At 38.2% G+C, this 143579-nt stretch overlaps 9 protein-coding genes across 13 annotated transcripts; 4 read left to right on the top strand and 5 right to left on the bottom strand.

Annotated features, from left to right (window-relative positions):
• Positions 1 to 36654: 36654 nt before the first annotated feature.
• LOC127617330 (serine protease 23-like) lies at positions 36655 to 43941 on the top strand. 3 transcript variants are annotated; one of them, XM_052089316.1, is made up of 2 exons: positions 36655 to 36723; positions 42347 to 43941. In XM_052089316.1, exons 1-2 carry the CDS (start codon positions 36670 to 36672, stop codon positions 43517 to 43519), a joined length of 1227 nt encoding a protein of 408 aa, XP_051945276.1. In that variant the 5' UTR covers positions 36655 to 36669; the 3' UTR covers positions 43520 to 43941. The 3 variants fall into 3 exon arrangements, with proteins under 3 accessions (XP_051945276.1, XP_051945278.1, XP_051945277.1); XM_052089318.1 differs by lacking the exon at positions 36655 to 36723 and adding an exon at positions 39917 to 40716 and having other exon boundaries at positions 42347 to 43940; XM_052089317.1 differs by lacking the exon at positions 36655 to 36723 and adding an exon at positions 39918 to 40221 and having other exon boundaries at positions 42347 to 43940.
• Positions 43942 to 46630: 2689 nt separating this feature from the next.
• Positions 46631 to 52065, bottom strand: LOC127663443 (cofilin-2-like). Its single transcript, XM_052155049.1, has 4 exons — positions 51935 to 52065; positions 47518 to 47816; positions 47342 to 47418; positions 46631 to 47260 (listed from the first exon to the last, which is right to left on the bottom strand). Exons 1-4 carry the CDS (start codon positions 51935 to 51937, stop codon positions 47142 to 47144), a joined length of 498 nt encoding a protein of 165 aa, XP_052011009.1. The 5' UTR covers positions 51938 to 52065; the 3' UTR covers positions 46631 to 47141.
• Positions 52066 to 53124: 1059 nt separating this feature from the next.
• On the bottom strand, positions 53125 to 68595 carry LOC127617113 (atlastin-3-like). Its single transcript, XM_052089009.1, has 14 exons — positions 68485 to 68595; positions 67164 to 67391; positions 66141 to 66275; positions 65094 to 65198; positions 62816 to 62866; positions 62408 to 62464; positions 61784 to 61876; positions 60137 to 60275; positions 59043 to 59170; positions 58897 to 58953; positions 58744 to 58815; positions 58039 to 58230; positions 55776 to 56015; positions 53125 to 55673 (listed from the first exon to the last, which is right to left on the bottom strand). The coding sequence occupies exons 2-14, from the start codon at positions 67365 to 67367 to the stop codon at positions 55605 to 55607; spliced, it is 1542 nt and encodes a 513-aa protein (XP_051944969.1). The 5' UTR covers positions 67368 to 67391; positions 68485 to 68595; the 3' UTR covers positions 53125 to 55604.
• Positions 68596 to 69318: 723 nt separating this feature from the next.
• LOC127617265 (forkhead box protein N3-like) lies at positions 69319 to 74041 on the bottom strand. Its single transcript, XM_052089213.1, has 5 exons — positions 73901 to 74041; positions 72209 to 72822; positions 71713 to 71834; positions 70931 to 70986; positions 69319 to 70306 (listed from the first exon to the last, which is right to left on the bottom strand). Exons 2-5 carry the CDS (start codon positions 72812 to 72814, stop codon positions 70014 to 70016), a joined length of 1077 nt encoding a protein of 358 aa, XP_051945173.1. The 5' UTR covers positions 72815 to 72822; positions 73901 to 74041; the 3' UTR covers positions 69319 to 70013.
• A 2026-nt stretch (positions 74042 to 76067) lies between these two features.
• Positions 76068 to 84778, bottom strand: LOC127617282 (protein YIF1A). Its single transcript, XM_052089233.1, has 8 exons — positions 84742 to 84778; positions 84088 to 84329; positions 82673 to 82777; positions 80558 to 80636; positions 80312 to 80369; positions 78696 to 78851; positions 77937 to 78030; positions 76068 to 77670 (listed from the first exon to the last, which is right to left on the bottom strand). Exons 1-8 carry the CDS (start codon positions 84770 to 84772, stop codon positions 77512 to 77514), a joined length of 924 nt encoding a protein of 307 aa, XP_051945193.1. The 5' UTR covers positions 84773 to 84778; the 3' UTR covers positions 76068 to 77511.
• An 8523-nt stretch (positions 84779 to 93301) lies between these two features.
• On the top strand, positions 93302 to 98700 carry LOC127617205 (fos-related antigen 1-like). Of its 2 annotated transcripts, none has more exons than XM_052089133.1 (4): positions 93302 to 93773; positions 94129 to 94389; positions 95706 to 95813; positions 95900 to 98700. In XM_052089133.1, exons 1-4 carry the CDS (start codon positions 93627 to 93629, stop codon positions 96473 to 96475), a joined length of 1092 nt encoding a protein of 363 aa, XP_051945093.1. In that variant the 5' UTR covers positions 93302 to 93626; the 3' UTR covers positions 96476 to 98700. The 2 variants fall into 2 exon arrangements, with proteins under 2 accessions (XP_051945093.1, XP_051945092.1); XM_052089132.1 differs by having other exon boundaries at positions 94126 to 94389; positions 95900 to 98699.
• A 789-nt stretch (positions 98701 to 99489) lies between these two features.
• LOC127617206 (coiled-coil domain-containing protein 85B-like) lies at positions 99490 to 102524 on the bottom strand. Its single transcript, XM_052089134.1, has 2 exons — positions 101696 to 102524; positions 99490 to 101580 (listed from the first exon to the last, which is right to left on the bottom strand). Exon 2 carries the CDS (start codon positions 101428 to 101430, stop codon positions 100813 to 100815), a length of 618 nt encoding a protein of 205 aa, XP_051945094.1. The 5' UTR covers positions 101431 to 101580; positions 101696 to 102524; the 3' UTR covers positions 99490 to 100812.
• Positions 102525 to 103367: 843 nt separating this feature from the next.
• On the top strand, positions 103368 to 108818 carry LOC127617132 (acidic fibroblast growth factor intracellular-binding protein B-like). 2 transcript variants are annotated; one of them, XM_052089040.1, is made up of 11 exons: positions 103368 to 103641; positions 103909 to 104006; positions 104118 to 104295; positions 104403 to 104529; positions 104637 to 104737; positions 105508 to 105641; positions 107290 to 107398; positions 107550 to 107613; positions 107920 to 108006; positions 108093 to 108190; positions 108555 to 108818. In XM_052089040.1, exons 2-11 carry the CDS (start codon positions 103922 to 103924, stop codon positions 108622 to 108624), a joined length of 1053 nt encoding a protein of 350 aa, XP_051945000.1. In that variant the 5' UTR covers positions 103368 to 103641; positions 103909 to 103921; the 3' UTR covers positions 108625 to 108818. The 2 variants fall into 2 exon arrangements, with proteins under 2 accessions (XP_051945000.1, XP_051944999.1); XM_052089039.1 differs by having other exon boundaries at positions 103369 to 103641; positions 104118 to 104316.
• Positions 108819 to 110827: 2009 nt separating this feature from the next.
• LOC127663513 (EGF-containing fibulin-like extracellular matrix protein 2) lies at positions 110828 to 131130 on the top strand. Its single transcript, XM_052155117.1, has 11 exons — positions 110828 to 111018; positions 116461 to 116731; positions 117175 to 117223; positions 117835 to 118047; positions 118812 to 118934; positions 121005 to 121121; positions 122329 to 122448; positions 122902 to 123021; positions 123160 to 123286; positions 129602 to 129797; positions 130207 to 131130. Exons 2-11 carry the CDS (start codon positions 116636 to 116638, stop codon positions 130366 to 130368), a joined length of 1323 nt encoding a protein of 440 aa, XP_052011077.1. The 5' UTR covers positions 110828 to 111018; positions 116461 to 116635; the 3' UTR covers positions 130369 to 131130.
• Positions 131131 to 143579: the final 12449 nt, after the last annotated feature.

Raw genomic sequence — 143579 nt, 5'->3', positions numbered from 1 at the left:
ACTTAAACAGCAAGCACCACTAATGGTTTGGCAGGATGTCTCATGGGGAATTGGAAAGAAACTGCTGGAGTGATGGAGCAGCTGCCTCACAACCTCTCTCTTTATTCTTCTGTTTGGCTTGGGGATTCCCAAAGGCCAGACACAACTATGTTATGCAGGGAAGGTGGTCTGTGGATGTGGTGCTCTCTGTCATGGTGTGATCTCTTTAACCTCTGGAGACCTTTCTCCTCTGAAGATCTATATATCTTTCAACCTAAATGCACTAAGCTCTCCCTTTCATGTGTTACCTATGTTGCTTTAATCTTGCCACATATTTCTTTTAAATAAAAATGTAATTTTGACTTTAAAATTCTGACTTTATTTCTTGCAGTTGTGACCTTATGACTCACAATTCCAAGTCGCAACTGAGAGATATACAGTAAATTAAAAACTAGCAACTGTGAGATATAAAGGTGCAATTGTAAGAAACAAAGTTGCAATCACAAGATATAAAGTCGCAATTGCTTTTGCAAAAATGTATTTCCCATAATTGTGTGATATATTTGCAATTTCTGGAAATAAAGTCACAATTGTGAGAAATAAAATGTTTTTGTCACGCAATTGCAACTTTATATATGTGAGAAAGTCACAATTATGAGATATAAAATCGCAATTGTGAGAAATAAAGTCTCAAGTCGTAATTACAACTTTATTTCAAGTAATTGTGATACCATTTGGGAGATATAACATTTGTATCACACAATTGCAATTTAATATCCTTTTATATTTATATCACAATTAGGAGAAAGTTGCAACTACAAGATAGAATGTTGCAATTGTGTGATACAAATTGTATATCCCGTAAATTTCCTTAATTTCCCACAATTGTGGGATATAGTCGTAAGTGCAGTAAAATAAAGTCACAATTACAAGATATAATGTTTGTGTCACACATTTCTGAATTTATGTCTTTAATTGACAAAAGTGGTAATTCTGACTTCATATCTCACTCTTGTGAGAAATATAGTAGCCATTTTAGAAATAAAGTCAGAAGTACTTTTTCTTTGTTATTATTATTCCATGACACATTCATATTTACCTTCACTTTATATGGGTGGAAAATCTATAATATACCATGTACAGTAAACACAAAAGAATGATGGCTGTGTCAAGTTCAGCACCAGAAGGGAACTTTTTTTTCCTTTGATTTTTTGTTCAGGATCCAAAATCCCAATTCTCTCTCTCCCTCTTCTAAACTGTCATTACTGCTGATATTAAAACCAGCTGTGAACAAAGTGAGCAGGCTACCGTTAGCCTTGACTCTCTGGCCATCCATCCAGATCATTTGCCTTGAGGTATTCCGTTGCTTATCGCAGCACTAAGTAGTAGTGTGTCTGTGAGAATGGAGAGGTGGAGAGTATTGTGTGTCAAACCAATTTCCCTGCTACAAAGAGGGCATGAGTTTGTGTGCCAGCGCTGTTATCCTGCATGCATGCTTGCATCCTCTGCCAAGTCAGTGCTCGTGGCATGAAATAATCTTTAGGCCAGAGGACACACATGTCTTGAATGTGCAAAACACTTTTGTGACTACACTAAAGGTCACGTCCCGGCAAAGTGTGAGAGCACATGTTCACCCCAGCTTCTCCAGAAGCAATTTTTTCAGTCATAAGAATGACACAAATGCATATGGCTGCGGTCTCACATAGGAAAATCTCTATAAAATAAGATCTGTGAGTTGGCTCACTGAAGTAGGAGGGGAAATGGACACACTTCTTGTTTTCATGGCTAAGCGGCAGCAGCAGTAAGGTTGGAGGAGGCACCAGATCTGTTACATCTCCCCTTTTATTTGCCTGTATATTTTACCAGGTAGTCTCTGGAGTTCAATAACATGCCACTGTATAAATTAGGGGAGCAAGGGAGGGCTGCAGGAGGGGTGGTTAATAACAATGTGAGCTCTGTACCTAGTGGTGATGGAAGGCAAGAGAATGAGGATATAGAGAGGGGCCTGCTCAAGAGGATTTGCAGACATGTGCCTGAAAGCATTCTGGGTGGAGAATTTCTCACATTGTTTCAGAAAAGCAGTGCGATAAATATCAGCTGTTGTTGTTGTCGTGCAGCTGTCTTTGTGTTAACACTTCTTCTCTATAGAGTTTGTGTCCTCACATGCAACAAATTGGACTTGATTTTTCTTCATGATTCTACTTGATTTTTGGAATTTGCACAAAAAATGTGAAGTCTCAATTCCTGAATGACCCAGCTGAGAGGTTCGAATCCATTTGGATACTACAAATGTAATCATCTTTTCTTTAATTTCAAACAGATTTTTTCAACAGGCATATTGATTGCAATTGATTTCAGTCGTTCAGACTTTTTAGAAAATTCTAGCACTGCTTTTGTGTTTGAGGGAGGCTGGATAATACCAAATATGTTTCAAGTCTGTGCATTTGAAGTGTCAAATTGGTTTTGGAGCCCTCCAAGGCTACAGCTATCCATTGCCAGCTTTTCTTTACAGCAGGCTTTCAGTGGGTCTCCTGCATCAGAGGAATGGCACAATTCCAGAACATTTAGGGAGAAAGGCAAAAAGAGTAGTTGTGTGTGCTGCTATGGGTTTACTAACCAAACAAACATTTGTTTTTACATGTTGAAACATTGCACAGAATATAATGAGTTCTATGCATCTTTACAAGAGGGATCAGAGAGTCACATGATGCCATGCAAGGTTTGCAAGGTTCGGAGATCCGCTGAGGGAGACAGGCCCCGATCAATTGTAGGCCAAATGTCTGAGATCATCTAAAAAAGATCTCATGTTATGTGAGGCAAGGATTAAAGGAAAGCTTTATTGTTTTTTTTTGCGAATTCAACAAGAGAGAAACGTGATCGATTCAAGGAATGCACGAATCTCTTGCATCAACGGAAGGTCGCTTTTGTACAGATGTTTCCGGCTAAACTGAGAATAGATACTAAGGATGGCCATAGAGAATTTACATGCCCACAGCAAGCATTGTCTTGACAAATCCAACAAATTGGAGTGAGTAATCCATTTGATGATTTTCATGTTACTGCCTATTGGTCCTGACTCACTGAACATACACTCGACTGCCTGAGAAAACTGTGTGCCTTCTTTGTTTCTTTTTCGAGTTTGTTTTGTGTAATATAATTTCTTTGGGACAGCTTATGGATAAATTTGCTCATTTTTCGGGCTTATGCCTCCTGTGGCCTGGAGTTTGTTTTGTGGAATATCTCTTGCAGGACATTGGAGTGATTGTTGCACTCATGTATCGGCCGAATGGGCCGGCTTATTGAACATACGTTTGACTGCCAGAAGAACTGAACTTTTTTGTTTGTGCTGGTTTCAGCTAGCGGCTGGAGCTTGTTCTGTGGAGGAATACACCTTTAGAACCATTATGTGGATACACACAAGTTTTTTGTGTGTATTCTGCTTATTGGCTGGAGTTTGTTTTATAGACAATTTTTTGCTGTGTCATTCTGTCTCACAACATTTGTATAGTAGCTCAAGCTGGCTTACTGAACATTCGTTTGACTGCTACTATACAAATGTTGTGAGACAGAATGACACAGCAAAATATTGTCTATAAAACAAACTCCAGCCAATAAGCAGAATAATTACAAAAAACTTGTTGATTCATCCACATAATGGTTCCGAAGGTGTGTTCCTCCACAGAACAAGCTCGTCAGTGAAATCTGCTGGTGGGAATATAGTGGGGGTTAAATGTTGACTGAATGTATATATGTTATGTCAATTGAAAAAAACAAAACAAAAAAACAAGAGGGGATCAGAGGACAAGTGCTCTCTCTTTGCTTCCATGCAAATCAATCACAGATGATGTGTGAACTTTTGGAATACATTATCTTCCAAACTGTGTCTGTGCAGTCTTTGTAAATGTAATTGACTAGACAGTAGGACCACTGGCTTCTGTTCATACTTCTTACGTTTCTTTTTTCTTTGGAAAGGTGGTGGTAAAGATGTATGACCCTCAATATAAATCCGATGAAAGTGGAGGCAAACAATAAGAGAATAGTCTTTGGGATCACTATGGAGATTTCCAGCCTAATGGCTCAGTCACAAACAAGGGGAAGCTTAGACCACAGAGTTAAGCTTGAAAGAATTTATATTGATTTCATTTAACTGTTTTGGGTTCTCTTGCAACTTTTTTTCATACTCAAATGTTATAGTTCTATTTATAACATCTATCTATCTATCTATCTATCTATCTATCTATCTATCTATCTATCTATCTGTCTGTCTGTCTGTCTGTCTGTCTGTCTGTCTGTCTGTCTGTCCGTCCGTCCGTCCGTCCGTCCGTCCGTCCGTCCGTCCGTCCGTCCGTCCGCCCGTCCGTCCGTCCGCCCGTCCGTCCGTCCGTCCGTCCGTCCGTCCGTCCGTCCGTCCGTCCGTCCGTCCGTCCGTCCGTCCGTCCGTCTATCTATCTATCTATCTACAACCCCAATTCTGAAAAAGTTGGTACAGTATGGAGAATGCTAATACATACAAAATGGAGTGGTTTATGAAATCTATTCAAACTGTGTTATATTGTAAGCACTACAACAACACATTGTTGGTGTTTTACATTCATTTTAAATCAACCGATTGCAACACGGTCCAATAAAGTGGGGATAGTTGAATTTTTGACACTATGTAACCACCATTTCTTCTAATAACACTTAGAAAGCATCTGGGCACTGAAGACACAAGATTGTTAAGTTTAACAAGCTGAATTTTCCCCCATTTATCCGGTATGGTATTTTGGTCACCATAATGTGCCATGCATTCTCAATTTGAGACAGGTCAGGACCGCAGGTAAGGCAATATAGCACCCGCACTCTCTGCTTACGTAGCCGTGTACTTGTAATTTGGGCAGTATGTGGTGTGGTGTTGTCCTGCTAAAAAACACTTTTGAGTACTTGTGATCTCCAATCCCTCAGACGTTACTGTCTTAAAAAATGTAATTTGTTTGTAATGATAACATGACATGGGCTCAGGAATACTTTGGTAAACTTTTGTAAGACACCATTTGCAGCTGCATCCACAGATCCAAGTTAAGACTTTATCAACACTGTCCAGAATCACTGCCAACTTCTCCTGGTTCAGTCTCATCTTAGATGGAAAATAGAACAGTGGGATCGTGTTTTGTGGTCCGACGAGTCCACATTTCAAATAGTTTTTGGACAAAACAGCCGTTGTGTTCATTGTGTTCTGGGCCAAAAAGGGAAAGGACCATCCAAGTTTCAGGTCCAACAACCAGTCTTTCATGGTATAGGGTGTCAGTGCCCATGGCATGTGTAAATCGCAGAGTTCGGCAAGGAAGGCCCTGTATAATTGTGCAGCTTAAGACCTGCATAATGGATGAATGGGGTAAGATTCTGCTTGTTAATCTTTGCACACTTGTGTCTTCAGTTCTAAAACATTTAATAAGTGTTATTAGTAGAAATGGTGGTGCTACACAATGGTAAGGACTCAAAATGATTTGCAACCGTGTTGCAATCATCTGATTTGAAATTTGTGTAAAACGCCAAATAATGTGCTGATGTTGTGCTTTCAATAAAATACAGGGTGACTAGAATTTATAAATCACACTCACTTTTTGTAGCATATTCCATACTATCCCAAATTTTCTGAAATGGGATTGTGTATAATTACAATCTTGTTTTGTGGATTCTACCCTCCAAAGTAAATGTTCACTATCATCACATTTTTGTTATAGCTCTCTTGGGTAAACAAGCAAACAAAATCAAACCACACACAAGCAACTATATTGTGGGGGACAGATGTTTCCCAAAATGTTTAATCTTGTTCCTAGGAAGATATTTTTCATGAAAATCAGGTCTAAAAAATAAAATAAAAAGAAAAACAGTTGGCCATTTTTGTATGTTACCTTTTCTGTTTTTTTTTTTTTTTAAATAATTTTTTGCTTCTTAACTGTTTTTCTTTTTAAAAATAGGGGAGACAGGGGCCAAATGTCACCTAAAGCCACATAACTTAAACTTTTGACTACACAAAGGCTATTTAACATTTTTATCATAATTGCCCAGAAAAAAAAAAAGATATAGTTCAAAACAACACATGTTGAATTTTTGTGACAACCTGCCACACTTGTGGTTTATGTTGTTACAATAGATCCTGCCAGTGACATAGGTTTCATGTGAACACTGGAGGGGGAAATGTTCCCCCGTCACCCTGGCCACCACAACCGAAACAAAATCTGTGCATCTCTTTAAATTTACACCTGTATTAAACACATTATTATTTGCTTTTTCTGCTCATTTTAATTAGGGGAGTGAAAATGCCGGCATTTTATGGCTTTGCTCATTTTAATATTCTGTACCACGTTTTTAGCAGTAACTTATAATTTACACTACACTGCCAATTATACCTACTTTGCCATTTGACTTATGCAATAGAATAGACAACCTCAGCTGTATTTCATTGGCTGTGTATTTCATACTCACAATGGCAATAAAGTTGAATCTAATTTAAAGTAATCTTTATCATCTACTCACATTCACATATTGTTCAGTGGCATGTTCAGAAATTATACAAATGACAAGCTATTAAAATCTATTTCCTATTGTATATGGCTCTATCTATCATTGGAACTGCTTTGTTGGGATATCCTTTGCAAATATCCTCTCTAAACTACAAACAAGAAACATCCTCCATCACCCATAAATCTGTATTAGGTTTTCTCTAAACAAAATACACAGACAGTTTTTAATTCACATGCTTAAAGCAAACCACCAGCTCAGTTACTGTGTTTATCATGAAAAAAAGTTTGTGTTGTGTGTTTGTTTTACGTTCTCCTCTCCTGTTTTCCCCCAAACTTTTAAAATAGATCCATCCAAACTGGGAAAGCAAGTATGCCACACACAAACACACACACAAAGGAATATGACTTCATTTGACTTATTGCTTTTAGATGTGGTAATTGATGAATAATTCCATCTGTGTGCAGGAATTAGATTTGGTTGACTAATTTATGGCAGCCTGTTTGGACCAGTAGGTTCTCACTTCAGTGAACTTGCTGAATTATTTTTCACATTGTATAACCACAGGATGTTTTTTGGGACCACCAGCTTATTGGACCCTGGAGTCTGTCATGTCATTATGTCATCCAGCACAAAACGTCCATAAGTGCCTGTATGGGAATTCTTTTCATAAAGAGGCATATGGAGATTTTTTTTGATTTTCTCATTATGATTTTGTTTCAGTATATTACTTATTTAGACATGACACTTCAACGATTTCCCGAATAAGCTGCACTTCCAGTTAGTGAGAGATCTTTATGCTGAGCCAGCCCATGCAAGATGCATGAACCAGGCGTGTACTGAATTCTGTGTAGGAATTCTGCTAACTAAAAAAGGTGAATGGATGAATGGAAGGATGGATGGAAGGATGGATGGAAGCATGGAAGTCAATAGAAGTCTATGCGATTGTAGGGATTTTTGATTGTCAGCTGTGCGAAAACTGTAATTCAGACGTGGATTCGTTCAATGTTCATCCACTGGCGAAGTTCAATTCCAATTCTCAAGAACACAAGTACAGAGAATGCATAAAATTGCACAGATATGTTCTTGGTCAGGCCGAATATCGAGGATGCATCGCATGGTGACTTGTGGGCAAGAACTCAGTACTACAGTGGCAGAAGAAGGACATTTATTGTTGTGTTTTCCCTCAAGAATTTTCCTCTCCAAGCTTGCGAAAGTCTGATATTCTGTCAAAATTTGTTGTTCTGTTGGGCAGGATTTTAAGAAAGTACACACATGGAGAAAACTATTGTTTAAAGGCTTTATTCCTTTAACGTGTCACTAGTCCTGAAAAACCTTACTGGTGTAAATATTATTATAATGCAGTCACTGGTGTGTGATAATGCTGGCAGAATTCACACTGGCTACTAATGTGCTGTAACGGGCAACTGAGCAACAAGAAGACTTCTACATCCTCTTGTCCTTCGGAGTTCTTCCCAGGTAGCTTGGCAAGTCTGGTCTTCATAAGAATGCAAGTCTGTTCTCTGCATTCTTTGCATTAAGAAGTACCTTCTGAGTTTGGTGGATGTAGCTTTAAAACTCTAGGAGTTATAATTAATACTTCTGTTCTTGTTTTGGGGATTTTGGAAAATAAACCCAGTGTAGAACAGTATGTTGCTTATAAAAACTAAAAACATTGTTTTAAAAAAAAATGTTTTATGAACCCTTCCCGTCATCCATTCCAAACAGACAGTCCCGCCCAAAACTCATGCCATTGGTTGTACCATTGCTGCTATGTTGGGCTGGTCAGGATGCACAAACCAACAGAACAATGGTTTGATTGCATCACAGAGTTTGACAGCATCACAGTGTTTACACATTTTCAGGAAATCAACCTACAAATGGCGGACATAAAGTTATAACTGCATGTAACAAAACAATTTCACATCACAGTGTATGTTTTAGATATAACACCGCAACAAAGCTGCAGATGTTATTTTTATGGTCTTTTATTTTCAATAATGTCTGCCTGCATATTGCAAATTACAAAGTAATATTATCCATGATGTCTGAAATCACAATTTTTGCTAACAAGGACTAATGTTTTCATGCTGCCCTGCTGTTTTACAATATCTCTCACAACCCTGAGGCTTAAGGTCAGTCATTAGGGAAGAAGCTAAAGGATTACACAGTGCTGAGAGCTTTATGGACTCACCGAGGCACTCTGCGGCCTCCATGGATGTTCTGTTCCAACAGTTCCAGCCAAAATGAGACAAACACAGGTTGGAGCAAGAATAAAGGGAAATAAATGGACAAAAACTGTTCCCTTAGCTCATATTCAAAAGTATGATTACAGGGCAAAGAAAAACACAGATAGATAGAGATAGATAGATCAATCAAAGGCAGAGCTTTGATTGATCTATCTCTATCTGTCTGTGTTTTTCTCTCTGTGTTTAACTCTGATAGAAACATTAGGTCTAAATTAATTTTTGTGTTCAGTTCACAGAGTGTCTCTCTGGCTTGAAGCTAGACTCATCTGTGAAGGATATACTTATGTACAAAAGGAATACTTTAGATAATATTAATTAAAACCTTTCCGACCCCTCTACATTGTCACAACAACATAACCTCTTTCTGCTTGTTTCCTGGTTCTTGGTTTCTGAGGTATTTGTCATGCAGTTTCAATGTGCTCATCAAAGTCGGAAGGGTTACTACTCTGTCTAATTTATATCATAAACGTGCTCAAAGCAGCTTTGCAACATGCATGTTCTGTTCCAGCCCTGCGCTTTAATACTTTAATTAATCCTGAATTATTCCTGTTGTGCATCATTGGATTTGGATCTTTGTGATTTTCCCACCATATGAAAATTGGAGTGTATTATGTACAAAAATTCATAATTCCATTAGCTCACAATGTAATCCCATGTCAGAAATAAATGATAGGTCAAGCTATTGAGACACTCTAAATCAAACAAAGCAAAAATAAGTACACATATGATATCTATACGTTCATTACACTAAATATACTCATATACATAATGAATGAACACACACATACAGCTGCTGTTCCTCTACATCAGGGGATTTCTGTTTGTATGTCCAGACCAAACTGATGTGGAAAACTGAGCTCACTTTATCTTTCATTGGCTGAACATTCATGACACTTTAGCTCAAAGAACTTGTCAGAAGTTCATGTTTATCAGCATCCAAGTAGATGAGCAAAGGCATAATAGTTCAATCTAGTGTTTCATGGAAACTGTTGGAGGAATGGTGAGCGTAAAGTGAAGTGAAGGATATAAAATTAATCTTCTGTTATTCCCTTTAAGTACAATGCACACCTTCACAAGGTTGCCCCCAGATATGTGTGAAAACCTAAGGCAGGTGTTCAATAGTTCTCCCTTTAGGTGTCAGCTTCTATTAAGCATGCCTTTAAAATCTGTAGAGGAAACAATTCTTGACCACATAAACATATACGCCCTCCATAAATCAACTGTCAGATATCCCAAACTCTGCTTCAGGCTCGACTGTGCAATTTTTTTATTGTCTTTAGTCTATTCAAACTTTCCAAAATGTATATCTCGCTGTGTTGTGAAATCTTTACCAATCGAAAGGGATTTGTGTCAGTGTTGCCGAATGCATTAAGCTCTATAGAGTCAACGTTACCCATGCACTATACGAAGCATGGCCGGTTCTATAATGCGATCTGGGGAGGGATTTTGACCTTTAATGTGGGCAATAGGTTCTTTTTTCTGTCTGATAGAGGTTATCCTCTTGGTCGTTCCCAAGTCTGTCTATGTGTGTTTGTTGGGGTGGGGGGGAATCTAGGGGGGCAATCGTAAATATTCGTATTTAATAGTATATAACTTGCATAGCTTCCTTCATTTTAATTGGAGCATAGTCTACCTCTCAAACTTACAATGCTGTACTAACAAATGTGCTACAATTGTTAGTACTGCATGTATCCGGTCGATCACTTCACTGCAGTGCTTCATGCATCCATTTGCGGATGCTTTTTCTGAGATCTAAGCACTTTAATTTCCATTCGTTCCAGGCATCCAGGGACCATCCAGCCACCGAACAATATGGTCAACATTTAAAGGGGTCATATAATGGTACATGCACTTTTTCAAGTTGATTGTACTGAAATGTGTGTTGGCTGTGCCTGTACACAACCATCCTATTATGATAAAAATCCATCCAGTGTTTTTGTTTTAATCTCCTTATATATTTTCCCCTGCCTCTTGTGACGTCACACGGTCGGACGCCCCTCCCAGGATTGTTGATTGACAGCAGTGTTTCAACACAGACCCGCCCTCGCTCGTGAGTGAGCTGTCAATCATAGTCCGTCATCATTGTTGATACACTGGAGCAGAATGGCACCTAAGCGATTGTGGTGTTCTGTTCTTCGGTGTAATAACGAACACAGCAGTCATTTTGATGTTCCTAAATCTGAACCGCTGAAGATGCAGTGGCTGAGCGATGGGAATATTCCCCACGAGCAACGTCAATGCGTTCATGTTTGCGCGAATCATTTTTCACCAGTCTGCTTTATAAACGAGGGTCAGTATAAAGCTGGTTTTGCTAAGAAGCTGCTGCTGAAAAAAGATTCGGTACCAACTATTTATATTCCCTCTGCACCTCCAGAAGAAGTAAGTGTAACGTTTTATTAACCTTTATATTAATCTTTGCAAATCGCTTGCACGCTTCACAATGAATGTGGCTAATGTTTACACTCAGGGTACATACATTACGGCATGTTTTCCATAACGTTAGGACGTTCTCAATATAATTCATAATCCCACGTTTATAATGAACAACGCGTTATGGTTATTGTGTTATTAAAAACTGTGTACGCAGGTGTTACAGTTAACATGGTAACACTAAGTTACACCTGGTTTACTTGTATGTTACTGATTAAGAAGTAATGTCAAAAAAACAGTTATAACTGCATGAAGATGAATGGTAACACAATACTGGCAAAATACTGTTTACATCTTGCAAATGCATATGATTCAAGACTATTAATACTCTAATTGATGTTATCTGATCACTTATTTTTGCTTTCGTATAGGCAAGCACATCTGAAGAATTGGACATTGGACTCCAGGTGCGTTGTGTCAAAAATGCCTCCAGAACAGAGGGGCGGGGTGACCAAAGCTCATTATCATTTAAAGTCATATGCACTGAAACGGCGCGCTGAAAACAGAGCTGTTTTTGAGCAGGTAAAATTAGTGTTTTCTTAAAATACTAATGAGAATTTTCAATAAAAGTATATTACAAAGTTTTCATTTAGACCCTAAAGATTCATATTAACTTGTACAAAAATGGCATTATATGACCCCTTTAAATAATGACCTATTATGGCAATCGTGTTAATGTTAGTAACGTTAATCATGTTAAAGTCACTATGAAAGTCGCTGTTGATTTGAATGAGTTTAACAACTATTAAGAAATGTTCAAGGGACACTTCCTTAAACCATGAAATGGTCTAATTAATTTATCATAATGATTTGGTCTATATTACTTTTTCAATTAATGTATCATAATGATTTCCAAGATTTTTTGAACGTTCTGTGTCCAAAATAGATGTTTTCAATGTTTACTTTGCACACCTCCAGGTGTTTTGCCAAGCAAACTCTTAAAATCACAATTTTGAAAAAAAATTCATGTAAAGTTCAAAGCGGTGCCTCACAGGGGCGGAGCTAGGGGGCAATTGCCATTTTTATAATTTTTTTGTCTTGGGCACAATTTCGTTTTTTCAGAGGTGAAATTGTCTCTGTACAACCGCAAAACACAGGAGACTTCACATGTGCGCACACCAAGGTCGCCGCACTTCGACATTGGGTGCCACTGTATCCACTCCACTCTGTTTTTGTATCCAGAATAATCGCTGGCTCCTGACCGGCCACCCTTTTTGAAAAACTCCTGCCTCTACCACTGGTGCTTCATACTCATTTTTAGTATTTTATTGTATTATCAGGTTTGGTAAACAGCCTTACTACACTAGATTGTTGGCTTGTGATTATTTTAAAAGAACATTTTTAGATAAATATCTAGAATATATTTGGCATTGCACTCATGCATAATGGGACAGATCCCAGAGTCACAAATACCAAAAAATCAACTGAAGCAACTTCCTTCTATGCCTCAGCACTCTGGAGGAAGACATTGGCTTTGACAGCCTTCAATGTGCACTTGACTCAACACCCTGGCAAACTATGCACATAAATCTGTAACACCTATAACGTAGATTGGCTTAAGCTGTCTGCAGCTTGGATTGTACCTGTGAGGTCAGGAGTTTACGATCTAGTCAGGTTGTGCCAGCCCTCCTGAGGTGATTGTTGTGGGTCATTTAGGAAGTGTTGTGTAAAAACAGCTGGTTCACATTTGGATTGTTCTTACTGACAGTTAATGGTCTCAGAACTGAACTAGCTCAGTGGTTATAGATCTTCTTCATAAGTCCTGACACAGTGTTGGCAGCACTACATAATATCTAAACTCCTGGAGATGATTAATTTATTTTCATAATTTCTCAATAGGAGGAGGAGGATGACCTGGATTTTGTCTCTAAAGGCTTTAAAGCTCCTGTTCTACAGCATGCAACTTTTGGCTCTGGGGGATCCTGCAGAGAAGTAAAAACACAGATCTCTTTCATTTTTAAGTGGGTTCTCAGACATAGACATTCATGAGTTTAAACAAATGTTCCAGGTTCAGCAGGTTTAGCACAATTGCCAGCATTTATGGCATGATGTTGATGACCACAAAAATAGTTTATTTAAAAAAACAACAACGCAAAGATCGTGGTTAAAGTAAGACACTTGCAATAGAATGGAGCAAGTCCATACACATTCAAATTCAGTTTTAAAACTATAGCCACAAGGTAAAAACATTAGGCTATACTGTACGTGTTAACATGATATTACAATTTATTTTATATGACAATACAACAACAGTAAACCTTGTTACACAACATCTGTTAAATGCTGTAAGGCCTAAAATCAAACATTTATTATTTTTACAGCTATACTCTTGAAACAGTGTATATTTGAATGTTTATGGACTTGCCCCATTCACTTCCATGTACATTTGTACTGTAACCACAAATTTGTTCTTTTTAAATCAATAAGCAACGTGCCAAACAGTTTTTTGTGGTAATCAACATTATGCCAAAAATGCTGTCAATTGAGCTAAACCTGTATTGTGGCGAAATGAACAAAGAATGCAAATCTGCAAAACACAGAAAGAGAACTCTCCTGAACTTGCATGGAGGGCCGTGTGAAAGTAGATTTATAATAAAAAAAATACTTAAATATAGATCTGTTTTTCACCAACACCTATCAGATCACTTCTAAAGACATGGATTTAGCCACTGGACTCATATAAATTACTTTTATGCTGCCTTTATATGCTTTTTGGACCTTCAAAGATCTGGCCACCATTCAATTGCATTTAATGAACCAAAAAAGCTGAGAAATCCTTTTGAAAATCTTCATATGTGTTCAGCAGAAAATTATTTGGGTGAACTATCCCTTTAAGTCTCTTTCTTCTCCGATGCTTCACAGTAATCACACATGTGTCTGCTCTTGATCTAGAAGATATTTATACCTTATCAGAAACTGTGCTTAGATTTTCCAAAATATCAAAACTGAATATTAAAAAATAATTTGAATAATTATAAAGGAATTTTAGGAGAAACATGAGGGACAGTTGGTACTCAAATGAAATATATGCCTAAGATCTCAATGAAGTCTCCTGAGATTTGAAAGAGCAACATTTGACCAATAAAATTTTCCTCTGGGATTGATTTGCAGAGTTGTGCCGGGGAAAGTTAATTGTGGAGGAGGATGTATCAGTCTGTGCTTGGCAGAGTATTAGGGAGACTATGTTCTCTCTCAGGATAGAGGATTTTGTGCTTAATCAGACAGAATGGAGAGATAGAAGTTGAACAAGAGGACAAACAGCTGCAGCCCAGTCTCTGCATCATCCCAAGTACTGAGACAGAACTGGAGTCCTCATGTTATTAATTAAAGAGCAGTGAGATAGATCTTAGAGCTAAAACGCTGTTTACAGCTGTGCCTGCTCTAAAATGAAGTTTGGATACACAAGAGGAAAAAAGAAAAAGTCAGTGTTGGACATTTATTGCACCCCTTTGAATCATATAACTCTATTGTTGCACGAGAGACTGCATTAATTTGATGTGGCTTGTTTGTGCTGGTGTCAGTCTGTGGTTAATAGCATATGGGACAGTTAAAAAAATCCTGCACCTTATGGCTCATAGCACAGCCCCAAATCCAGCCAAATTGTTCACTAAATCCTTTGATATGCATCATACATTCATGTTCGGTCAGATGAAAATATGTGTGAAGAAGAACGATTTATGAAGAATAGAGGTGTAGAGCGTCCAGCCAACAGTGCAGCTCTTGAAACTAAAAACAAAAAAAGTCTTAAAAGTGAAAACATGCGGTTGTTACATCAAGGAGATGAGCTAACCTTAAAGGAATATTCTGGGTGTAATATAATAATCAAAAACATTTGTAACATTTTGTGGTAATCAACATTATGCTACAAATGCTTTTCATTATCAATGAAAAAGGAGGGATGAGTCAAAATTATAATTATTATTATATGGACTCGTCCCTCTTTTCTTTAAAACTAAACAAATAAATAAATAAATAAATATATAAAATAATCAAGGTTACAATGACATACTTACAATGGAAGTGAATGAGGCCAATTTTTGGAGGGTTAAAAGGCAGAAATGTGAAGCTTATAATTTTATTAAAACAACTTACAATAAATCTTCTGTTAAAACTTGTGTATTATTTTAGCTGTAAGTTTGTTTAAATTGATATTTTTTAGGGTTTTAGAGTTGGTTGACATTGACATTACATCGCCATGGCAACGATGTTGTAAAGTTAGCTGTAACTTTACACAGAAAAGTTCTGTAAGTGATTTTATCACACTAGAATCATGTTTCCATGCATATTGTTCATATCTTGTGGCTATACTTTTGAAAATGTGATTATTTTAACATTCGAAAATTGGCCTCCATTCACTTCCATTGCAACTGTAGCCCAGATATCTGCTTTTTTTTAAAGGAGAGGCAAGTCAAAAAAATGTTTTGTGGTAATCAACATTATGCCACAAATGCTGTAAACTGAGCTTAACATGTATTGATCCCGGAATATTCCTTTTAAAAGGAACTGAAAAATCACTCGTGGTTTGTAATCTATAAACTGTTTTCCTTTTAATAGGTTTATCAAAACAACCTAGAACTCGATTGAATACCCCCTGGGGTACGTATTGTTGTGAATCACTAATTTAGATGTTACCACATGAGGGCCATTTTTTACATGACCTTACAAAGCATTTTTTTTACAGTGATGAAAAGACCTCACTCACTTCAGCTGTGATGTATGGGAATGCCCTAGATAGCTTTATTCCCATAGTCTCTTTATGTACAGTAAGTGTTACTATCTTATAATGACTCCATTCTCTCTTTCCTCTAGTTCCTGAATAGAGTGCAGAGCTGATGTCAAAGGCGAGGACAGGGCTGTTGGTTTTGTTGCCGGTACAGGCCCGCTGTCACAATCCACTCTTTTATAGAATGCTCGCTGTGTTTTTCTAAGCTTCTCTCAGATAGATTCCTGCTGTCATAGACAGGGATTATGTTTTCCCTTCATGTTTTCTTTGGTCAGACACTAAATGTTTGAGATTGTGCTCTGATCTTCTACTACACTCACATGCTTAATGCTTTGTGATGAGTCTGGTCTTGCTGGTACTAATGCCCCAGAGGAGAGATGCTTGCTGTACAGCAATAGAATCCACATCAGAAGGAAAGTTCTTCGCTAATCAGAAACGGATACATTATTGTGTCAGGACAGTGGTCTTTAATCAACCAATAACTCACAAGCAAGACACAAGGCCGCAGGCAATCATAGGTGTGCTGATATTCAGTACAACAGCACAATTGCAATTGTGATATTTCTTTTATACAATGGTTCTATAAACAAGCAGTTAATATCGAGTAACATACATTAAAGAAGACATGATGTGGCCAGTTGTTTTTTCTCTGTTAACACAATAGTTCCAAAAGAAGCCAAAGCAGCATCAAATGCATTTATTAATGCATGTTACTGGTCTTATTGTGAATGATTAATCCATGCATTCTTTGCTATTTTATAAACAGTTTTGACCTCATAATCATTAATCAAAATGTGAAATGACTGACTGTTCTCTGCTGATGTATGTGAATGCTAGTCAGTTTTACTCTGTCCTTTCAAGAACAAACCTGGCATCAGAGCAGCTAATGCAGAAATGAAAAGTTATTTCTTCGGCTGTTTCCCTAACAAAACCCTGTTCCCTACCCCAAACTACCTTGATTATGGGCCCGCTGGCTTGAATTCACATTTTGAAGAAGAAGAAACGGCAAAATCACAGTTGTGTTTGAGGCATTTAATGCTTGAATGCTTCCAGAGGGGATTGCTTCGGAGTGGAGAAAGTGGCTGGAGTTTATTCAAGTTTTTTAATGCAGGCATCTTTTAAAGGTATCTTGGGATGTACAACACGAGTAAGTGTTCTTTTTCCCTTTAAATGTAATGTATTGTGATTCAAAACAATGTAATATTGTGATCTTTTACGTGCTTGTTTCTCAACGTCTACAGCCTCATTGTGAGCAAAAACCACGATGTGCTGTGTGCCTGTATGGGCTGGTTACTGTATATCATTAGTGTGTTGAAATCGCTGCTCAATTTCCATGGTAACCGACTCTGGCACGAGCAGCACGATAGAAGGGGTCTGTGTGTTGACTGCAAACTCACATTCAGATCTTTCTCCTTCATTCTGGTATGCAACTCCCACTTTTCACAATTCAGTCAACAACTGATGGATAAACTCAAGTACCCGATAAGCCGTTTCACTCGGAAACATTTCACAATAAGGAAGTAAAGTCAGTCGCAACTTCCGTTTCATGCCGACTTTAAGGGAAATTAGGACACTCTGTAGCTATGGTCGTAATGCTTCCGGGCAGCCTGTGGAGCTATTTTCTGGATATAAGTGCAGCTCCTAACTACTTTAATGGAAAAAGACTGAAATCTCCAAAATGGTTGGTCAAGATTATGTGCAAATAACATATTTCAAATCAACGATAAAATCTGACAACAATAGTATCATAAATTGTGCTTCTATAAATCAGATCACGCTAAAAAAAAGTTTATTTTTCAGGCTGGTCCATTAAATGTGCATGCGCATTCTGAAATGTACAGGCTATGTCTATCAAAACGGTGATTGGCTCATTTAACTGTAAGGCGGGACTTCTATTCCTAGATCCACCATTTACAGCATTATGATGTGTTCTATTCATAAGTGTACCAGAGACCAGTCTCATTCCATCTCTGGTGTCACTAAGCAATGAAATATTAGCACTCTTGGAATGCTTTTTGACGTTCTATCCACAGTTTTCCTGACCAATCACTGGGCAGTGCCATATTGATTCTGATTGCCACTGGACTGTTTTCTGGTTCTGGTCTCCATAAGAAGCAATGTTAAAACTACAGAAACTAGTGATCCAGATGGAAAAACAAGTGTTATTTGGAGTAAAAATGTGTTAAGTCTCAACTTTTGCAGTTGTTGCTGTCAGAAAAACTGGAAGTAGTTCATAACATTACTAATCTCATTACATCGATTCTTGCCATCTACCCACTCCTTAAACTTTGACGAGACACTGTCACAACTGACATCATGGCTCAGTAAAGTACCAGCACTATGAAGCCACATGTTTTATTACTTGGCAACATAATACTCAAACATCACATTTTCTGCTATAAACAGGCTTCAGCTATGAATCATGAAACACTTCTGTGTTCAAGAATAAGGTGAATAAAGGTTATATGGATAACTGTCCATTTGTTTCAATAACAAAAGAATCTGTTAGTCTGTAAAAGAACATTATTTCTGAGCTGTTTTATCACCTGTGTTGTGAGGATGTTTTGACCCACACCATAGTTATTTATGTCAGTAAGATGAGGTAGACGGATTGGAGGTTGTAAGTTGATTTAGTGCTCACTCTCCCAACACAAGTGAAGGAGATAGAATCCAGTAATAAATGCTGCCTGCCAAACCCTCAGTGAATTCCTGATGAAGGAAAGAATGCAGCAGGAAAAGAAGCCACATTTTCTTCCCTCATCCTGCTTAAATTTTTTCCTCTCAGAAAAAAACAAGCTAAAAAACTGTCCTATCCATTCCCCACAATTCCACTTTTCCTGTTTAACAGCTTTAGTGGAAACGACTTCTTTAAGCTGGACAAAACCATTGTAACAAAGCTCATTCTTTTTGCATTACTTTAAATAATGTCAAATAAATAACTTATATCAGCTTAAATACAATATTATTTGATGATGTTTATACTGTACATAACTATAAGGAAAGTACAAGAGAGTGAACAATTTTGTTTGTTTTGATATGAAATGTTAAAAGGGAAATGTCTCATTAAAGAGCATCAGAGACATTACACATGCTACAGTTTGTTTGGCTTGTGAAGACAACTGGTAATTGCTTCGAGCTGTGATGAAGCAGAACTGTGTTCGTGCAAAGGACTGAACTGCTCTCAAATGTGTTTCTGTGTTGGAAGCACAAAAGATGACAAGGTCTTTGTATTGTTTGTTTCTTTGTCTTCTTGCTAATATATAAACTCAAACGAGTTGATCTTTGTATTAACTATCAGGTTGATTTGGAATGACAGCTTAATAAATTTAATTCTTAAACTCTGTTTCAAATTTCAGGCAGACTGCTCTAATCATGGAAGTAGTATATATGTTAGTATTTTATGCATTACAATGGGCAATTAGTCATTCAATAACAAACTAATTGTGGAATCAAAGTCCACACAAGTCTGCTGAGCCTTTATCTATCTCATTCCTATATGTTCATATTGCCAGTCTGGTCAAGTCCCAACGCAATCCTATTTGCTAATCAGCTTAATTTTGTCATTACAATGCAGAGAAATGAAATTGAGCATTGCCTTAAAGCTTGAAGTGGGAAAAAAGAGCAGGTACTATCCATGTTAGTATTAAACTCAATATGTTGCTCTTGTTCACAACATACTGTATATTTTGCCTATTTAAAGATAAATAAATAAAAATTTCTTCAACTATTTTCTTGCGGGGGCCAGATCAGGGCCCTATTCAGGGCTGGACTGGGAAGAGAAATCAGCCCAGGATTTTACATGGCAACTGGCCCCAAACTTGTTTTATAGATTATTTTCTGTTGTGTAATTCTATCTCACAAAATTTGTAAAGAAGTACCGGACTGGAGCAATCTGATGGCAAAGTTGTCACGGGAGCTCTTGTGGGCATACATGGACTGTTGGCGCTTTCGCTTTTTTTCCTGTGTTTTTGGTTCGGGGGGAAGTTTGGGGTTTGATTGTTGCACAATGATGTTGGAATATGGTCTTTCTAATTTTATTTTTGACACAAAAACAATTTTTTTCTAATATGTCAAAATGTAAAATGTTGATATGAGTGCATTGTCTCTCTCCATGTGGAATGTGAATGGGTTGGGGCACCCCAGAAAAAGAAGGAAGGTTATTTATTTTTTTAAACTTTTGAAATATGATATAGCGTTTCTTCAAGAAATGCATCTTTCCCTGAAGCTGAAAAATCTGGGAAGATATGGAGTGGACATATTTTCTTTAGTGCTGGCTCAAGTAAGATCAGGGGAGTCATTAAATCTACAATTCACATGTTTCAAACAGATTAAAGATACATTCGGAAGAGTCATTATAGTTTTAGCAGAAATTCATGGGCAAAGGTTGATTTGTTAAATACTTGTGCACCTAATGTTGATGATCAGGACTTTTTTTATAGATCTTGAAGGGATGTTGCAAGCCTCTGGCAACCCTCATGATATAATATTTGGAGGAGACTTTAATCCATTCCTTGATCATAGTGAAGCAAACATGTGTAAGCCCCCTAGAGCAACAGTGACGCTTCACAGGATCTGTAAAATCTTGGTCTTACAGATATTTGGATCTATAAATATTTTTCATCAGTCCATAAGATTTACTCTAGAACAAATCTGTTGTTGATTGTTCAATTGGAAACATTTTAGTTTCAGATCAAGCCCTGGTGAGTTTAGAGGGGTTGTCACATACGGAGAAAAATAAATCATATAGTTGCCACTTTAATGAATCCCTGTTGCAAAATCCAGAATTCCAACAAATGCTTAAAGGCTGAAATCAGTGTCTATATGGAGACCAAATGGTACTCAGTATCCTCTGTGGGCGTGGCTCAGGAGGCACTTAAGGCGGTTCTTAGGGGTCGAATCATACAGTATGCCTCATTCACCAAAAAATCCAAAGCACGAGAACTGGAGTTGTAAGGGAATATTAAAAGTGCTGAGATAGAATGTCATCTGATGGCCTCAGAGAATTGAACCGATTGAAATACAAATATAATACTATTTTGTCACAGAAGGTGGAGTTTTGGCTATTCAGGGCAAGACAGTCATATTTTGAGTTGGGGGACAAAGCAGGGAAGCTTTTGGCTAGAGATATAAAGCAGAGAGAGTCTTTTTTTACCATTACATCAGTGAAATCTGCTGGTGGTGACATTTTTACCTCAGCCATTGATATTAATAACACTTTTAAAGAATTCTATCTTGATCTTTGTAGTTCCACATCTTCATCTACTTATGAAAATATTAGGAACTTTGTGGAACCATTAGAACTCCCTAAACTGACGACTGAGCAAAAAAATTATCTGGATTCTGAGATAATCTTGGAGGAGCTTGGCAAGTTAATTAAGGCCTTGTTTACAGGCAAGGCTTCGGGGCCAGATGGCTTTGCCGCTAAATTTTATAGATCTTATGCTACAGAACTGGCTCCACTTTTGCTAGAAGTTAATTCAGAATCATTAAAGAATGGAAAACTTCCACCAACCAAGACACAAGCCCAGATCAGTCTGAGTGTAAGAGTTATCGTCAACATTTCCCTGATCCAGTTAGACGTAAAAACATTTTGGCTAACCAATTAAGTAAAGTTATGACATCTCTTATACATATAGATCAGGTGGGCTTTATTCGGGGCCATAGCTCTTATGATAACATCAGGCGTCTCGTCAATATTATATGGTCAGTGGTGAATGATCAGACTCCAGTCTGATTAAACAAATTGATTAATTTCAGATTATTTTACTCTGGATGGGGCAACCGGCAGTGTTGCCCTCTTTCTCCATTATTGTTCTGTCTTCCCCTGTAACCATTAGCAGCCGCAATATGAAAGGAAGATGATATTCCAGGGGTGGTGGCGGTAGTTATGGCACATAAGCTTTTACTTTATGCAGATAATATTTTATTATTTGTCTCCAACCCTATGCCTTGCCTCCACAGAATTATTAATTAATTTTCTAAGTCCTCAGGTTATAGAGTTAATTGGACTAAATCTGAAGCTTTGGCTCTGACAGTGTACTGCCCAGTAATGGCTTTTCAGCCGGGCGCTTTCCAGTGGCCCAAACAAGGCATTTAATTCCCATCAAATTTGTTTGATTTAGTGAGATAATTTTGACCCCTTAATAAAAAGGTTTTCGAGTGATGCGAGAAGGTGGGCTTCGTTACATTTATCTATGATTGGGAAGGTTAATGTTATTAATATGAATTGTATTCCAAAATTCAACTACTTACTACAGTCTCTACCTGTAGATGTCCCCCTCTCTTATTTCAAGCATTTTGATAGCATAGCAAAGTCCGTCATTTGGAATAGTAAGCATCCCAGATTACATTTAAATAAGTTACATAGGCTGATTGACAAAGGGGGGCTAGACCTTCCCAAGAATTTGTTTTATTATTATGCGTTCTGTCTTAGACCTTTGGCTCATTGGATGCTTCCACCTGAGAGAGCCCCTCCCTGGTTTTGTATTGAACAAGAAGAGCTTGCCCCTATTTTGCCATTGCAAAGCCTTTCTATTAAACTAACTGGAGAAGTTAAGTCACACCCCGTTATCTCACATTTGCATGCGGTATGGACAAAAGTGTCCAGAGTGTTTAATTCGGACATTTATTTTGTCCAATCCAAAATTATGTATTAAGTTCCCTTTCTGCTGGTCAAAGTGGATTGTGAGGGAGGTTAATAAGCTTGGAGACCTATAGGAGAGTGGATTGTTGAGATCTTTTGAAAATATGATTCAACATTTCAGGATTCCCAGATCTCAGTTTTTTTTAGGTATTTACAGCTGCACCACCTGCTCTGTACTATTTTTGGGAGTAGCATACATAGCATACACCCCCCTAAAGCGGCAGATACTCTTGAAGTGGTGATTACTGCTTTTTGAAAAGGTCATGGGGCATCAGTGTATTACTCCCTGCTAATTCAGAGTCTGGGGGATGGAGCTTCAACTTCTCTCAAGAGATTATGGGAGAAAGATTTAAACTTGGTATTGGAGGAGGGAGTTGTCACAGTTCCGCCTGACACTCCCAGCACTCACAATCCACGTTCTCTCTCTCCCGAATACTAATCACCCGCACCTGAAACCTGTTCCCACATCAATCTGCCTCACAGTATATAAGCTCCACTCTCCATTCACTCTTTGTCTGGTCTCATACGTTGATCACAGACTCACTTACCTGCTTCCTCTCCTAGACGTTTCATGGTCATCGTCCAGAGCTCCTCGCTCCGTCATTCAAGCTACGTTCCACGTAGTTCTCCTCTCCAACGCTCCAGCATGTTCAAGCTCCTCACTACATTGCTCCATCGTCAAGTTCCCGTGATCTCCTCTCCGAGCTCCGAGCTCCGTCATTCCAGCTACGTTCCACGTAGTTCTCCTCTCCAACACTCCGGTGTGTTCAAGCTCCTCACTTCATCACTCCATCGTCAAGTTCCCGTGATCTCCTCTCCATTGCACTGCGGTGTGCACACAGGTTCACCAGCTCCCATAAATCCCTTAATAAACTACACCTCCGGGTTTAACACTACTATCGAGTCTGTGTATCTGTTACAGGAGTGTGGGCTAGGATTCTAAAAAAAATGTCAAGTCTACTTCTAGATATTCAAGGGTGCGTATGATGCAATTTAAGATTTTGCATTGATTCTTTTGGACGTCTATAGATTGTATAGGCTTGGTCTTAAAGACACACCCACCAGCAGGTGATGCCAATCAGAAGATGGGGACACAACCCATGTTTTTAGCGGATGTGTTAAGAAACAAGAATTTTGGTTGAGGGTTCAGAGATATATGTGTGATGTATTGGATACTCCGTTTTCATTTTTCCCTAGACTCTGCATCTTAGGTAATGGGGCGGGCATTAATTTTGGGGATAGTCACTTAAAAAGTTGGGTCTTAGCTGGAGTTATGGTTAGCGGACAAATTATCCTTCATTTGGAATTTGGGTGGAAGACGGCTGGGGCACCCTCGTTTCGGGAGTGGTGCAGGGAGATGGATGGGGTGGCAGCATTTGAGGAGGTGAATTTAGAAGGCTGGGAAAATGGGATTTGTTTGATAGGAAGTGAGGTGGATATTTGGCTTTTTTTGGAGGGTTCTCGGGGAGGGGCATTGGAGAGGGATTGTTAGTTTGATGTGTATGTGCATTTGTTTTCTTTTTCTGTTCTATTTGCAAGTGACCACTGCATGTTTGTGTCGGGTGGGGGGCAATGTTCGTATTTTATGTTATAATTGATTCTATATTTTATGTTGTGTTTGTCTTGTGGATGGAATCGATAAAAATTGTTAATGACAAAAAGAGCACTAATGCGAAGCACAGCATCATAAGTCATAAGCGCAATCTCAGTGGGCATGTCCATGCCGTGCAAACATACACTAAGTCTAGGCACAAGAGGGTTTGGTGAAATCACAAATGCAATGCGCTAATTGGCTGGATCAAGTGCAATTTAATTCAGAGGTTCTTCACTGGTTATTGCAGCATCTGCATCCTATTATATAGTCCATTCCCTCAAGCACCAGCGATATAAACAAAAACAGCACATTCATGTTGGTATAAATGGACTGTATGGAATGAATTAGAATAATAGAAATATGGACGTGCTGAACATTTTAACACGCTACTACCATGTGCTACGTCTCATCCTAGCACTCTAAAAATAGGGCCCTTCATTTGGATAATCTGGCCCCTCAAAGAAAATAGATCCCTGCCATCAAAACCCAAAACCCCACATTTATTTATTTTTTTATTTATTTTTAAATAGGCCAAACATATGTTAAAATATCAAATTTAATAATAAAATGTTGGGTGAATTCAGTCATGCTTCCTAAGCAACCAATTGGCCCGGTTGCTAGGGTGGGTGGAGTCATGTTGGGTTAACCTCCTCGTGGTTGCTATAATGTGGCTCAGTTGTGCGTGGATGCTGGGGAGAATAGCGTGAAGCCTCCACATGCGCTAGGACTCTGCGGTAATGCGCTCAACAAATCACATGATAAGATGCATGGATTGATGGTCTCAGACAAGGAGGCAACTGAGATTCATCCTCCACCACCCAGATTGAGGCAAGTCACTATGCCACAACGAGGACCTTAGCGCATTAGGAATTGGCCACGCCAAATTGGTGAGAAAAAGCACTGGTCACAGTGTTTATAGTGTTCTGTATTGATTTTACCTAACACATTCTTTGTTACTGTTATGATGAGCAGGACAGCAGACGAGGGGCGAGGATCTAAATGCAGGGTTAGCTTTATTGGACAACTAAAATAGACAAAACCAAAACAAAGGAAATACCCTCAATGGGGAAACACAACAAAAACATGGAAAACATACAAAGGTAAACTGGCAGGGTAAACATCAACGAACACAGAAACAAGCATCCAAATACATCGACAATCGACAGGGGAATGGAGAAACAGCAGGGTTTAAATACACAGGACTGGTGGCTCGAGCGACTCGAGAGACGGAGCCCTGGGAGGCTCGAGAGACTCGAGAGGCGGAGTCCTGGGAGGCTCTGGGATGGTCGAGGCTACAGGCGCTGGCTCACTGATGTTCGAGGCTACAGGCGCTGGCTCACTGACGTTCGAGGCTGGTGAAACACAGGGCAGACAACAAGGGAATCGTGACAGTTACTAACATGTTACTATAAACAACAAAGCACTGTTAATACTATATGTATTTACATAAAAATAGTAAGGGTTAGTTAAATAAAAGATCTGGCAATAAATTATTGTTTAAGATATGGTTGAAGAGCAAATGTGATCTCACACCCTCAAATAACAAATAGGTTTTACTTTGAAATTTTTTTTTTAACAATGTGGGTTATTGTTTCTAAAACATTTGGAAAATTATTTAGATCTGCTAAAGTCTGTATCAGTGACAATAGCAACACACATCAAACAACGGCAATCTAATGTAGAACAATCTTTTTACATAAAATAAATGTAAAACTAAAAAAAAGAGCATTATGTCTGTTCTTCCTTTTTCTCTTCTATCCTTCCATTCAAGGAGGGGTAAATTAGCTTTTCTGCACATTTTGTGAATTTGCCCACAGGAGCCAGAGACTTATGCTGAAGTATGAAAGTATGCTGAACTGACAAGCTTAAACACACACACACTCCTGTCCGTAACTGGACCAGGACCGTGTATCATTTCTAACAACCGGTGATTCTGTAGCACTGCTGCTGTGTGTTGTTAAACTCACCAGTGAGTTTATAGCAGAAAGCGTTCGGATGTTTAGACTGTGACACGATTTTATCAAAATCAGTCAGAGGGCCACATCGAATTACTCACTGATTTAAGAAATAACTGACAAACTGACAGACGTGGTGGTACGCAATAAAAACTGCCGCTACTCTGTAGACTAAATAACAGAAGTGTAGGTTCTCCATACCAGTGAGTAACTGCCCACTTCAAGCACTGAATGTGACTCTGTGGTGCTATCAAAACATTGCCCAGTTTGTTTGACCATTTCGACCTGGCAGACATAGAGTAGCATAGCCAATGGCGTGAGTTTGGGGTGGGAAAATCTGTTTGTTGACCAATAGCAAATGGAGGGAGAGTAAACCTGTTTGAAAACAACTATTATTTTTTAAGTTCTGTTTGGTGACACTACTGGCACAGAAATTACACACTTCGCCTTTAAATACTACAGTTTCTGCACAGTTTAGGATTCTAGAGCATTTTTGTGACTTTTATTATGGTCCCTCATTGGAATGGCAGGAGATTGAGACATCCTGGCAGTCAGTGTCTGAAAATCACCTGTGCTTAGAGAGCAAATACACATCGGAGAGCCAAAGAAGCCATTCTGAAATGGTTCACCATGAGGTCCACAGTAAATATTTTGGATTGTTTATAGAGAGGCTCCAAGCTAATCTTTCTTTATTTTTTAACTTGTGATTTACTGGCAGCCATTTGTATGTCATACCTGGACAAGGGTTTAAACATCTTGATTTCTCCTCTCTTCCCTGTCATGGCCATAGGGCTGCTGTGTTAAAGCAATAAGCTTGATTGATTGCTTTTCAATGTGTTATCAGTTTTCTACTGATTCTGAAGGTACTGTATGTATGGTAAGGAAGGCAATACCTTAGAAATACTTCTTTTACAAATTTTCTTTCACCTCTTAATCCTCTGTCATTCCTTCTCTTTCTTTCACTCTGTGTCTGAGCCATGCGTGAACCCAAAGCTGCAAAGTACAGGGCTATTAGCCCAGATACAGTGAAGAAAATAAGTATTTGAACACCCTGCTATTTTGCAAGTTCTCCCACTTAGAAATCATGGAGGGGTCTGAAATTGTCATCGTAGGTGCATGTCCACTGTGAGAGACATAATCTAAAAAAAAAATCCAGAAATCACAATGTATGATTTTTTAACTATTTATTTGTATGATACAGCTGCAAATAAGTATTTGAACACCTGAGAAAATCAATGTTAATATTTGGTACAGTAGCCTTTGTTTGCAATTACAGAGGTCAAACGTTTCCTGTAGTTTTTCACCAGGTTTGCACACACTGCAGGAGGGATTTTGGCCCACTCCTCCACACAGATCTTCTCTAGATCAGTCAGGTTTCTGGGCTGTTGCTGAGAAACACGGAGTTTGAGCTCCCTCCAAAGATTCTCTATTGGGTTTAGGTCTGGAGACTGGCTAGGCCACACCAGAACCTTGATATGCTTCTTACAGAGCCACTCCTTGGTTATCCTGGCTGTGTGCTTCGGGTCATTGTCATGTTGGAAGACCCAGCCTCGACCCATCTTCAATGCTCTAACTGAGGGAAGGAGGTTGTTCCCCAAAATCTCGCAATACATGGCCCCGGTCATCCTCTCCTTAATACAGTGCAGTCGCCCTGTCCCATGTGCAGAAAAACACCCCTAAAGCATGATGCTACCACCCCCATGCTTCACAGTAGGGATGGTGTTCTTGGGATGGTACTCATCATTCTTATTCCTCCAAACACGGTTAGTGGAATTATGACCAAAAAGTTCTATTTTGGTCTCATCTGACCACATAACTTTCTCCCATGACTCCTCTGGATCATCCAAATGGTCATTGGCAAACTTAAGACGGGCCTTGACATGTGCTGGTTTAAGCAGGGGAACCTTCCGTGCCATGCATGATTTCAAACCATGACGTCTTAGTGTATTACCAACAGTAACCTTGGAAACGGTGGTCACAGCTCTTTTCAGGTCATTGACCAGCTCCTCCCATGTAGTTCTGGGCTGATTTCTCACCTTTCTTAGGATCATTGAGACCCCACGAGGTGAGATCTTGCATGGAGCCCCAGTCCGAGGGAGATTGACAGTCATGTTTAGCTTCTTCCATTTTCTAATGATTGCTCCAACAGTGGACCTTTTTTCACCAAGCTGCTTGGCAATTTCCCCGTAGCCCTTTCCAGCCTTGTGGAGGGTACAATTTTGTCTCTAGTGTCTTTGGACAGCTCTTTGGTCTTGGCCATGTTAGTAGTTGGATTCTTACTGATTGTATGGGGTGGACAGGTGTCTTTATGCAGCTAACGACCTCAAACAGGTGCATCTAATTTAGGATAATAAATGGAGTGGAGGTGGACATTTTAAAGGCAGACTAACAGGTCTTTGAATGTCAGAATTCTAGCTGATAGACAGGTGTTCAAATACTTATTTGCAGCTGTATCATGCAAATAAATAGTAAAAAAATCATACATTGTGATTTCTGGATTTTTTTTTTTAGATTATGTCTCTCACAGTGGACATGCACCTACGATGACAATTTCAGACCCCTCCATGATTTCCAAGTGGGAGAACTTGCAAAATAGCAGGGTGTTCAAATACTTATTTTCCTCACTGTATATGCATTAATCTTCCAACATTACAGCAGAATTTTCTATTTGCTCAGCTGTTTGGAAAACCTTTCACCGATTCTCCATAATATCTCACTACGCAGACATAAAATTGCTCAGTGTTGCAATGCAATATTCATAGAGTGTGAAACTGTTCTTGCCGAGAATGGCTTGAAAAACAGCACCCATTAGTATAGGGCTGACGTGGAGCACTTTAAAGTGGCCATTACTTTAGGAGTTTCTTCACAAGGTCAGGCATGCTGATGAGTGTTGGCTTGTGTCTGTGGAAACATATCTGCATAGCTGTCACGCTATTCTCTCAACAGCAGGAGCTGTGACTTTCTGCCTGCCTGACTGTGTCATGACATGGATTCATTTTAATATTCAGCAGCAGCAAGAACTTGTCATGCTTATTATTAATAATAAAGCATTTGTTTTGTTTTTTCTGGTATGAATGTACACAATTGTTCTCTTGGAGAAAACTTTTAACACTGTTTAAGTACAGGATTAGACAACCAGCAGCAATATAACATGGTCCCATGTTGGAAAAATCAGTGTTATAATCATCAGCATAATGAATATTGTACAACTGAATGGGAAATTCTGTCAAATTTTTTCATGAATAATTAATGAACATAAAACCCAGAAATTATATCATGTCTTGCTTTTAAAACTAGGTCAGACACTCCAGCCATTTTCCATTGCACTCAAATCGTTTTAGAGGTTTTTTTTTAGGGTTGTCTATGATAGCAAACATTGTTTGTTTTTTGTTGTTTTTTCAAGTTTAAGCTAATTTGAGCAAATATTATATAAAATAAGTGTTCATCCAATTTTAGAAATATTATGTACATCTGAATTGCTGTTGTTAAATTGTATCATTACATCAGTATTTATATCAGCCATTCTGATATCAGTATCAGCATCATGCATTGAAAAACCCATATATTGTCACATATCACTAATTGTCATATATCACTAGTCTGGTCCTCCTCAAACATAGCTCTTGTATTGCTTCAAAAGACTTGGTTTCAGGGAAGAAAGAAAAAAAACTTGGAAAAACCTTAGGTGAGTAAATGATAGCAGAATTTTCATTTTTGGGTGAATTATTCTTTAAACTCCTGCTTGAAATGTCCCACAGCTACTATAATTGGAAAATAAACATTTATGTAAGACTGTATGATGCATGACATATTCTGCTGCAGACAGCATGGTAATAGTGCCTTCATGTCCACCATGTGAGCACAGTGGATGTAACATTCAGTTCTTTCCTTGATTTTGTTCCTGAATTGACAAATTGATACAATTATTATTCCCAGTTTTTAAGGTTAGTTAAAAAGTCTGGAACTCATTTCAAGACATGGCCTAAGATAGTAATTATTAGCTTCTCTAAAGACCTTTAATGACCAAACATGAATTCAATGCAAATGTGCTTGTCACCATGACTTGAAGCTTGACAACAACTTAGCTCTAAACATGATATTGTAATTATTTATTTTTTTTATTTTCCACATATTGCTATGAGCTGCCAAGTTGGGAATGAGGTCACACTATGAGGGAAGCAGAGCTGCGTTTATACCCCTCTGGAGCTCCTGGGGAGCACAGGCAGGCGAAATGAAGAGGGGGAGGCTGGTCTGAAATAGAGTTTGTCAGAAGAGGTTAGAGAAAAAGCAAAAATAAATTGTGTTCCATAATAGTGGCCAGAGTAAAGGTGGACAGCTGTGTTGTGGGACAGGAGGGAGGTTAGAACCATTAGATTGGGAACAAAAGAAGGTAGATTGTGTACATAAAAAAAGTCCCTTTAAGGAAAGTCAGTTCACTTGGCACATATTTTCTATGTAGGCTGTAATGTCCCTGGATGTATTTTAAGAATATTTTAATTTGTGATAATTTGTTTGTGTCTTTTCTTTGGGCAGGTGTTACGTAGTAAGACGTATTCAATGTAGTGTAACATTGTATCTGTTTTGTTTGTGTATTTTAGGGTGGGACTGTTTAGTTCCCCGTCTGTCGCTCTCTCAATGTTTTGTCGGAGAAGCGACACTAGGGGTCTCTCTTGAGCGCTGAATATGCCTCTGATATATGAAAAAAGGACCCGGAAGGTTCTCATGGCACTCTGCTACCAGATCTCAACAGTCCCGGCATGCTGGACACGGACCCCCCGCCTTCAGCCCCACGAATGTTCCCCGGCCGGCCGGTTCCGATGAGTTCAGAGGACACCTACACCGGACCTCCTCCTCAGTCTCTAACCCGCCCCCTGCCGGGTGCGAGCAGAGTCGAGTCGAGCATTACCGTGCAGTTGAACAGACACATTTGAGTCACATCAATTAGATGTTTTTGTATCAATTCCAATATATTTACCTTTTTTCTGTGATCCCTGGATGATTCCTCCCTAGTCCTTTTGGGTCTGCAGTTCAGCGGAGGAACTAGCCGACCCAGTCCACTACGGGTACTTAATCTACCCTGTACTGGAATAGGTGCTCCACTGGTCAAGGATTCCTACGCAGACTCCCCCTGTGTGTATTATCCGTGGTATGGTCCCCTTACAAAAGTGGACCCGCATCTCCCTTAGGCAGTCCCAGCTGCCCTCCTGTCGCCGTGTTGTAGCAACTCCCCCCTCCTTGAGGGTGGATCTACCACTGCGCCACTTTCCACATCTCGCTTAAAAACCCAAGTGATGTATTCACCACTCTTACCTCCCCTTATGGCCAGGTGTGGTCTCCGCAGGGTCTCCCCCTGAAAGAATAGGAAACTGGGTAAGACCCCCTTCCCTTGATGCATGTAAGGGCCCCGGCCGTTTATTGCTCTATGCGGAGAAACATAGAGAGAAAAGAGGCCCAGCCAGGCACGGCCCGTCTGGGGTAATCAGAAGGATTCTGACGACTTTTTTTGGGGCATTGGGGAAGGGTACGTGCAGTCTGACACAGCTGGACGCCTGTGCACGTGAAATACTTGCCTGCTCCTGTGTCAGCAGAATACGTACACAGCTCAGCGCATGGCGTGATTTAAATTGGACCCCTAGTGTCGCTTCTCCGACACAACATCGAGAGAGTGACAGACGGGGAACGTCTAGGTTAAGTATGTAACCTCTGTTCCCTGATGGAGGGAACGAGACGTTGTGTCCTCCCGGCCACGTCGCTGAGCCGAGCCACTGTAGTGGCCGGACCATTTCCGGCTCCTCAGGAAAATCCTGAATGAACTCATAGTATATCCTCGCCTTTATACCCGTATGTCCGGGGGCGGGGTATGCAAATACTGTCTGCCAACTTCTCATTGGCCTTTTTTCATAGATCAGAGGCATATTCCGTTCCCTCCATGTCTGTATATTATCCAGTGTTTTGGTGGACGTTTTGCATGTCTGTTTTCCACCTGACTTTTCTCCTCTCACTCTAATCACTACTAGGTGCATTAGCACTAATGAGGAGTTCTCCTGATTGGTCTGGCTGTGAGCTGATGGAGGATAAAAGCTGCTGGAAAGCTTAATTCTCTTTCTCTCCTCTCCTGGCTCAGATATGTTGTTATACTCTCTTTTGAGAAACAGTTTTTTTTACTTGAGATTGCATTTAAGCCTATTGAGTGAACTGATGTTAAAAGGTATTGTCCTAAATCAAGTGTGCCTTGGACTGATTACGTTGGGAGCATTTGTTAGTAGACAAAATGCTCACAAATGAAAAGGACACCTGCTGCAAGGGTACTCCTGCCCGTTGAACGTTAGGTGACATTTTGTTTCAATACCTGTTTTCTCTTATTTTTGCATAGAAAGGGAGTTGGAGTAGGTTAATGTTGTTTCTTTAAATGTTATTTGATTTTTAAATTGTTGAATTATTTTTGAGTGCTGGAATGGGAAAAGGGAACCCAAAACCTTTTTAATTTGCCTCCCCAACCCTAGGCAGTCGTAACAAGGCAATACTGTGAGCATGAAAGGACAGCACCTATCTACTTGATGTGGAAAGACTGAAATCTACAAAATGGTTTGCTAAGGGTTTGTTTCAATAACCAAAATGATCACATGGGATGTCAACGGTGCTACTGAATGTCCCAGTATCCTGACATTGGCCCCAATCTGCTGGGTTACTAATGGCACTTTTCAACTGCACGTTACGACTCTGCTTTTTTTTTCTGCTGCAGTTTAGTGCAGCTTCAACGTGGGTGGGATTATAGGCTGATCGTCATAATTGCGTCGCCCCATCCAGCTCTCATTGGATCCTCTCCTCGGCTATTAACAAGAAGAACATCTGCACCTTGTTCATTGGCCACGGCATGGTTTTGCACACGGCCATTTCTTTTTACAATTCGAAAGTCACGTGAACTAATGATACTGCTATCGCTGTTGCTAATTTTGGAACTAGCGGGTTGATGTCCCGTGTCGCAAATCCAGTGACGCTGGTAGTGATGATTCTCTCTGACCAATCAGTGATCTGCAGGGTTTTGACGTCACATTTAGTATCGGCTCGGCTCACTTTGAACCTTGACCGAGGTGGTACAAAAAAAAAGTACCAGGTACTATCCACAGTGGAAAACCCCCAAAAAGCGAGCAGAGTCGAGTCGAGCATTACCGTGCAGTTGAACAGACACATTTGAGTCACATCAATCTTGTCACAAAAAATGTTTTTGTATTAATTCCAATATATTTACCTTTTTATCATGGATAAATGGCAAGCACAAGGCAGTGTTCAGTCAGCCTGGTCACAGTCCAGCGTGCAACAATGCACAAACGTTATGCATTTTGAATTTGGTTTAGCACAGTGGTTTGAATTTTGGTAAGCACGGACAGATTTCAGTTGAAGAACTTTCAAAATGCTGCAACCAAATTATGTCAAATCAACATCTGACAACAATGGTATCCTAAATATTGCTTCTTTAGTTAAAATCACATTAAACACATCAAAATATAGGCCACGCTATCAAGAAAGTGACTCTTTACCTAAAAGGCAGAACTTAATTTCCTATAAACCCCATTTTGAGCATTTCCTCCCATTCATTTTAATGCAAATGGTATATCTATTCCTTATACTGTTTCTGGTAGACAATGAGCCCATTTGCTGTAGAAAACAGTGGTGAAATCCATAAGAAAAACAAGGGGGTGATTTAAAGACAGGATGTTGGAAAAACAAAAAAGATGCATTGTTAGATTCATAGCTTTGGTTTCATGTGGTTAATGGAATTACAGCAATCCAAAACCATACTGAAGTCTGATTGGCAGTGTGCTGTGGAAATAAGTCAAGCACAATGACTATTGTTGTTAAAAGCTTTTACCATTGTTGTGGGTCCAAATCACTGGGTCGAACCAAAGGCTAATTAATGGATTAAAGAGTACAGAGGGAGTTCTCTGATCTTGTTAACTATACTTATTTGCTTGGATGACTCTTGTACACTGAGCCTCAGTGTAACAAGAGCTGGAAGATAAATGCACTTCTGTACTATGGACCATAAAATATCTGTAATTGCGCTGGCCACATCTGTGCATGTAAGACAGTTCATACAAGTTCATACATGCATTCAAAGTCCATTTCCACCAAATAGGGCTTTATTCTTTTTAAAGTATGGTCCACTAAAAAAGACTTATTGAATACTCCAAGCTATTGTGGCTTCTCAGAATACAGTGTAGGACAAAATGTCAGCTCTCCTATACACATTATCTGTGTGTACTGGGTCACATATAATGGTACATATCAGGCTGTAAATGTGTATTTTGATCAGCCTCGTTTTGAGTGAGTCAAGCATTTAAATGGAAATTTGAGGTATGCCAGTCCACACCAACTCGGACATGCTGCAATATCTGCAGCTCTGAATTGAAGCAGCAAATCATTAAATAATAGTATGTCTGTGACTGAACACATGCACACTTACAACTTTCTTTAAACCTCATATAGTGTGTTGGAGTCATAAATGACACCTTTTGAACTTTTCTTCTTTAAAAATCTTAGATTCCTTCATCTCAGTGGCATGAGGTTTGGTGACTTTTCCTACATTTTCTATGTATACACGGACAAAAATATTGGACTGGATTCTGGTGGCATGATGGTGTGACAAAAATACCCACACTCATAGTATTAGGGGGCCAATTTGATCCCACGTAAGAAATGAATTTTTTGCCACAATGCAGAACACGCACAGAAATGAAAGGGTGAGACAATAATACTTGGCACACATCAAGCATGCTTATACACATGCACACACCATCACATGCACGCACACACAGTCACACACAGATCAAAGGTTGAGTTTGAGACAGTTGGTCTTATTCACTGTGAGAAAGTTTATGCTTGGGGGTAAGATCAAAATGTTTATTCTAAGTCTTATGTTTGTACACAAATGAATAATCACTGTTTATTCCTGTTAATTTCTGTTTATTGCTGTTGGACATATTCATTTACTTTGGGTTATTGAATTGGCATAAAATAATGCTAGGTAACAAAAATCTTACTCTAACTCTTCCCTTTGTAACTATATGGTCAGTAATCATAATGTGGCATCATTGCAAAAACTGACACTTCAAAACACAAACCAAATTTCTTTTAAAAACATGGACAAAAATAGTGATATTTTTATGTTTTTGATCATGTCTAAATATATATCCAAATGCATAACTTGTGATAAGATCTAAAAAAATAAAAACAATCAGTTTGCTATAACCAGGCAAATGAGTGGACTTCTGCAGCAATCTACTGGTAATAGTTGTAATTTCAGGTCATTTTCATTTTTTCTTCTTCTAGCAGATGGCAGAAATCTACCCCTAAAGCATGACACATCTTTCATATTTTGTCAATGAATGAAATTGAGAAATGTAGATCTTTACTGAAGTGAATATAACGTAACGAATATAACCACAGGAGGATTAAAGTCTCTCCATCTGTATATTATCCAGTGTTTTGGTGGAAAAGGCTTTTCCTGTTTGATTTGATACAAAAAAAACAACAACCCTCTGAAGAATAGAAGACAAGAATCAGTTGTTCAGGTGACAAAAGATGGGTTTTAGAGGAATGGACACACTTTCAAAGGCCCCTCCTTATAGTGAACCCCTGGCCCCACCTCCCTCCACAAGGCATGACGCCAGGACAGGTCAAGAACAAGAGTCCCACTGTAAAGAGATCTGGGAATGTTTCAAGGTAGCAGATTCCTGCAGAGTGAATGAGCTGTAGGTTGCATTTGAAATGGCCTAACCCCTTATCGCTAACTGTGAAAGAGCATTGCAAATATCAGTGACTTGAGTGAGAATGAGATCCAGTCTCCCCTAGATAGTGATGTTGAATAAGATGTACGTAAGTCTGGAATGGTCTGAAAGCAAACCAGGAGAAAGAGGACAGTAAATAGACAATGAATCAGCATGCCAGTTCCAACACACATCAACAGAATCTTGCTCACCCACTGTGACACTGAGTGTCGTACATGATACCATCACTGGACAGTGTTTTGCCATGGTATTAGATTTTTACACTCTCCCAGAACACTCCAAACATTCCTTATCATTGTGCAAAAATGTGGGTTCAGTGCACAGCCATTGGGTACTATGGAAACATGTTTAATTTGATTTAATTTTTATTGGAAATGAAGTAGATGCAATACTACACCACCATTAATTTAAAAAAAGCAACTCTATGACAGGCACTTTGGATTTTGTGTGGCTTGTTAAGCTAAACAAAAGTGACATGATTTGACACTTTTCTTGTTATGCAGTTGGTCAACAGCAAATAGGCAAACAAAAAAATTATTATTTTCCCTTGGCTTAACCAACACCCATTTGGAGACTGCATGGAATTCTTAATCAGACTGTTTAAAGCTGTACTTATAAGTGTGTTTCAGGAATAAAAACTCTTTGTTTTGTGTAACGTGCCTGAGAAAGTGAAATCTTATGAGGCTTACAAAAAGTGTTCCGTGCAGGTTGGTGCAAGTGGTGTGGGTACTTGGAGAAAGATCAAGGTCAGAAGGTTATATTCAAGATGCCATCACAATTGCAACACACCCAAGTATTTCTGGAATGTGTCCTGCCATAATACAACCCAGAAAAAATGGCCACTTGAAACCATTTCAGGTAAGTTTACACCTAAAGGTAGATTTAAAGGGGTAGTTTACCCAAAAAAGAGAATTCTGCCATCAATTACTCACCGTCATGTTGTTCAAAGCCTCGTATGATTTTCTTTCTTCCAATGGAACACAAAGGAAGATGTTAGTGAGTACGTTAGTCTCATGCTGCATTCCAGACGAAGTCAGAGGTGGGAATATCTGAGTTGAAATTTACCACTTCTGACCTCAGTGCGTTCCAGTCAATCACACCTCACAGTCACATTACACATGCCAAATGCACAGCCTTCCAGATGCTAGCTAGCTGGCTATCTAGTAGCTATTTCATGAGCAAAATGGGGGAAAATAGTTTGATCAATCTGGTTTAAGTTAAGTGCTGAGTGTACGACTTGAGTGAGACAATGAACAAGAAGGAAATACAGTGCATTCGGAAAGTATTCACAGCACTTCACTTTTTCCACATTTTGTAATGTTACAGCCTTATTCCAAAATTGATTAATTTAATTATTTTCCTCAAAATTCTACAAACAATACCCCATAATGACAATGTGAAAGAAGTTTGTTTGAAATCGTAGCAAATGTATTAAAAATAAAATCACATGTACATAAGTATTCACAGCCTTTGCTCAATACTTTGTTAAAGCACCTTTGGCACCAATTACAGCTTCAAGTCTTTTTGTGTTTGATGCTACAAGCTTGGCACACCTATTTTTGAGCAGTTTCTCCCATTCTTCTTTGCAGGACCTCTCAAGCTTCATCAGGTTGGATGGGGAGTGTCAGTTCACAGCCATTTTCAGATCTCTCTAGAGATCTTCAATTGGGTTTAAGTCTGGGCTCTGGCTGGGCCACTCAAGGAAATTCACAGAGTTGTCCCGTAGCCACTCCTTTGTTATCTTGACTGTGTGCTTAGGTTCATCTTCCAACAGGACAGTCTGAGGTCCAGAGCGCTCTGGAGCAGGTTTTCATCAAGGATGTCTCTGTACATTGCTGCATTCATCTTTCCCTCGATCCTGACTAGTCTCCCAGTTCCTGCCACTAAAAAACATCCCCACACCATGATGCTGCCACCACCATGCTTCACTGTAGGGATGGTATTGGCCAGGTGATGAGCGGTGCCTGGTTTCCTCCAGACATGACGCTTGCCATTCAGGCCAAAGAGTTCAATCTTTGTTTCATCAGACCAGAGAATGTTGTTTCTCATGGTCTGAGAGTCTTTCAGGTGCCTTTTGGTACACTCCAGGCAGGCTGTCATGTGCCTATTACTGAGGAGTGGCTTCTGTCTGGACACTCAACCATACAGGCTTGATTGGTGGAGTGCTGCAGAGATGGTTGTTCTTCTGGAAGTTTCTCCTCTCTCCACAGAGAAACGCTGGAGCTCTGTCAGAGTGACCATCAGGTTCTTGGTCACCTCCCTGACTAAGGCCCTTCTCCCCTGATTGCTGAGTTTGGCCAGGCGGCCAGCTCTAGGAAGAGTCCCGGTGGTTCCAAACTTCTTCCGATTATGGATGATGGAGGCCACTGTGGCCATTGGGACCTTCAATGCCACAGACATTTTTCTGTAACCTTCCCCAGATCTGTGCCTCGCTACAATCCTGTCTCTGAGGTCTACAGACAATTCCTTGGACTTCATGGCTTGGTTTGAGCTCTGACATGCACTGTTAACTGTGGGACCTTATATAGACAGGTGTGTGCCTTTCCAAATCAACTGAATTTACCACAGGTAGACTCCAATCAAGTTGTAGAAACATCTCAAGGATGATCAGTGGAAACAGGATGCACCTGAGCTAAATTTTGAGTGTCATGGCAAAGGCTGTGAATACTTATGTACATGTGATTTTTTTATTTTTAATACATTTGCAAAGATTTCACGTTGTCATTATGGGGTATTGCTTGTAGAAATTTGAGGAAAATAATGAATTTAATCCTTTTTGGAATAAGGCTGTAACATAACAAAATGCAGAAAAAGTGATGCGCTGTGAATACTTTCCGGATGCACTGTATACGCATTCTTTTGAATTTAAGTGGAGAAATTTTGGTTGAAGGTACAGATTTATGTGTGCCATATTGGGCACTCAAATTTAATTTTGCCCCAGTATTTTGGGGCGATCATCAATATGGGGATAAACACATAAACAATTGGGTTCTGACCAGTGTTATGAATGGCAGACAGCTTATTTTAACGGGATGGGAGCACCCTAATTTCCGGAGTGGTGTGCGGAGATGGGCAGGGTGGCAGCTTTTGAGGAGGTGTCATGTAGTAGGCTGGGGTTTTGGGATTTGTTTGATATGAAATGGGCAGTTATTTAGCATTTTTTATGTAATGATTAATATATTTTCTTTTGTGTGGGTGTTTATTCTTATATGTGACCACAGGGGTGTTCGTTGGGGGTCAAGGTGGGGTTGGTGATTGGGAGGGGTAATAGTGGGGGTTAAATGTTGATTAAACATATATGTTGTGTTTTTCTTGGTTATATCTACGAATCAATAAAACATTTTAATCGGAATTTAAGTTGGAACAAAAATTGTGAAAAGTGCTTTAGAAAATACCTTTAGTAAATTAATTAATAATGTGATTAAATTTTCCATTAAGTAATCAGTTTTTTTGAAAAGTAATTGATATGGTAGTGGATTACTTATTTTGAAATAATGTACCCAACACTGGTCACCTTACATGTTCAAAGCACTTTTTCCATGCATTAGAAGTGAACTGTGACTGAGGCTGCCATTCTGCAGAACATCTTTTGTGTTCCATGAATGAAAGAAAGTGAGTTTGGAACAACATGAATGTGTGTAAATTAGGACAGAATGTACATTTAATTTTTGGGTGAACTATCCATTTTAGGAGTCTTACTACTGTGTGGCTGAGTACAAAGTACAAATAGGTTTACAAGCTTAAAAAATATCTCGACATGTACAGATGTTTGAACTTGCTGAAAGTGGCATTATACATCTGTAATATAACAGCATTTGAAAGGAATCCATATCCTCAAGACATGCTTGCCATGACTCCTACCTCTTTTTGACCGACAGCATAATAACACATGGACGAATTAATTAATCTCATAAAATGTGTGCCAAGGCATGCCCAGAGTGCATGCCCTGTTGGCAAACTAATTTTGTTTTTAGATTTAAAGGTGGGGAAAAGGAGAAGAATGTACAGTTTACTGACTTATAAGACCGTTCATACAGAGATGTTTGCTTTAGACATGGAACCAGCGGCACTAGGGCCAGGAGGAGAGGGGAAACATTTCGCCTCAGTTATTGAGCTTGAGCGACCTCAGTTTTGTACTCAGGCAATTCAACGGAGGACAAGGATGCAGTGTCATTTATTGAAATAAGGACTCTTAAAAAAGGCAAGCGTGTAGAGTTTGTATAGGTTATTTCGTCGACCTGTCACGCACTGTTAAGCACAGACGACCTCGGAGAGTTGAGAGTAAACATGGAGACACGGATACCCGGTGAACTTCGAGAAGAGGAAACTCTGATTTGGATTTAAACAAACCTTCAAGTTAGTTAAGTATACTCCTCAGACTTATTAGCTCTGAAACAGTTTTTTTCACAGAGAGGCGTGCGTAAAAGCTGTGGCGCATGGGTCAAAAAGTGGTGCTCATGAATGCTTATTATATTAAATCGGTTGTATGAGGATGTTTCCAACCATTACAAGCTACAAAAACCCCAATTCGGAATAGAGGTTCTTGCATTACTAACATTCTTCTTTATGACACTATATCCCCTAGTTGCCATTTGCGCAAGTACACAGGCCAATTGGTTTGTACAGACGCAATGGGAAAGCAGGGGTCGGTAAACACTGTTTGTTTTCTTTGACTTTAACAACAACGCAAGGCGTGGGCAGGGTTGGTTGGACATTTATTCATGACGTGAGAGACACAAAAAGACGAGGTTGGGGGTTTTCAGGACAAAGGGATGTTCTTGGAAACAGGTTGCGCGCAGGGAATTCCACAGGTGTCACACAGGGGTGTCCACGAATTGCGCAGATGATAAGGTTGTTGTAGAGCACTGCTCAAGTCATTTGCCTTATAATGATATCTATATAGCCTCTTATGGATGAGCTATATAATTCAATATGAATAGGTGTGTCACGTATTTGGCAGGGTGTAAATTATATCAGGCTAAATAGTCATGGTCTGGGATTTTTTTTTTTTCTTCTTTTTAACTTTAGCCTACTCAAAAACAGTGACACATATTTTACACAACAAAATTCTTAGTTGTATAAAACGTATATAAAAGTAAAAATGAACTGCTCTATAAATATAGCTGACGCAGTTTTAATGCGTTTTCAAAGCCATGCTCTCTTTAGCCTACAGAACGGTCCGTTCCTCTGAACCCCGTCTTTCTAAATGACCATCCTGACCTACACGCACTGCACGTACATGATTGTACATGAATAATTGCAACTAAGATAAAAAAAAAAAGCTACGCTTTAATTTCTCATGTGTGAAACTCACACAATAAGTACAAAAATACAATAAGTTTGCGGTCCAAGTAAGGTGCTTACAATAGAAGTGAATGGGGCCAGTCCATAAATGTTGAACTACAGTTTCAAAAGTATAACAACAATATTTAAGTATTATACGTGTTTTACGTTTGCATTTTACATGATTTTAGTGTGATGGAGTCTCTTACGAACCTTATCTGTGTAAGTTTTTTTTTTTTTTTAATGGTTTTAGCCAATTACAAATTCCAGTAAACCCTATTTGATCACACTAAAATCATATAGCACTGAGATGTCATTGCAATAAAATCATGCTAAAGGTGTACTCAGTAATTGTTTTGTTTGTTTGTTTGCTTTGTTGTTTGTTTATGTCATCTTGGACATCCTTCAAATGCAATAGTTTTCAGTGATGCCACTGTAGAACTTAAATTTTCACAGTCAGCCAAGTATAATTTCATTCACATAAATTTTAGTGAAAGTGTCAGGCCGGTTACTGAGATTAAGCGAGTAGTATTTGACTGGTCATGTGATCTTAGCGTAGCGGGCTAAAGCACATAACTGTAAATCAGAAGGTCGCTGGTTCGATCCCCACCATCGGCCACCATCATTGTGTCCATGAGCAATGTACTTAACTCCATGTTGCTCCAGGTGGATTGTTCCTGTAATAATTGCACTATGAGTCGCTTTGGATGAAAGTGTCTGCCCCATGAGAGGACCCTCTCCATGTAGAATAAAACAGCTTTTATAAGGTAACTGATATGACTGGAGTCCTCATCTCAAGTGAGTGCTCATTTTATACATATGGTTCAAAAATACTCTTTATAAACCTTTTTGAAAATACTTTTAAATGTGTTAATGTTCATGGACTGACAGCCTCATTCACTTCCATTGTAATTGCTTTACTGTAACTATGATGATTGCTCTTTTTTTTTTTTTCAAATAAATGAGGGGCAAGTTGAAATTATTTTCTGTGGGAATCAACATCATGCTAACAATAATGCCAGTTGAGCTTAAAACTTGGACTGAACCTGGAACATTCTTTTAAGCCTTTGTAGATGGACCTGATGTGGGTTAAATTCAACATTAACAACTATAACCTAAGCTATATCTACAAATTGGAGGACACATTGGCACACAATGCTACCCAGTTTTATTTCATGCATATGTTTGTTGCTTATAGGTTGCATACATCTCAGCCATGGTGCCTAACTGGAGATTGATTCTGGCCCATCCTTGCTGTATTAGCCTGCTTTTCTTACTACTTCTGCCCAGCTCGGTTTCAGTGAGAGAACCTCGCCACCAGCCCCATGCACACCTCCCCTCACTGATACCTCATGCCACTCTTCCACTATCCCGTTCCCGCTTTAGTGCCAAAGCTCAGCTGGACCTCACCACTCACTGCAATGAAAGCTGCTACCACAAAGGAGAAGACACAGATAAATTACACTTAACTGAGCAGCTAGCTTATGAAACTCTTTATGCAGATGGCTACCGTACTTTAACCACTGTTGATTTTGATGAAAATGACAATGCTGTTGATGCTGAACCTCATTTCAGGTGGCCCAAAGTAGCACCCTCCAGACATAAGCGTCTCAAACGGCAGATTTATGGTACTGATGGCCGCTTTAATATTCGTGGTGACCAGTTCTTGCTGGACTACCCATTCTCAACAGCTGTTCGTATTTCCACTGGTTGCACTGGAGTTCTGGTGTCTCAGCAACATGTTCTGACTGCAGCGCACTGTGTACATGATGGGAAAGACTATGTCAAAGGAGCAAGGAAACTCAGAGTAGGCTTTCTACTCCCTCCTTCTGTTAACAACACAAAGCCTGGCCAGGCTCTTATAAAGAAACCATTGGTGCGCTGGGTGAGAGTAAAACGGACCAGGGTACCTAAAGGTTGGATCCAAGGTCCCCAAGAGGTTAGCATGGATTTTGACTATGCACTTCTAGAGTTGCGCTGGCCACACCGGCGCCCTTTCATGCGACTGGCTGTGGCACCCACCTCAGATCATTTATCTGGTAAACGCATCCACTTCTCTGGATTTGACAGTGACCGGCCTGGGGAATTGGTGTACCGCTTCTGTCCAGTGGAGGATGAGTCCAACGATCTGATCTACCAGCATTGTGATGCCCGCCCAGGGGCGAGTGGCTCTGGGGTTTATGGACGCGTGTGGGACAATACTTTAGAGCGCTGGGAGCGTAAGGTCATTGGCATCTTCTCTGGACACCAGTGGCTTGAAATCAATGGTGAGAATCGGGACTACAATGTGGCGGTTCGATTTACTCCACTAAAGTTTGCTCAGATCTGTTACTGGGTTCATGGAAATAAGGTGGACTGCAGTCAAGACTGAATACATGAAGATGAAGAGGGAGAAGATGCAGTAGAATGCAAGAACTGTAAATCAATGGACAAAATGTGACATGCCTGATATTGGAACCTGCACTTTTTTTAGTCAGTCCTGAATTTGAGATGATTGTTGGTAGAACACTACCTACAGGCTTTGATCACTCTTTATTTCATTTGGGTTAAGAATTAGGGCTGGAACTTTATTCAACCACTATCTTTACTTTTTGCTTGGCTTAATACCACACAGAGCTATAGACTCCAGGACAACATGCTAAATTTATCTTAGGTCTTTGCCAATGTCAAATAGAAATGAAATTAGGCTATACATTTTCATTTAGATTAATATAAAGGCTTAGAGAATGGTTGTGGGGTTAACATTGAAAAAACAATTTATTTTAATAAACTAAAATATGTCTGTTGTGTTTGCTATCCTTTTTATTGAAATGTAAAGCGGTAATAGACCTTTCTCACTCAGGGTTTTGAATGCGGAGGTAATCATTTGCTGGGTAAACTTCGACAGAGGTAAATGGGAGATCACAGCATATATTATCACTTACTCATTTTCTCCAAGCCCAAAAGAAAAAATCCACTATTGAATGACTTTCCAGAACAGGGAAAAAATATAGAGGGGTGGATTAAGACAGTAAAATGGGAGAAAATGCCAAATTTACTGTCACTGTCTCAGCAGCTGTAATAAAAAACCCTTGAAACTGTGCCAATTCATTTTTAAAACTAATGCCATGGTAATATAACACAAAGTATAATGTTATAAATTTACGCTCAATATTTAAAAAATGTATAATATAAAAAGTACAAGATTTACACTGATAAACAATGTGGAAATGCGCCATCACAGTTTCTGAAAAAGGTCTATGGCCAACTGCAGAAGAGAAAACGTTTTAGAATCTGATAAATAGACCTTTTTCACTTTGATGGCACATTTCAGCCTAATTTAGCAGCTTAAATCTAGCAAACTTTTTGATATTATAAATTTTTAATACATTTAGTGTAAATTTATAACATTATACTTTGTGGTATATTATCCAGGAATTAAAAATAAAAAACGAATTACCACAGCAGTGAGGGGTTTTTATTACAGCTGCTGAGAGTGTGACAGTAAATTTGACATCTTCACCCACCTCTTTATATTGTGTTCTTCTTCGGGAAAGTCATTCAAATGTAATATTGGATTTTTTTTATTTTTTATTTTGGTCTTGGAGCAAATGGGTAAGTGTAAATAATATTTGCTGTGGTCTCCCATTCACTCCCATCGAAGTTTACCCTGCAAACCTTTACTTCCAAAACCTGAAGTGTGAAAAAGGGCTATTATGGGGCTGAATTTTGAAAAGTTTTGGTAAGTGCATTACGCTTAGAACTTCATTCAAGTGTAATTGTAAAGACGGGTTTAAAAATAATTGATACAATTGAACATTCTTTCTCCTTGGCATTTATCAAGATTAGTGTTACAAGTCATTTTACAAACTTATTTAAATAGCCAGTTTCTTTTTACATACACAAAAAACTAAGCTTTCTCATCAAAAATAGATGTTATTGTTGTTGCTTTGGATTTTAAAAAGCATTTGAGAATTCAATATTCCAACACCTATCATGTGCATAACCTTTTGTGTAAGTTATTTCGTTATCTTTATAAAATACGTAACATACCACATCACAAGCAAGCCAAGGTCCAGATGCAATTGTAGCTTAGCACAGGAAAACGGAAGGTAATTTTTCACAAATCTCTAGTGCCCCCCACTGGTTGGAAATAGTAATTTGCCATCTCGTGTTGACACACTTTGGTCGAGAATTGAGATGAATAGCTCAACTGTATTTATGTCATTATTGAGGAGCTTTTCTAGTAACGAGCTATTTTAATTCCCAAGTAGCAATATAGCACACACGACAACGTTTGGTATAAACATAAACATGGTAATCACAGTCCCATGGAATAACCATTAAATAATATTGTACCATGGCACCACTACTGCAGTAGATCATTTATAAGATCTTCAACAGCGTTTACATTTAGATGACATAGTATGAACTACATGCATTTGTACAGTGGTCATGTACTGTTAAGCATACTTCATTGTGCATTTAGGTAAATTATGTGGTACTACACATGTACTGCATGGGGAGACTTTTAAACATCATAGGGTACTTATTTCTTTGTCAAGACCGCAAAAAAATACAACAAACCGTCTGAGGCGAAGCTCTGAAACCTATGAGCACATGAGGCACTTTTCCTAGTGTGGTTCCTTGCAGTCCCTACAGCATTTTTTCATGGAGGTTTTTCTTAGTTGCATCTACTGTACATTTTTAGATGTCATCACTAATTGAAAGCCGGATTATATTTGTATCAGATAAAGTGCAATTTGAAATTAATAGATTGCCCTTTTAAGTACTTAAGGATATTAATAGTTTATTCTAGTAGTGAACTACTTCAAAAAGGGTTTGACTATATAATAACTACTTTCAACTAGTAGCCTAAAACAACCACCCAAATCAAGTGAGGATCACAAAGCATTCAGTCTATTTTGGATCCATTTGAAACGTTATACATTTTGCAAACAATCACATATCAGTGCCTAAGCCATGCTGAACATAGCAAAAACAGATGCAAAATACACAAATTTAAAAATCTATAAAAATCTCATATATATACACACACATATATATATATATATATAAAAATAAAAGTAATGTGGATCACATATTAAGACCATGAATAAGACCCACCTTGGGGCAAAAAGTGGGTAGAAAAATAAAATCAGCCAAACATGAAGAAACAAACCAGTTGTAACAACAGTTGTTTAAGGCTTTTTTTTTTATTAGAGATAAGGAGACGATACAAAACATCCACGAAGCGATATCCATCAAAGCTCTGTACACAGACTGCCCAAACATATTGCTTCCCATCTAAACTTCTTCTGTGGCATTCAATCCAATTCATCAACAGGCTGCTAACCCACAAGGTCCCTGATTTTACAGGTATAAGGAATGCGTTCAATTTCTTGACATCAGTGCCATGGTTTTGCATTACATTTGGAAATATTTAAATCAGATGGAATCATTAAAACAAAACATGTGAGCTCAAAATAAATCAAATGGGGGTAAATGAGTTCCCAGAATGGTCCAATAAACTGTGAATTTGGAGTCAATTGTTTTGTACTACACCTAGTCTCAACAACATACAAACTTAGAAAACTTAACTAGAAGTTTGGCAAAAGAAAAAAAAAATCTTAAGAACGAATAGTATGCTGTAGGATGCAATAGTGGAACTGTAACGACTGCCAACATAAGTCTTTTCTTTCAACAATCGAATGGAACCTAGAAAGAACGAAAACCTGTCCGTACACATTTACAGTTATATTACTTTTTTTTAATAATACTCATCCTTCATTTTTTCGTCTTTTTAAGATTTTTTTTTTTTTATCTTGTTTGAAGTATGTGTGAACTGGAATGACAGCCTATATCTTTCTTCATGTGTTGTGTTTGGAAACTGTCACTTTTACCCAACCCTCCCCACCCACATTAGCCCACACTGTGGCCCCACAAACAGACATGTCGGCACCTCTGCCCCACCAATGTTGGAATGAACGGCTAACCCCTGAAATGTGTCTGCCTCAATCGTTTAGAGGCATCCCCTCAAGAGAGATCACTGATGATCCACCAAGCTTTTCGGCAAGGGTCTTTCGGTCCTTGATATCATCCAAACCATTCACTTGCCACTCATGCTTGATACCTGCGAAGCAAACATAATACTTAATAAATAATAATTTTGGGTAGTCAAATTAAGTATCAAACCATTAACGGAGAGCATTACCTGTGAACTTCTTCTTGATGGCATCCTTAGAACTAGCGTAGATCATCTTACTTTTAAGTGGAGCGCTATCTGGAGCCCTGCACAATACAACGGTGGTTCAAGGTGTGAGACAAGCATTTTATATCAGTCTAAATTAACTACACATCTCTTCCAGTCCAGTGAAAAATCACACTTACCAGAAAATGAAAACCAGATCTTCCTTCTTGGTCTCTTTAGTCTCATACGTGGCATCATAGAGAGCGTAGCGGCAGTCCCCAGGAGGAAGCATCTTGACAAACTTAAGGTAGGGATCGCCTTCATCTCCTTGCAGGATCTCCTGACCCTCCTCCATAATGATCTGCTTCTTGTCCTCGCTAAGGCAGAAGAGAACAGCCTTCTTTCTATTCTTCCTCTCCTCCTCGTTGGCCTGAGCCTTGCGGACCTTCATCGCATTGAAGATCGTCAACACATTATCTTGCAATGTAACTCCGGAGGCCTGCGAGCACACAAACACACACAGGATGAGGTTGCATGGCCTACAAGTGGTTCCCTTTAAATAGAGGGAAGTGAGTGCGTATGCATTACTGTGAGGGTGCAAGTTTGAATGAGTTTTTGCAACAACCAATCTTTTCTATCCTAGTCAGAACCAACTGTTGTTTCGACAATTGTGGCTGCTTGTCTCTGGACCTCATTTGACTGAATTCAAACTACTGGATCAGCAGTGCAATGATTTAAAAGCAAATAAATTAAAACCAGATTTGATCAAGAGAAAAAAAAAAAAAACTTAGGAAAAAAAAATAAGAGCACTTATTGAGTTCCATTACTAGCACCAGAAACCAAAAATTGTTCAAGATGGGCTGATGTTAACAAGGCACCATTCTTCCCTAGTCACACATCAAGAACAGTACCATAACATGTACTGAGGGTAGGCTGCATTGACATCGTCATGGACCATCAAAAATTCACAAAAATAATTTGTGACACGAGAGCCTGCTTTACTACATAAAACAGGTTGGTCTAGAAAGCCCTTGAGCTTGCCATGGCATACCCATGTCATATAGTACATGTAAAAATGAGGCAAAGCAACAACTGACAATGAGTCTGTGAAAATCTAAAATCACCAGTCAAACCAGCCCAATAAACCTACTCAGTTCTTCTGATTTCCATTAAAACACAAATATCAGGCAGCTCCAGAACAGAGATTCCAAACATCTCTATTAATCAAGAGCCTGCTACCAAATTAAAAGAGTATCATTAAAACATGAGAAAAGTGGGACACAAGGAGCAGCATCAAATTAGCATAATTCCTGGTTCTCAAAGGGTGAAATGCATCATTGACCTAAGTCCACGAAATGTATAAAGGGTGGAGACAGGTTTGCTTAAGGTGTGAATGATAGGCCTCGGAAGGAGGAATGCGTTCAGACTCTTCTTCACATAACGCAGCCACAATAGCAAGAAAGAGTGGATCAAAGGCTCATAAGTATGATCTTGTTGTAGGTGAAGGCTTTTAGATAATAATGGACCTTCCGAAACAGTTGTTTATAATTTTTACAAGACTAATAAAATGTAATATTTATGGCTGTCTGAATAAAAATCTAACATTTAATCCTCATATGCCATTTCCAAGTACCAAAGGGCAAATATGCCAAGTACCAAAGGGCAAATTCCAAAAGTTCAGGTACAATGACACTATGGCTACAAGTCAATCTTTCACATAAACCAAGGAAAGTGGAACCTAATGGGAGATAACCATAGACGGCTTTAGAATACAATGTATTGTTTACTACCACATTATTGAGCACAAGCCAATCATTGGCACACAGTTCACAGCAATCCATTTCACAAGTGATTTTGTCAATCAGTTGGAGATTTATTATAAGGGCTTGTTTAAGGACCGTCAATTTACACCTGCGTCAGACATGCTTGTGTAGCGTCTCGGGTGCGTTGCATCATAAACATACATTTTTGAGGTCAATGTGTGAAGTTAAATATAGTTTAATACTTAGAACACATATTGAGATCTCTTAGTTCGGATTTGCACTCCAATCAAGTGTTTTGAACGCAACAACGTAACGCATGTTTGTGTTGTTCTGCTGATGGTTGTTTTCTTCACCGTATAAACTGCGCATTACCACACAGCTCAAGTTTCACTTACTGCCCTCTGTAGTAAACAGGTGGTACTACAAGCTTGCATTTATCAGGAATCTTCCATATCATTGCGGGCGGGCATTGTGTTATTTTTAGTCAAATTAATCACACTGAATTAAGGCACTGAATTAACGCTTTTAAATCGACAGCCCTAATTAATTTATATATATATATATAAAAAGAGGTTAAAACAAATAGATTAAATGTTACACCAGTCTGGTCACGTGCCTCACATAAAAGTTTGACATCGCTTGTGGCCTATGACGTTGCATATCGCTCTGTCTGAATACTAGGAATGGGCAAAAATACTCATTTTGTCTACTCTGCATAATTACTTTGAGGGGCAATGACATGTTCATAACAGTATATATATAATAAGTCTTGAGTTGAGCATTGAGTCTTGTTGTTCCAGTGTATCATCTATTCATTATTATAGGTGGTTATAATATCTTCCAAAATGTACAAAAGATTGCATAATCAAGATATAATACATCATGCGTTTTAATATGCGGGTTAAGTTGAAGATCAGTTTGAAGATGCTGCATTGTGTTACATTTAGCTGCCCTCTGTCTGGCTGTTTGAAACACTTGCCTGCTGTACAATACCAAACAAACCTGGTGTGTATGTGTAAGTGTGCGCGCATCCAAATGTTTGCACTTGTGAGGAAAGCCGCGATGCTCTGTATTGTTGCTGAAATCATGAAGTGTTCCGCTCAATTCTCAATTTCCACCTTTCAACTGGGGAAAGTGCAACGGAATGACATCCAACTTGGAAATTTGTGTGGAATCTTCATTCATTTCGTCGAGATGCAGGTGTTACGTCATGCGGGGCAGAGAGGATTACAGTCAGTGACAAACATTCACTTTTAGTAAATAATATCCATTAACGAGTCAAAGTTCTTACATTAAATGATGAAATGTGTTTAGCAAAGGTTATGCACTTTTGATTATCATAACAATATCACTGCAGGTTGTATCAGCTTGGTTGCTATGAGACGTGTCTGACAATCAATGAACACCTCAAAATTACAACATAAATATAAGCTCCCTCTTTGACATGTGTGTTTAATTGTCAGGTAATGGTCACTGGATTTCGAATTAAGGGAAAAGTCGCATCATGCCTGATCACATTTTCATGATCGATCATTGCTGCCACGTCCGAGTCCTCGAGTACTCATGCTTACTGAGAGGATTTGTACCGTACCCGGTATCTCCTTCAGTCTCCATGCAACGTGACCCGGGGCATGAACCCCCAACAACGTACCCTAACAGTTTGTCCTCAGCCAAAAATAAAATACAATTTGGTGACCACCACATCGACCAAAATGAAAAGCGCAAGGCAGCTGGTCTTCTAAATTCTCAAGTAATACACGCCATATGATGTAAGAGAGAAACGTCATGCGCTAGCAAAAGCCTGATCTGCAATCAAACTACACACTGTAATCTTGCTGAATTAAAAAAAAAATGCGTGGAGAAAAAAATACAACTTAAAACACATCAAGCGCCGGTTTGTCAAAGTTATGTTTGTCAAGAAAGCATAGCACACTCTTTCCTAACGCTACGCAAATGCAAAAGTAACGGGGTTTAAACCCAGCTTTCTACCATCCAAACCACGCGTTTTTTTATGTATCTAAAATCAAGTTGCAAACGACATATACAACCTAATGCACGTTTCCACTCGAACTCTTTCTTTGGTCAAGAAAATAAACCAAGACCATCTGGGCATCAAGAATTAGGGTGGGGCCAAGAATGCAGTGTTCGCACATGTGCTAGGAAAATCCGCACAATTTGACTTTTAAGACTGCGATGTCACGGAATTACGTGGGAATAACGTTTTTTACACGTCCTAGTCTCTAGTGCGGCAAATTCGAGCGATGGTGTTTTTGGGATGCCGCGGATGGCCGTGTTCAGACAAAGGACAGAGTCGGGCAAGAGCTTCACCTGGACGGCGTTAATGCAGTTGAACAAACGGTCAGCAGTGCTGTATTAATTCACATCGTTTCTTATTTACCGTGAGATGTCACAGATTTGTGGAGCGATGGGGCCTGCAGGTGATGTGTGATGAAGAGCAGAGAGAGGCCTTTCCTGGGCCTGGCCTCGCGAAAATAAAGGAGACTGAGCGGGGAAATGGCGCCAGTTGTTTTTGGGTCTGCTTTTTTTGCTCTCATTTCATCCTAATATCTGAAGGCCGCGCGCTAGCATCAAACCGTCGAAAACTCAAGAGCGTAATTGCACGTGTAAATAATAACGATGGCTCTGGCACATGATCCAAATAACTCGAGTTCGCCTTTATTATAACAATTCATACCACTTAATATCGTAGCTTTGATCGCCGGAGCATTCACAGGCAAGAAAGGCGTCAATAGACTGAGTTAAGACACTTTTCACTCACTTAAAATGCACAAAGCCCAAAATCTCACCGTTAAAACTAACCATAAATTGTATAATTATTTAAATGTGGACATACCATGATTGTGTTTCTGTGCTAGTCGGCGTCTGGATGGGAATTGAATGAGCTGTGATGCAGTCTTTCGGTCTCGCACAGTTGATACAACACACGGACGCGCCCTTTTGCGCGTGGCTGCGAGGCAGGCTTATTTGGGGTGTTATGGGAGCTGGAGTTCTTGAGTCTACATAATGTTGGCAATTTGTTTTGTGAGCTTAGTGTTGTATTGGCATAAATTGATGATCGTTTGAATGTCTTTTTATCTGTAAAACAGTGAACAATTATACTCAGGGTTGTCGTCGTACGTTATAATATTTCTTTTTATTATTTTTAGACTCAGCTTTATGTTTAATCTAAATTATAAGTTGGGTATAATATATATATATATATAGAGAGAGAGAGAGAGAGAGAGAGAGAGAGTCTGATTATAAATGTGTTATATTTAAATACAAAATTATTCAGGAAATAACATCAAGATATTCAAACACCAAAAGGGAGGAGTGCCAGTGACACTTTCATTGAATTCTCCAATCACATTCATAAATGAAGATAAATTATGTGGGAGGGGGAGAGGTGGTGTTTTATCCAACACAAGCTGGAAAGCCCTGCTAAAACATACCGCGAATTCTGCTGTTGCACATAAATTACATACTACACCCAGCAATATTGGTTAGTAGTTCTCAGGGCACGCTGCTGTGTTTGTCTCTACCCCTTTTTAAGGTTCGCTTAACTACCTTCCAAATAAGGAAGCAAATGGTGACAGTCGTGCACGCGCATAACCCAAAGCCGCGCACATCATCAGGCGGTTCGCGACTCCGATCGCCATATAAGGAAACAAGGACATTCAATTCTATAGGAAATATTCACACAGCACGCGCTAGAGGGAGCGGTTTTATGCATCAGCAAAAAATTAAACTACGGAGGAAGAGTATTCCCTGCAGGCCGAAAGGATTTATTAGAGTATTTATTTACAACCCGAAAGTAACAAATATATATATATATATGCATTTCATATTCTATTTCCTTTCATTTGTAGACTTTATGTAATATTCATAAATGAAAGATTGCACAAAATGTGCCTATTAAGGCTAACGGTCTTCACAGAAATCTGGTCAAACTTGATAACAGTTCTGACAACGTGTTTTTGAGCATCGTCTAACAAATTGTACTTTTCGAGCAACCTGGACAAAAACAAGACTCACCAGTACGTTGCATGCTTATAGCTTTATTTTAGGAATATAGAATGTTCATAGAACAGTAAATGATACACAAAGGGGACACAGTCATCCCCAGTAGGTCAGTTTAGGCAATTTCCACTCAATCGATGATGGAGAGCAGAGCATGTGATGAGACACTGAAAGCCCCAAACTGAGGCTCGGGTGCCATTGAGCGCAACAAATAACAATTTCACAAATAGACATTACAGACAGGTGACTTGTATGCCTCAGGGCCATGATATGCATATTTTCATTGTCAATGTCTTTCATTTAAAATCTGGCTGTGCATTAAAAAAAAATATTCTTTGGAGATATTTGTGAGCTCCTCCACATGTACCATTGTCATCCCCACATTAAACATATGGAATGCTGACTAACAAAAATTTCAATTTAATATAATAACTACTGAAGCGGATTACAATAACCATATTACGACAGCACTACTCCAAACAGTTCAAATCAACATTTGTTAGTTTTACTAACATGATATACAAGTATTAAAATTGCTGAACCTCTCAGTTTTAGAGAATGCTCATAGTACATTGACTGATCATTTCCTAAGACCCTGTTAAAAATGGCCTTTTCTTTCAATGCTTTCAGTCTAACTTTAAGAATGTGTCAATGGTTTTGAACACTCAACAACATGCCAGCAGTTAAGAAGAGGTGTACAGCACCAGTCCAGCACTCAAGAATACTGGGATGGAATAATACATGTTTGTTACCCATGCAACCCAATACAAGTGAAACAACTTTATAAATTAAGGAATGATGGAATGCATAGAAGGCCACATTTTGGTACAAAGATATAGAACAAAGCTCTAATAAAGGTCACATATCATGGTGTCATTACATGTTTAATACTAAACATCATATCAGGCTCAAGCTTAAATAATGGCAGTGTGTAAAGGTATTCCTGGCTAAAGAGAATAAACAGAGAACATAGAAAGTGCAGTTACACAAACTTGACCTGCTATGAAGGACGTTTGTGACATTACAGAAGTCTTTGGCTGTAATGGAATGAACAACTGTAAACGTGTTAATGCAGCTGTGTGAAGAGTTTAGCCCTTGAGCTAAATCCATACTTGTCCCTGAAAAAACATCTGCTGGTTTGTGATTTTTGGCCATATAATATATATATGATAGATAGATAGAGAGAGAGATGTGCATCTAAAAAAATTTGAATATCGTGGGAAAGTTCCGCAATTTAATTGAAAAGGTGGAACTTTCATATATTCTAGAGTCATTACACAAAGTAAAATATTTCAAGCTTTTTTTGTTGTAATCTTGATGATTACAGCTTACAGCACATGGAAATCAAAAATCCAGTCTCTCAAAATATTCGAATAAATAATTCATAATACAGAAATATCGACCTTCTGAAAAGTATGTTAATTTATGCACTCAATCCTTGGTCGGGGCTCCTTTTGCACAAATTACTGCAAAAAATTATTGCTCAGTGGTCCAAAGTCCTCTTTTCATATTAAAGTAAATTTTGCATTTAATTTGGAAATCAAGGTCCCAGAGTCTGGATTAACAGTGGAGAGGCACAGAATCCAAGTTGCTTGAAGTCCAGTGTAAAGTTTCCACAGTCAGTTATGATTTGGGGTGCCATGTCATCTGCTGGTATTGGTCCACTGCGTTTTCTCAAGTCAAGAGTCAATGCAGCAGTCTATCAGGAGATTATAGAGAACTACATGCTTCCATCTGCTGACAAGCTTTATGGAGATGCTGATTTCCTTTTCCAGCAGGACTTGGCACCTGCCCACAGTGCCAAAACTAATAGTAACTGGTTTGCTGACCATGGTATTACTATGCTTGATTGGCCATCCAACTCGCATGACCTGAACCCCATAGAGAATCTATGGGGTATTGTCAAGAGGAAAATGAGAGACACCAGACCCAACAATACAGATGAACTGAAGGCCAATATCAAAGCAACCTGGGCTTCCTTAACATCGCAGCAGTGCCACAGGCTGATTACTTCCATCCCACGCTGTATTGATGTAGTAATTTTTGCAAAACGAGCCCGACCAAGTATTTAGTGCATAAATTAACACTTTTCAGAATGTCGACTTTTCTGTTTAATAATTTTTTTTTCTAATATTTTGAGATACCGCATTTTTGATTTCCATTAACTTTAAGCCGTAATCATCAAGATTACAAAAAAAAAAAAAAAAAAAAGGCTAAAAATATATCACTTTATGTGTAATGAATCTAGAATATATGAAAGTCCTACTTTTTTTAATGAAATTACGGAAAGAAATTTTTTCTTTTTTAGATGCACCTGTATATATATAAACACTTGTATTGATATTTTAAAATCTGGTTAAGACATTTTGACAAAATCAGTCAACCTGCATTAGAACTAGAGATTTAAGTGTAATGTTTGGAGATGTGCGTTATTTGGTATAATATAGTTGGTTGCGTTGTGCAGTTTACATCTCGTTCAGGCATCTTCTAGTTTGCCTGAGAAGCTATCTTGTTTTCTTCTGTTTTGCAGCCATCTGACCCTGACCTCTTGTCTTGTTTAACACATCTGTGGCCTGGGAGAAAATGATGAAAACATTTCTTTATAGAATTTCTAACCTCTAAATAAGTTAATTTTTTATCTTTATTTTTTCACATGGTGTTTCAAATCCATTTACCTGCTCCAGTAGGACTCCAGCCACCTGGTCTATGGCTATGCCTACTTCTCTGTATTGGCCAGAGTAACGAATAAAGGCCCAGGTCAGCACAGCAATCATGGCCAGACCAAGTACACAGTCACATGCAAAGGAAATTGTTTCCAGGCCAATGAACAGCAAGATTCCAGACAGCACATACAGGAGGCAAACCAGGACAAAAAGCACAGCAGGTGTCCGGAAAGCACTGAAAAGATTCTTTGACTGAAACGAAAACAGGAACACAAAAATTATTAAACATCCCTAATATAATCTTGAACAATGAAACTATTTATTTTAAAAAAATGTCTCCCACATTAAAGGAATAGTTCATTCAAAACTGAAAATTCACTCATCATTTACTCACCATTATGCCATATAAAATGTGCATGACTTTCTTCTGCAGAACACAAATCATGATTTTTAGAATATTTAAGCTCTGTAGGTCTGTATGATGCAAGTAAATGGGAGCCAACCTTTTGATGCTCCAAAAAGCACATAAAAGCATCATAAAACTAATCCATAGGACTCCAGAGTTTTAATCAACATCTTCATAAGTTATAATGATAGGTGTGGATGAGAAACAGGTAAATATTTAAGTCTTTTTTTTTTTTGCTAGAAATTCTTCTCCCTGCCCAGTAGGTGGTGATATGCATGAAGAATGTGAATCACCAAAAACACAAGAATGTGAAAGTGAAAGTGGAGATTGTAGAGTAAAAAAGGACTTAAATATTGACCTGTTTCTAGGGCTGGGATAAACGATTATTTTTTAAACGATTAATCTAGCGATTATTTTTTCGATGCATCGATTAATCTAACGATTCATTTTTTCAGTCCGATTCGACTTCGATTCGATTAATCGACTTGTGACAACACCGGTAATACCTGTTTCATCGGGGGTAGGGGTGTATAAAATGTAAAAAAAAAAAAAAAACATTTGCCGGGAGTTTGATTGACTGGCGATCTGATCAATCAATCATAATACGCCATTTTTGTCCGACAAAGTAGTCAGGAGAGAGAAGATTAACATCGGTGGATTTGAATTTGAATAATGGATTGTAGGCTACTGTACTGACGTCTTTCCGCGGTTAAAACAACAGTCCTTCTGATGTAGGCTACATTCATGTTTAGCCTATTTGATGCTATAAATTAACCAAGCAAAAGATGATCGGTTCACGAGCAGCTTTAACTGAGGCAATCTGTCACGACACATTAAAGAGCCACAAACTAGTAGGCCTATTTATGGTTTAATTTTCTTTGAATGACCAAATTTGAAAGTTGAGACTTTATTAAATGTTACCTGCTTGGTCCTGTCTGTCAGCGCGTTGTCAGTGTCCTCTATGTATTTTTCACGACATTCATAGCTATAAGCGCATTATTAATAGCTATAAGCGAAAACTTTAGGTGTCGACAACGTATTATAGCTTACTCCAACATCGAGTGCAAAGTGGGGAGTTGAAAAAAAATTTACGGTGCTCTGTCATCTGCGGCTGCTCCCGGGTGGCGCTAGAATGGAAGGCCATCTCCATTTTGCAAAGATGACATATCACTGAATTTTTTCCTTTTAAATTAAATAATTCCCATACTTTAGAGGAACGAGTGCATGCCGCCTTGCACTTCTGATAGTCTGAGGAGCCACTCGTGTTGGCGCCGGCGCCGCCATCTTTGTTTTGGGTCTGGCAATTCGACGCGCATATTTTGCGTCGACGTCATCCCAGCCCTAGTGCTGGTGCATTGCCGTGGTGCTAGAATGGAAAGTCATCTCCATTTTGCAAAGACGACATATCACATAATTTTTTCCTTTTAAATTAAAGAATTCCCACACTTTAGATGAACGAGTGCGTGCCGCCTTGCACTTCTGGTAGTCTGAGGAGCCACTCGTTTTGCTTCTACTCTCCGGCGCCGCCATCTTTGTTTTGGTCTGACGAATCGACGCGCATATTTTGCGTCGACGTCATCGATTACGTCGACCCGTCGTCCCAGCCCTACCTGTTTCGCACCCACACCTATCATATAACTTCAGAAGACACTGATTTAACCTTTGATTACTTTTATGCTGACTTGTTTGATTTTTGGAGATTCAAACAATTTTGGCACCCATTTACTTGCATTGTATGGACCAAAACAGCTGTGAAATTCTTCTTAAAATCTTCACTTGAGTTCAGCAGATGAAAGAAAGTCACACATCTGGGATGGGTAAATGATAAGAGAAATGTATTCTTTTGCTAATTTTTCACATTCCCCTTACCTCATTGTGCTTGCTGAAAGACTCCCACAGCTCCTTCAGCTCTTTTTCCAACTGTTCCTGGTAACGGTAACAGAAGTCCCTCCCACCCATCTTCTTAGTGCTAGAAAAGAGATGGAGGGCCTCTTGCAAGATGAAATGGTGCTTTTCCTCCAGTGAGTTAGGATCCACATATGGCAGATCTCCACCACAAACCTAAAAATGAGTGAAAATAAATGTTTGAAGATTAAATAAAAAAAGACAGGTTTAATCAGTTTCTATGGATTTTATGATTGGTATTCACATGCCAATGCAACTGCTAAGTAGTTTTGACAAGTTGTCTATGGTATGAACACCATGCGTATTTGTGAGCATTTCGTAACATGCATCATGTAAAATCAGATGTTTAACTGTCATACATACAGTATATAATTTGAAAGCAGTTATGTGACATCAAATATACTACAGGTCAAAAAACTAAAAAAAACAATTTTTCTGATTTTGTAGGAAATCTGTGAAGGATTGCTTGTTATTATTACTGTTATGGAAAACTAAAGTGTTTACAATGCACAATTTATAGACATTAAAGATTTGTGGGGGTTTTCAGTGGACAAAACAATACAGCAAGCAGATATGTTAACCTACGCAAAAAGCTTAAATATTTTTGAGTGAAACTGTACTTTTTGTACATATAATGGGTGTTCAACACATTCCAGGCAACATACCAACCTTCTCCATATTCTTGTAGTACTGGTCTTTAGCTGACGCCACGGCCGCAAGGTTATTGGCCTCTGCTGTAGCCTGAATGAATTAAAGTATTACATAAAACACCTGAAATATTACAATAAATATAAAATAACAGTAATAATGTATAATGTTTACCTCTAGCATGGATTTAGGGTGTGGAAGGTCTTCTCCCTGATATATCTTGATATATGCCTATCAAATTCAATAAAAATTTAGTTCAAAAATTATTGGCAGCTTGTTCACTGAAATAAGTCAGGTTCAAAGGACAGGTGTATGCTCACCTTGAAGTATTCTAACAAGCCTCTGCAGGTCACCTTATTCCCATTGATCTCTTTCACAGCCAGTTCGTCAGGCTTCAGCAGGTTGGTAATGAGTACACGCAACTCATCCTTAAACTCTGGAGCCACATCTGAGAGACAAAGTCAAGGATAGAGACAGTTAGAGAGATATATTTAGAGAGGCAAGAATAAGTAAACAACAAATGAAGAAAAGAAACAGAATACAAAATATGGGACTGAAAATGCAGACATGAAACCCATGAAATGAGGGACACATATCTCTAAAAGTAGACTTTTGACAATTAGACAAATTGTAGTTTGTGTATGGATAAGTGAAAGTAGAATTGGAATGGGCGTTTTTGTCATTTTTCTACTCAAGTACTTGTCAGATAAAGCAACCCAGTAATTAAATTAATAGTTCACCCAAAAATGAAAATTCTCTCATCATTTACCCACCCTCATGCCATCCCAGATGTGTATGATTTAATTTTTTCTGCTGAATACAAGATTTTTAGAAGAATGTCTCAGCTCTGTAGGTCCATATATTGCAAGTGAATGTAACCAAATCATTGAAGCTCCAAAAAGTACATAAATATATGTACATAAGTAAATATATGACTTCTATTGAACAACTAGCTCTATTTTCCACTATAGTGAGCATTGTGTTTAACAGTAGTTCTATTCTCACCCAAAATCAATACACATCTGGGATGGCATGAGGGTGAGTAAATGATGAAAGAATTTTCATTTATGGATGAACAAATCCTAAAAGTTAAATTCCTTATTCCTGAAAAAATTCCTACAAATGTTTTTTGAAAACATTTCTTTATAGAATTTCTATATTTCAATTTTTGTGTAACGGTGTGTCCACATCGTTGCTGTCCACGAATGAAAGACAAGTACAGTGTCTAAACGCATGACCGAAACAACACCAAATTGCAAAATTATAAATGAGGCCTATTTTTTGGCTTGGTTGTGTAATGGTTACTGAATTGAGTCATCCGTTACATGACTTCGGTCAATTTGAGTACTCAGGAACTGCCCATCCCTATAAAGGTGTACAGTGTGAGTAATAAAACATGAATGCAGTCTAATACCACACAGCTGTCCCGTGAAAGCAGGGCTTGTTGCCACCTTCAGGCCAGGGTGTGGTAACAGAAAACAGGAAATGGAGGTGAAACAGGAGCGAATGTGCTCTCTCACTGTCTGAAGCTCCTGATGCTGAGTCTGCTTCACCTGAACACCGCCACACAAACACACAAAAAAGATATCACGACACATACAGTGGTAAATATGAGAAAAGAAGCCTGTGAAAAATATATATTTATTATTTATCCTTTTGATCTTTCATTCAAGATCTTCAAATAGATATCAAACTATTACAAACACACTACAAGTTTATCAAACATATGTGTGGCACAATTATTTGCACCCTTTTATTCAATACTTTGTGCAACTTCCCTTTGCCAAGATAACGTCTCTGCGTCTTCTCATATAATGCCTAATGAGGTTGGAGAAAACACGGCAAGTGATCTGAGACCATTCCTCCATATAGAATCTCCACAGATCCTTCAAATTCAGAGGTCCATGCTGGTGGAATCTCCTCTCTAGTTCAACACAGGTTTTAAATGGGGTTTGGGTCTGGGGACTGGGATGGCCATGGCAGAATCAGGGCCCATTTTAAGCTTTCTGGCAGAGGCAATCAGGTTTTGATTTTTTATCTGTTGGTATATGATTGAGCCCATGATGCCATGTATCCGAACAAGATGTCCAGGGCCTCTGGCATAAAAACAACCCCACAACATTAAAGATCTACCACCATATTTAACCATAGGCATGAAGTACTTTTCCATATGGCTACCTCTCTGAGTGTGCCAAACTCATCTCTGGTGTTTACTACCAAATTCCAGTAGTTCCAGTAGTGTCTAGCAAACTGAAGATGCTTGATTAGAGCAGAGGCTTTTTTCTTGAAACCCTCCCAAACAACTTGTTGTGAAGTAGGTGACGTCTGATTGTAGTTTGAGACTTTCTGACCCAAGACCCAACTGATTCCTGCAATTCTCAAGCTGTGATCCTTGGATAATTTTTGGCCTCTTAAACCATCCTCCTCACCGTGTGTGGAAACAATAGACACACGTCCTCTTTTAGGCCGATTCATAACATCTCCAGTTGTTTGGCACTTCTTAATTATTTCCATGATGGTGGAAATGGGTAATTTCAATGATTTAGCTACTTTCTTATAGCCACTTCCCATTCTGTGAAGCTCAACAATCTTTTGCTACACATCATAAATGTATTCTTTGGTCTTACCCAATGTGATTGATGATTAAGGGAATTTGGCCTGTGTGTTACCTCATATTTATACTCCCGTGAAACAGGAAGTCACGGGTGAACAATTTCATGTTACTTGCCACTCAGGTGCACTAAAATATTTTTTTCAATATGAATGGTTTACACTTCAGACATATTTTACTCATAAGAATTTGTAGGGGTGCCAATAAAACACGTTTTGGAGAAAATTATATTTAATTATGAGATTTATTTTCACCCTTTCAACTAGTTTACAGCAATTAAAGGTCAGATTTTTGTGAATATTTTGAATGAAGATAAATAAAGACATATTTTTCACAGCCTTCATTGCTCATATTTACCTAGGGCGCCCATATTTTTGGCCACAACTGTACACACAAATCTTAACAGAAAGTGAGTTAATACCTAAAGTACATTCATTCTTAATCACATACCTGCAATCGTTTGTCCAAGAAATCACTTCCTCCCTTAAAACCGTATTTGTATTCGTAAGGGAAACTCCAGTCTCTGATCAAAAACATAAGCGACTGTGTGCACGGAAAGAGTTGATACAAAATGAAAGAAACATACATCAATATGAAAGCATGAGTTTTCTCTCGCTTTAAAACACACACGCACAGATAGAAATGTCTGGTAGGTAAGCAAATGTTTTTAGTTTCTAAGAATTATGGGAAAACTGTTCTGAGCTTTTATATTTTCATTATCAAAATAAGTACCAAAGAGTATTTCCATGTTTTTTTTTTCTCAGATAGTACTACCATGGTACTGGCTTGTAACTACGTGACCTTGATATATAAATATGGTAATACTAGATACCATGGTACATATCAAAATACCACGGTCCTACCATCTGATGCTCTTACTGTACTATGGAACCGCCACATTATTTCTATAAGGGCTTGGAAGGGTGAAGTGTGAAGTGAAAACCACAAAGTTTGTGATAAAAATTAGATGACACAGGGCACAAACAGGTACACACAGATATAAACTCAAACGGTTGAACTTAAGAGAGATAGCTTGACTACAGTGTTAATAATATCAACAAGGGTTGTTTATACCTGAAAAGGCTTCAGAAAGATTTCATCAATTGCCAGTCGGCCATACTCTGTAAAAAGCTAAAAACACAAAGAACAAATGGCCATTTTAAGTTCCTCTAATGTCATACAAAGTTAGAAAGAAATTAAAAAGCACAATATGAAGCATTTAAAATGAACAATCCAGGTATATACGACATAACTGACATCATCTGCATATTAAAAGGCTGAAACCAATCTCCTAGGTGTTTGTTTAGAAGATTTTAAAGCACAATCACTGCATTATATTGCACATTTTGAATATCAAGATACTTTTTACACATCCATTTCTCTGTAGTGTAGTTTCCCCAAGTCAAAATTTCAGCATAAGTGTGACTCTAGATAAATTAATGGGAGACACTTCTAATCAAGGCTAGTTGTGACTGGACTAACCTGAAGTTGCTGTAGATCATCTTCCTGAATATTCTGCGACAGGTTATAAATCTGCAAAAAAGATGAAATTGTATTTACAGCATTTTTTCAGTTGAGGCAGACCGGTATATCGGTTTTAACAATTACTTGTGCCGATAGTTGTTTTTGGAACTATTAGTTGTATGCAAACACTAGTTTTTTTTTTCCATTCCTCTGTGTTACACTGTAGTCAGCACTGGAGGATTCTACAGTTCTTATAACACTGACAAAGGTGAAATAAAAACATTTGTGGGGATTTGCAGTATCTAAATCTTTCACCATTTTATAAATTTTTTTTATATTCTCCCCTTTTCTCCTCAATGCACTCCAAGTCCTTGTGGTGGCGTAGTGACTCGCCTCAATCCGTGTGGCGGAGGATGAATCTCATATGCCTCCGTGTCTGAGATAGTCAATCTCTGCATCTTATCACATGGCTTGTTGAGCATGTTACCGTGTAAACTTAGCGCGCGTGGAGGCTTCACGCTTTTCTCCACCGCATCCATGCACAAATCACCACACGCCCCACCGAGAGCGAGAACCCCATTATAGTGACCACGATGAGGTTAACCCAACATGACTCTGCCTACCCTAGCAACTGTTCCAATTGGTTGCTTAGGAAGCCTGACTGGCACTCAGCACGTCCTGGATTCAAACTTGTGACATCAGGTGTGGTAATCACCGTCTTTACATGCTGAGCTACCCAGGCCCCTTAAATATTTCATCATTGAAAAATAGGGATGGGACGATATATTAAATTTCAACATATCACAAACCAAAAAAAAAGATGAACCATATCGAGGCGAAACTCAATATTTCGAAATTTGAAACATTGCTTTCCGTCCATGTGATCATAAATGAAATGACCCATTAAACATCATAATCTCTCAATTGCTTGATTTTACCACATAATGTGCTTTTCTCCTACATTGTTTACAGGGTACGCACAAGGTCTTTAGTGCTTGAATTTAGATCTTAAAAATGTAAGTACTGGAATACCTGGAAAATCGCCCTGCTTTGTTAAAAAGTGCTTGAGATTAAAATGGACCATTTCTTCCGTGTAATGTGTATCACAAGATGAGATCCAGCACTCCACTTTTGTTGAATAATGTGTTATTTAAAATCCTTTCTGTTATTTATTTTCACACAAAAAAGTTTAAATAAATCACAAATAGCACGGATTTACTAAAAAACAGAGACTTCTCTCTCATTAATAAATGAACCGCAACACCTGTGCAAGTCTGTGAGATGAAGTGACAATTTTAGTGCTTGTTATACAAATGAATGTAAACAAAGTTATTACTTGTAAATTGTACACATTATTTCAAACATTGACAGCTCATATCATTCTTATATATACAATTTCAAGAAATAATATTAATTGATAAAGTAGAATTTAAAATGTTTTAAAATGTTAAAATGTGATTACAGTAATCAAGACAAACAAATTATTAAAAAATAATATATATATATATTTCCACATACTTGTTAAGCACCTGATCAGCCTGAATGTAGCCCAGTATATGTGAAGGCTAATTGTTAGTGATCTTTTTTAGAGTAAGGTTTATAAGAAACTCTTATTATTTAAACTTTGATGATTTATATTGTGTATTAAATAACTTTATTTTGATGAGAAATTATAATGAGCCTTTTGCACAAACCTTTTTCACAAAAAACTAATTTTCTGCCAGACTTTGTCAATTTAGCGTTATCATATTGAACCGAGATAATATTGAATCGTAAACGTCATATCGTATATCGAAGCGAATCATGAGATACCTATATCGTCCCATCCCAATAGACAATATTCATTCATATTTTTTTTACCTGCTCCAATTCATATTTTGTTATTTTTAAAAGATAATCAATTGAAGTGAGGGCATGCAAAGAAAAATTTGAGTATTCGGAGTATGCTCTGTCAGCAACTCACTGTATATTTATTTAAAACACACACACAGAACACTTAATCTGGTGAACATATAGACTATAAAAATCCTGATATACTTAAATATAGAGAAGTGTAATGAACCCAAATAATAAGAACCCCTGGTGTGTTTCGGGCATTTTTATATTTAAAGTTCCAGATTATACACCAAATCTTTGTTTTTCTTGGCCTATCAGCCGATTAATCAGTTATCTGCCTTTTCCACTACCTTATTTTACCTGCAAAATCCACAATTATTCGATCTCTAATTTATAGCCTTCTCTTATTGACTCAGGTATGTAAAATGTTTTATTTTTTTGTATTGAGTATTGAGAAAACCTGGATAGAGCTGGTCATGGTGCTGAGGGCAAAGATGGTGGCACAATCTTTCACTGTGGACTGAGAATCAAATGCTCCCTGTGTATCCATCAAAAGCACTGCAACCTACAAAAAAAGAATAAATGCTCTATATTAGTACCACAATTCCCCTATATCAAAGGAGAAAGTAACCACAGATGTGATTCAAGAATTAGAGTGCTTTGATTGTTTCTTTGAAGACATGAGATAAGCCAGAATCACCAATGACAAAATCTTGACAGGAAGTGACAGCATTTCACCACAAATTTGATATGAACCTGAAATCAGGCATTGCACGAGTGCAGATTGCTTATTGGACAAGAAAACCCAGATAAGATACACAACATGGACAATATGGACACCCTACTTCTAGTTCTAATTAAAAGGTTTGACACGTTCAGCTACACCCACTACCAGCATGTGCATGAAATTAAGCATACAGCCAAACAATCTCTCAGACAAAACATTTTAGAAGAATGAGGTGTACGTTTTGCATTACAGCATGACAACGTATTCAAAGCGAGGTTCATAAAGATTGGTTTACTCTGTCTGGTCTGGTGTTACAAAATTTGACAAGCCTCCAAAAAAGCCCAGACTTCAATCCCACTGAACACCTTTGGAATTAATTGGAAGTCTATGAGCAAGTCCCAATAACCCAACATCAGTGCCAAACCTCACTGATGCCCCGTGTCTAAATGGGAGCAGATCCCTGCAGCCCTATTACAACATTTAGTGGAAATTCTTCCCTGTTTTAGCAGCAAAGGAGGGACCAACTGCTTATTATTGCCATATATTTTTTTAATTAAACATTCAACAATCACATATAGGTAGTGTGTCCACATACTTCTGTCCATGTAGTGCATAAAAAAAAAATAGTTCATAAATCTGTCATAATTAATTTCTAAAGAACTGAAACTGACTAATACTATTCACTCTGTTCTGCAAACTGATAACTCAGTTATTTTTTCAAAGTTTATATCTCTTGCATGACTACTGTCTGTGACCTGTCTGGTATTGAGTGCTAGTTACCTCACTTCCATCCTTCTTCTGCACCACGAAGACTTCACTCCATAGCTGGATGCCAGTGGTCTCTGGCTCTGAGCCTCCCCTCCAGGAGAACCCTGTCAGGGACTCGTTCTCCCTTCCAAGCCAGTCCTGACCAGGCTGGAGGGGACAAAATGATGATGGGGTGAGCATATGCATATACAATAGAAAACACAAAAAACTCCTCAAGAGCAGTGTGGCAGAAAGAGGAATTCAATATCTTAGGCCTTGTTTACATCTGGTTTTAAGTTCCACCTCAGACAGTTTACACCATTAATTTAGCCTATGAAGCATACTTACGTAGTTCGGTCTTCTTGTCTTGTGAATGTACTTATCCAAATTGTTTTGATCTGCCAGTATTTTTCTTTTAAAGGCATAGTTCACCCAAAAAAGTGAATGCTGGTCAGAACTTTGAAGGTCTAAAAAGCATTAAAGGCAGCATTAAAGTAATCCATACGTCTCCAGTGGTTAAATACATATTTCCAGAAGCAATATAATTTGTGTGGGTGAGAACAAGATCAATAATTAAGTCATTTTACACTACAAATCTCCACCTTTGACCAGTAGCTGGCAATATGCATAAAAATATGAAAGAAGAAGAATGTGGAAGTGAAAGTGATTATTTAAAGTAAAAAAAGGACTTAAATATTTATCTCTTTTTAGCCACACCTATTATATTGCTTCAGAAGACATGGATTTAACCACTGGAGTCATATGGATTACTTTTATGGTGCCCTAATATGCTTTGGAACTTCAGAGTTCTTGCCACCATTCACTTACATTGTATGGACCAACAGAGCTGAGATATTCTTCTAAAAAACGTTGTTTGTGTTCAGCAGAAGAAAGAAAGTCATAGACATCTGAGATGGCATGAGGGTGAGTAAATGATGAGAGAATTTTCTTTTTTTAGGTGAACTATCCCTTTAATGCCACACTTCCGGTAGTTTTAAACCCCACCACCATTTCAATGTCTTGGAAGCATTATTGTACTTTAGATTTTTTTCTGACCTTCTTATACATGTATCGGAGCATGAAATCCAAAAAGAAACTTTTCCCCTTTCGGAAGGCACCTGCGACCGACACCACCACCACATCCTTATCTCGGATCTCAGGTTCCAACAGAATTCGACTGAGCGCCTCTGTATCCAGGTCAAAGGAGTGATTCTCCTTGTTGACGGTCACGATCTGGATAGGCCCAGGTTCATGTCGCATCCTCGGTCTTATATTACAGGCTTACTGCGGATGACAAGAACAATGATCAAACATTCATATTCAAGCACAAGTATTTGTTTTGACCTTTACAGCTAAATCATTACTATCTGCTTGGAAATATCAAAGACAGCATTTTAAATCTACAAGGCAGTATTGAGACAGCACAGGCCCTGTTGGCCAGCAGGGCAGGGTTTGTTTGAAAATTGTGATATGGCAAGCTAGCTGAAAGGCTAGAACTGACAGATTACCCAGCCTGAATGTTGCTCATTGTTTTAATTCCTTTGACTGCTTTCACCCGTGGGCAAATGAGTACAATCAACACTACTGTGGAATCATTTAAAAAATATATATAATTCTTAGAAAGCTGCTATGGATGCAGTGAATGAGATTTGCATATGATGGAGCAGTCTGTGCACAAATGTGTACAGGTAAAACAAAACACCTCGATAAAATGCACAGAGGTGGAACCTACTAAAAGGGGTGTGGAAAAGAAAAACCTGCTGAAAAATGTCAGGAATTCCTCTTTGAGCCTTCTCAAAATAGGCTAAGCCGTATGCTTAAAGTACTATTTAATAATCCTTTTCAGATAGTCAGTTGTTTGCATGTACTTTATATAAACCTTACTGTTGCAACAATCCAACTTATGTAAAACATGACACATGACCAACTAAAAGTGCTCATGCCAGTGTGATAGACAGTGCGTTCAAAACGTTCCCTATCAAATTTCTTAATAGAGCTAAATAGCCAACTTCCATAATGGTTAGGTAAACAAACAAATGCTCATTAAAGAGTAAATCTAATAGATTAGTGCAGGCACCTCCTCTCTAACCTCCTGACTACACTGGATGAGTTCCAGATGGTTTATGTAATATTTTCCAAATATGAACCAGAAGTTGTTTAATGTGTGAAATCTTAAAACATACACATATGTGATTAGTATAAAAGCAAATATTACACTAACTAGTTATTGTCGCCTCTCCCGATCATTGATTCTATCAAAGTTTCAATCAAACCTATTTGAGAAACGGACGAAACAGCAAAATTGAGTCATCGTGTTTTCAGATAGCGCACATATAACTGACGAATAATTTGAAAAGCAAACAGCTAATCCCAATACCTTATCCTTCGGTTAATACTGCAGACTTGTCACGATTTCTCTTTCAGATTATGAACGCTTCAGTTTCAATAAACACACGTTTGCCAGCCTTAGAACTTCCCACCACATGTGTAGCTGGGAAATGTAGTTTTTTTGTGTGAAAATTTCGCTTACTATAGACCTACCTAGAGCTCAGAAAATAACTACAAGACCCAGGCTACGCGGTAATAAACTCACTATGCAAGTGATTGTGGTCCTATATATATATATATATAGTAACACTTTAGAAAACGTGCTTTTAGCCATACAAAACATGTTTTTTTCTATTTCAGCTATAGCATTTCCGCATATATATATATATATATATATGACGGAAATGCTATGACTTGAAATAGGAAAAAAACATGTTTTGTATGGCTAAAAGCACGTTTTCTTAGATTAAAAGTTAAATTAAATTTTTATATTGCGAACGGACTAAAAAGAACTGCATTAGTGGAATCACCCAGCTTCGAGTCTTACCTTCACATGTGTACCTTCAACCTGCTGATTAAACATTTGTAAAAAATAAAAATAAATTAATTTGAAGCTGTTTATCCAAAAACTATAAGAAAATATATAATTTGCTGCATTTCAAAAGTATATCTGACTATGATGATTAAATTCATAAAAAATATATATTTCATTAGGTGGAGAATAGCAATAGTGTTACATTTATGTTCTGAAATCAACTTGCTACAGAGATTTTGATTATTAAAATTAGTTTTATAATTTACTATTACATAAGGCAAAGATTTCATAATAAAATTGTAGTACTTTATTGCTAAAAGAGTTACACATGAAGAGAAAAGGGGGTAAGAGTGTGATGTAGTGTCAACCTGTTAAACATACATACTAAACAAACAAACAAACAACAACAACACATTAATAAAGCAAAGTATAGCATGCATTATATTACACAGAAAACAAATGACTTCAGACAACAATCAGGAAGAAATAAGGGTTTGATATCAATATTTCTGTGAACCCTGAAGAACAGCTGGCAGTTTGTCTCAGTAATACTTGAATATGTTCATAATTTTGAACCATATTTTAGTGTAAAAAAAACTTTTTCTTTCAAAAGAACAGTATAACTTTCTTCTTCTAATCTGAGAATACAACAAATCTTTAGACAAAGATACTTGATGAGAGGAACTCAATGAACAATGGCATGGAAGTGCATTAAATACTACATGTCAACTCTCACAATAAACAAAATTTTTGTTCTTTCTGACAAAAAATGGCTATTTTGCAAAGGCTGTTAAACAAAAGTTAGCTACAATACACTAATATCAAGGATGAACACACAGTGCTGTCAGTCCATACAAATGTCTTTATAAATCATTATATTATTTGGAATTGCTCATGTTGCACCTTTTATGACAGTAAGTAAAAGTTCAGGCAGTTATAAAGTGACAATCGTACATAAAGCCAAGGGGTTTCAAGAGTTTTGACAGTGGCCCCATCTCCCCTTTAACCCTCCTTGCTTGTACATAGCACAGAGGTACCATCTATCAGTGGTTGCCTCCTGCAAGGTCAAGCAGTGACCCTGCAGCCTCCTGAGCCTCTGCATCAAGCTGCAGTATCTCAACCGTCTCTAGGTCTAATTCAGTGTCTCCTGGAAGAACCAGGTACTGATACTGCTGATATTGATAATAGTGTAACTCAACGTAACCACTGTCTGCCAATGGATCTTTCTCTGACTCCTCTCCTGCAACCTCTGTAAGTTCTATAGACTCCATGGCGACCAGCTCCTCGTGATCAGGTGTCAGAAAGCATGGTGGGTTTGAACACAGAGAATCGAGATCTGAAGAAAAATGGAGAGGAATGGTTTATGTAATGGAATTAAGAGAACTGTTCCACACAGAACCACAATGAAAAAAGATCTGAATTTCATGTGACCCAGTCCAGAATTGAAAAGGAACGCCATACATTCACTTACCATTATAGTTATAAATCTCTTCTCTCAGAACTCATAGTTGCATAATATTTTCTTTCATTCACAAAAAAACTATTGCATTATTACTTTAGTACTATACTGTGAAAGATCTGTGTGTTAGAAGAGAGCAAAGCAGATGTTATGCGAGACTTCTTTAGTGACACTGTAGTAAAACAGCCATCATGTCACTGTGGCTATAGGTTGCTATGGTAGTGTCAGGTTGTTACCAAGACAACAGTTCACAAACATACCAGCACTAGAAAACGTGAAAGAAGGCTAGCAAACAATTCAGGGAGAAAACTGCATGTGAGAAAAATTCTTAGAATGCAAAATATTATTTTGTAAACTTTAGTACTATTTAATCTAATGCCCCCTGGACTCATGAGTCAAGTGAGATCTATAAACACTATTATTTTACGTTTAAATAATTTCAAAGATTATAAATAGTTAATAGACTTTTATTAATGTAAATGTAAAAGCAGTGCAACTGACCTGATATTTCCATAGTCTCATTCATGATGTTTTCTACATTATCAGCTGCCTCCAACCTGTTCAAAATGCAGGTCAGATAAGCTCGTGTGACAGTATCATAAATCTCCATTATCAAAACAAGTTGAGCTTAATCAACAGCATTTGTGGCATAATGTTGATTACCACAAATGTTTATTTTGACTTGTCACTCCTTTTCTTAAAAAATAAAATAAAACAAAAAATCTGGGTTACAGCGAGGCACTTACAATGGAAGTAAATCTGTAAACGTTAAAATTCTCACTATTTCCAACATTAGGCAAAACATGTTATGCATGTTATTATGATTTAAGTGTAATAGAATCGCTTACTAACCTTTTTTGTGAAGTTACAATATATCCAATTTTACAACATCATTGCCCTAAACCCTAATACCCTAAAATAACAGAAAAAACAAAGATTTAAACAACTTCACAGCTCAAGTAATACAATAATAAAAAAGTTTTAACAGAAGGATTAATGAAAGTGCTTTTATAAAATTATAAGCTTCACATTTCTGCCTTTATACCTTAAAATTGGCCATATTCACTTCTTTTTTAAGTGCCTCACTATAAACTTGATTTTAGATTCTTCTTTTTTTTTTTTTTAAGAAAAAAGAGGTATGAGTTTGTGTGTGTGTATGTGTGTGTGTGTGGATATTCTGCAACAAATGGTGTCGATTGAGCTTAACTTGTATTGAACCCAGAAAATTCCTGTCACATCATACAAATGGTCTATTAAGAAAAAGCAAAGCAAATCAAACTCACAAAACAGGATTTTTCAACAAGTTGCTGTTGGTACGATGACAATAATGTGTTTTTCTAAGAACCTCCAGAAGAGCTGGCCGACACTCTGGACAGACACGCCATAATGAGCCCTTTCCAACAGACTATTACACAAAACATAACAATATTTCATTAAATTATGTTATACAGACTAGAGATCAGAAAAGTCAAACAAATTTAAGTACACATCAAAGGGATGGTTCATCCAAAAATGAAAATTCCGTCATCATTTACTCATCCTCATGTTGTTCCAAATGCATTTCACTTTTTTTCATTCATATTATGCAGAATTTGTTCAGAAAAGTTTGCCTAACATCTCCTTTTGCGTTCCACAAAAGCAAGAAAATCATACAGCTTTAGAACAACATGAGGTTGATTAAATGGTGACAGAATGTTCACCTAGGGTGAACATTCCTTTTTTAAGAGGACAGACTATCGCTTTAGCAAAAGTGATTGGAAATAAAGAGGGCTGACGCACTTGACTCCTGTCACGATGTATTCGTTGGAAGCTCTTGCTCAAGGACAGATTGTGTCGCACAGAGTTTCTCCAGCCACCTGGAGCCTCTCTGTAGTAGGGGAAGTTGTTGACAATCCACTCATAAATACCTTTCACGGGGAGTCTCTTTTCTGGGGCGTCTTCAATTGCCATAAAGATGAGACTGCTAAAAGAGTATGGGGGCTTAGCAGGGTAGGAAGGCAGTGGCTGGGCAGGGATGAGTTCTAATGTCTGGGGCAGTGTCGTGATTCTGGGCAGGGGCTGCATGGGCAAAAGGTTCCCTCTTTGATGCAACCAGCTGAGGCAAGTCAGGTCATCCTGCTCAAATGCTGTGGAGGGACTAAGGCAGTGCGACCCCCCAGAAACCTGAGGGGTAGATGAGAAGTGTAGACAGGAGGCTGGGGTGGAAGGGGAGGGGACGGTTGGGGAGAGAGGGAGGGACGCAGGCAGAACAGCAGTGGGCTGTGGAAGAGAGTGGGATAGAGACAGAGCTTCTGAATTATTTCTAGGGGAATGTAGAGGAGAATGGGTAGGCAGTGCTTGTGTGTCTTTCTCCATCTGTCTCCCAGCTGCAGGGCAGAGACCCATACGTTAACCTGTTGAATTGGAGAAATACATGTGAAATAGAGGAGGGAAAAAATATCGATATGTTGAAGTATAGTGATATTTTTCTTGTGATAGTGTATGGTTATTTGCATGCCAAATATCGATATTATTATTTACATATTTCCACATTAATACTATGGTGATGGGAAACACTTCTGCCAAATTGATCTAGGAATTCAAAAACAGTCCCTTAGGAGGAGCAGTTATCATTCTTTACACATTATCACCCTCCCTTAATAAAATTTATAACGATTTTACAGTAGTATTTTGACAACAATGTTAGTATACAATTTTAGGTGAAATCTATTATACTTTTTTGAATTTAAACTGTGTTTAGCATACTATTGTATTCATAAATACTATTATTTCTTTTTAGAAAGACTACAGTTACTTAACCACAGAAATAAGGAGCCATTATGGTCTTAAATGATTATGGCTTTGCATTATACATAGATATTAGGGAAATAAACTTCCCTTGTTTTGTAAACTGCCACTTTTATATTAATTTAACAATGCATTGGTGATTCGGAAACAGTTCCTTAGGTCCGATGCAGACTGAGTGAAATATCGCAATATATCGTAGTTTACAATCGCAATACACCAAAGATCAAGAATCGCAATAATATCGTATCGTGATTAATATCTCACTAAAATTAATAAAAGCTCAAAGGAAACAAGGAAAGAGGACTGAAAAATTCAGTACCCTTACACAGAAGTCACATTTCTTTCCTAATTTTGAATACTGAGTGCTGCAACTTAGTAAATGATTCAGCAAGCTAGCCAGCCAATACATTACACTGCAATTCAATCAGTGCAAAACAAACACATGAAATGGGTAATATGCAAATCTTGCTGTTAACGATTGCTAAATATTAATAGGCCAAATTAAAGAAAAAATTATTTCGACTATTCTAGCACCTAACGTACACAGAAAGCTAAGCCACATGGTCTGTTCACCTGAGAAAATGGCGCAAGAATATTAAGTTACATTTAGAATAATTACCCCACGCATTCATTCTCGCGTGAACCTTTTATGACAAAAGAGCGAAAGAAGGGCAAACAACTTACATAAACAGGTAGTTATCGATTTACAGCAATCAAACTCCAACGCTGTGCTCTTATAAATGTAAAGTTTTGGGACCACTGCTAAAATCTATGTTAGAGAAAGTGTTCTGTCTCTGTCTGTGCTCGGTCCTTTCCCACGTTTCCTTGGAAACCAAAAGGACGCTTTGCAGCCGGCGCGCCTTAAAGAGACACTCACAGCTCAGTCGTTGTGTTGAACTGGGTTTGCTTTTAACTTTTAGACCCAGCCTGATTGCTGACCGCTCGTTCTAACATTTCGAAAAAGCTTTTAATGTTCGTCTGCACATACCTGCATTAATTTGCCCCAGTGTTTAAAATCCTAAATGCAGTCATGATACAATATAATGTACAACAACATAACATGTTTAAGCAAACTGGTTAGCTTCATGTATATCTTGCATAGGCTATTTCATGCATTTAATGTATAATTTAAAATTCAGAAAACCAAATCTATCAATTTACAGATATCTGAAATACCAAATGTTGAAATTTAATTACAGATGAAAAGAAATACAATAAAAAAAAATAAAAAATACACTGATCTATATATATATAATCCTTTAGGTGAGTGTGTGTGTATATATATATATATATATATATATATATATATATATATATATATATATATACACACACTCACCTAAAGGATTATTAGGAACACCATACTAATACTGTGTTTGACCCCTTTCAGCCTTAAGAACTGCCTTAATTCTACGTGGCATTGATTCAACAAGGTGCTGAAAGCATTCTTTAGAAATGTTGGCCCATATTGATAGGATAGCATCTTGCAGTTGATGGAGATTTGTGGGATGCACATCCAGGGCACGAAGCTCCCGTTCCACCACATCCCAAAGATGCTCTATTGGGTTGAGATCTGGTGACTGTGGGGGCCATTTTAGTACAGTGAACTCATTGTCATGTTCAAGAAACCAATTTGAAATGATTCAAGCTTTGTGACATGGTGCATTATCCTGCTGGAAGTAGCCATCAGAGGATGGGTACATGGTGGCCATAAAGGGATGGACATGGTCAGAAACAATGCTCAGGTAGGCCGTGGCATTTAAACGATGCCCAATCGGCACTAAGGGGCCTAAAGTGTGCCAAGAAAACATCCCCCACACCATTACACCACCACCACCAGCCTGCACAGTGGTAACAAGGCATGATGGATCCATGTTCTCATTCTGTTTACGCCAAATTCTGACTCTACCATCTGAATGTCTCAACAGAAATCGAGACTCATCAGACCAGGCAACATTTTTCCAGTCTTCAACTGTCCAATTTTGGTGAGCTCTTGCAAATTGTAGCCTCTTTTTCCTATTTGTAGTGGAGATGAGTGGTACCCGGTGAGGTCTTCTGCTGTTGTAGCCCATCCGCCTCAATGTTGTGCGTGTTGTGGCTTCACAAATGCTTTGCTGCATACCTCGGTTGTAACGAGTGGTTATTTCAGGCAAAGTTGCTCTTCTATCAGCTTGAATCAGTCGGCCCATTCTCCTCTGACCTCTAGCATCAACAAGGCATTTTCGCCCACAGGACTGCCGCATACTGGATGTTTTTCCCTTTTCACACCATTCTTTGTAAATCCTAGAAATGGTTGTGCATGAAAATCCCAGTAACTGAGCAGATTGTGAAATACTCAGACCGGCCCGTCTGGCACAAACAACAATACCACGCTCAAAATTGCTTAAATCACCTGTCTTTCCCATTCTGACATTCAGTTTGGAGTTCAGGAGATTGTCTTGACCAGGACCACACCCCTAAATGCATTGAAGCAACTGCCATGTGATTGGTTGATAAGATAATTGCATTAATGAGAAATTGAACAGGTGTTCCTAATAATCCTTTAGGTGAGTGTATATAGATCATTGTAAAAAATGAATTTTCACTAGTTGTTGATATCAAGAATGCATAAGTAACCACGTATTTATTAGGCTATTATCATAATTTTTTTGTGTGTTTCAACTAGTAATTTCAACTAGTTAGAAGTTAATTATAAATATATATGTAATTGCACAGAGTGAATGACAGATCATTGTGAAATTTTACTAGTGAAAATGCAGTTACATATATAAACAATTACAGAAAGAAAGCAAGCAGAAGAGAGACAGTTAAAGCAGACTACAGCCCTTGTTAACATTTTATTCTTTTTTTTTTTTTTTTTTGGACAGTGATAATTTGAATAGTCCTGGCCCATTTGAACATCCCATTAACCCTAGAACGCATAGGTAACTTCACCCCAAAACAAAAAATGACCCAGGTAAAATCTGGATATATTTATTTTGGTGAGTGTGTGTAAAACTACTTATTTTTTCAAGGAAAATTAACTCAGAAATTACAAATAAAATTGAATAAATTTTAAAATTGTTGATATATATTTTATTCAAATCTGAATACTTTGGATACATTTAACGTGGAGTAATTTTGGGTGAAAAAAAAGCCTGTATACACCTTATTCACGCTATCTTTGATTTTTAATGGGAATGACAAGGCTGTGAGGAACAGACTCAGTCTCTTCAATGGCACGAAATGGTATAAAGTTGTATAAACCGCCTAGATCGCATCTGATTTCCACAACTCATGTTTTCAGGAGTTCTTTGTATACCGAATGTTTTGTCCGTGGAACAATCCAAAAACTCTTTAAACTGCAGCGCAGTCCACTGAAGAGACTGAATCTATCCCTCACAGCCCTAATTGTCATTTCCATTAAAAATGTGCCAAAGATGGCACTAGCATGAATAAGGTCTCAATTCTACCCACACAAAAGCATACAAATAAGTATAATAGACTTGGATAAAATGGATTTTGTACTCTACATTGCCATATAACACTATATTTCTCTATGTAGCTATCTTTGTTGTTTGGAGTGGTGAGGAGTACTAAAAAAAATGTTTGCAGGTTCAAATGCTAAGAAGCAGTTCAGGAGCTATGCCCATTGTGCCCTTGCCATGAACAAGGTATCTAATCTCAGGTTGCTCCATGGGGACTGTCCCTGTATATGTTGCATTAAATCTTTTCCAACAATATATTTTTGTATGTATCAGGTCAAAATCAAGTATTTTTAAAGAAATGATTACAGCACAGCACAAGTACACACCTTAAAATTCTAAATTGTGTAATTTATTTTGCTATAAAAAAAGCATGGCTGTTCATGCACAGATAACCAGAAAAGAAGGACACTTGAGTTGATCATGTGTTCACCAATTATACATCACAAAAGAATCACATCACAGAGCAGATAAATTAGCATGCCTCTTAAAAGGCTGTATTTTTGTGACACCAAAGCAGCATGGTGAAAACACAAAAGCAGTCAAACAAGCCACCAGTTACTTTCGAATTTCGGCAGAAAAAAAAAAAAATCCTGTAAAAAGTTTTCATTATATTCAACACTTGATCTGCAGGTGACTACGCAGCGAGAGTCAATATTAAAGAGTTTAAAACAGATCAAGCAACTCCTCCAAGCCAAACACAATCTCATGTGTGTATTAAGTCACTTTTATCTGTACCAATGCCAAAATTTCAAGAGTTGCAGCCACCCGGATCCAGCATTACATGGCATTTTAAAAGTTGTTTTCCTCCAAGTATAAATACAGTGTAGGTCATCTAACCAAATGAGAGGTGAGCCAGTAAATGACGATTGGCTGAAAGGCAGCAGAAGCCACGGTAACGTACATGCGAAGGCGGGGCTTGGCACTGGCTCCTGCACCCACAGAATCTGCTGAGATTGAAGACAGGATCTTCATTTTTAGAGAGCGAACCTAGAAAAAAAACACATTGGAACATTGGAATTTCATGTTAATTCTTTAAGTTTGACATATTTTGTTCTCCATTAATTTCTAAAGCATGAAAGCATAATTTATTTATCGGTCTTTGGTAAAAGTTGGCTTTGGTCTGTAATGATACCACTGTAACTGTGACCAAAAAAAAAAAAAAAAAACCTCAAGAACACACTTTCAAACTCTTCCCCCTTTGGACAACTTCAAAAGTTTATTTTTCTCTTTTTCTTCACATTTCTAATACTCACAATAAAAAACATGAGGGCACAAGATGACCAAGCAAGAGCAACAAAGTAGCCATCACTGCCAAAGAGCAATCCACACAACAATGTGAAAATAATCCTAAAAGACAGAAAGAAAGTGTTTTTTTTACAATGTTTAAATCTGTATAAAAGACTTGAAGGGTTAGTTCACCAAAAAAAAACTCTCCATTTACTCACCCTCATGCGATCCCTGATGTTTCTTCTGCAGAACACAAAGATTTGTAGAAGAAATCTCAGCTCTGTTGGCCCATTCAATGCAAGTGAATGGTGGCCAAAACTTCCAAATTATACATAAACCGAGCATAAAAGTAATCCATCAATTATTACATTGATTTGAAAGACACTGAATATAACCAATGGAGGTGGATATATTACATTTATGCTGAGTCTGTATAATTTGGATCTTCAAAGTTTTGGCCACCATTCACTTGCATTGAATGGGCCAACAGAGATGAGATTTCTTCTACAAATCTTTGTGTTCTGCCAAAGAAAGAAAGTCATACACATCAGGGATGGCACGAGGGTGAGTAAATTAGGTTTTTCTTTTCCCTTATAAAAACACAGATCTTGGTTTCTTGTCTCTTAGTATCCTAATCAATAGAAAAAAAGTGATTAACAAAATGTCTTGCCATTCATCATCGTTAAGGCAGGTTAGAACAAAAACTTTGATCAACATTGAAGAGATAACTCCTAGTCACATCGTGTTAGGTAGGACAATAGAGACTTTGTGGAACAGAAACTTACCCAACATATTTGTATCCACTGTAGGCAATAAGGTCAAATGTTGAGAGGTCTGTGTGCACCGTGAGCAAGTAAAGACTGAGCAGCATGGCAAGAACCTCAATAATGATCCAAACCAAAGCCGTGCTGGCACACAAACCCAGAACCTCTGGACTAAATCTGACAATGTGGAGAAATTAAAAGAGAAATTATGCTTTCATATAAGAGATTTACAAACATAATGACAACCGCATTAAGAAAGTTGCAATGTTGTAAGAAAGTTGATAGTTCAAGGTTCCTCCACATGCTATGCATCAATTTGTTCATCCCCTTTAGTTAAAGCTACACTACGTAACTTTTGGCCCTCAAGCGGTTAAAAAAATAAAACCGCATGTGTCTTGCGGAAGAACATTATGGTAATGACGCAAGTCATGCTTCAGCTCTGCTCCTCTGCGCGGATGAATGTGGTTTGAATCACGGGTGAGCACATAGATACAGGACATCTTAGAGAGAATGGCCAAATAAATAACGAAAGAAAGGAAAAGACGGATATCCGAAAACATGTCATCTGAGCAGACAAGTGCCATATATTATGCTGTCGTTATGACTTATTTGAAACATGTTACAAAAGTTAGGCAAATGTTCGTTCACATTAGACATAACGATTGCAAGTCTGATAAGGTCAAAAGTTGTTAAGCGTTTATAACTGCAGGATATTCTGGTCAAATTGACTATGGCAGTAGCTAATTTATAGATTGTCATTGTTACCAACCAGTGGTCAACATAATTTCAAGAATCACATGTCCTTGGCAAGCCTAGGACTAAAGGATTTATTTATATAAATTATTGCTTTTATACGAAAAATACACATGTGAAAAGTTCTGCATTGATTACAGTATAATTATTGTATTTCACTACACACACACAGACGTGTGTGTTTACACAACTATACATAAACCATATCAATAAAATATTTTAACTGTTAAGTAAAAAGCCATCTCTCATCATCCTTTTAGATCTGAGAGTTGTTGCCACCTTTGAAAAGTCAAGCCGATATTGATTTGGGTTTTATTACGGATTCTGTCGCCGTCCCTTTTTGCTTGTAGACTTTGCTCTGGTCAGTGTTTCTATGTTTTTACAACCGGTGACTCCCCGGAGGTTTGCCGTTTTTAATGATCCATGGTCAATTTTTCTTGTTCTTTGTGACAACAAACTTTCAGCTTTACGCTACTCCCACACACACACGCTACAGTAGCTGGAGCTTATGTTCTCTGTGTACGGATATGACGTCAACACGTATGGGCGAATGATGAATGTATGCAATTTACCGCAAAATCTGTCCCGACTGCTTTAAAATATAAATCATTATTATAGGTTTATCAAATTGTATTTGGGTAAAGACATGGTTTGGAAGATGGATTTTTGTTGCACTCTCCCATTAAAAACATTTTGTAGATTTTAACAAAAGTTACTAGTGTAGCTTTAAGAGATTAACATGGGTCCTATCAAAGTAGTTTTGAGCTAGTTTAATAACTTTTTATATTAATTCCGCAGGATGTTCAGAGTACACCGGCATCCATAAAAGTCACATAATGTGCATTCTATCAGTGTGTTTCTACTATGAAATCACTATCACTTACCGTTTCTGAATGCCTAAAGCCATTCCAGCCAGTAAAATATAGGTGATAAAAGCCATTGCTAGATTAAAACAAACATAATACATTTTGATGATAGTTAATACTAGTAAATAAATACTAGTAACAAGACTTCAAATTTAGCAAAACTCTGAAAGCTAGACACCAAAATTATATTATTGGTACTGTTTTAAAACCAAGTTTGAATCAGCAATTTGTCATGTTCAGCATAAAGATTAAAAAAAAAGTTACTTGGTATGTAAAGATCTGGAGCATTGACATCATGGCGTGGTGTGAGAGGAGTGTCTCTATGGTAACGTACCTCCCAGTCCTGACATCAGAATGAAATGTAACAAAAAATAAATAAATAGTATGACTACAGTACCTTGAAATGCAGTCTAATATATATATATATATATATATATATATCACACACACACATATACATACATACACAGTCTATACATCTATAACAGGCAGTGTGTGAAAAAAGCTTGGAGGATCATCAGAGACTCCAGCCACCCAAGTCATGGGCTGCTCTCACTGCTACCATCAGACAGGCGGTATCGCAGCATCAGGACCCGCACCGGCCGACTACATGACAGCTTCTTCCCCCAAGCAATCAGACTTTTGAACACTTGATCTCTCACGATCAACAATCAGCACTGCACTTTATTAATCATCATCTTGTGCCACACACTGGACTGTCAAATATATTCTCCCCAATTCAACTACTGTATATATATATATTTTATACACTCTTACCCTTTTTTTATTTTTTTATTGTATGTGTATTCTATATTGTGTGTATTGTTTACTGTACATTGTTATGTAAATTGTGTTGTGTAAATATGTTTATTGTAATTGGTACTGCTATGTTATTCGGAACTGCACAAAATAATTTCACCTACTGTTGCTCTTGTGTACACAGTAGTGTGACAATAAAGTGATTTGATTGGATTGATTTGATATATCTAGTCAAGGTGTGTCTTGTGCATTTCCAGTACTTCTGCAAATGAGTAGTAGATTATCTGAAAATACACTGGTGGCCAAAAGTTTGGAATAATGTACATATTTAGCTGTTTCAGAAGGAAATTGGTACTTTAATTCACCAAAGTGGCATTCAACTGATCAAAAAGTTTAGTCAGGACATTACTGATGTAAAAAACAGCACCATAACTTTGAATAAAAGTCATTTTTTATCAAATCTAGACAGGCCCCATTTCCAGCAGTCATCAACAAATCATCCTTGAGTAATCATGCTAAATTCCTAATTTGGTTCTAGAAAATCAATTGCCATTATATCAAACACAGTTGAAAGTTATTTGGTTTGTTAAATGCAGCTTAACATGGTCTTTGTGTTTGTTTTTGAGTTGCCACAGTATGCAACAGACTGGCATGTCTTAAGGTAATAAGGTAAAAAATGGCAAAAAAGAAACTGCTTTCTCTAGAAACTCATCAGTCAGTCATTGTTTTGAGGAATAAAGGCTATACAATGCTTGAAATTGCCAAAAAACTGAAGATTTCATACAAAAGTGTACACTACAGTCTTCAAAGACAAAGGACAACTGGATCTAATGACAGAAAGAGATGTGGAAGGCTATATGTGTGGATAATGGAAGACAAATTTGAGATTTCACGGTTTATATTAATGGTTTTATTTTAAATATTACAGGAGCATATCCTGTAGTTAAAAGGTGCACTCAGTAACTTTTTGCTTGTATCATTCTGGACTTAGTGACACCTAGTGGGGTGGATGCAGCATCATTCAAAACCAGCAGTTTTCAGTTACAGACGCCATTGTAGAAATTCACTTTCAGTCATGATTATTTTAATCCAAGAGTGAAAGTGTCCAATAACAAGACGGTAACTGAGATTAAGTGAGTAGTATTCAGCTGGTAATGTGATTCTAAAATGGCAGCCCCCATGAGGGCGCCCCTCCCCTATTTAGTATAAAACAGCTTTTATAAGGTTACTGATATGATTAGAATCCTCACCTCATGTGAGTGTTCATGATTTTATACATACTGTATGTTTAAAATAAGAATTTATTTCTTTAGAAGTAAATCTTTTTTTAATGGGGAAACACCTTTAAGATAAGCCAATGCCCTTAAAATTTTTTATTCTGTAATAGCTTTAGTTCTAATTGAGATTCTAACTGAAATTGCCATGGTTACCAAGAAGATGAGATAGGATTCAAATGTAAGATCTTTCTGTAATACACCTCCAGATACTGAAATTGATTAAATTATACTTTATGTACAGAACATAAAATTTAGTTTTTTTTAAATTGTCTGGGAAATAAATAATTTGCACTTATTAAAATCAAATAAAAAAATCTCTTTGATTCAAGAATAAATAGCTTACCTGGTGTGTGTATGGGAACATAAGAATCATCAATTTCTTCACAACATATTTGGAATCAACTGCAAAGAAATACTTCAGTTTGTTCACTGACATGAATCGGCTAATCTGCAGAATGGATTACACATTGGACAGGGTGAGTAAAATACATTTAAAAGTGAACTTTTATCAAAACTGAACCCAATATATACAATACATAATTGACATTTTTTTGTCGTGGGGGCCATCTCTGCCACACTATTTCCCAATTTGTCTGCACTTTTAACAAAACATACACTGATCAGCCACAACATTAAAACCACTGACAGGTGAAGTGAATAACATTGATTATCTTGTTACAATGGCACTTGTCAAGAGATGGTATATATTAGGCAGCAAGTGAACAGTCAGTTCTTGAATTTCATATGTTGGAATCAGGAAAAATTAAGTATAGGTCTATGCAGCACAGTAAAGTTTTTTTTTTTTCAAATCTGTGGGCGTTTTCAAACCGGGATGGGCGTTTCTAAACTAACCAATGAAAGTAGGGAATCTCGGTGTAGAAATCAGTGGGCATTTCCAAACCAGGATTGGCTTTTCTTAAATAACCAATGAAAGTAGGGAATCTCAATGGTTTAAAAACACCCACTGTTTGGGAAAAGTCAATTTTTGTTCTGAAGAGCTATAAGTCTCAGAGAAATGGGCAAATGTAAGGATCTGAGCAACTTTGACATGGGACAAATTGTGATGCCTAGAATCTCCAAAATGGCAGGTCTTGTGGGGTGTTCCCAGTATGCAGTGGTTAGTACCTACAAAATGTGGTCCAAGGAAGGACAGGGTCATGGCCCAAGGCTCAATGATGAGTGTGGGGAGTGAAGGCTAGCCCGTCTGGTCCGATCCCACAGAAGAGCTACTGTAGCACAAATAGCTGAAAAACGTAACGCTGGTTACGACAGAAAGGTGTCAGAACACACAGTGCTCCGCAGCTTGCTGTATATGGGGCTGCGTAGTCATAGACCAGTCAGAGAGACCATGCTGACCCCTGTCCACCACCAAAAGCACCTACAATGGGCATGCAAGCATCAAAACTGGACTACGGAGCAATAGAAGAAGGTGGCCTGGTCTGATGAATCACATTTTCTTTTAGATTATGTGGACGGCCGGGTGTGTGCGTCATTAACCTGGGGAAGAGATGGCAGCAGGATGCCCTATGGGAAGAAAGCAGAATGGCGGAGGCAGTGTGATGCTCTGGGCAATGTTCAGCTGGGAAACCTTGGGTCCTAGGATAATGCGCCTTGTCACAGATTGCTCAGGAATGGTTTGGTGCCAGCGTTTTGGCGGCACAAGGGGGACCTATCTGATATTAGGCAGGTGGTTTTAATGTTGTGGCTGATCGGTGTATCTCTGTATACATCTTCAACAAGGCAAACATCACATCTCACCTCTTTGTTCACAATATCCTTGCCTTGATTGGCAAGGGATGAGCCATACATCATGGCAGCATTGGCCATAGGATCTCCAAAGATGTTGCTAACTCCAGGTTCTTGACCTCCTGCTGGTGCTGCAGCCATGTCATAACCTGAACTATAGTAGTTCTGGTTATTCATGAGCGGAGGCCCAGAACTGGTGTCATCAAAAAGAAGCGGTCCCCCAGTAGGTAGAGATGCTCTGGCTCTGGGTTTTGCTGCATTCAGAAAACAAATGTTTCAGGTATTATGAGGTCCAAAGAGAAATTATTGGTACAGCCAAGTTTTGTTTGCAACATTGAATTAGAAGAATTCTGAAGTAAAATGTATGACTATTCATTTGTAACAAATAATAAGATCACAACACTTGGGTTTTATCTGGTCAGATGTGACCAGATACTTGGGACCATGAGATATGGCAAAGATTTCACTCAGCACCCAAGACATCAACAAACTAATATAGTTAATGGCACCTAATGAGTGGCTTTATAAACTGCAATGTATTTTGGTGCCAAATTGCTCGTGATACGTCAACAAAGGCGTATGGATTTTACAGTACAGTATGCAGCTGTCCACGTATGCCAAACAAGCACAACAATCTTTCGCGAAGTTCCCTCATATAGTACGTACTTGCCCGGTATCCCTGGTGTTGGTAATCCATTTTCTTTCCTGCTTTCACCGAAAGATGAGCAATTCGCAATCCAAGCTATGTAGGTCTGCTTTTGTTGCATCTGATGTCAGCCTCAAACTAATTACATCCTAGCTTGCTATGTGGCTACTCTGAAAGATGACTGACAAAACATGGCACACTAATATTAAATGTGGTGTAGAAATTAATAAAATACAAATACGGATACAAATAACCGGTAGTCAATAACGAGTCAAGAATAAATATTGTTTTTTTTTTAAATAAGTTCAAGCGCTAGCTGATCTTCACAGGAACGCCTTCACCCTTACGCCCGCCTCGCTTGCTTTTCATTGGCTGATGGGAAATATGCCTGCGTGGCAGAGATCAGAGGAAGAGATTAGATACATCACAAGCCCATTGGTTAAAACACCGCAGTTCTACATTTTGATTGGCTTCGAGACAGGACAATCAAACCCGGCCCGCAACAAACCACACCATAACACACTGGCTCATTGATTTCATTTTCCGGCTCAATTTCAAATTTTTGTGTTAAAAAAAAGACATTTCGATTGAATGCTAGTCAAGCCAACGGACCCCATCAGCGCAAAAATTGTCATAAAACTAGACTTTTAAAAAAAAAATTTTTTTTTTTTTAGAGAAAGTACTAAAAATAAGCACTTTATAGCTCAGACAAATAACATGTCAGAAACTTTTTTCCCAGCATACAGATGTTAGTTTCAAATGTACATGAAAGTTCAAGGGAAATGTGTATTTTAGGTGCTGTGACAAGTCAGCATTTCTTCAAAGTTTTTAAAGATCTTAATCACCTTTCAACATTTTTCTTGAAATGCAAATAAACAGAAAAGTAGAACTTTTTTTTTTTTTTGCAGATAATATTCTTGAGGAAAAGTGAAAAGCCTTATGCTTTGAAAAGCGCTTTCTGATTTCCTTTAAACAAAATAAGCTTCAATGACTCAAATAGCCACAAAGTAATCTTATTTTCTGCATTTTTATCAGGATTGAGCATTGTTCAGCAAGCCGCACTTCAGCTCCCTGCGGTATGAATAAATTACGTAAATGATACTGTTTGCTGATTTGATATATACTGCCGTTACTGTATTTGTTTGAACTTGCAGTTATTTGTCATTTGTGATTATTCAGAGCTCACCTTATACTTAATATGTTGTCATTGGTTGTCACCATTGTTGTGATTTGTAGGCCTATGTCAAAACATTAGGTCCACAAGAGGTAAAATGAAAACACAGTGTTTCCGATGCCCAGTCCGCCCATTGTTTCCTGCTAGTTTTGTTTATTCATACCTAAACAAGCATACAAAATACTGTATTTACATGAATATTAAATTAAATGGGCCATAAAATCTATTCTCTACTATGGACTTGGGTTGTTTTATTTTTTTGTGCTTGTATGTTTGGTTCATTATATGAATTCAGTTAAATCTATCTATATTGACACTTTCCTTGATGTTATACACTGATAGATTTTAGGAAGTAGGCTATTAATTAAATTCTGTTGATCATGATCATGGATCAAATACAAAGATCTTTTGATCACTGGATATCTTCTAAATGCAAAAACCTAATCCATTGTGGGTCAGCCACAGCCCCTAGCAACACCGGCAATAGTTTAGCTTGCTAAAACTTGAGGAGCGCAGCCGCCTGTTTGCGTTTGCTCAACAGCTTCGGGACACCTGTTGGAAATGGCTGTTGGCTGAGGACCGCGACACCGAGGAAGTCGTTGTTCTAATGGTACTGGAGCAGTTTATCTGTCATCTACCGAGGGGAATGGTGGAGTGGGCCTAATGCCACTGCCTGGTGTCACTGGAGGAGGCCGTCGAACTGGCTGTCGGCGTACCAAAGGGAAGAAGAGCCCACACACTCTCTCACTCACTCACTCTCTCTCGCACTCTCTCTCTCCCGCTCTGTCCCTTTTCCCCGTCCTACTCCTTCCTCTCACCCTATTCCCATGCCCCGGAAAAGGGAAATTCCCCCTCTGGCTCCGGGGGTCTGTCAAACTGCCACTAGCACCTCTCTCTCTACGCTCCCCTCCCCAGTTTGTGGAACCCACTGCTGCGAGTGCAGGTGTAACGTCTGGGCCTGCCTGCTGGAGACGCAGGAACCCTGGGTGGTTCGGGGACCAACATCCAGTAATGGAACTGGAAATGTTGGTCCGGGTTCCTGATTTGCCACAGGCTGTCCCTGATCGAGCCGGAGCATGCAAAATGCCTGTGAGTATAAAGGGGGGGTACATATCAAGCATTGGAGGATTCTGGTTGTAATCAAACAACAATTCACCAATGTTTATTCACAATGAGGCATAGGGCACAAATAGGAGGGTGAAGGTACAGTGAGTGCATGGGGATGTTCCTGATTGTCCTTTGGTTACCCTCATCATTAAATTCTGGGGTAAAAAGCATAGAGTTGAGGCGGCAGTTAGTCCCTGCCTCACCCATCCACTAATCTTGGGTACGAATTGGCTGGCATTTACTGCTTTATTGAGGGGAAATTATGTGGATGGGTCCTGCAACAACGGGTCTCAGTGTGTAGTTTGCGATGCACTGGTTGTGGAAGCAGAGCCAAGGCCTTCTACGTCAGCTCCACGTCAGGATGGGAGGGGTCTCGACTTCCACAGCCCTTAGAGGATTCCCTGCAGGGGATTTCCCTCTGTAGCAGATGCAAGACGAAACCCATAGACATACCTTCGTGACTGATGGTCAATGTCTTCAGAGATTGATGGTCAATGATTGGACGTCCAAATCGACTGTATAATTTGGGCACTCAGCTGTGGGAATTTGCACCAGAAGACAAAATGCTTGTATTACTCCCAACATCGAGCTCCAATTTACTTGCCAAGTGGCAAGGGCCCTTTGAGGTCACACGACAAGTAGGAGATCTCGATTATGAGGTAAAGCGAACAGATAGAGGTGACGCACATCAAGTATAACATCTCAACCTCTTGAAATTATGGAGGGAGGCTGTTCCTGTGACATTGGCAATGGTGGTTAGGGGCGGAGCTCGGGCCGGAGGTAATCTTAAAAGCCAATCGTGTCACCCCGGTCACTTGAGGGGACCACCTCTCACATCGAGACTACGCCCTGGGTAGTGGTACATAGTCAATAGCAGATTTAGGTATAGGTGACATGGGCAAGCGCCCAGGGCGGCATCTTGCCGGCAATGCCGGGGGGCGGCACGGGGCGCCTGCACAAAAAATAATTCAGAATGGTGACATTTGTGCAATCAGTTTTCCATCGCTCATTTGCATGTCACGTCAATTATATCATGTTACCGTGTGGGACTGTGGATCAATTAACCTTGTCGGAGTGGGCGCCCTGATTCTAGTTTTTTTTTTGTGTGCACTAAGCAGGCTACTACCTGGGAAGTTCTCCCACTCAGAAGTACGAGATGGGGAGGGGGTAGATCAGGTCTAACCACTGGAAGCCCGGGGTAGGGGAGCGGGGGGAATCTATCAAATAGTGCACCTCTAACTTTGTACAGTACTAATGCAAATCAGTCACACTACAAAATTTTACAAAATAAAAAACAATTAAATCATAACACTGTGAATATATAGTTTCGCAGACATATTGTTGCATTTTTTTCTGGTTTGTGTGAAATCGTTAAGAATAATATAAAACCAGACAGTCGGTACACCCCCAAGGTGAATTGTTTTAGTCTTGATTGGTTGACAGTGGTTATTATTGATGCTCGAGAGCCAAATCAACACTAATGGATAAAAAAATGTCTAAGCCAGCAGGTGCCCAGTTTAGGAAAAATCGGGTTCTCTTCTTTACAAGTGTGTTATTCTATTTGTGTGGAATAGGATTTGTGCAATTTAGTTTTATTTGTGTGTTTTTTGTTAGCAATAGGGTAATAGTGTAATATTTCGATACTCTTTTTTTATTTTTATCTACTGAATATTCATTTGAGTGGTGGTGGTGTAGTGGTCTATAGCACATATCTGGTAATCAGAAGGACGCTGGTTCGATCTCCACAGCCACCACCATTGTGTCCTTGAGCAAGGCACTTAACTCCTGGTTGCTCCAGGGGGATTGTCTCTGTAAGTCGTTTGGATAAAAGTGTCTGCCAAATGCATAAATGTAAATGTATTTTTGTATATATTTTAATATGTGGGGGGGGGTGCTCTTGCAAGTGGTGGAGGAGGAGCGGCCGGTGCTGTACATTAGTTGCAAGCTTTCAAACCTGTTACAGTATGAATGCATGAACTGGGGAGTGCTAAAAACAGTGCCCAGAACTTCAACATCTGAGACATTGTTTGCATCAGTAACCCTTTCACATCACATGCAATCTCACTGGGTAAAATCTACCTTGTTGGCATGTCAAGGCATGTTTCAGAGAGTTGCAAAAGAGGTGTGTCATCACAGCATTCCATAGTGCTTAGGTCATAATTCTCTTGATGTCACACTAATGGTCTGGTCTCAACTAGATCTTGCCAGCAGAGATCTGACATATAGCCTAATATATACATATAATTTGAAAAGATAAGTAAAAAAATATATAAATATTTTTTGAAAAATAGAACAGAGTTAACAGTGACATCACACCAATGTAAGTCAAACACAGAAAGGGCAAAATCTGATATCTCCGTCACACTTGTGGTTTCATTTTTAGAAAAAGTGTATTTCCTTGGGCACAAACAGATCATTGTCCTAAGTACATTGTAGTGCTGAGCAGAACAAAAATGACTCATAATGATGCTGATAATGAGCAGATGATTTTTTTCCAGGTTGAAGTGTAAGAAAAAAAAAATGTAATAATATATATATATATATATATATATATATATATATATATATATATATATATATATGTTGTGGCTTATCTGTGTATATTTAAGCAGGCAAGGCCATATAGCATGACTGCGAGCGTGATTTTGATTATTTGCAGGGCGGGGCCGGGTCGTGATTCCGCACTAACTAATTAGCCCTCGAGAGGGAAAAAAATACGGCAGTGCGACAGAGAGAGAGATTTATGGGCAGCTGGCTGACACGTGTGTGTGTGTTTGTCTTTTTGATTCAGTTTTATATTAAACTGTTATTTTTATTGTCAAGCTGGTTCTCGCCTCCTCCTTTCAATGAATCCCTTTACATATGTATTTATATAAATAAAATAACAGTTAGTTCCAGTCTTTGAATTTGATTTGACAAGAGACATCTTTGTTTCTCCAATAACTTGTTAGAAATAGCCCAAGCCATGATTTTAGTTCTAAAGTTAAATTGTTTAATTGCTAACGAAGGTTTGGATGCCTCATTTGGTTTGAACCAGCAAAGGCAGATTCTGACTCGCAGTCATGCTATATGGCCCTACATGTGGCCGAATCACAGCAATGCTGATATAGGGCCATATCACATATGATATTGCTTATATATACACCAATAAGCCACAACATTAAAACCAACTGCCTAATATTGTGTAGGTCCTCCTCGTGCCCCCAAAACAGCTCCAACCCACATCAGAATAGCATTCTGTACAGAGTGGTTACCCTAGACTTTGTCAGTTCGAACCAGTCTGGCCATTCTCTGTTGACCTCTCTCATCAACAAGGAGTTTCCATCCACAAAACTGCCGCTTACTGGATGTTTTTTGTTTTTGGCACTATTCGGATTAAATTCTAGAGACTGTTATGTGTGAAAATCCCAAGAGATCAGCAATTACAGAAATACTCAAACCTGCCCATCTGGCACCAACAATCATGCCATGGTCCAAATCACTGAGATCAAATTTTTTTCACCATTCTGATGGTTGATGTGAACATTAACTGAAGCTCCTGACCTGTATCTGCATGATTTTATGGACTGCTGCCACATGATTGGCTGATTAGATCATCACATGGATGATTGTCTAATACATTTTCAATAAAAGTAATTAATTCAACTCCAGTGGTTAAGTCCATATCTTAAGAAAGTGATATGATAGGTGTGGACAGCGGCGGACTGGGAAGAGAATTCAGCCCTGGATTTTACATAGAAACCGGAGTGTGTCCCTGGCTGAAAAATTGTTGAGTGAGGCACCATTTTGTGGCCTGTTTGGCATAACGCTGTGGCCTGTTTCAGCTTATTGCCACCATTGCCCCGTTTCGTGGCAGGCCCACCGGAAAAAGTCCCTGTTCTCCTTATGGCCAGTCCGCCCCTGGGTGTGGGTGAGAAACAGATCAATATTATTTTTTTTATTTTTTTTTCGGAAAATATACTTTCGATTCCACATTCTGGTGTGGAAGAGACTTTCACATTTAGCCACCTAGTGGTTGGGGCTGGTCAAAGGTGGAGATTGATAGTAAAAAAGGACTTAAATATTTACCTGCTGCCTTTATATCCTTTTTTTTTTTTTAAACTTTATTTTTCTTTACTCTTTTTCAAGAAAACAGAAAAAACAAAAACAAAAAAACAAACAAAAAAAAAACAGCCACAACAACATACAGTCATTCAGAACAATCGTTTGGTCACCAATATATTCCAACATAAAACAAAATTGATTAAAGTATATATATCAGATGATACACTGGTCAATAAACATGTCATGAAGTCATAAACACAATCCATCTTTCCCAATACTGCAAGTACTTATCCATCTGTAGGTTTAAAGCGAAAGTCAGCCTCTCCATATTTTGGACACTGGTCATAATGTCCAGCCATTCAGCCTTTGTTGGGGGTTCAAGTTGTAGCCACCTTCCTGTTACAGCTTTTTTGCTGGCTGCTAATAATATCTTTAAAAGGTACTTGTCTTTCTTCATCAAATGAGCTGCTAAGTTGCCCAGGTAAATTGTAGAAAATGAGCAGTCAATTCCATCACCGAAAATAAAATGTATTACTTGTATTATCTCCTACCAATATGACTGAATGGCTGGGCAGCTCCAGAATATATGAAAATGGTCTGCCAGCTGTTCCCCACATTTCCTCCAACATATACCATTTCCCTTCTCGCAAGACTGAATAGATTTTAACTTGGGGGTTATAAAGTATCTAATAAGATTCCGCCAACAGAATTCTCTCCACATACCCGAGCTGGTAGAAGTCGCCTGTACAGAACAGATATTCCGCCAGTCTTCCTCTGAAATATCAAGACCAGATTCTTTTTCCCATTTTAATCTAACTTTATTTGTTGATTGTTTTTTATGGATTGAATGGCTAGATATAGTTTTGAAATAAGTTTCCTATTATCTTTATTTTTATACATGTCAATAAATAGATCAATTAAATTGGTGTCATGCTTCTCCATGTATCGTATCTCTTTGTTAAAATAAGTCCTAGTTTGTAAGTAGGCCTACCTAAAAAAATCTAGTTTTCCCAAACCATATTTATCAGAGATCCCCTGAAAGCTATCTAATTCTCCCTTTGATGAAACTGAACTAAAAGAGGTGATGCCAAGCCTATACCAGAGCTGAAACCTCCCATCAGCCCTTGCTGGTTTAAAGTCGGGGTCGAAAGCAACCCATTTTAATATTATAGATTGTCTTTCAAGTAACGGAGATTTGCATTCTTTAAACCAGATTTTAAAAGGACCCTTAGTCCATTGATTTAAACTTTTAGAATACTGTTCATATAGTGGTCTGCTACCCAGCACTGCTTCTTTATATCCTTTTTTGGACCTTCAAAGTTCTTGCCACCATTCACTTGCATTGTAACCAACAGAGAGCTGTTCTTCGAAAAATCTTCATTTGTTTTCTGCAGAAGAAAGAAAGTCATACACATCTGGGATGGCAGGAGGTGATTAAATTATGAATTTTCATTTTTGGGTGAACTACTCCTTTAAGTTTAAGTAAAGTATGATGTTGGTAGATTGTTCGTGTAAACACTGTAAAAGGGAATTGGTCTTAGAACAGGTTACTGCATCCAAGTATCTGGTCTGTGCCTTTAAAATATTTCCTCTTAAAATAAATTAGATTGCATGTCTACAGTCAACTGTTGAACAGTTTGTGGGTTGCAAAAGTGGTGAGAACGAGGGGTTAAACAACATTTAACTGTCTGACACCATTCAGCTGAATCATTTTCTCTTGTATTACTGTTGGGGTGATTGAGCTAAATTGTGTGTAGCTGTTTAAATTCATTCATGACGAGCATTCCTCTACAGGGCCACCGTAGCATTCCTTCTCTTTATGGAGCTCTAATGTGGTCTCTTCCATCGGAACATGCTGAAACCTCAGTTTATACACGCCTGTGGAACACCAGCCACTCTCGCATTTACTCATCGAAAGAGTGCGTGAATTGTTAGTGTGACCAATTCAATTTAAACCACACAGTACTTTTGCTAACTATTAACCTAAACAATCACTACAAGACAATTGTAGTATTCTGATTGAATATCTAAAGAATAACGGCGGAAGTTGCTGTAAAAAGCTCAATGTATTGTAAACGCCGCTGTCAGTCGCTATACAGAAGTTCACGGAAAACCCCATATTTGGGCATATACGTCATCTTCCATGTGATTTTACGTCAATTAAAAGACTGGCAGCACCAATTCCCGTAAATTGGGAGGGGCGTAAACTGTGCGGTACTTATTCACATATTTATTTTCTCGTGGACATTCAGAGCCACCAGCCTGGTAGAAAAAACAGAGATTTATTATATAAGTTATAAAACATATATTTTCCTTTTTCTTTTATCGCTTTGAGCAATATGACATTTTTTAACGGGGATAGCATCTTCTAGACTCCCCTAGGTGCGCCGTGGTGGATTCTACCGTTTTCCCGCAATAAGGTGGATTTTTAACTAGCTTTTGAATTTCACGTGAACTGTCAATGATATAAGCTGGACAGCTCGTTTGGGAAAGCATACACAGAAAAGAAAATAGTGACAGAGAGTATTTCTGATTTCTACAAGTCGCTTCGTTTGGATTATTACAAAGTCAACGGCATACATGTACAACTACGGAAACCGAGGCAGAGGAATCGATCGGACCTTCCCAGATAACAGCCCTGGATCAGGCTCGAGCTCTGCGTCTCTCACTGCCACAACTCAACAACAACAACAACAACAACAACAACAGCAACAACAACAACAACAGGTAGGCATCTTTTATCATATCAAATATTATTACCTTTTCTTAATTTACTTAATTTCAATGTAATTTTTTAATTCTGTTGAAGAAAAACACACACGTTTACCTGTAATGTACAGTTACAATACAATATTTTGAATTCAATATGGTTATTTATGATTCTGGCCCACTAATTATTCTAGAACTGCTCCAAAATGAAGCCAGAGTGTAATAATAGTAAGATATTAATTAAAATCTATGAGTATTAATGAGTATGACATTTTCCCCAATTATATGGGTGTTCCTCCAATTACAAAAACAATGGCCTTTTGAGTCATCATTATGAAAACATATATTCTTTGTCTTCTGTACTTTATAGCAGAAGTATTCTGTGGCGGGATCCAGTCAGTTTGTGCCTAGTCTCAATGCTATAACTTCAAGCCAGGATCTTCAATGGATGCTTCAGCCCTCCCTTTTGGGCTCCGCAGGCCCATCCAGGCCACTCCGACCATCTTACCCACTGCCACCAAGAGTGTCAGCAATGATTCCTTCTCACCCTGGTCAACCACATCAATCCCGACCAGGTGTTATCAGAGCAGCTTTAGGTGCCGGAACCTCGACACGAAGCAGAAATGATGAGCTTGTAAGTCTTATTTAAGAGTTGTCAGTCTCTCTGTACCATAGTTAAACATGATGGGGTTCTGGATGACTCGTGATATGTCACCATGTTCACCTGTCATTCTCCCCTTTTTTCTCTTGGCTCACTTGTAAAACCAAATCCATCCACACTTCTCATACTAAGGATAAGACGTGATGAATTAAATGTGTGCCAGACACTGAATCAGACAAGGTGTAATATCCTGTTGTAAATCTGTTGGGGTGTACACAATGTGACCTGGCTGTACAAACTTTTGTTGCTGATATGTGGAGGGTGTGAAGCTCAATTGGCTTGCTCAATAAGACAGTTACCTATATGTTATTAGCGATTATGTTATTTATAAGACAGCATCTGCCCCACATGAATTTGAGGTGGCACAGCAGAGATGCTCATTCAATATTAACTCCTGAAAACTTGCCTGACTCATGCATCCATTGGGTATGGCTGGGTGAGAGTGAAATAATGAGACAGGAAATGGTATATCATGTGATTCACTGGAGTAAAATTATGACTCATACCTGAGTCACTAGGGTGTTCGCAGGTGATTCATCAAAATATGGGCAGGAAACTGCATAAGATGGTGCAAACACAAAGAAAGAGAGCGAACACTTTATTAACTGAATATAATTGGAATCATGAGAGAGTCTCTACAGAGCTGGGAATTGAAAAGCTGTGGCTCTGAAACTAAGATAGTCGATACATTTAAATGCAGTTGCAAATATACAAATCTCATCCACTAGATGGCATGGAATTTCCACAATGTTTCAGACCCTGGGTTTTATAATTAAATGACATTTCATTACAGATGTGTACAATGTTAAACTACTAAATTAATTTAAATGATATCAGTGGTCTTTTCAAGGCCAAGGACCCCTTGATGGATTGATACATATACAAATTTTGTCAAATTGAGTGCTGCATTTTAAGGCTAGTCCATAAAAACATGCGTATAAACATATTAATATATTTAAATATTTTGTGAGGATACAAATATTGCAGAGCCATTCAAATCTGGTTCGAACCCCACGGCCACCACCGTTGAGCAAGGCACATAACCCCAGGTTGTTCCAGGGGGACTGTCCCTGTAATAACTGCACTGTAAGTCGCTTTGGATAAAAAGCGTCTGCCAAATGCATAAATGTAAATGTAAAATTAGCATCGTGAATGTACACAGAGTCAAATAGCAGTTGTTTAATTTTCCACAAAAAGTAGTCTAATATCAAACATTAATTAGTGGACATGCTGTTGAAGACCCCTGAATTAGATAAGTTTCTTACATTTGATTTTCTTTCCCACTCCAGCTGTCCGCTGAGGAGCTTGAGAGGCGAAGAATTAGAAGGGAACGAAACAAAATGGCTGCGGCAAAATGCAGGAATCGTCGCCGTGAACTGACTGAGACCTTGCAAAATGTACGCTGATTTTCATTTGTTTACTATAATGTGATTTCTTCATATTACATGGACCCAAAATTAACTCTTTAACTTTCTCATCATAGGAAACTGAGCAGCTAGAGGATAAAAAATCACGTCTGCAGAAGGAGATCGCTGAGCTCCAGAAGCAAAAAGAGAAGCTTGAGTTGGTGCTTGAGGCTCATAGACCCATCTGCAAAGTCCAAGACTCTGCCTCTGATTCTGACTCCGACACTGACCTCCCTGTCCTGAGTACCATCAAGATAGAGCCTGTTGACCCAGATCTTCCTGGACCCTCTGGAGAATCAAAGATTCACACCAAGCCTAATAAACCCAAACCCAAAATATTCATCCCACCTCCAGCTTTTGCCTCCTCTGTTGCCAGTGTACCCCTGGAATCTGAGTCCCTTCACACCCCTATCCTTCTCTCCACTCCTTCTCTGACCCCTTTTTCTACTAGCCTGGTCTTCAGCTATCCTTCTTCATCATTGGATGCCAGCTCTGCTGCTTCATCTCAAACTCTCGGTCTGCCCTCCTCTCAACATGGCTCCATCCAGTCTTCTCGAAACCCTCAGCCGTGTAGCATTGCTCATCGTCGCAGCAGCAGCAGTGGGGATCAGTCAGATCATTCTCTTAATTCACCAACCATCCTCACCCTTTGATAACTCATCTACTGTGCATCCAGGGTGATTAGAATGCCACAATTGTCCTTAGTACTACATAAAAGCATAACAAGTACAACAGTGTTGCATGTGTTATGCTTTTACCTGTGTATTCTGTAATATTTATCAAGCAACGTCAATGCATTATAAGAAAACAGAAGCTCTAACAAGTTAAACTGTGTGCATGTAAGAATGTCTATTGCAAAGTAGAAGGTAATAGACTTTATTCACAGCAGCGCCATCTTTGATTTTTAATGGGAATGACAATGAGGCTGTGAGGGATAGACTTACAGTCTCTCTAATAGGTTGTACATTTGTTGAAAGGGTTTTTTTATTTTTCCGTCAATTAATCTTTACAAAATATATTTACAATAAATTGCATTAGTCATACAAACTCCAGATAAAAGTTGTGGAAAATTAAATGTGATCTAGGAGCTTTTTCATAGCATTATAGAGCGGATGCCAATGAAGAGTCTATCCCTCACAGCCTCGTTTTAATTTCTGTCAAATGATTAGAGCACCGTCTGATATAGTAACACTAAAACAATGCACAAACTTTAAAGATGCACTCAGTAATTATTTCCCCAAAAGCTTCACACATTAAGTGTGTATAGTACTTTTGAAAAATGAGGTACACTCACATCTGATGATGACTTCAGTGCTATCAGTGTGGTGGGATTTACTGTACATGCCCGGCAGAATACCACTCCATTTCGGTTACCCCCTATTATTGGACACTTTGGACATTAATCATGGGTGACAGAAACACCTGTGAATAAGACATTTTTATAATGGCAATGCTTTTGTGTAATACTACTACATCCATGCCAACGGGTCTGTGTCCAGTGAAACATAAACATATACTGATTGCATCTTTAAGCCCATAACAGTTTACTGTAGTAGAAATTTGTATTATTGACTTATTCATTTACTTCACTTACATATTTATTAACAAATACTTAGATTGGTGGTGGTACTGTAGCAATTAAATAAGGTTGGTTTGGGAGCTGGACAGCACAATTCAGATCTATTATGCCATAATGCCCCTCAGGAAAGTATGTGACCTTACTTCAGGGGGACCTATTAAAAAAGAAATGGAAAAAATATTTATTTTTATTGTTAGCAATTATAGAAATGGTAGAGTCTAAATTAGAGTATTACCTAGTTTTAATGGGTTATACCATCGTACAATGCATATGGTTGTGAATGCACACAATATAATTTTTTTGTGTTTTGCTACTGTTATTTTTTTTGTAGTAGTTTTAAGTGATACAAAGTTGTAATGAGTGCATTCTGAATAAGCTAGTTCAAAGGGATGGGCCTATACCTGCAACAACACAATAGAACACTGGGCATGTGAACTTTAATAGCACTTTCACCATTACACTGGTCGCTAAGTAATGTTTTAAAAGATACTTCGTTGAACACTTCAGTGGTTATTTACTCCACACATTTTTCTATAAAGTACAAAGTTGTATGATGTTCACAGGCCTGTAGTAATTTATTAAGATCTTCACTTTATGTTGAACTGAGCACACTATATGTTAGTCTCTAATATAGCTTGACCACACAAATATAGATTTGTATTTACATTTTAAAACCTCTATTTTTTCTATTTTTTACTGATATATGTTAGTTCCTTTAATAAGGAGAAACGTTGCATGATATTTACCATCTAATTAAAAATGACTGATATAAAAGCAGGAATAAATAGCGAAAGAAAATAATTCAATAACTTTCGAGCTGTTTTAGAAACTACTTGTCTGCCTTAATGCTATGTTTTTCATTGATGTTTTTTTTTTTTGTCTAAAAAAGTTGCAAGGAGTTGTATTATGGTGCAGTTGAAGTTGATGTGTTGCCTCTTCAAGGACCTGTATTTGTATTCCTTTATTTCAGGAGGCACACAGTTAATGTTAATACTGAATCAGACCTTTAGTAAGTTACATATTATGTTAGTAAGTTACATATTATGTTAGTCCCTCTCAACACAGTATTATCAGGAGGGAGGAAAGGAGGGGTGTGCACACCGTTTCCTCCTAGGATGTCCTGATGACAAAAGGAGTTAAATAACTCACAAACACATTTGCTGCCGAACTGAAACTAGATGTTACTTAAGCCTTTAAGAATTTCCTTAACAGTGTTAATCATTAGTGGATGAATAGAAGATGGACTACAGAACAAGAAATAAAGAATTTCTACTCAGGAAAAACAAGAGTCATCAGTTGTGTCTGTGTCAAAACTAGAAAACACAAATAATGTGCTGGGAGACAGAGCTGATTGCTTTGTAGAACTTTGCTTGCTATGACAGGTATGTGAAGATATACTGTATATGATGTCAATTAAGAAAGTATCCTTATCAGCATATACTGTATCTGGGAAGAAATGAAATATGTGGTATAACAGAAAGGATATATAAGGTAGAAGAGGCTAAGCAACTTAAATATATGAAGAGTAAATTAAATATTCATTGTGACCCTGTTTCTTGCACACTAAGCCTCTATTATCTCTAATTTCAAGTGAGTCAAGTGAGTGCGGGCTATGAGAACATATGATTGAGATAATCAAGAGAGAGTTTGTACTGAGTGAACCAGTGAGCACATGTTCTGCTGAAAGGACCACTGTTTGCTCTGCAGAGTAAAAGTATTACTGTTCTGGCCTTGCTGCTGTACAAACAGCATGCAAAAATTAAACCAGTGAAAAATCCACAAATTAAATACTTGTCTAAGGCCCTGTTAAAGGAACAGTTCACTCAATAATGTACAGTATATTCTGTTCTAATTTACTCACCCTCATGTCAATCCAAACTCAGGTCACTATTTAATTACATTGCATATTTTTGTTATACATACAATGAAAGTAAATAGTGACTGTGGCTAAGATTCTGCCAAACATCTCCTTATGTGTTCCATGGTAGCAAGCATGCCATATTGGTTCAGAACAGCAAGAGGGTAAGTAAAGATGACATCTTTTTTTTTTTTTTAAATAAAGAATGAAACTGAGTTACACAAAAAGACCAGAACAGAACTTGGTGTCTCAATCAAGTGTATTTAAAGCTACCCCATTCACAATGAGCATAGCCTGAAAACAATAAGAAAAAAAGCAAATGCTAATAAATCAAAGAACTGAGTTTTGTAGCTATCAAACTGCATTCATTTAAATAATACTGGTCAAGATTTTTTTTATAACTGAACAATCCTACTTAGGAGGGTCTATGCAGCAAATACAATAAATCCAACCAAAAGGACTATAATAACAATATCTATCACAATATTTGAAAACTATATGTCAGTGCTTTCCCCTAAAATATTAGTTTTTCAATTCAGCATGAGTCAAAGTCTTGTCAAAGCAACAACTGAACACAAAAAGCTTGGTATAATACAACTGTGTGGTTATCATGAAAGTGGGGTTAATGTAAAAGAAGTTCATTTTGGATTCAGTACAAAGCACAAAAACATTGTTTAGTGCAGCACGCATCACATGTGCTTCTAGTGAATTATAACGTCTGGCTCAGAAAAACGAAATAAAATAATACTGCAACAACGTGTCATAATAACATGTGCATTTCCAGTGAATTATTGTTGGGCCTCCAAAATGCAGCCATATTATGTCACACAAAAACAAAATCAATCTAATCTCCTTACACTGGAGGCTTCACTTTGCACAATCCTAAGATAATACCATTTCCTCCTCTAACATTGTTGAAAATGATTCAGTGCTTTTTTTGTACAGTATATGATCACAAAAAGATCACTACATAGTATATGGCTCTAATCTGTTTTAAAATGTGAATCTTCAAAGATTCAAGATTAATTTCAGCCCTGTCGTAGTGCATCATAGGAGAAACATCAGATCAGTGCACAGTAAAACCTGGTAAACGTTAGTAGTATGGTTAGTTTCTCCCAAAGTTGATTAAAATGTCAACCCCAAAACTAAACCTACAATTAACTCTACTTCCCCTGTAGTAAGAGATTAGTGGAAACATTCCAGCAACACTTAAGAAAAACATACATTCAAATAATTTTACTAATATAATAAAATTGGACTGATTTTGAAAGGAAAGGGTTTTACTTTAAAGCTTAAAACTAAGTATATTCTGCCTGCCACTCCATCTGAAAAATATTTTCACTCAAGTTTAAAAGACCCACCAACTATAAAAGGTTAACCGATGAAATGTAGAGAAAAGTGTACTTATGGCATCAAAAGACCATGAGTAATTAGTCTACTTCGATGTCATTATCAAGAAAATCTAAACTACATTGTCCCTCTGAGTGTGCAGACATTAATATCTTTCAGCATGTAGAGAGAAGGTTAAAGTGATATGGCTCTGCTCCTGTCCCTCAGTCATCTGGTGAACACACCAAGTGCAGTTGATCTGGACTGCCCACACTTCCAGTGCTCGAGCTCCCATCGCCCAGGTCCCGGGCCACCATGCATGGTATGTTGAGATCCGTGGAGCCACCCGGGCTGGAATCACTTCTGCTCACGCACTCTTCTTCGAGCACCAAACAAAGTTCCTTAAGATTCAGATTCTCCTTCACCAGCCCGTCTTGCATCCGCTCCAGATCGGAGAGCTTTTTGAGGTATCCGCCGAGGTCCTCACGCATCACTTTGGCCGAGTGATGGCCAAACAGTTGCCACTCTCGCGCGAGCTTCTTCACTTTCAGACGGTCGTCGTCCAGGAAGCAGCATAGATCTCTGAGCTCTTGGTTCTCCTGTTGAAGACGCTGGTTGATGACTTTGAGTTCCCTGATTTCAAGGAGATGTCCCTGCAGTTGTTTGTTGACCTCCTTGATTAACCGCCCGCGCTGTATGAGAGCCGACATCTTTTCCGATTCTTCTTTGCGTAACCGATTCACCAGTTCTTCCTTAGAACAAGCCAGCAAGTCTTCATCAGACATCTTTGACAGCTCTCGGTTCAATATGTCACTGTCGCTCCCCATCTTGTAAATGACCATACAAAATTTCACAGAAAATAATTATTTGATATTACAGCGGTTATAGCACAAAGTATCTGCATTTGTTATGTTGTAAGTCTTATGAGGCACATTAGATGTCAGCCACTTCAAATGGATCTCAGCATTCCTCATTCATGTCAGTTTCCTCGCCTATATTGAAAGGAAAAATCACAATGTACAGTTCTTCTTTTTAAGAGGCTTCTTTGCCATGTTTGACAATGTAAACAACAATCTCAATTGTAGCACACTAAACATGTAGGCCTACCTCTCTCCTTAGTGCATTCAGTTGTAATTTGCGACATAGGAATTCTTGAAACACAATCACGCTGGCTCCTGTTGTGGTCTTCAGGCAGGAATGTGACGTTAACGCAGAGGTTTAAAATAATCCCCGTGGAGCATCTCTTCTCTTCAGTATTATCAGGGATCACGATGTCCGCTGCAATCGTTTCTCACCGCCCTAAAGCCTTTACTCATTCCACTGCATTTTTGTCATTAGCCAGTTGAGTATTTATTTGTTTATTTATTTATTTTTAACAATAATGGGCAAAATATCAAATAGGCCTAGGTAACATTTAAAAAAGGCTTTGTAAATATGAATAAAAAAAATAAAAAAATACGAGTCGAAATGTAGAACAGGCTGGATATAGTGTTGCAGCGTTTGGTCGCTTTCAAAATAATAAGAATAATAATAAAAAAAAATAAAATAAAGGAAAGATGTCGGATAATCCAGACACAACGATCGGCGTTTGAATGTAGCCTATGCTAGCTTACAGGTTCACTTCGTGGAAAATTCCTGAGGAATTCGGCGAGATGTTCCTTGAGATTACAGTGTTTCCTTTGGCGATGGTGGTGGTTGTTGAGGCAGTGATGTCTTCCCCCATATCCTCCTTCTCTCCTCCCCCTCCCCTCTTTCTTTACCGTAAAAATCTGTACTGTATCCCGTAGAATAGTATAGTGAGTCCACACTCATTTTAATACAGTGCTTTCCAGTTAAATGTCTAATGTTTCATGATACACATAGTTAAATCTATTAATGGTTGTACTGTACAACAGCCATTTACTGTACTGTACAATGACACTGGATGTGGTCTTCCCACTCCCCACACTGACTAGACAAAACTAACGGAAAATGTGACACAGTGGCGGTTCTGGCTTCGAGATCAGGTAGCGCCCCCCTTAATATTATCATCATCATCATCAACAACAACAACAAAAAACAACAACAATAACTACATTTTTGGACTCTAAATCTCCACTTTCACAGCTGAAAGACACATTTGATCTCTGGTTAGTTTCACTTCGACCTCTGAAAGTGTATGAATAGATTTAGAGTAAAAAAGGACTTAAATATTAAACTGTTTCTCACCCACATCTATTCTCGAAGACATAGATGTAACACTGTCTTGTGGATTAATGTTATGCTGCCGTTATATGATTTTGAGCTTCAAAGGTCTGGCCAACATTCACTTGCATTTTATGGACCTACAGAGCTGAAATATTCTTCTAAAAATCTTCATTTGTGTTCTGCAAAAGAAAGAAAGCCATGTTTCTGTAATGGCATGAGGGTGAGTAAATGTATGAGTACATTTTACTATATTATATATATATATATATATATATATATATATATATATATATATATATATATATATATATATATAAATGTACATTTTCAGGGAAAAAAACATGTTTTATAGTATTTAAAAATGAAGTGAAGCATTATATTGAGTCAAAATTGTCCTCGAAGTAGTAAAAAGCTATTCGAATTTTACAAGCTTATCTTATAATATTGTTTCTACTTCCCCTAGCATTGGACATGTTGTATTGTATTTGTATTGTTTGTTTTGATATTTTCTTAAAAAAAAAAAACAGTGTCTCACTGTCATATGAGTTTGACGTAATATGAAGAGTGCAACGCACGCCCGGAAGTAGTCACGACAGTGTGCTGTTGCTATGGATGTAGCGGATGTAGTCTAGTCGTCCGACATGACAGATGGTGTTTGGAAATACTGATGATATGATACAAATGTATGATCAACGATCGATCGCTTATTGTAATCAAATCTAAATAATGCAATGTACCAGATGATTTCTTGTAGATGATGAAGTAGTAAAGTGTGAAATAAACTAGAAAAACCAAAACAAGAGCTAATGTTGTGACATTTAAAATGTACATAAGTGATTTGTGACGGCCACTTCAAACGCTATCTGGTAAGTAAGAAAAAGTATGCTAATGTTTATGTAGTAACGTTGTCTGCATTTTAAGAGGTGTGCTAAATAGGGGAATTGATTACTGAAAGGTTAAACATTATGGCTGCTAACAAGGTTGTATTTTTAGTTCTAATGTTTGACTTGTGCCAAAGAACGAGGCTCTTAATCCCATTTTGTCTTTGCATCTGTTATAAGCGCATGTGAAATATTAACCAACCTTAACCATTTTATTTGTAATCTTACTCTGAATTGCTGAAACTCATTCAGTGCCACTGTCAAGATGTCGGTGGAGCTGGACGTATTTGTTGGAAACACCACTATCATGGACAAAGAGGTGTATCAGTTGTGGTTAAATGGATATACAGGTAGAGTACTATGCGTGGGGTCACGAGTTACTGTAATATCTGCTAATATAAAAATATATTTGTCAAATTACAGATTGCATACGTTAGTAACAATGTGATTGGCTCTCGCAGTGAATGATGCCGTGAAAGTGCGAATAGAAGGAGGCATAATGGAGGAGTGTGAGGCGAGTGCAGAAGTGCTGCTCAGTGATACCATGGATCAGTACAGAACCTTCCAGATGTGTGAAAGGCTTTTACACCACCCAGCTAAACTAGCCAATCAGCTTCTGTTCCAGATACCACCAGACAGGCAAGCCATGCTCATTGAAAGGTATGCACAGTTGTGTGCCTTGCCAGTTTTATTTGATTTATGCTGCAATTTCCAAGCTCAATTTATTTATGCTTACCTTGAAATAGGTATTATGCTTTTGATGATGCATTTGTACGAGAAGTCCTGGGAAAGAAGCTGTCCAAAGGAACAAAGAAAGATCTTGATGATGTTAGTGCAAAGACAGGCATTATGCTAAAGAGCTGCAGAAGGCAGGTAGGGTCTTTTAGAAAATATGGCAACTAACATTTACACTTCGTTACTTTTGAAAATTAAATGATATAAAATAAAATATAGCATTGTTCCTCTCTCCTCAAATATAGTTTGACAACTTCAAGAGAGTGTTCAAAGTGGTGGAAGAACTCAAGGGTCCCCTGGTGGAAAACATACGGCAACACTTTCTGCTACCTGATCAATTAGCAAGGTGAGAAAGACATGAATAATTGCCAATAGGAATAGTTTTCCCATAAATGAAAATTCTTTCATCATTTACTCACACTCATGCCATCCCCGTTGAGTATGTGTATTTCTTTCTTCTGCTGAACACAAACAATGATTTTTAAATAATGCAAGTGAATGGCTGCCAAAAGCACAAAAGATAGCATAAAAGTAATCCATAACATCTACTGGTTTAATCCATGTCTTCTGAAGCGATCCAGTCGGCACTCCTGTCTAGATGTCTAGAGTTTTATAGTAAAAAAAGTAATATTTTGGTCTGTTCTTACCCAAAACCGTCCCTGTAATAAGTGCACTGTAAGTCGCATTGGATAAAAGTGTCTGCCAAATGCATAAATGTATATGTAAATGTAAAACCGATTGGATAGCTTCAGAAAACATGGATTTAAATACACCCTTATGTATATACTGCCTTTATATAATTTTTGGAGCTTCAAAGCTTTGACAACTATTTACTTGCATTGCATGGACCTACAGAGTTGAGATATTCTTCTACAAATCTTTGTGTTCTGTAGGAGAAAAAATGCATTTTTGGGTTTGAACTATGCCTTTAAATAACTATGCTTGGATATATATCTCGTTCTGAAATACTTGTGATGACTAGTGATATTCTTTTAAACTATTTTATATGATTGACCCAGAATGCCTACAATACCTGTAGATCTAAACAAAGAATATGTCATTATAAAAAAAAAGTACAGTGGCTTCAGTGCCGATTTAGTGTCTTTCCTTTTCCAGGGATTATGCTGCAATAGTATTCTTTGCCAATAATCGTTTTGAGACAGGGAAGAAAAAGTTGCAGTACCTAACTTTCCATGACTTTGCCTTCTGTGCTGGCCAGCTCATCAACCACTGGACAGTAGGAGCTGTGGGTAAGACCAGTTGAAAAAGTCAACTAATTATCGATTTGCTTTAGATTTATATACAGATATTTCCTTGTACCTTGTTTCCTTTGAACTATAGTTCATCTTGTGTACTAGGCCTTAAGCATAGTGCACACTACAAGACAGAAGTTCATCGCAATTTTATGTTTTAATTGCGTACATTTATTTTTTTCTCTTTTTTTGAGCCAATTCCCAGCTTGAGATTGTAGCTGCTGTCAGGGAGGAAATTAATCTTGTAATTAATGCACATACACTCACCTAAAGGATTATTAGGGACACCATACTAATACTGTGTTTGACCCCCTTTCGCCTTCAGAACTGCCTTAATTCTATGTGGCATTGATTCAACAAGGTGCTGAAAGCATTCTTTAGAAATGTTGGCCCATATTGATAGGATAGCATCTTGCAGTTGATGGAGATTTGTGGGATGCACATCCAGGGCACGAAGCTCCCGTTCCACCACATCCCAAAGATGCTCTATTGGGTTGAGATCTGGTGACTGTGGGGGCCATTTTAGTACAGTGAACTCATTGTCATGTTCAAGAAACCAATTTGAAATGATTCGAGCTTTGTGACATGGTGCATTATCCTGCTGGAATATCCATCAGAGGATGGGTACATGGTGGCCATAAAGGAATGGACATGGTCAGAAACAATGCTCAGGTAGGCCGTGGCATTTAAACGATGCCCAATTGGCACTAAGGGGCCTAAAGTGTGCCAAGAAAACATCCCCCACACCATTACACCACCACCACCACCAGCCTGCACAGTGGTAACAAGGCATGATGGATCCATGTTCTCATTCTTTTTACGCCAAATTCTGACTCTACCATCTGAATGTCTCAACAGAAATCGAGACTCATCAGACCAGGCAACATTTTTCCAGTCTTCAACTGTCCAATTTTGGTGAGCTCTTGCAAATTGTAGCCTCTTTTTCCTATTTGTAGTGGAGATGAGTGGTACCCGGTGGGGTCTTCTGCTGTTGTAGCCCATCCGCCTCAAGGTTGTGCGTGTTGTGGCTTCACAAATGCTTTGCTGCATACCTCGGTTGTAACGAGTGGTTATTTCAGTCAAAGTTGCTCTTCTATCAGCTTGAATCAGTCGGCCCATTCTCCTCTGACCTCTAGCATCAACAACTAATTTTTGCCCACAGGACTGCCGCATACTGGATGTTTTTCCCTTTTCACACCATTCTTTGTAAACCCTAGAAATGGTTGTGCATGAAAATCCCAGTAACTGAGCAGATTGTGAAATACTCAGACCGGCCCGTCTGGCACCAACAACCATGCCACGCTCAAAATTGCTTAAATCACCTTTCTTTCCCATTCTGACATTCAGTTTGGAGTTCAGGAGATTGTCTTAACCAGGACCACACCCCTAAATGCATTGAAGCAACTGCCATGTGATTGGTTGATTAGATAATTGCATTAACGAGAAATTGAACAGGTGTTCCTAATAATCCTTTAGGTGAGTGTACATTAATCTACAAATGCTTACATAAATTATGCACTGAAAGGGCAATGAGAATCTGTCTTGTAATTTGCCACTTTAGTGTAGTTTAAGAGGAAAGATGACATTAAATTATTTCCTTTTTATCTTCTTTTACCCTCTCATACCCCACCATTTATTGCTTTAGATAATATGATGGATGACATGGATGTAGATCTGGATAAGGAATTCCTTCAAGACCTCAAAGACCTTAAAATTCTAATCACAGACAAGGATCTTTTAGACCAACACAAAAGGTGTGTTTTCAGCAGGGAGTGTTTGTGAGAGAGTGATTTGGATGGAGAGAAGAGAGATGCGGGTGAGGAGGACGGTTGTAAAGGCCAGAATGTTGCATGATAACTCCCTCAGTCTAAGCCTTCTGATTAACAAAACCTCTCATCTACTCAGTTTAGTGTGCACTGCTCTGCGGGGAAAAACCAATGTCTTCAATGAAATGGAAGCCAATTTTAAGGTGGGCCATTTCACTGCAGTCAATTTATCAAAGTTTGCTTAGCTATCTACTGCAAATGAGGATATACCATAGTCTTCTATTTTTATATAAAGCTAATTATAATAGCTATAGACTTGCCCTAATCCAAACTCTAAGCTATACCCCTGCCTCTAACTCTAAATGAAAATGTCTAAAACGGATGTCCCCTAAGGAAGGCTTTGTCAGATTTAGCTCATTTTTGAGGACAATTTTGTTTTCATTCTGTGCATTAGTACTTTGCAATATATTTCTGTTAGATGATGAAAAAATATTGCTACCCTGCTATAGAATCTCTCAAGGAGCCTTGTGAATATCGCTGCCAAATTAATCAATGCAAAAGATGTCCGGGATTTCTTCATTGACCTTGTAGAAAAGGTACTGTTTTAATTCAGTAATAGCAAGATTAGATCTAAAGTGTTCTAAAGGTACTATGAGGCCTTCATTCTTTGTTCTCTTCACAGTTTATTGAACCTTGTCGGTCAGACAAATGGACGTCAATAGATGTGAACCTCTACCTAATCCATTATACTAACTCCGTACACATACTGGACACTTTTAAGTAAGTGTTTCTATGGATAAACAGCGTTTCTGTTCATTTGCGGTTTTATGGAGAGATTTGTTCTGAAATTCTTTTTGCGACCAGTGGGGTCACTGTGCATTGTGCATGTGCATTGCTTTATCTGTACTCACATTTGTTTCCTGTCCAGTCATTTGTGTGGTTGAACCACATTGGAATGTGGTTTTCTGTTTACACAACCCAAATCACAACATGACTTGCTTGGAAAAATATGCATTTATTTTATCTATTGAAAAAACTTCACATTGCACAAGCTCTTACAAAACCAGAAATGATTATATTACTAAACTGATTACTATTGTATATTATAACCCATTTTTACCTCCTTCCCTTCTCTCTCACTCAGGCACCATGGTGTCTGGAATAGGTACATGGGAGTTATCAAAAGTTGCATCCTGAGAATGTACCATGAGTGAAGAATCTCCATTTCTCTCTTGTTCTTTCGCTTCATGATAACTCATCTGCATGCAGTCTAGAATCTGATAAATGTTTGGCCTGATGTTTAATTTCCCTGTTTATCATTATCTTTCTTTAATCTATTCCCAAATATGTCCCCCCACCTCTTGGCCTCCAGAAGTGTATGCCTGATGAATAAACACAGCATGCTTTCCACAGACACTGTCTGCATTGTGTTTTTATTAACTGTACTGCGTGGGTTTCACTGTGGCCAAACAGACTGACAAAACATGATGAATGTGGTAATGACAGTGTTCCTTTGTTTCATATTTGAATTCGGCTCTGATTAAGAATATGCACCTATATAACCTATATAAAAAAGTATTTTGACACTGAAGCCACTCTAAAAATGTATGAATATCATTGCATTACAGACAAAATGTAAAATCAAGTGGCATCTTTAAACAAATGACAAATGGGTGCATGACGTGCATGAAGTCTGTGTGAGGTCTGTGTGTGGTAATGTGCAATTTTCTTAGTGACTTGACAACTAAGTTAGGTATAATGTATACTGATTACTTAAATGTGTCTTTCACCTTAGCCTTGTATATATAAAGCGTGAATCAGTTTCTGAACATAAGCAATTATAACCCTCTATATGTTAATATGCTCACTATTTGATATTCATATCTATTACGTACGTCAACATGCTCATTTAATCCATAACCTCTTAAATCTTTGGAAATTAATACATATCTGTTGAAGTTGAAGAGTGTGCTTAATGCTAAAATACCTTTTCCTATACCAGCTTAATATGCAAAGACAACCAGTGGCACCTGCAGCTGTACAGTTGTTCACACTGTGCGTACCATGAGAACTCTGACTGATCTGAGAAACATATTTTCTAAGAATATTTCCGCAATCATGACTTGTGTCTCGTATTCTTGTCAACTTTTTAAAATTACAATTAACAACACTTGATTCGTGAATATATTGTTCTTTTGAGCTGGTTCTTTTTAGTGAATTGGCCAAACGGCTTAGCAAAATGGTATAAATTGATTCATGATTCGGTATTCAGACAGCCCACTTAAGCTCTAAATGATTGGATGAAGTGGATATTAACCTGCAATCAATTGAAACATACGGTAGCTACATTTTAAAGAAATTACTTTGAGAACTAACTGGTGCTGTGTCATCTTTTAGTAATGTTTTGTAGCTAGGAGTTGATTGACATGAATGCAAAACATACTCAAGGAAATGTATAATGCTCCCTCCTCTCAAAGTCACCAGACCTTAATGCTTTTGTGTTGTTTAAAAATAAAAATAAATAAATAATAAATTAAAATTCTCCTGGTGGAGATTTCATTTGTTTAAGCAGCTATTAAGCCCAACATGGCAACTTTGGCTCAACAAATTGCATAAGATTGAGGCAAGAATATTTGTTTTCTGACCAATGGCAGATGCGGGAGTGTTTAGGAAGCCTGTAATTAATACTTTCATTATTTTTGCAATTCCGTGGTTACGCAAATTAATCTTAGATTGACACTCCCTTTCCTTGACTCTGCTGATGCTGTGAACTTATTACTGTAAAAACAAAAAAGTTAATGACCTGTACTTTAGTAAGAGTATGTTAAGCAACAAGCATGTGACTTCATCCAGTTTAAATATTTAGACAGCAAAAAAAGTTAACAACTTTTCCAAGTCGACATGTGTTATCCTCTTTTTTCACTCTACCATTGCCTCCTCTCTTTCTTTCTCATTTTAGTTTGCTCTCTAATTCTTCTCTAAATTCCACTAACTTCTCCTAAGCTATAAATATCCGGCTGAATGAAAGGAATAGAGAGCAAGAGCAGTCTGAAAAAGATGGGAAAGATGAAGGGTGACTTGAGGTGGAGTGGAAAAAGAGAAAGAAAGTTGAATGCCGTGGGGGGTGAGTTTAAATGAAACCAGGTGGGGTCTGCCTTGGTGTGTGCGGGGGCTGCTGCTTATGTGTATGAAGGGGGGTTGGTTGAATGTGTGGTGTTTGTGAATCTTTATGCCGGTTTTCTGTCGTAGAGCTGGACATATCTGGAATTCTGGAATTTGGGCCACAGACCAGGAATTATCATCCTGGGGGGTCAAATGGGGTGGTGACTGGGGGCGGAGAATGGCTGTGCAGGGGGCTGCATGGGGGTCGGAATGGGCTGTCCTTCTCTCCTCACTTCCGTCTTTCCCTCCCTTGCATACATTCATAGTCCAGCTGTCTGTCTCCACACACTTAATCAGGAGTGAGGATCTAGAGAAGACGTGGTGCTACTGCACAAGAAGAAGAGAGAAGAGGCACCACAAAGCCACATGAAGAAAAGGAGAGAGAACTGATAGAAAAATTGAAGAACATAGCAAGAACAAACGTGCCTAAGCAAGAAGTCTGGCCTGTGAGTACAGCAAAGAAAATGTCATATTGCACTCTAATGTATTGTCATATTTTACCGTAATAGCTGTTGTTTGAGTGGGGTCTCTTGGCAATTGCATATATGGTCATCTAACTAAATCAGGCATGTCAGATTTGCAGCAAAAATGGGCTAAATTGAAGTTATGTCACAGACAGTGTGTGACAGAGAGTGTGGTAGAGGCATAAACAGATAAAGAACAGATTAAGGACATTTTGGCCGATTTGCTCCAGGTTTCTTGAAGGGCTGCACACGTCACACTCACTCTCCTGCACTCTTCCAAACATCCACGACTACAGAGCCTACAGACACCGCACTCCAGTCTATTGAGAGAACAATCAATCATATTATATAGCCTATTCCAGGTCTCCTTGTTATAGGGTGCACATACATTCATTTAATTTCTTTTTCCTTACCATTTATTACTCAACCATTATGATGGCTTTACATTGGTTCTCTACATGCGCTGAGACAGTCTGCAGTGTTGCAAAACTTTCCAATCTCTTTTCCAACCACTGTTTCACAACCAGATTAGTGCTATTCCCCGTAAGTTGTTATTTGATCCCTGCAAAAGCAAAAGGGTGTCTTTGTTTAGATAGTGTTTCTATTTTAAAAGACAAAACGCTGATTCATAAAAACTGTCTGTTTATGTGAACTGGCTTTCTTTGAAAGACTTCGCAGAATGCGAACATTATGCACGTAGATCGAGTGCAGATTCTCAGAGGTTTCTGAGGACATTCAAAAGTTTGTAGAATTTTTGGTAACAGTTGTGTTTGCTTGAAAACTTTTTGGCCCCCTTTGGAAACACAGGTGCTGTAGCAAGAATGAAGACACAATAAAATGACCCTATAACATCAGAGCAAAGAACACTGCTTTAATCTACAGGCCACTTCTATACCTAGACGTTACATATTGTTTATGTATTTTGCTAATTATTTAGTTGTATTATTTTATATGGCTGGATGCTGACTTGAGCATTAACTTAACAGCAGCAACTGAGTAAATTGCTCCTAGTAAAGACTTGGGTGCTCTGTTTTAGCTGCTTTAATGGAATTTGGAATTTGTTCTCTATATTTGGTATTTGAAAATATGAAATCGTCATCTCTCGGCAGAGCTGTTGAGGCATGCAGCATATAGTGCGCACATGATAACTTAACCAGAAATGATCTAGTCTGTAATCACTTGCTTTGTATCTGGTTTTGTAAAAGGTAAGATAGTATAACGCAAACTATTGAGTCACAGAATAACAGCTGTTTTAATGGGATGATTGTTCCAAAAATATATGGAGTGGTGGTGGCGTAGTGGCTAAAGCACAGGGCTGTTAATCAGAAGGTCACAGGTTCTAACCCCACGGCCACCACCATTGTGTCCTTGAGCAAGGCACTTAACTCAAGGTTGTTCCGGGGGGATTGTCCCTGTAATAAGTGCACTGTAAGTCGCTTTGGATAAAAGCGTCTGCCAAATGCATAAATGTAAATGTAAATATGGACACATTGGCCACACTTAGAATTGTATGAACGTCACTGCATTAAATAACACATTTCAAATCTGTTTAATTTTATAGAAAGATATATGGCACACTAAGTACACCTTAAGTAACACATTTCACTCAGTTTTACTTTGGATACTTTCTGTCCCATGTCCATGTAGTGAACTACACCTGTGGTTAATCAGCCAGGTAAGACACCTGTGTGAACTAAGACAACTGTGTGAACATCCACTAAATTGACCAGTTGTTTAGAAGTAATTGCAAAATGGCCAATAAAAGCTTAGGTAGTTCTGAGAAAAGGTCTAGCATAATTTGTTTTGCAGATGGTGCATATTTTGTTATCTTTGCAATGAAACTCAAGCATTTAAGTTTGGATAAGTGTCCTAAATACTTCCAATATTAGGATGCCTTGCAGGCTGTTTGCATGTTAATACGGGCCATGGGAGTTATGACACTGCATAAAAAATCAATTTAAATTTCAATTTCAGTGGGTAGAAAGGATGTACATTTCATAAAATTATAAGTGCATTGACCAGCAAGGTATTAAACTGAAAGACCTTGCACAATCACAAATATATAAGACAACATGTCAGGTTTAAAGTTTAATACCAAGCTGGGTAGACTGAGTTAACTGTGGACATAGAACTGGACTAGTGTGTGTGTTTGTGTGTGCATTTATAAGGGTGAGAGAAAAGTAGGAGTGTTTGTCATTAAATGTGTGTGGTCCCTGCGGCAGTGCACCCATCAGGTCACAAATTCATTATTTGTGCTATTGGTGGTTGTAAAATCACTCAGAGAAAGACATTGGACAAAAGTCACAGGACTATCAACAAAATGTTAAACGAACAGCTATACCTTCAGTTCAATACATCTAAATTGCTTAACACCAATAAATTATACTGCAGAAGTAGCCATACAATGACCTGGAAGGACATACCAACTCCATAATAAACCTTTTAGGATATCATTGAACAGGGTTCAAACAAGTGCACACTGGATAAGGGGTGTTTCCCTGGTATGTGATACTCTGGGAAACACAGCAATGATCAGGTTGACCGTTACGGAGAGCGATTCCCACATCCTCTCCACTAGCATTCCAAACTGTCAACTGCCCCTCTGACAACATGGCAGATTATATTACCCACGCCTCCACACTGCCCAAACTCTGGCCAAGTGACTGGACCTAGCTCCTTGCTGGCCTCAAGTTTGTTTATGATGGTTGATTTCAGGTTTTCCCCAGTACATATGCAACACCACAGGGACAGCCTGGTTCGAGATTTTGTGGAACGCTATTCAAACCATAAGTAGCATGTAGGTCAGTCAAAAAGTGTTTGAGAGTTATTCAAACAGACGAGAGATTTGCAAGTGCATCTGTCTTTTCACAAGATTTAAGTGTGTTTGTGTCTAAAGTGTTTCTTTTATTGTAGCTGCTGTAAGTCTTTTGAATAGATTAATGTGGTTTTGGCCGAAAAGCACAACCATTCTATTTGGAGGTTGATGCAACTGGAGGAGAATGTGCAGGTTTGCTGTCATCCTGTGGTTGCTGTTTGCCGCATTGAGTCAACATAACAATACTTTTAGTCTGTCCTCTCTAAACCCTCAAAGAATTAGTGTTAGCGTCATGTGGCATCTGGTTTTGTAATTCCAAAATGTTCTTGCAAACAGATAGACTTAAATGTCAATGTACAGGATGTGTGCTTATGAGCCAGTATTTTGCCTTTAGCAGAAACATCTGTGAACATCTTTTTCACTCTCCTGGAAGTCAGATATGTTTTATAAGAATTTCAATCTAATCTTTCAATAATTCAGGTGTTCTTACAATGAGTCTTTGAAGAACTGACCTATTCAAACTAAACTCAGCAAAAAAAGATATGTCCCTTTTTCAGGACACTGTATTTTAAAGATCATTTTGTAAAAATCCAAATTACTTTACAGATCTTTATTGTAAAAGGTTTAAACTATGTTTTTAATGGTAGGCAATTAAGGTCACAGTTATAAAAACTTAGGACACTAAAGAGACCTTTCTACTGACTCTACTGAAAAACACCAAAAGAAAGATGCCCTGGGTCTCTGCTCATCTGCATGAACGTGCCTTAGGCATGCTGCACAAAGGCATGAGGACTTTAGATGTGGCCAGGGCAATAAATTGCAATGTCCATACCGTGAGTAGCCTAAGGCAGCGCTACAGGGAGACAGGAAGGACAGCTGATCGACCCTCGCAATGGCAGACCATGTGTAACAACACCTGCACATGATCGGTACATCTGAATATCACACCTGTGGGACAGGTAGAGGATGGCAACAACAACTGCCCGAGTTACACCAGGAACACACAATCCCTCCATCAGTGCTCAGACTGTCCGCAATAGGCTGAAAGAGGCTGGACTGAGGGCTTGTAGGCCTGTTGTAAGGCAGGTCCTTACCAGACATCACCGGCAACAATGTCGCCTATGGGCACAAACCCACCTTCGCTGGACCAGACAGGACTGGCAAAAGAGCCCAGATCTCAATCCCATTTAACACATCTGGAACCTGTTGGGTCGGAGGGTGAGGGCTAGGGCCATTCTCCCCATAAATGTCTGGGAACTCACAAGTGCCTTGGTGGAAGAGTGAGGTAACATCTCACAGCAAGAACTGGCAAATCTGTTGCGGTCCATGAGGAGGAGATACACTGCAGTACTTAATGTAGCTGGTGGCCACACTCGACTGACTGATTTTGACCCCCTTCTTTGTTCAGGGACACATTATTACAGTTCTGTTAGTCACACATCTGTGAAACTTGTTCAGTTTGTGTCTTAGTTGTTGAATCTTTTTGTGTTCATACAAATATTTACACATGATAAGTTTGCTGAAAATAAAAGCAGTTGACCGTGAGAGGACTTTTCTTTTTTCCTGAGTTTATAACCAAGACCTACTATAGTCTTTGCACTTAAGGCCCGTAGTGTTTGTGCTCTCACCAGGAACATACTTTATATGTTCTCAAGATTGACTCTTTTTGTCTCTAACATCATGCTTTCCACATCAAAATCAAAGATTGATTACACAATAATTAGAAAATAATTGACAGGTTACATTTCTCTTCCAGCTTCTTGATTGCTCATGTTAACCAATCAAATATCTTAAGTGATTATAAGCCTTAGTCTTGTGACTCTTCACCACAATGTGAGAAAATTGCTATTTTAATACTACCACCAGGGGGAGTCTGGTTATTAAGCACACACTAAACGTAATAAAGCTCAAAAGAACCACAGACATCTAACTTGATCACTGGTTATAATAATTCATTCATTTAATGCAACAAGTAACATTTGTGACCAAAATGTTATACTTTTAGTTTGAAGGGTCTAAGAGTTGTTGGGGTATTTTAAGCAGAATAGTCAACTATAAACGATAATGCAGACTATCTTGATTTTAACATGAACATTTTTTCCTTGGTGGGATAAATAATCACATGAGCAAAGCCAATTAATTCCAGTTTACCCATTTGAAAGTGAAGGGTCTCAAAATTAAATAAAAGGATATAAATCATGCTCTGTTGGATATATCAGATTTGGAACACAATTTTTAAAGGGTCTATTGTTAATGTATTTTTCAAATTGATGTGGCAATATGTGGCCATGCTCACTGGACACATGTAAATAATCACAATTGTAACGAGTGTAAAAAAACACAGAGCCTTATTTTCGATAAGTAACTGATTGAGTCACATTATAAAATTGTAGATTTCAAAGTATAGGCTATTGCTACATTAAATGAAACAACAGAAAAGTCAGTTTCTGTTCTGTAAATATGCAGTTTTTAATGATTTATCAGCTCCATTAAATATCAAATTATATTTGGAACTTTGGGACTTATTGGCCAAATAAGTCATTTTTAAAGTATCACATGTATATTTAAACTGAGAAGTTCTTCTCACCCTATTTTTTTCTCATTCACAGATTTCTCAGTGCAACTTGTCAACATCTAAACCAGAGACTCTCACTCTACCACTGTGTGTGCATGAGTTTGTATGTGCTTGTGTGCATGTCTGTGTGAGTCCTTCTCTTTTGTCAACACTCCTGGAGGTGTTTATTTCTCTGTGCTCATAAGAGCCTGTTGAAGGTGTGTGTGAGGATGCAGCCTGAGTGTGTTCTGCTCTTTTGTACTTGTATCTCTGTGTTTCTCCACCATACCATTTCACAGCCACCCACAGAAACTGACACCTACACGGTAATAAACGTCTCTCTCTCTCTCTCTCTCTCTCTCTCTCTCTCTCTCTCTCTCTCTCTCTCTCAATTTCAATTTCAATTTTAAAGTACTTTATTGGCATGATTGTGTTTACATACAATATTGCTAAAGCATTAATACACAAAACAGATAATGACAAGACAAATAATAATAATAAAACAGTACAAATAACAATAAAGGTAGGTGCCAGGTAATGAATCAAATAAAAACTATAATAACAATATACACTATACAATATAAAATAAAATAAGCATAAGCTCTCTCTCTCTCTCTCTCTCTAAATGAAATGCAGCTGTGATTTATGTTGTATCCTTTCATTGCCTTATCTTGCTTATTTTAGAGGTCAAGTTTAGTGCATAACAATGCATAATATATACATAATGTGCATAACTATGCGCTAATTTAACTGTGTTGTTAATTTAAAGGAATGTACAGATGGGTATCATTGGGATCCACAGACCCAACATTGCGAAGGTAAAACATACAGTAGGCTATGGATCTAACATCACCTAAATTCAGTGGTTTCAACCAGGGGTCCATTGAGAAGGCAAAACATAGAATTTACACACTTTACAACAAGATTGTATACACTAACATAAGTTAATTGACAATATTTAACTAATAATGAACAATACTTTTACAGCATTTATTAATTGTTTTTTTAATTAATAAGCATCAATTCATTGGTTAATGTTATTTTCTACATATACTTATAAAATAACATTTAAAATGTTTTATATTAACTTTAATGCATTATGAACATATAATTAACAATATTAATTTATACATTTATATCAACCAACATTAATAAATGCTGTAAAATAAATCTACATTGTTGGTTTATTGTACGTAATGCATTGGCTATTGTTAACATGTATCTTATTAAAAAGTATAACAGAATTACTTGTAAAAAATTCTAAATATTCAAAACTATATGAATGAACATTTTAATGATTTGTTAAGCATGATTTCATGTAATAATATTTAAGTTCTTAGTGGAAGTTATTATAAACCAGTTGAAAACCCTTGAACATCATCTAGATACAGCATTTATCATGTGTTCTACTTAAAATTTGTGCCCACAGATATAAATGAATGTGAGACAATCACAGAAGCCTGTAAGGGAGAGATGAAGTGCTTCAACCACTATGGCGGGTACCTGTGCCTCCCTCGCTCTGCCTCAGTAATCCCTGCCTCTGATCCACCCAACCCGATCCACCCCGGATTGGAGAACACAGTCAGCGAGCCATTCAATTCGTGTCCTTCAGGTTTTGAGCCCCAGGGAGACAGCTGTGTGGGTGAGCATGTGAAAATGTGCATGTGAGTGTGTTTTACAAACAGGTGTTGGGGGGGGGAGGGGTTAGCTATTTTAAACAATAGAATGCCAAAGTTGAGAGTCACTGAATATTGTATGTCTGGATCAAAATTTTAATGAACAGTAAAGGGATAGTTCACTCAAAAATTACATTTTGTCATCAATTACTCACCCTGAGGTTTTTCCAAACCCGTATGGCTTTCTTCTTTCCGTGGAACACAAAAGGTGATGGGCGATGATTCAGGTTCCTTTTGTGTTTCACAGAAAAAGAAAAAAAGCCATATGGTCTTGGAACAACATTAGGGTGTGTAAAAGATGACAGTTTATTGAATGCGGGTTGTAATGTTAGTTTTGACTATCAGCACTTGAATGATTCAGACAGAAACAGGTGGTTTTAGGGAAGTGGTCAGACAACTGTGGGAGTCATGCTGAAGTCTTGGCAGGGGGCTGGTCTGCAGGGGGTCGCTAAATTTATTAAGGCTGAAACATTGCAGCTGTTGACTACCGTCAAGAGGAAGTGAATAGAGATAGCGTTACTCAGGACCGGCATGTAGATATGCAAAACGTTAGCAAGGATTTATGAATGTCCCATGAGATGTGAAACAATAAATGTTCTTCTTGGCCTCAGTAACAACATTCCAAAGTCATGGTAGTCATTGTGCCACAACTGAGAAGATCAGGAAAGCACAAAGCTAAGTCAGATTTGTGTCTAAAATAAATTTCCATGATTCTGTCTCACGAACACAGATGTGGATGAATGTGAACGGGGTGCTCATGACTGCCAACCCAGTCAGCAGTGTTTCAATACTGAAGGCTCCTTCACGTGCCAATGTCCAGACGGTTATCGCAAAGTGGGCACAGAATGCATTGGTGAGAAATCTGTCTGCTTTGCTACTCTTGAGCTGTTTAGTAGCAACACCAGATATTTAATTGTTTGTAAAATATTAAATGTATGAGAGTTTCTTGGTTTCATAAGCTTCAGGTACTTTTACCACTGTGGTCTTCTAGAAAGTAAAGTCTTGTTAAATATTTTTTTTTACTCCAATTTATTTTAGTTTTCATTTTGTTTGTTAGCTCTTTGTTAGTTTTAGTTTTGTTTGTTACTTTGTTGTTTGTTTAGTTTAGTTTTCAGTACATTTAGTTTTTATTTTAGTTTTAGTATTTATATTAAGGATATTGGAGAATGGGGAAAACAGGCATTTGTATAATGTGGGTCATATAGCCGGACTCCCCAATGTTCATTTTGAAGATAATATTATTGTGAATGCCCTCCAAGTAGGGTTTCGCTTAGGGCCCCATATCCATAGAAGCGGCTCTACTGAAAGTACACTTATGCAATCAACTCAATTCTCTGTGACAGAAATGTAAACTGCACTGGGTAGGAGAAGAAGCTATTGTCATATGGTAGTTTATGTTACGTACAGTAGACAAAGAAAGAAAATCATCCCTCTCCATCATCAACAGCTCACACTTCTTTAGAATGAGATCTACTTTTTCATGTTATTGCAATTTGCAGCAAGATCTACCATGCACAATATGTACATCATCACAAAACTAATATTTCTGTAGTTGTAAGTGAAATTTGACAGATCTCAATACAGATTTTCACAACAAATATTGACACTAAGTAATTTGTAATGTAAGAATTGTACTCAAATAATTATTCAAGACTACTAAACGGTCAGTAATAAAATAACAATACAGCAATGAATAGAAATAAATTAAAAGTAATAGAAAAAAAAAAATTCAGAAAACATTGCTTTCAGGCCAACTATTATCTCTGTCTAGTGGCATCTTCATGTTACGGTAATGGCAGTTTTAAGGGTTTAAAAACATACCGCAACAAAAACTAAAAGGTATTTAATACTATTTAAAATTTTATTTTAGTTAGTTTCAGAGCCATGATTTTTTATTTTAGTAATTTTTCCAATTCTGGCATTTTATTTATTTATTTCAGTTTTCTAAAAAAAAAAATCTTTTATTAGTTTTCGTTTACGATAATAACATTGTTACACTCTAAATATATGTTTTAGATTTTGATACTAACAATAATTTACATTATATGTAGATGGATTACAGAACATCTATGACATTGTAATTTGTTTTTCCTGAAAGACAACAAGTTTTGTCTCACCAGAGGTTATGGTCGGACTTGCGTTTATTGTCAAAGGAATGAGCGTTACACCGAGGCCTGTGCTCTGGAGCGGAAATCGAATTTGAGGTGGAGGGTCCGTCATGGTCTGGGCCGGTGTGTCACAGCATCATTGGACTGAGCTTGTTGTCAATGCAGGCAATCTCATTGCAGTGCGTTACAGGGAAGACATCCTCCTTCCTCATGTGGTACCCTTCCTGCAGGCTCATCCTGACATGACCCCCCAGCATGACAATGCCACCAGCCATACTGCTCAATCTGTGCATGACTTCCTGCAAGACAGGAATGCCAGTGTTCTGCCATGGCCAGCGAAGAGCTGTTTGATCGGAGGGTGAGGGCTAGGGCCATTCCCCCCAGAAATGTCTGGGAACTTGCAAGTGCCTTGGTGGAAGAGTGGGGTAACATCTCACAGCAGGAACTGGCAAATCTGGTGCAGTCCATGAGGAGGAGATGCATTGCAGTACTTAATGTAGCTGGTGGCCACACAAGATACTGACTGTTACTTTTGATTCCAGTTCTGTTAGTCACATGTCTGTGAAACTTGTTCAGTTTATGTCTTAATTGTTGAATTATTTTATGTTTTACAAATATTTATACATGTTAAGTTTGCTGTTGAAAGTTGAAAGTGAGAGGACGTTTCTTTTTTTGCTGAGTTTAGATGTGGACTTCTTAACTTTTGAGAGGAATGAGAGAGCATGGTGTTAAAAATGAGGATGGGGTACTATTTCAGTACAAGAATATAAGAATGCACACGTGACCTCAGGTTTTTACATTTGATACTTTTTCAGATATTGACGAGTGCCGGTATCGCTACTGTCAACATCGCTGTGTTAATGTCCCTGGCTCATTCTCCTGCCAATGTGAGCCTGGTTTCCAGCTGGCTGCCAACAATCGCTCCTGTATCGGTAAGCCAACCCACACGGTTACTCCCACGGCCCGTTTGCCATACCTTGAGTCACAGGCCAACCCACCAGTGCCACCACAAACACACACACACACACACACACACACACACACACACACACACACACACACACACACACACACACACACACACACACACACACACACACACACACACACACACACACATGTTGGTCTACCTATCATTATGAGGACTTTCCATAGACATAATGACTTTTATACTGTATAAACTATAGATTCTATCCTCTAAACCTAACACAACCCCTAAAACTAACCCTCACAAAACTTTCTGCATTTTTACATTTTCAATAAAACATTGTTTAGTATGATTTTTAAGCGATTTGAATTATGGGGACACTAGAAATGTCCTCATAAATCACATTTATAGCATAATAACCTTGTAATTACTCATTTGTAACTTACAAAATTGTCCTCGTAAATCACAAAAACACGCACACACACACACACGCACGCACGCACGCACGCACGCACACACACACACACACACACACACACACACACACACACACAAGCACTCAGAATCCAAGCCCACATTTTTAGTATAATTCCATCATACACCTCATTTTTTTGAGTAGGAGCCAAAACCAGTAAAAGAGCACTTTGTGTTCGACGCACAAGCACGAAGGGAGACATTAATACTGTAACAAAATATAAAAACCTCCTGATTGGAAACATCTGAAATAAACTGAATGCTGCCATTATGATATTTCTCAACCAACAGAAGTGTTACATTTGTTAAATGTTCAAATACTTTCTCCTATCACTTCTTCCTATGCAGAGACAACTGTAAGTAATTCATTTAAAGTTTGATTTCCTGAACAGCGTACAAACGGTGGCTCTGAGGTGCTATGAAAACGTTGCTCTCTGTAAGTTTAGGAAACCTGACCAGCCTGGCAGCAACACTGATTTAACCAATGGCCTGAGATTGTTCAGGAAACCTGTTTAAAAACATTCATTATTTTTGCAATTCCATTTGGTGGATTTAGTGGCGCGTAAATTACACACTTCAGTGTTTGCCAACAAAATGGATAATACAGCTCAAAAATTATTTATTGAACATGATTTTCTGATTCTCAATTTATATACAGTAACTTTTTCATTGGCTGTCTTATACAGAATATTTTTTATATGTAATCCCATCTGCTGTGTCATTTTGTTTGAGCTCAGATGTTGATGAGTGTGGCATGGGGGCCCCCTGCAGTCAGAGGTGTTATAACACGTATGGGACGTTCCTCTGTCGTTGTGAGCAGGGTTATGAGCTGGGGCCAGATGGCTTTGCTTGCAATGGTAAGATGGGAGCAGACACAAACATGAAAAACTCGAATTTGAAAAAATAAAAGTACAAGGCTCAACCAAAAATGTCACCCTGGGACAGTGTAAGAGTTTCGGGCCAGCGGACAGAACTGTCATTTAAATAAATGATTTGCAGTAATTGTGTTTTGTAAAGAAAACTTAATGTTAAATAAAGAATATAAATACTGCATATTTTATGTAACTAAAAATAAAATAATATAAATAAATAAATAATAAAATAAAATGTATAATTTTGTGGTGGGGCCAGTTAAATGTTTTCAGGGTATATCAAATTGTGCATTTTTTATGGACAAGCAGAAAAAAATCTTGATTGTTGATTTACTGTATATACACAGTACATACAACTTAAAACTGGAGCAATTGACAAGTTCAAATTGTCACTATTTATTCTTTACTATAATATTACCTCCCTCGGTTTGTTTTCAGACATAGATGAGTGCAGCTACTCCAGTTACCTGTGCCAGTATCAGTGTGTAAATGAGCATGGCAAATTCTCCTGTATCTGTCCTGATGGCTATCAGCTCCTGGGCACACGTCTCTGCCAAGGTTTTCCTCAATTCAATGCACTCTCATGGACAAACTCTCTTATTCAGCTTACCCATACACTGAGAAGAAAAATCAGAGACATTCTCTCCCTGTTGACTGATTGATTCAATTGCTATCTGTGTTTTACTCTAAAACTAGACATAAACGAATGTGAGACTGGAACTCAAGAGTGCTCAGATGGACAAACTTGTGTGAACATTCATGGAGGCCATAAATGTGTCAACTCCAAAAGCTGTCAAGAACCCTATGTGCAAGCATCCAACAAGTAAGTAAACAATTTGGAAATACCGCCAGCACTTGCATTCTGTTCAATCACACACTCATATGCTCTGGAACTTCTGAGATATTTTATCCTCCATTAAATGTCTAAAATTAAAATCACTGTTCATCACTAGTCTTTTTATGGCACAGCTGACACGGTTTCTGAAATTGCTAAATCAGCATTTTAAGAGTGTTTGAAAATGTTATTGGTTTAGTTAAGTTCAGATGAATTCAATTAAATTCCATATAACTCAATTCAGTTCATTGCAGTTCAAATTCCTATTAAATGTTATAGCTTCAGTTCAGATAAATTACATTCAATGAAATTCAATAGAGTTTGGTTCAGTTAAGTTCCATTAAATACAATTCCATTAGACTCAGTTCAATCAAGTCCTGTAAAATATTATCAGTTTGGTTCAGATAAGTTCAATTAAATTCCATTCCATTCTATTCAATTCAATTCTGTTCAGTCAAAATCAGTCGTCCTGTCAAATTTGATTGGTTCAGTTTAGGTTCAATACAGTTGAGCCCTGCAGTTCAGTTAAGTTAAATTCAGTCAAAATTTCAGTCAAAAGTTTTTTTGGTTTAGTTTAGATAAGTTCAATTAAATAAAGTGTTTTATACACTTTCACTCAAGTCATGACTTTAATGGCTGATTATGACTTTATAAATACATATTTTTCTCTCTATTACTCAGACCCTGCTATTTTATATCCACACACTTTTACTCAAAGTGTTGTTTTGAAAAAACAATGAATTTGAATGTTGTTACTACATCTCACCTACATATATACACCACTGGGTACACACATAATCCGTGAACATGGCATGAGTGGTGCTTTTTTGTTACGAACCCATATTAACAGATTACACCATTTCCACTTCAAGCATGATGCCGGGTTCACACATCCTCCATGAGAAAGACATGAGCTGCACATTTTTGTTTCGCGCCATATTAACTGATTACACCGTTCCCACTGCAAGCGTGACTCTGGGTTCACACATCCTCCATTAGCGAGGCTTGAGCGGTGCGTTTCCATTTCAGCACCCATATTAACAGATCACACCGTTTACACTGCAAGCGTGAGTCACGAAGTGACACATCCCAGAAGCATCCCACAAGCGGCAGTGTGTGGATAGTTTCACCATTGAGCCTATTTTTACTGCTCAGCGGTTCTGGGTGCAAATAAAATAATCAGGAGATTATTGAAAAGAAACAAAAACAAATAAAAATGATTCTAACTGAACCTATAGTACATTACAATTTATATGTCTGCATGCAAGTAAACTCAATAAAATAACTTATAATATATAAATAAATAATAAACTGCCAAACCTTTTGCCATTCTGTGTATATAGGTGTAGACACAACATTAACCAATCACAACCAAGTGTGCTGATAAAGATGAAGTGCAGGTGACTGCCTGCTGTTGTCCTTGAAGCAGCAATAACCTCAGCTTATTATGGCTTTATTAAAGAAACAAACTGCAAAAGGACCCCATAGATAACTTTATTTTTGGCACAGATGCGGCACCCTTGGCCACTCTCTAGCTCCGGCACTGCACACGTGGTCAGGTTGGGCTTTCACATTGGACGTGTCTCTTCTGTGATACACAGCTGTGGAAAATACAAAGAAAATAAATTTATCTCTGGGTTCCTACACCAATCATTTTCTTTAATAAGGCCATAACATATTTTTTGAAAGGAGGTAATTGATTAGGCTACTATAACAATTTGGTCTTCATTAAATCATTTGTACATGAGGAGGACAACATTTACACCACAGTGATAATTAATTTACAGACATACCCAGCCCACACAGTTCTGGGTCTTTAATCGTCTGCATTTAGTTTGAATAAAATGTAGTCTGTGTTCCTACGTCGAGAGTTTGCATCCAGCCCGACAGCCTATAAATGATTAAATAAGTTATAATAACATTCAAATAACCCATTTTTTAAAAACACCTGAAAAAGCATGTTATGTTGACTATATTGTACAACATGAGGCATACTGTAAATTAAAACATTAACTTATCTGCACAAATCTGCTGAAGCTAGTGTATCCCACTCTTATTCTTTTGCTACTAAATCCTTCTATAATATATGCTGAAGGTTGTACAGCACTTTGAAATTCTCAACCTCCACAATGAGTCGGGTCTCATCCAGGGGCGATAATTTCATCAAAATGTTGGGGGGGACAATAAACATAACAATTCTCAAGAGCAATTTTTGAAGGGGACACCAATAATACAGGCAAAATTGTACTTGCAAGGATACGTGTACACAGAGGAAAGCCTTACTACTATTATTAGTGTAGCATGGAGCTAAAACAGGCAATATGGCATCTAAAATGTACATCACTTAATATCAACTTCTTGTTTATTAAACTTGTATAAAATCAAAATCACATTTGTTATCATGCTGATATCTGGAGAAAAACTGCACTCTTCGTGTGATATTATATTAGATTAACTATATTAAATGATATAAACCGACTAAATCACAGTGAAAGCGTTAAAATCTAAATGCACACCCGGACTAGTCTAATCTACAAGACTAACGTTACATCATGTAGTGTATGCGTACACTCTATGGGTGTGTGTGTGAGTGGGGATATACTACTATATTAAACAAGCTAGGTAAACGCATAGACTGTATTAAACAAGGGTAACGTTAAACATTATAATCGCTAACATAGCAGACTGCATCAGTGACAAAAGTACACTGGTACACAAGTACACAATCATATATTTGTTTTTTGACATGATTTATTAATGACTCAGCATCATCTATATTAAAGAGAAAATAATTACTTCATCCGATGTTTAAAGTGAATAAAATAACATTGACTTACTGGAGTTCCACAACTACTCAAACACTTTGTTCTTCTCTCCCGCCACTGGAATGTGTGTGTGTCGGTGGTGAGGTAAAAGGGGCGGAGGCAGTGGACCAAAGCACTGTGAGGCAAGGGAGGGGGGACTCAAAATGTTTATAACGTTTTTTTGTTGTTGCCCCTTTTGCATTTGTATTATTTTATTTCTTAAACAATTATTTTAAGAATATATCATTATATTATTTACAATACACATATTTTAATGATATTTTAGGGGGGGGGGGGCAACCCTCAGATAGGCGACGCCCCCGCGATTTCCACCTATGGTCTCATCCATTGTTGTGGCCATGCAAATCCGAATGAGGTAAACTGTTGCTTCAGTGAAAATGTCAGTCATGTCATGTGCATTTGTTTATGTTTAGGGTACAACTGGGCTAAAGGCCTTTTTTTTTGCCAATGGCTTGTAACGCGACTTAAAATATGAGTCCCTCCCGGACTTCATAGGTTGCCTATTAAAGCCTGTAGACTGATTTTCATGCGAAGGGAGCAGGTCGGTTTTGCCGGGAAAATCCAAAGGATGTGACGTTTATGCGCGCTCCTGAGAGCCTTCTACTGAATCCCGTCTGGCTAAGCGGGAATGTGATCGTGGTCGAGTGAAAACTAGAGTGAACATCGGCAGGGCATTTGATTCCTGGAGGGACCTTCGTTCGGTTTTGGGGATTAAAACCAACCCTGAATTGGCATTCTTCTTATTGGACAGGCATGCTTACATAACTGCAAAGCATGTGAAATACAGTGCCATAAGGATGCTTTATAACTTCCAAATAATTTAAACGATCTTCTCTTTATAAAAAAGTCAGGTCTCCAGGATAAATTTAAGCAAATATGCTGGTTTCTTGATCGAAGTACAACATATGACATACAAAACATACAATAGTGCAACATAACAGGGCAGTGCAACAGTATACTGTCTTTTATAGTTCGTAGTATGTAGCTGTATGTGTGTATCAGTATGCTATGTTCGCTGATAAGTAGTTTTAGTTTAGTCTCAAAGTTTGTAGTAAAACAATCATAACTGTGTCATTTTAATTATGCTACCTCATCTGTCAGCATGATGCCGGTGAATCAAGTTCAGTCACTTTGTACATTATGTCATTGTTTTGGCCGATAAGTGTTAAGTGTGTGCACGAGCACGAGCAACAGGTAGCTGGCTGCAGTTCACTTAACGGCCACAGGTGTCATTGATAACAAGTGTTTCTGAATCTTACATACTGCACCTTTAAAGGGTGCGTTTAGCCCCGTTGTACCATATCAGGCGAACTTGGTCGTGATTGGTTATGTAGTAAAGCCCATACATCCCTATACATAAACAGGCAAAAGCAATGTGGTTTATTTATTCATTCTTTTTAGTTAATTAGTGTTTGTTTGTATGCAGAGTGTAGGTTCGTCTTAACTTATTAATTTGCTTATTTTCTATAATCTACTGATTATTAATTTTTATTTTCTACACCCAGAGCCGCTGATTCCAGCGTGATCAGCGTGGCAAAAATCAACGTCGAAACTATCCGCGCACTGCAGCGTCACCTTGCAGTGTAAACCGTGTCATCCGTCAATATGAGCGCCGAAACGAAAACGTGCCGCTCACGCCATGCTCAGGGAGGGTGTGTGAACCCGGCATATAGACAGCTTTTGCGGTAGCTCACCTGACAGCTCATCCCTTGAACTTGAACCACTTCACCCAGGGCTGGACCTAGGGTTTTGGGGGCCCTAAACAAAAATAGTGTATGGGGCCCTACAGGTTTCTAGAAAATTCTAGTTAATTTAGAAAAAATATACGAAATGAAACATACTACATTTCATTGATACGGTTGTGTGTTTTGTTGATTAGAGTAATTGATTGGCAAAAAATTTAATAAATGGGGGTGGTGGGTGGGGCCCCGAACCAATCACGGGGCCCTAAACGACTGTTTAGTTTGTTTATTGGGTCGGGCCGGCCCTGACTTCACCACCTGAACCACTGACGCTGACACGGGGCAATGCAGTCATGAAAGCAACACGAAATGAGGTTGTTACTTCAGAACATGTGCTCTTCATTCCGCTTCTGCATTATAAAACACTACTGTTAGATTCAGGCATTGATAAGGTATGGATGTCTTTATTTTACTTGCTTTTGGCGCCCTCAGCTGGACATTTCACTGAAAAACTGCAGCCAAACGTGATAGCGCACATATTTTGTCATATTCAGGTGAATTTCATGAGAACAGGCTGTCAAAATCAGTCGTCCTGTTTAATTTGATCGGTTCAGTTCAGATAAGTTAAATTCACTTCAATACAGCTGAGACCTGTAAAATGTTATAAGTTTGTTTCAGATAAGTTTAATTCAATTGAATTAAATAAAGTAATGTTCAGTTCTATTCAATTCAGTCAAAATCGGTCAAGTCCTGTCAAATTGTATCGGTTCAGTTGAGATAAGTTCAATTAAATTCAGTGCAATACAATTTAATGTAATTTAATTCAAGTTCTGTCAAAGCAGTTCAGTTTAGATAGCTAAAATTCAATTTAAATTCAAAAGAGTGACTATTTGCACTAGACTGTTTACACTCAAATAGTCTGGTGGAAACACAGAAATAAAGACCAACTGCAACCTCAACTGTAATAGTGTAGCGTGTACTGATGGTGTGAATGTGTTTTGTTTAGTTTTTTTGTGCGGAAGGACCCGGTGTTGATTCCCCCATTTGTCCCACTTTTCCTCATCCTGTTTCCTCTCTCCACTCTTAATATTACATTTAATACTACTTTTAATAATACATTTACATTTATGCATTTGGCAGATGCTTTTATCCAAAGCAACTTACATTGCACTTATTACAGGGACAATCCCCCTGGAGCAACCTGGAGTTAACTGTCTTGCTCAAGGACACAATGGTGGTGGCTGTGGGGATCGAACCGACAACCTTCTGCTTATCAGTTTAGTGCTTTAGCCCACTTCGCCACCACTAATCGATTTCCTTGCAGTAATTTGGTCACGGTGATAATAGTAAAAATAGTCTGTTTATTTTTTGCCGAAGCAACAGTTTTAATGCAATTATATTTTTACTACAGTGGTGTAAATATAGAAACCATGTTTAATTTTGTGGTTACCATGAATTTACTACAAATTACCATGATGATACTATGGTTACCATAGGAAAACCCATATTTGTTAAAGGTAAGATTAGGGTTAAGTTTAGGGGTAGGTCTTGGGTGTCTATGGGACTCTAAATAAACACAATAAACAATAAACACACTGCTATTTAATTACGTGTATAAAAAGTTGTATCTTCCACTATTTGTACTTAGTTCAAAATGCTATTTTTTTTGCTATTTACAGTACACTTAGTGTAAATAGCACCTATCGCTATTTGCACTTAGCACAAATAGTCTCTGCCAAAATGTTATTCTTTTCAAAAGTATTTTCAAACTGATGTAATTCTCCCTCTCACTGTAGTCGCTGTATGTGTCCTGTCACAAAGCCTGGCTGTGAAGACCTGCCGTTTTCCATAGTGCATCGCTACATGAGCATCACCTCAGAGCGCTCTGTCCCGTCAGATATCTTTCAGATCCAGGCCACCAGCATCTACCCTGGAGCCTATAACACCTTCCACATCCGCACTGGAGATGACAATAGAGACTTCTACATCAGGGTATGATAAAAATATTTAATCGATTGTTCATATTCTGAACAAATATCTTAATTACGTACTATTATACTGAGCACTGCTATGCAGATTTGTAGGTTTTTGGTTTGAGAATTTCAGTCTACTTCTTAAAAAATGGGCAGTAAACATCTCACGGCAATTTGTTGGATAGCTGATTACAGAATGCGTGACAGAGAACAAGCAAGCACTGTTGTTTTGGACAGAGGAGATTGCCAGGATAATTTACAGTAACTAATGCCCATTTAATGCTAATTAAGTCTCATTACTCTGTCTGTCAAATCAAGAAGATTGATTACTGCCATCCAGATGGGTAAACTTGTGAAATAGCTTCAATCTCCTCCTAACAGGGCAGAGTTTTGGAATGATCTTGTGCCTTTCACGTGTCTTTCCTCAGCAAATCAACAACATCAGTGCCATGCTTGTTCTTGCCCGTGCCGTAAATGGCCCCAGAGAGTATGTGCTGGATCTGGAGATGGTTTCCATCAACCCCCTCATGAACTACCACACCAGTTCTGCTCTGCGTTTAACAATCTATGTGGGGCCTTATGCCTTTTAACAGAGAGAGATATAGTGATGGCTAGAGAGGGGAAAAGAGGTTAAGGGATGGATGCACTGATTGATTTATCCAACAAGGAAGGGTTATGAGCTGGATATGCTGGCTCTGTAAGATTGTATAGAGGTCTCATGAGAGATGTACCAATCTATACAATTACTACAACATGAATAATAAAAAAGGGGTATTAGAGACAGGCACTATATTTTAAAGACAAATTGTCTTAACCAACTTACTATATTGTGTCATATGGAACTTACCAGCTTCACTATGACTCCAAACCTGCTGTATGACCTGTGTTGCTTTTGTCTTTTGCCACTCTCCCATTGTTGTTGTTGTTGTTTTTTAAATGGCCTCTTTCTCAGGATAAGGGGTGCAGCTATTGTCCCAAAGCAGATTCTTTCCATTGGTATGCTCTTCCATTGCAGAGTTCAGTAATACTATTTAATCCATCCTATTGAAATAGTTGTAGAAATAATAATATTAAGGCACTAAGACTGTATAAATGCATCTGTGTATGTTCGTAGTGTTAAGTCTAAGTCTGTTCATTTTTCCACTATCTATATTCCATCCTTGAGTTCAGAATTTGTTTTTATTCATTGTTGTTATTCAGTAACCACTCATTCATTCCAACTCTCTACCCCCACCATCATCAATAATGCTCACATTACTTTGTGTTGTTTTTGTTTTATACCACGTTGCCAATGTTGTATTTTCAAACCTGGATTTGTTACTGTAATAAATTTGATAAGACCATAAAAATGTGGCTCCAGACCCACATTTGTTTGTATTCCTTTGGGCATGTTTTCTTGTTATAGCTTTGCTTTGCCTTCTGTTCCACCTAATGAAAAGTCTTGCTCACGTGCCCTGCTGCCCACCCTTCCGATCTCTTGAGTCATCTAACCACAGGATAGACTGGAACCCCGCTGTTGAAATGACCGCCTCTCTGCTGCCTCATTAGCACAAGCCTGATGAGAAAGAGAACTGAACTAAAGAGGTTTTGTTAGCAATATGTTCATAGCCATTTGGGGGAAACCAGGGCTAGTTCCTGGCAATCCCGGTAATTATAATATGTGTGTGTGTTTTTTTAGCAGTGTTTTTTATACAGTTAATTCTCTTAAATTAAAATCTTTTTTGATTCCAATTATATTTTTGCTATTGCTGGTAGGTAAATAAGTGAACACCATAAACAACTCTGGGATAAATTCAGACAAGAGTCAGCAATGATTTGAAGGTTGATTTTAATTGAAAGGTTGAACTGTGTATCATAAAGGTCAGAAAAGGAACTGTGTTGGATGTAATCAGATTACAAGTAATTTGTTACATGTAATCTAATAATTTTTAAATAAAAAATGTGTGTAACACATTACATTTTTAATTCTTGTAATCAGATTACAGTTACTGACTTTCAATTAATTAAATTACTTTTAAGTTTATCACTAGGGTTACATACATTCTAAAATAATATTATTTAGGTAGAATACATTTAAAACATCCATTATGTTTATATACACTGCAGTCAAATGTTTGGAATAATGTACTGATTTTGCTGTTTCAGAAAGGAAATTGGAAATGTATTTCACCAAAGTGGCATTCAGCTGATTACAAAGTATAGTCAGGACATTACTGATGTAAAAAACAGCACAATCACTATTTGAAAAAATGTTATGTTTGATCAAATCTAGACAGGCCCCATTTCCAGCAGCCATCACTTCAACACATTATCCTTGAGTAATCATGCTAAATTGCTAATTTGGTACTAGAAAATCACTTGCCATTATATCAAATACAAAAAAAAGGTCAATGTAAAGCACAACATATACATTTTCCTGGACAATAATGGTGAGAAATGTTCAATATATATATATATATATATATAATATCTATAAAAAAAATTGTGCTCCTGTGAAGAAATTTGTCCTGAGAAATACGCACTGGAGTAAAAAGTGTGATGACTAACCATGGTCTCCTCTTTAGACACAATTCTGCATTTAGCATATCCATTTAAAGCATCTTGCCTGAATTATATATAGAACACTATTAAAGTGCAAGACAATGTAATTTCATTTACAAAAGTACTAAGAACTATTTCAAAACGGATCAATGAGCACACTGTTGTTTTCCATTGAGTCACACAGATGCAGGTTAATAGCGCCCTTCATATCTGATATTTAAACAAAGGAAGACTATGCTCAGACTGACAAAGAGAGAGGAAGTCTGAATCATAATGGAATCATTGTACTTGAAGCTAATGGGTTAATGATGCCACAATGCTAACTTGACTGGGTGCATGATGACATGAGATTCTCTTTTGATAAAGTCCTGTAGTTAGAACCTCCTTTGTTCATTAGGCTGTGCAATTTATTTATTAAGTAAAAAATAAAATAAAAAATCGAGCTAAAAAGTAAGGACTGACAAGGATAGCTAAAAGCATGAGGTTTTGAACAATTTGTAGCTAGTACCAGACACTAGTGCAGTTCCAGAAACTTCCACCTGCATTAACGGTGTCCCTGTGTTTCAGTTTGTTCTTTGGCACGTTTTGAGGAATGACCACTTGCGTCGAGACCACGCGCGCGCGCACTCTCTCTCTCTCTGTAAAACACAACCCAATGATGACTCATTCCCTGCAAGGTCTTACATAATTATGGCTCTGAATCCTGACTTTGGTTTGCCACTTGGGGGCAGTACAGCACACAGAGCAGAAGACCAAAATAGATAACTTGAAGTGATGGAATCTTGTAGCTGGTTTTGTAACCTAATTGTCCAGTGAACCTGATTCTTTTCCTCCTTCCCACGAACTGAACTGGCCGCCTGTACTGAACTAGACTGTAAAACTGGGAGTGGTGGTGGCATAGTGGACTAAAGCACATAACTACTAATCAGAAGGTTGCTGGTTCTATCCCCTACCCCTAAACCTAACCCTCCTAGTTTTAAAAAATTTGCATTGAAAAACGAATATAGGTCAACCAATAATCTGCATACAATGTCTATGGTGGTCATGGGCCTGTTACAACCTACGTATATGCGTGCATCCATAAACACAGGCAGACACAGATGGTACCAGCAGGTTGTTTTAATTATTACCTCATAGAGATCATGATAGAGACATGTTGTTTAGGGAGTGGGTGGTGGGGATATATGTGAGTGAAAATGTGGAATTCTCATGCCATTTCCTGCTGGATGTCAGGCAAACGGTAAACCCAACTGTGAGCCAAACGCAGGAGCGAGATGTGCTGTACCCACCTGGCAGGCACAGAGAGAGAGGAGGGCTAATGAGCTATGCCAATATGCCTCTGCATGTGGAGGTGTCCTTGAGGAAAGGTTTGTGTATGTATGTGTGAGTATACATGAGTGTATGAACATTTTGTGCATACAGACTTGTGTGTTACTGTGTACTATGGAGTGGAGTGACACTTTTTCAGCTCATGCCAATAACTTCATTTGTTGGGTCAGTCCAGTCCGGAACATGCCTAAGTGAGTGGGTGGAGTGGAAATAAACTGAGCTCCAGGTCCAGGGAACAACACCCTCTAATGTATTAACCTATGTATTTTCATCCCCGCACAATTGACTTTTTTCAAAGCAGTGCCATCTTTCATTTTTAATGGGAATGACAACAAGGCTGTGAGGGACTACAGTATCTTCAGTGGGTTGCACTGTTGTCTAAAGTGTTTTTGGATCGTTCCACTGATGAAACATTGAAAAACACATCTTTCCAAAAAACTTCAGTTGACCAAAAGTTCTGAGAACATGAGTTAAAAATTAGACATGAACAAGCAGCTTTATACACAGGATTTCATTGAAGAGACTACCCTCAGCTCACAGCCTGGTTTTCATTCACGTCAAAATTCAAACATGGCGCTACTGTGAATACAGTCTATAGCACAGACAGTGCAAGTGGACAAAAGGACCGAACTGCCCTTCAACAGTGGTTTGTGACCCCAAGGGGGTCCTGCCCATTATTGTTTGATCTCAAACAAATTTTTGTGAAAATAAATAAATAAAACAAAATATTTATTTAAAATGCAATTTTAAGTTAACTTCAACCAAAGCTAATGTTAAGAACCTAAAGGTCAGTTACATACATTGTCCTTCCCATATTAAAATGTAATGTACAAGGCTATGACTCTACATGAATAATGATTATTTTAATGGCTTTTCAACAGAAGGTGTGTTAAGAATGTAAACACATAAATATGTTACTGTACTATACGCCAAGCTTAAAATGCAACTCTCTATGGCATACAATATGTGAAAGAGGGCCCCTGCTCTATATCTTTTCTACCAAGAATATCTTTGACCTGAAAAAGTTGAAGACTAAAAACTATCACCTATTTGTCAACTTGATTCTTTTGAACTTTTTATGAACTGACTGCTACATGTGCTGAGCTACACTGCAGGGCTTTGAACTATATAGGTCACTAATAGGACTGTACAAGCCAAATGTGGTGATAAAACAAACAAATTTCTTTTTTGTATTTTATTTTATATATCCTGTTCAATTTATGGTTCAAAACTGGCAGCTGATGTCAATGAAAAAAAATAGACAGTGTAGTGTCACTCAAATAAACACAAACCATCATCAGGGTAACACACCTGACACTAAAATAATGCAATACTGTACAACCATTGACTAAACAAAATAAAATAATCCCAATGTACATGATATCGAATATGAGAAGAAACCAAACTATTTCAATAAAATAATCAAATGTGATGAGTCAAGCATGGACTTCTGGGAACACCCAATTATTATATTGGAGGGAAAAATGGAGGGAAAGATTTAACCAATTACAGTTTACTATATTTAATGTAGCATTTTTACATTCTTTTTCCACAAAAAAAAAAAAAAAAAAAAAAAATGGCATTCTTTTATTCTGTTCTTAATTCAGTCTGCATTTATTCATCCATTTCTTGCTGTGAAAGTGATTCTTAATGCTTTGCCTGCAATAATTTTGTCCTCACAATAGCATAACTGTGTTAGTGTGAGCTTTTCTAGAAGAAACTGCAGATCTGATTACCTGAGCAGCCAGGATTTGTTTTTTTGTGTGAGCCAACTTACTCAATATTATGAGTTTTTCCTTCAGGCCGGAGCACACGCATTAATTGATGCATATGCCAGTCACTATGTTTATCCAAATATCCATGGTTATTTTTGAATGAAAGGAGGAAACAATATTGCCCTCCACCCCCTCTTTTAAATACACATTAGGCCATTACAAAACCAGCCCTCACCATCCGTGACATCCATTGCATTAATTACATTAAAAACAACAGTGAAGTATAAACACCATCTATATTTGCTAATCATGTGTGTGTCGGAGGAGAGTAGGCAAACAGGAAACTTGTCTATTTTCATTAAACATGTAACCTGCTAAATATAAACACCAGGTAAACATGCCAAATTATCTAATAAAGACAAGCTAATATGAATATGGATGTTACGACATCATAATGGACAATTACAACGGTTTGTGTGGAGAATAACCTGCTCAAATGGGCAGTTAGGGTTTTATAGAGTTGACCCATTAACATTCCTCATTAGCTCCAGTCCACGGCATTCCGATTCAATGAGAATATCCATAGAGGGCAGAGAGGGGGACTGAGACGCTCTTTCACAGATGAGAGTGAAAAGGGACACGTGTTGGTCACTGATAATTGGGCCATTTGTTTAAGGGACTTCAAGTGACCTCTGAATATTACTGATGTTAGGTCTTGTCTGAGCAAGAGTAACTTTGATAACAACAGTAATCAAACTCCTCTGCCACTTATTGGCTATTCAGATGAACCTAATGAGGAGGTCTAATTACATTATATGGCTCACAACATGGGAACTAGAATCAGGATTGACACCATAGCAATCTCAGGCCTGACGAATATGAATACGGTAGCTTGTTCAAAGCTGGTCCAAGCCTGAAATCCTTAAGATGGCAAGACCTGGTGGAAGCTGGTTTGTTGCTGGTCCTAGATGGTCTATCAGATTGATCCAGATAAAGATCAGCTAGAAACCAGCTATCATGTTTCAAACACATCTGCCAGCTTAACCTGGATTTTCCAGGAACGTTATGGAAAAATTCAGTATTATACAAATATTCACATTTTTACCGCCTCTCAAATATAGGGTTGATATTCCGAATTTTGCAATTAACAACATACAAAATCTCATTTTTGGTTGAAAAAGAGAAGCCATCGTTAAGCTTCATGCTCATGGTGGTCAGTGAAAGATACCTCTACAACCCACCCTTAATATTTCTCCCTGCATAATGGTTACTATGATATGACAACGTGTTGCTATGGGTGCGTAGGCGTACAAGCAGAGGGGAATGGCAATAAAGAGAGAGTTCTTTCAATAAAGAACGGAGCACAGTTCTTCAAATCAGTAAAAATTATTTCTGCATTACTACCACTGCAGTTCTTACCTGATGTGAACCACTCTCCATTCACATCATCATTGCTTTCATGATAGTGCTGTTGTAGTGCACCTAAAATGTGACCTAGAGATTTACCAGTTTTGTTTTCTGAGACCTATGGCTTCAAACTGAACCATAAGAGGGAAGGGGTCATGGGACATAGCAATGCTGCTTATGCATGTCAGAGATGGATTAAGAGACAGTAAAGTGACTGTATCCTCGTGATGAGCAAATGAGTAATGTGTGAGAGACTATGATCATGAATGGGTATGCGGGTGAGAGTCTGACTGCTGTGTAAACATAGGGTGTTAAAAACAGCTTCTGTGGCAAAACAAAATGACACACCAAGCAGATTTGACACCATATTGCAAAAATGGTGAAAAAATGTCTCTACCAGATGATTCCATTCTATTCATAAATTATAAATGTACCATACATGTGGGGTAAAATATTCTTTTCACTCTCCCACTGTGCAGTAAATTAAAGGGATGATATCATATCTTTTTCCTGAAGGTCCACTTATAATTTTAGTAAAGTGTTTTTTTGGACCAAAAATTGCCATTTCCCACCATTGCTCTGACACAGAATATATATATATATATATATATATATATATATATATATATATATATATATATATGTATATATTAGGGCTGTCAATCGATTACAATTTTTAATCAAATGAATTACATGGTGTCCCGATTAATTCATCGTGAAGCCCCTCATATAACAATAACTCAATATATAATGATTATACATAGTTATCTTTAAATATTAAAAATATATATATATATATATATATATATATATATATATATATATATATATATATATATATATATATATATATATATATTCAGATAATTAAAATGCTTTACATTCCTGTAGCAGAAGAGTTAATCATTGATAAGACGATACAAAAACTGGCTTTAGAATACAATGTATTGTTTACTACCATATTACTGATCATAAGACAATCATTGGCATAAAGTTCACAGCAATCCATTTCACAAGTGAATTTGTCAATCAGTTGGAGAATTATTATATATACAGTATATTGTGGCTTTTAGACAAACCCTCATCTTATGTGCAATGACAACAGTGCTTTGTTGCTCTCACACATTGGGTTTGCAATATAGTTTTAAATGGCATTGTCGTTCAGTAACTGCCTCTTTTCAAAGCCTACATTTAATGACAGGATCACAAAACAATCCACACTGAAATGTGCTGCAGAAACTGTTAAGATCAGACTGAAATGATCATGGAGACAGAATACATTTCAGGCATTGTTTTCTAACTTTAGGAATCCTTTGGGAAAAGTATGCAAAGTGGCAGGCAAAGTGTCAGGAACAACACAAAGGTTTGCTTTTTGTTATCTTTTATTTTACTCTTATCTGTAGTTCTCCTGTTATTTAGGGGTAATCCACAATTTTCCTTACCAACCACTGGGCAGCGTCATGATGATTCGGATTGCCGCTGGTCTGTTTTCTGGTTCTGTTTCCATAGGAAGCCATTAAAATGTACTGAAACAATTGATAAAGACAGAGAGCAACAAACATTTTAATTCTTGGAGTGAAAATGAGTTCAGGCTCAGCTTGTGCAGTTTTTAAGCTGTCATATTAACTCAAAGTTGTAAATTATTTCAACTAAGCTCGGACCATCGCTTCATGTCATCTTCCCACTCGGATGAAGCACTGTCGCATTATCTGCTAAAAACATGCCAGTGGCAATGAAAACACTGGAGACTGGAAAACGAAAACTGGCTTCCGTTAAGAAACGTGGAAAACTTCCATGAGGAAGGATGCGCTTACGCAGAGTCCTCGCCGCTGCCATCTGCCAGGGGAGCAGCGAGCTGGCATCCGCCAGAGGGCGGAGGAGCCATTGAGGACCGGGCGACAGCGCGTTCGGGAGCCAGCGAGCAATTTCTTTTCTCTCTCTCCCCTCTCTCTCTCTCTATGTGAGTCTCCGCTCGCCCTTACCCTCTCCCCACGCCTCTCCACGTCTCTCCCCCAGGTTTGCAGGAGGCGGGGTGGACCACCGGCTGACAGAATGACCGAAGGGCAGTGTCTCCCCTCCAGAGATGGGGGGGTTAGTCAGACCGGTGGCACCATGGCCTGAATTGGGCGGGGGTGGAGTGTGATGAGGAAGAGGGGGTGGCCGGGCCGTGATCGAGCACAGCTGGTGCTGAATCAGCTGATCTGAGGGAGAGTGAGATTAAGGGCAGCCAGAGACGACAAGAGAGAGAGAAACGCACATGGCCATGTTGCATATTTGTCTGTGTTTGTTTACTTTTGTTTTAAGTTGAGTTTCTCATTAAAACTTTGTTTACTGTTCAGCCGGTTCCCACCTCCTCCTTGCCCATCCTTTACCTGTTACAATGGTCTTATTAGAATGGGAAGGAAGCTTTGATTTCTAAAAGGGACAATGTATTCAAGGTCTTGATACATACAAAAATTGTATTCCTTATCAAATGACCCCTTTAAGACCAATTCAGGGAGGAGATAAAATATAGGCAGCTTTCAATCTGTAGCATATGACCAAGAATGTGAATTGAGGAAGTCTTTCAGGTAATGGACTCCTCATTCATAAATTCATACCAATGATTCAGAGGGACAAAAAAAATAGAGAAAAGAAAAGAGAAAAAAAAAAACTCTTGCTATTGTTCAAATTCAGTCATTGTGTATGACTGAATGAAAGCAGTTGGGGACATGTAAGACGGGATGTGTAATAGGGAACACTATGTTAAACCACCTGATGTACGCAGATGATTTAGTTGTTATGTCCCCCAGTACTGTTGGGTTCCAGCAGTTGTTGGATATATGCTCCAAGTATGGGGGTGAGTTTGATGTACAGTACAATGCAAGGAAGAGTGTTGTGTTGGTTTGTAGGACTAGAGAAGATCAGAAGCTGCACTTTCCTATGTTTTACCTGTCAGGGCAATGTATCTGTGTATCTAACTGTACAAAATATCTTGGGCATATCATTACTGACAAGATGGAAGATGATGGTGACATGTATAGGCAAAGACGAATGTTGTATGTACAAGCGAACATGTTAGTCAGGAAATTTCATTACTGCTCTGATGATGTGAAAGTGCACTTGTTTCGTGCTTACTGTACCCCTATGTATGCCGCCCCATTATGGGTCAACTACAGAAAGGAGACCATGCGTAAACTGTGGTAGCATATAATGATTGTCTGAGGATACTGCTGAAGAAGCCCAGGAGCAGCAGTGCAAGTAAGCTTTTTTGTGACTTGAGGCTAAGCTGTTTACAGGCCCTCTTGAGGAACCTAATGTTTAAGTTTATGGGTCGACTTGATGAGTCAAGAAACTATATTATAGTAAGGCTCACAAGTCCCAGGTGTAGCTCGGTCTGATATCAATCACACCTATGGAAGCATTGGTATGAGTGTCTTTTAAGATTTTTGTGAGAAAGGGTGTATTGTATATGTTTATGTAATTGTTTTTTTTTTCTTTTTTTTTTTTCTTTCTCTCTCTCTTTTTTTTTTTTGTGATGTATGTCCTGTTGTTGGGCCTAGAGCCTGTAATAAAGTTTAAAGAAGACACCACATTCTGCCTCTCAACCACCAACAAAAGCACAGAAGCGTCCACAGTGCTGAGATTATCACTAATCATGGGAAAAACATGGAAATTGAGGATGAATAAAAGCGATAATCGTAACTTTAGCTTGGAGCTAAAAAAAAGGCCATGAAGTACGATACTTTCTCCCTCCCTCCATCCTATTCTCTTCAACTTTCTAAACCTTTCTGCCCAATCTCTCTTCAAATAGTTATCCATCAAACTTCACAGCTGCTTGTTTTCCCATCATTTGTCAAGTTTTCTACTGGTTTTCTAATGGCCCACATTAAAATGGTATTACGCCTACAACAAATAACTGTGACGAAATAAAGGACTTTTGAAGAAGAATGGAGGAAAAATCTGGGTATTCCAAATATAATTAGAACGATAACTGCACTACATGGTCTTGCAAGAATATCGCCGTCAGACTGTGAAGCACAGAGAATGGCATGTAGAATGCAAAGGAGTTTTATGAAAGGCAGACTTGAATGGCAGAGAAAAATGGACCTACTACGGCCATTGAGTGCTGCATTAATTTAAGAGTGCGGGATTTGCGGTTAAATGGAGAAATCATTCCTACAATTGTGAGGTGTTTTGTAATGCAATGCCTTTGGCTTAATATGAAATGAGAGGGAACAGAGAGAGACAGATTGAAAGAGGAAAAAAATTTGCTGCTCGAGGTCTGTTTTGATGTCACACATCTACATCACATCACCATAGCAACCTTGCATCAGCAACAACTTACGAAAGGAGAGGGAGAGGGAAAAGAGGGGGAGAGCACAATGTGCTGGCATGTAGTGTTAGAATTGAATAGCGTGCTTAAACAGCGAGGGGGAAAAAAATCTTATGGAATAATGGAATGCCAAAAACATACCATGATGGTATTTGCCTGGTGAATAGCCTGGTAGTAATTTTTATTTTTTTTTATATAAAAAAACTAAATGTTACATGAGGGGAAATGTAATTGCAGTATTCATTAATACACACTGAAAAGCAAGTGCTGACATTTGTCAATGAAAGTGCACTTTAGAGGCATACATTAGCATTCACCATTCAGAGACAGTGAAAGCACAAGAGAGAGAGATACAATTCAAAGAAGTCCAAATATTCCTGCTGTTCTGAGCCCTGGGTCTAAAAATATACTACACAAGAAAAAAACTCACCAGGCTGCAGGCTGGGAAGTATCTCTGACAGAGGTGGGTAAAGAACAGGGAGGGGGGCGGTGCAGGATATGAGTGGGTGTATGAGAGTTACATCTGCTTATTCATAATAGTTTATGTGTCTTTGAATCAAGCAGCACACATGCCTGAACAGTGTTTGATCATTATATTTACATTTGGATTACTAAAATTCCATGGTAGACTGTGAATGTTGAGAATATAACATCACATACAAATTGTTGATGTAATGTACTGGCCTCTCTTACTTTTAAAGTGTACTCCATACCCTATATCTTACCTTTATCTTTCTCATCATAGATTTATTCAGTCCATCCTCTTCTTCTCTTCTTTCACTCTAGCTCCAGCATGAGTAGGAGGTGTTGCTAGGCGACAGGTTAGCTCCTTTCTTTCAAGAGACAGAGTGAAGACCTTGATTCTCTCTGTGTAAAAATACACAGCAGTGCGGAGAGAAAGAATCTTGAGATAGAGGACATGCGTACTTCTACAGCAGAAGTGGCCACAGAGATTTTGTTTCTCATTAAAGTATTTTCTTCTAGTATTCTTTATTTCTTAGCTGGATTGCACTCTTACAATTCTGCTTTGGTGAAAATGTAGAGTTTAACTTTGGACAGATGACTTCTCACTATAATGTTCATTGCCACAGAAAGTCATTTCAAACATATATTAAATGAATTGTTCACCCAAAAATGAAAATTATTTCACCCCCATGCCTTCCAAGATGTGTATGAATTTCTTTCTTCGGCAGAACACAAAGAATTTTAGAAGAACATCTAAGCTCAGGGGGCCTGGGTAGCTCAGCGCATAAAGACGCTGACTACTGCCCCTCGAGTAGCGAGTTCGAATCCAGGGTGTGCTGAGTGAATCCAGCCAGGTCTCCTAAGCAACCAAATTGGCCCGGTTGCTAGGGAGGGTAGAGTCACATGTGGTAACCTCCTTGTGGTCGCTATAATGTGGTTCTCTGTGGCGAGGATGCCACAGAGATTAGCGTGAAGACTCCACACAGACTCCACACTCCACATGTCTCAGAGGTAACGCGCTCAACAAGCTACGTGATAAGATGCGCAGGTTGACAGTCTCAGACATGGAGGCAACTGAGATTCGTCCTCCGCCACCCGGATTGAGTCACTACACCACCATGAGGACTTAGAGCGTATTGGGAATTGGGCATTCCAAAATTGGGGAGAAAAGGGGATTATCCCTATGGGTTAATAATGATGAGAAAATGTTTCCTTTTCTGGTGAAGTTTTCCTTTAATTCTTAACCTAAGACACATTTTTAAAACTTTACTTCCCACTTGGCTATTTTTATCCACAATCATTTCAGAGGTGGCTTCAACTGGGCACAGACACCTGAGTCGTGCTGTCTGGGCACAGGCTAAATGGCTTCTTCTTGTCTACAGGGACATACTGCTAACAGAGAGGGATAATATCAAACTGGGCATCCTCCTGTGCCTGCTCCTCTCACCTCCTCTTCCTCCATTTACTCACATCCACCAGTCAAACATTGAACTCCTATTTTCTGCCACCTGACACCCTCAAAATCCAGATTGTCACATAACGACCGCTATAAAAAAATGGTGAGGATTTTAACACATTATGTATTGGCTCTTAGGTGATTTTTGTCCAGCAACATCCGTTACAGAACACCAGGACACTACAAGGTTCTGTGTGATACAGAGTACATTTTAGTCCAGCAATGTAAAATTTGGACCTTCAGAGTTCTGGTCACTATGCACTTGCATAGTGAGGATCAACAAAGTGGAGATATTCTTCTAAATATCTTCATTTTTGTTCTGCAGAAAAAAGAACATCATACATACATCTGGATGGCATGAGGGTGAGGAAATGATGAGAGAACTTTCATTTTTGGGTGAACTATTCCTTTAAAGGAATCTTCTAGGTACAATACAAGTTTATCTCAATTGACAGCATTTGTGGCATTATGTTGATAAACAAAATAAATCAATAATATAATTTTTTATATTTTACTAAAAGTATAAAAAATAAAATAAAAAAAGTAAATTGGGCCGTTTTCTTAGAGGGTTTC

Source organism: Xyrauchen texanus, chromosome 23 (genome assembly GCF_025860055.1).
Source record: "Xyrauchen texanus isolate HMW12.3.18 chromosome 23, RBS_HiC_50CHRs, whole genome shotgun sequence".
Taxonomy (NCBI): Eukaryota; Metazoa; Chordata; class Actinopteri; order Cypriniformes; family Catostomidae; genus Xyrauchen; species Xyrauchen texanus.
The sequence above is the reverse complement of the archived record's forward strand: the minus strand, read 5'-3'. Positions and strand labels throughout refer to the sequence as shown.

What these genes read in the sequence shown, in the direction of transcription:
- LOC127617282 (XM_052089233.1), bottom strand. Translation starts at nt 84,772, where the DNA reads ATGGATTACCAACACCAGGGATACCGGGCAA. An exon ending in AGGATATTGTGAACAAAGAG is followed by an intron (nt 82,778 to 84,087) that starts GTGAGATGTGAT and finishes TCCATTCTGCAG; the next exon opens with ATTAGCCGATTCATGTCAGT. An exon ending in GTGCCCTCATGTTTTTTATT is followed by an intron (nt 77,671 to 77,936) that starts GTGAGTATTAGA and finishes TTTTTTTTCTAG; the next exon opens with GTTCGCTCTCTAAAAATGAA.
- LOC127617206 (XM_052089134.1), bottom strand. Translation starts at nt 101,430, where the DNA reads ATGGTCATTTACAAGATGGGGAGCGACAGTGACATATTGAACCGAGAG.
- LOC127617205 (XM_052089132.1), top strand. Translation starts at nt 93,627, where the DNA reads ATGTACAACTACGGAAACCGAGGCAGAGGAATCGATCGGACCTTCCCA. An exon ending in AGCAACAACAACAACAACAG is followed by an intron (nt 93,774 to 94,125) that starts GTAGGCATCTTT and finishes TGTACTTTATAG; the next exon opens with CAGAAGTATTCTGTGGCGGG. An exon ending in TGACTGAGACCTTGCAAAAT is followed by an intron (nt 95,814 to 95,899) that starts GTACGCTGATTT and finishes TTCTCATCATAG; the next exon opens with GAAACTGAGCAGCTAGAGGA.
- LOC127617330 (XM_052089316.1), top strand. Translation starts at nt 36,670, where the DNA reads ATGTGTCCTGCCATAATACAACCCAGAAAAAATGGCCACTTGAAACCA. An exon ending in GCCACTTGAAACCATTTCAG is followed by an intron (nt 36,724 to 42,346) that starts GTAAGTTTACAC and finishes TGTTGCTTATAG; the next exon opens with GTTGCATACATCTCAGCCAT.
- LOC127663443 (XM_052155049.1), bottom strand. An exon ending in GATCTGGTTTTCATTTTCTG is followed by an intron (nt 47,419 to 47,517) that starts GTAAGTGTGATT and finishes TGTATTGTGCAG; the next exon opens with GGCTCCAGATAGCGCTCCAC. An exon ending in CATCAAGAAGAAGTTCACAG is followed by an intron (nt 47,261 to 47,341) that starts GTAATGCTCTCC and finishes TTTGCTTCGCAG; the next exon opens with GTATCAAGCATGAGTGGCAA.
- LOC127617132 (XM_052089039.1), top strand. Translation starts at nt 103,922, where the DNA reads ATGTCGGTGGAGCTGGACGTATTTGTTGGAAACACCACTATCATGGAC. An exon ending in CTACCTGATCAATTAGCAAG is followed by an intron (nt 104,738 to 105,507) that starts GTGAGAAAGACA and finishes TTCCTTTTCCAG; the next exon opens with GGATTATGCTGCAATAGTAT. An exon ending in AAATGGAAGCCAATTTTAAG is followed by an intron (nt 107,614 to 107,919) that starts GTGGGCCATTTC and finishes ACCCTGCTATAG; the next exon opens with AATCTCTCAAGGAGCCTTGT.
- LOC127663513 (XM_052155117.1), top strand. Translation starts at nt 116,636, where the DNA reads ATGCAGCCTGAGTGTGTTCTGCTCTTTTGTACTTGTATCTCTGTGTTT. An exon ending in CAGAAACTGACACCTACACG is followed by an intron (nt 116,732 to 117,174) that starts GTAATAAACGTC and finishes GTTAATTTAAAG; the next exon opens with GAATGTACAGATGGGTATCA. An exon ending in ACAGACCCAACATTGCGAAG is followed by an intron (nt 117,224 to 117,834) that starts GTAAAACATACA and finishes TTGTGCCCACAG; the next exon opens with ATATAAATGAATGTGAGACA.
- LOC127617265 (XM_052089213.1), bottom strand. Translation starts at nt 72,814, where the DNA reads ATGGGTCTCTGCCCTGCAGCTGGGAGACAGATGGAGAAAGACACACAA. An exon ending in TACATCGTGACAGGAGTCAA is followed by an intron (nt 71,835 to 72,208) that starts GTGCGTCAGCCC and finishes TTTGTGTAATAG; the next exon opens with TCTGTTGGAAAGGGCTCATT. An exon ending in TGAGACTATGGAAATATCAG is followed by an intron (nt 70,307 to 70,930) that starts GTCAGTTGCACT and finishes ATTTTTCTTCAG; the next exon opens with ATCTCGATTCTCTGTGTTCA.
- LOC127617113 (XM_052089009.1), bottom strand. Translation starts at nt 67,367, where the DNA reads ATGCGACATGAACCTGGGCCTATCCAGATCGTGACCGTCAACAAGGAG. An exon ending in TCTTTCTGAAGCCTTTTCAG is followed by an intron (nt 61,877 to 62,407) that starts GTATAAACAACC and finishes CCGTGCACACAG; the next exon opens with TCGCTTATGTTTTTGATCAG. An exon ending in CTTTCAGCAAGCACAATGAG is followed by an intron (nt 56,016 to 58,038) that starts GTAAGGGGAATG and finishes TTTTCGTTTCAG; the next exon opens with TCAAAGAATCTTTTCAGTGC.